The 143,317-nt window shown below is 38.5% G+C and overlaps 10 protein-coding genes across 17 annotated transcripts in view; 4 read left to right on the top strand and 6 right to left on the bottom strand.

Annotated features, from left to right (window-relative positions):
* LOC131301764 (D-2-hydroxyglutarate dehydrogenase, mitochondrial-like) overlaps nt 1-2,164 on the top strand; it is a 29,344-nt gene extending 27,180 nt beyond the window's left edge. The window contains exons 12-13 of one of the 2 annotated variants that reach the window (XM_058328174.1): nt 1,020-1,145; nt 2,020-2,164. In XM_058328174.1, coding sequence (XP_058184157.1) covers nt 1,020-1,026 — 7 coding nt within the window. In that variant the 3' untranslated portion in view covers nt 1,027-1,145; nt 2,020-2,164. Of the gene's footprint in view, nt 1-1,019; nt 1,146-2,019 lie in introns of those variants that run through there. The other variant, XR_009191424.1, reaches the window with a different exon arrangement.
* Nucleotides 2,165-8,668: 6,504 nt separating this feature from the next.
* On the bottom strand, nt 8,669-12,619 carry LOC131301763 (benzyl alcohol O-benzoyltransferase-like). The gene is made up of 2 exons (XM_058328172.1): nt 11,989-12,619; nt 8,669-9,806 (listed from the first exon to the last, which is right to left on the bottom strand). The coding sequence occupies exons 1-2, from the start codon at nt 12,439-12,441 to the stop codon at nt 8,874-8,876; spliced, it is 1,386 nt and encodes a 461-aa protein (XP_058184155.1). The 5' UTR covers nt 12,442-12,619; the 3' UTR covers nt 8,669-8,873.
* Nucleotides 12,620-26,546: 13,927 nt separating this feature from the next.
* LOC131299915 (uncharacterized) lies at nt 26,547-27,431 on the bottom strand. Its single transcript, XM_058325487.1, has 2 exons — nt 27,030-27,431; nt 26,547-26,951 (listed from the first exon to the last, which is right to left on the bottom strand). Exons 1-2 carry the CDS (start codon nt 27,429-27,431, stop codon nt 26,622-26,624), a joined length of 732 nt encoding a protein of 243 aa, XP_058181470.1. The 3' UTR covers nt 26,547-26,621.
* Nucleotides 27,432-38,423: 10,992 nt separating this feature from the next.
* Nucleotides 38,424-46,486, top strand: LOC131301404 (maltose excess protein 1-like, chloroplastic). 3 transcript variants are annotated; one of them, XM_058327699.1, is made up of 9 exons: nt 38,424-39,195; nt 39,300-39,482; nt 39,570-39,860; nt 39,961-40,050; nt 41,373-41,474; nt 41,562-41,680; nt 45,622-45,684; nt 45,793-45,854; nt 46,221-46,486. In XM_058327699.1, exons 1-9 carry the CDS (start codon nt 38,815-38,817, stop codon nt 46,301-46,303), a joined length of 1,374 nt encoding a protein of 457 aa, XP_058183682.1. In that variant the 5' UTR covers nt 38,424-38,814; the 3' UTR covers nt 46,304-46,486. The 3 variants fall into 3 exon arrangements, with proteins under 3 accessions (XP_058183682.1, XP_058183681.1, XP_058183680.1); XM_058327698.1 differs by having other exon boundaries at nt 38,524-39,195; nt 39,321-39,482; XM_058327697.1 differs by lacking the exon at nt 46,221-46,486 and adding an exon at nt 46,165-46,186 and having other exon boundaries at nt 38,524-39,195; nt 45,793-45,927.
* A 5,118-nt stretch (nt 46,487-51,604) lies between these two features.
* On the top strand, nt 51,605-65,229 carry LOC131300605 (probable folate-biopterin transporter 7). Its single transcript, XM_058326531.1, has 2 exons — nt 51,605-52,518; nt 63,943-65,229. The coding sequence occupies exons 1-2, from the start codon at nt 52,206-52,208 to the stop codon at nt 64,980-64,982; spliced, it is 1,353 nt and encodes a 450-aa protein (XP_058182514.1). The 5' UTR covers nt 51,605-52,205; the 3' UTR covers nt 64,983-65,229.
* A 1,179-nt stretch (nt 65,230-66,408) lies between these two features.
* LOC131301499 (uncharacterized) lies at nt 66,409-67,313 on the bottom strand. Its single transcript, XM_058327842.1, has 2 exons — nt 67,016-67,313; nt 66,409-66,798 (listed from the first exon to the last, which is right to left on the bottom strand). The coding sequence occupies exons 1-2, from the start codon at nt 67,197-67,199 to the stop codon at nt 66,605-66,607; spliced, it is 378 nt and encodes a 125-aa protein (XP_058183825.1). The 5' UTR covers nt 67,200-67,313; the 3' UTR covers nt 66,409-66,604.
* LOC131301495 (gamma-tocopherol methyltransferase, chloroplastic-like) lies at nt 66,660-75,104 on the bottom strand. Of its 3 annotated transcripts, XR_009191304.1 has the most exons (7): nt 74,317-74,859; nt 72,913-73,082; nt 72,417-72,521; nt 72,044-72,247; nt 71,690-71,792; nt 71,341-71,560; nt 66,660-66,798 (listed from the first exon to the last, which is right to left on the bottom strand). XR_009191304.1 is itself a non-coding variant. In XM_058327835.1 (6 exons), exons 1-6 carry the CDS (start codon nt 74,750-74,752, stop codon nt 71,457-71,459), a joined length of 1,122 nt encoding a protein of 373 aa, XP_058183818.1. In that variant the 5' UTR covers nt 74,753-75,104; the 3' UTR covers nt 71,171-71,456. The 3 variants fall into 3 exon arrangements, 2 of the variants coding, with proteins under 2 accessions (XP_058183818.1, XP_058183819.1); XM_058327835.1 differs by lacking the exon at nt 66,660-66,798 and having other exon boundaries at nt 71,171-71,560; nt 74,317-75,104; XM_058327836.1 differs by lacking the exons at nt 66,660-66,798; nt 72,044-72,247 and having other exon boundaries at nt 71,171-71,560.
* Nucleotides 70,174-127,891, top strand: LOC131301497 (uncharacterized). Its single transcript, XM_058327841.1, has 6 exons — nt 70,174-70,183; nt 120,826-120,917; nt 121,922-122,054; nt 126,637-126,727; nt 127,398-127,496; nt 127,592-127,891. The coding sequence occupies exons 2-6, from the start codon at nt 120,881-120,883 to the stop codon at nt 127,724-127,726; spliced, it is 495 nt and encodes a 164-aa protein (XP_058183824.1). The 5' UTR covers nt 70,174-70,183; nt 120,826-120,880; the 3' UTR covers nt 127,727-127,891.
* Nucleotides 106,002-116,174, bottom strand: LOC131301496 (SWR1 complex subunit 2-like). Of its 3 annotated transcripts, XM_058327837.1 has the most exons (13): nt 116,000-116,174; nt 113,340-115,475; nt 113,101-113,203; nt 112,496-112,565; nt 111,142-111,216; nt 110,972-111,015; nt 110,642-110,891; nt 109,521-109,599; nt 109,288-109,407; nt 109,004-109,072; nt 108,143-108,185; nt 106,897-106,962; nt 106,002-106,636 (listed from the first exon to the last, which is right to left on the bottom strand). In XM_058327837.1, the coding sequence occupies exons 3-13, from the start codon at nt 113,166-113,168 to the stop codon at nt 106,447-106,449; spliced, it is 1,074 nt and encodes a 357-aa protein (XP_058183820.1). In that variant the 5' UTR covers nt 113,169-113,203; nt 113,340-115,475; nt 116,000-116,174; the 3' UTR covers nt 106,002-106,446. The 3 variants fall into 3 exon arrangements, with proteins under 3 accessions (XP_058183820.1, XP_058183822.1, XP_058183821.1); XM_058327839.1 differs by lacking the exons at nt 113,101-113,203; nt 113,340-115,475; nt 116,000-116,174 and having other exon boundaries at nt 111,138-111,216; nt 112,496-112,510; XM_058327838.1 differs by lacking the exons at nt 112,496-112,565; nt 113,101-113,203; nt 113,340-115,475; nt 116,000-116,174 and adding an exon at nt 112,189-112,447 and having other exon boundaries at nt 111,138-111,216.
* Nucleotides 127,892-130,583: 2,692 nt separating the features above from the next.
* LOC131301494 (CYP enzymes assisting alcohol dehydrogenase-like) lies at nt 130,584-134,202 on the bottom strand. Its single transcript, XM_058327834.1, has 7 exons — nt 134,090-134,202; nt 132,970-133,112; nt 132,804-132,841; nt 132,236-132,659; nt 131,847-132,083; nt 131,414-131,572; nt 130,584-130,831 (listed from the first exon to the last, which is right to left on the bottom strand). Exons 1-7 carry the CDS (start codon nt 134,112-134,114, stop codon nt 130,718-130,720), a joined length of 1,140 nt encoding a protein of 379 aa, XP_058183817.1. The 5' UTR covers nt 134,115-134,202; the 3' UTR covers nt 130,584-130,717.
* Nucleotides 134,203-143,317: the final 9,115 nt, after the last annotated feature.

The raw sequence follows: 143,317 nt of genomic DNA, 5'->3' as shown, positions 1-143,317 counted from the left end.
TTTAGACCTGCAATTTCTCCTATTGAGGCGAATCATCATCTTAGTGGAGATGTGGGGGAGCACACTGATAAAGAGAGGTATCAACGACTTGTAGGTCGACTGATATACTTGGCTCACACCCAATCAGATGTTACTTATGCAATGGGTGTTGTTAGTCAGTTTATGCATGACCCTCATACTTCACATCTGGATGCCGTTTATCGTATCTTGAGGTATCTCAAATCAGCTCCAAGGAAAGAAATTCTATTCTCCAATCATGGTCACCTACGGTTAGAGGCATTTACAGATGCCGACTGGGCTAGTTCTGTGGATGATAGACGCTCTACTTCTAGCTACTGTACTTTCTTCGAGGGCAATTTGGTTACTTGGCGATGTAAGAAGCAATCTGTGATCGCCAAGTCTAGTGCAGAAGCTGAATTTGGAGCTATGGCACATGGTGTTTGTGAGCTCTCGTGGCTCCAAACCTTATTACGTGATTTGGGAATTTTTGATAATGGTCCTATGAAACTCTACTGTGATAATAAAGCTGCCATTAATATTGCTCATAATCCTGTTCCGCATGACAGAACGAAGCATATAGAGATTGACAAACACTTCATCAAGGAGAAGCTGAACGAGGGTTTGATATGTATGCCGTTTGTGAGGTCTGAAGAGTTAGCTGACATATTTACAAAAGGCCTTGATAGCAAGAGTTTTCACCCTATTGTGTTCAAGTTGGGCTTAATAGATATCTTCGCACCAACTTGAAGGGGAGTGTTAGATTACGGGTGTTTTTGTAATTAGTGTATTATTTGTTCTATTGTGTAACTAGTTTCATTCTCTAGGACCATAGTGCAATTAGTTTATTGTGTTGTATACATATCTCACGTTAATGAGAAAATAACTCGATTCTTTGGGTTCCCATTCCACGTCTCTCTCTTCCTTTACAATTTTACAATACTGTAATCTACTTGTTCCTTCTTTGTTCTAAGTATTTTTCCCTGAATTGATTGATCCTAATTCTAATGCAAACATTGCAGGTTTTAGGCCAAGTTGAACCGTTTGTTTACGAATGCACATCTAAGCACAGCGGGAGTATCAGTGCTGAGCGTGGCCTGGGACTGATGAAAGCTAATAAGATTCACTACAGCAAATCTACTGAAAGTGTGAGTCTTCAGATCATAGACAACGTCATCCTTCCTAGGTGGTTGATTAATATTGAAACGAACCACTACTGAAGGCATTTAAAAGATATGCTTAGATATAGAGGTCTTTTGCAACACAAACAATGGTTTGTTTTTTGATGTCATCCTTCCTAGGTGGTTGATTAATGTTAGAAACACAGCTCTACAGAAGGCATTGAAAAGATGAAGTTTCTACGGTACGATGTAGATTTCTTTTGCAACATAAAACAATGGTTTTTTATTTAATACGAGTATCTTTTTCGGTTCCTTTTCAGACTAGGAAATTGCCAAAAGTCTATATATGAAGGTCTTTAAATTTATTCCCCTCGTGAATTTTTTTTGTTTTATGCCAAAAATAGAAGAGTAATTTGATTGTTGTAACTTTTAAACAATCAGTTCCCATGGCGGAAAGAAGACAATAACGGCCTCGTCTGCCAAACTGTTTGTGACCTTTGCATTCACCTTACAGCTAGGACTAACATATATAGCAAAATAAATGCAAAAACGGAAGTGTATATGAGTTTCAGCGTTCCTTTTCTGATATGTTGAAGCAAGTTTTCCGAGTTCTAGAAATGGTTTATATAGATGTTCTTTAAGAATGACTACTATCAAATATGCTAATTGGTTTAGTTTATGTCAGTCTGATTGAGGTAGTTAGAGGAGTTGTGACAGGAATGAGCAATTATCTAATTTCTTTCCGACTTTTGAACTCAAGAAAATTATGATAAATCCATTAACTGTGAAGATTGAGTAGACATAAAATGCTTGATTGTCAGCTGCTATGGATTCTTCAGAGATTGAACACCTCAGCTAGATTTATTTTGGCATTTCTAACATACATAATCCATTTTGGCAGGTGCACTTAATGATTTCCATCAAGAAGTTGCTCGACCCCAATGGGATACTCAACCCATATAAAGTTCTTCATCCCTCATGTCCTAAACTACTAGTTTTATTGTAGCAAGTTTGTTGTTTTATGGGAAGTACTCAATTTACGAAAATTTAAGGGACCAAACTGAATACAAGTTCTTAGGGGCATGCCGCAGAGATAGGCCCTCAACAGCTATACAGCATAGTCCCAGCAAAACACCGGAAAAAAACTCGTAAACCACAACAAAGGAAGGAAACAAACAAATCAAAAGGAAACACTGAACTCCATTCGAATTTGTTAGCTATATTCCCCTGAATAAACTCCATGCATCATAATGAGACTTGTTCCTCTGAGAAGGTTTAATCTTCCTCAAGGAACTGAGATAATCTCTGATGCTAGAGACAGTTCTCCCATAGTCTGATCCTGAGCGTCAGCCTGATTTTGGAAGATTCTCTGCTTTCTTTCCATCCAAAGATTATATATTGATGCTGCCAGAGGGAAAAAAAAAAATTACAATGGTTATTTGTAATGCCCTCTCACATGAGATGGGTCCCATATACAGGTCCCACCCCAAGTGAGAGTGGCATTACAATAACCGTTGTGTTGAAAAATTCCTCTTTGGAGCATTTCAACCCTTAACGCTAAAAGCTCTTCCCCTCCACATGCTGCACAAAACATCCAATCTACATTGACCAATCCAAATAGAACTCTCTCACTGTCTGGCCTGGGAATAAGGACAATCGAAGAAAATGTGGTAGTGAGTTTCCATTGCATTGTTGCACAAGCTGCACAACTGACAGGTTTCTTGCACTTCTAATCCCCCAGCTGATCGTACTGTCCTTAGTGATCAACCTTTGTTGCACTTCTATCCACAGCATCAAGGCCCATCTGGGAATTATTCTCCCACCCCAGACCACTGTATATCAGCTCTGAACTGGGTTTTAATGTCTAATTGCATTCCATGGAGAATTAACATTGAACACCTGCTAGCACGTGGAAGCCACTGAACTAAATCTTCATTTGTAATCTCTGGCTGCAGATTAGGAGGGCAGTGAGATGTGATACTAATGGTTAGTTGGTTACCTTACTTCTTGGCTTGGGCCATTTCCATTGTCCAAGCTAGTTGTCCCCAAGCCTTTAATAAAGGGCTCTCGGACAATTGTCCAGCCATAGGAAAATGCCTTACCATTACCAATCTCATGTTGAACCAGAGGATGCCCCTATTCTGATATATACTAAGCTCCTTTCTGATTCTCCATGAAGCATCCGCTAGAATATCCATGTGCCATATACATTGCTCTTTAATAATGTATGAACCCATTTGACCCATAAGGTGTCTGTCTACCTTCAAGCACAGAGTCCACAAATGTCGGACTGTAGTGACCTTATTCCGTTCATTGAGTAGTTGTCTTACATGATGAAATTAGCATTGGAACCCTTGCAAGTGTCCTACCTATTCCTCTCTAGTGGGAAGATATTGGAACCGCAACCTGGACGGACATTATCTACATGAGTTCTATGTGCAATTACACAACAGCTATGTGCAATATTGGATATGTACCTTAGGATTTTTTTAACGAAATTCCTGATGACACAATTTTGGTGATTGGCTTCTATTCTAATCCCAAATGTCCACATCGGAGCACCTTTCATGTCTATGTCACATAAGGAAACATCATCTAGAAGGAATAAAATGACAGTCGGGAGCAACCACGTAAACAACCACGTAATTAGTCTAGTATGGCCAGATACAACTCTTGTAAGGGGCTTGAAAGCCTCCACAATAAGCTTTGTTTTTAGTATGGTCATTAGTCACAGTGGTACGAACATCAATGTTTGTCATCAATGTTTGCTGCTTGTCCTAATGTCTCATAAGATAATTGAAAAAGCACACTTCAATATCTCATGGTATCCACATCCCTTTTGTAGGTTAGTCCTCAACCAAACCTTCCAATTTTTTATGTTTACCATCGAAGGCATGCAATGCTTAGAAGTTGGACCAAATTTCCTGGCTAATATGACTGTTCAAGAGTTAATGAAAAAGTTCCTCATACTCAAAATTACAACGGGCAGGAGTTGGTTATTGGTAAACCTCTTTCAGTCCACTTGAGATTTGCTAGAATTTACCATGAAGATAGGTCCAAAGGGGAATCTTTAAGCCCCAAACCCTAGACCCCAAACCCTAAGTATATTAGATATGTTTGGTAGTATAATCGTGGCTCAAAACGAGCCCTTGCAAAGAAACTAGAAACCTAGAGAATTTGTTTTGAACTAGATAATACCTCATGAACGTGACTATATGTTTTCGTCCGCAAACTCGTTTCTAGAAGCGAATCTTGACCTCATTGAAATTGAATATTGAACTGTTATGGGTTATTTTTTGGGTTGTCAAATCTGTGAACCGTTGCCATGGAATGCTAGTACAAATGATGTTTATATAGATTAATGCATCTTGTATAACTTCCGTATGTTAAGATAGATATATGTATCAAATGGATTTCAAAAGATAATAGATATTTCACTTAGTATAAAAGCAGTAAGTTGTCGTATTAGTAAAATGATAACTTAATAGAAGTATAAGTTTGTGACAAATTTTATGAAACATGGAAGAACAAACTTGGTTTGGACATGATGTAGTTTAAAAAAAAGAAGAAATCTTTTAAAGGAAAAGAACTAGTATTTTCGTCAATTATAAAGTTCAATAAACTGAGATACTAAATTTCAAACTCTAGAGTCATATAATATTTCTTAAAACTATGTGTGCTAGAATATGTGTTCAGCTAAAATTTTGAAATGGAAACAATACTTTTTGTAAAAGATAAGCTATCGATAATGTTATGTTTCATTGACTCTTTTTGAACTATTGTTATTATTGATCCACTTGCAATTACTTTAGCATTGAAACATATCGAAATCGTTGTAAGGTTAATTTGGTCTTAAGTTCCACTGGATATGGGTGTAGGGTGGTTCAGTTATCCTGTGTATGTGGGGATTATATGATTTGCTTACTCGTCATTTGAAATGATTGCTTTGTCGATTGAATTGAGAACATAGAAAGGACATTGGAGACATTGGAGGAGTTCTGGACTTAGAGAACCTATGTAGACGTGGTTCTGGTTAGTGGAAAAAGGAATTAGATATACAAACCCTAAATCCTAAACCCTAAACCCTAAAAATGGAAAGTTTCCAATTAAGCTTTGCCATAGGAACCAAATTGTTATTCCTAGTTTTCCTCCAACCAAGACCTCACAACTATATCCCAATTGACTGGATGAATTTTCAATCTCTCTCTATGCTTTGCTGCTTGTGTACACCCACCATGGGTGAGTAGTTACTAAGGCTCGGTCATGGGATGATTAACATCTCGAGCTTGTTCGGTTGGGGATTTTAGTTTTGGACTTTTCTCTCTGCACACGGTCTTTAATAAAAAGATTTCTCAATTATTACTTTTATTTCTCTCTATCCCTCTCCACTCATTACCCAAAATCCAAAACCAAAATCTTAAAAGAACAAGGTCCTCATGATTTAGGTGGTGCTCTTCTCTCATGTAATGATCAATGTTTATTTAAGGATGGGTTAGAGTTCACTTTATTCAACAAAACCTAGGGTTGTAAACCTTCTTATTATGTGTAGGCAAAGACTTGATCTATTGCCATATGTAATTCTTAGATCTACGTCACTCTAAGTGTTTGTCAAAATGTTTCAAAGAATTTCTTCCCATTTTTAAGCACATATTTAGAAGTAAAATGATTTTATTGTAAAATCTTCCGGTTGAGAACCCTGACCGCGTCTCTCAACCGAGTTATCGATGAGAAGAGTAAACTAACCTAAGTCTTGGGTGTTGGTTAATCCCTAGACTTTGTGACGCAGCGGAATTCACGAGAAACTAGTTAGCGTACTAGTCCAAACGAGATGAACAACTCGTCGCAATGAGCAATTCTTGCGCACAAGAAAGAAAGAGAAAATCTCTATAATATTATTGATTAAAAGCTTAAAAGTTTATACTAGTAGGAGTCCTAACAATAAGGTAATTACTTAAAACAGAGACCAAACAAAACAATACTTGAAAGCAAAGACTAACAAAATTAAAAGACTAATAGGAATATGCCTAAACAAGTGGCATTAAAAGGGGAATTCCTAAAACGAATAATTCCTAGAATAAAGTTTCCATAAAATTGAAATTTCCTAAATTTTTGTTCTACATCAGTCTCCTTTTCTTCAAAAGAACTCGAGCTCGAGTTCTCGTTGGGAATCTGCCATCTTCCATGCCAAAGAAACAGATACTTAGAATACTTCAACTCCTTTCTTAACTTGAAATAAAACTTCAAGAAAAAATGTATTTGCAAAGATTGTTTCTCAGCATGCCTTAACTTGTTGACAAAATTCACTAGATGAATGTTGGGAACCTAATCAAATTGTTGCATTCCAAGAAAATCTACAACTAGAACATTATGCTGAAGTTGCTGGTTCTCTAGACTTTGATTTATTATAGAGTTGGCTGGCACTCCTTTGTCAGAAAATCGGATTTCAGCAATAACCATATTTTCTTGTAGTGTTGTAGTCAACTCCATTGTGGGTGATTCATCAAGCCCAAACGCTCAAACCTCCAATACAATATTCTTTTTTTCCTCCGCAACCGCATCGGAAACAATTTTAGTATCCTCTTGCACACAAGCATTAATGTTAATTTCGTCTTGACTTTCAACTTCAATTTTGACCTCTCCCACGACTTCTACAATAATTTGTTCTGCATGATACTATTTTGGCCTATATTTTTCCTCCAACAATTGCTCATAATTCCTTGGTAAAAATCTCTCCATCATACATTTTTTAATTCTGTACCATGCATAAATTCAACGCTTGCCCAATCGATCTCTTAGAAATTGCATATCTAGCCACCATTGTAGCGCTGGTCCCACAAGCTTCACTAACAAATACCTCCACATTTGTTCTATTGGAATTTTTGCATACTCGAGGAATCTTCGATGTTTTTAATCCAATCCAAACGATCTTCAAAAAATTCAAGACCACTAAATTTTGGCAAATTATTGTAATACCTTAAATTTGGTTGTCACTTTATCGACTGATAAGCATCATGGTTCTCGAATAGCTCGCCTTCAAATTTATTTCTACTATCGTAATGATAATAAGAATATCCTCTGAAGACGTTATGGTGAATAGGTTGGTTGCAGGCAAATCCCTCAACGCGGTTCCTATTCTAATTAGGAGGTTGGCGATGGGCAAATCCCAACGCGCGATCCTTCTCAACCCTTTCTGGCCTTTGGCAATTTTGTAGAGTCAACCCCTGCAGCATCTCACGGATCTCAGCGAACTGAGTGTGGGTATCCTGACGGATCTCGATAACTGTGCTTGTTGATCCTCCACCATCCTCCTTAGGTCAGTAAGCCCACGACCAACGTCAATGGGTGTGTCTTCTTCTGTGTTTGGTGCCATCGAACCAGGCAAAGCCTTGCTCTAATACCATTTGACGAAGCGGAATTCACGAGAGGCTAGTTAGCGTATTAGTCCAAACAAGATAAACAACTCGTCGCAATGAGCAATTCTTGCGCACAAGAAAGAAAGAGAAAATCTCTATAATATTATTGATTAAAAGCTTAAAAGTTTATACTAGTAGGAGTCCTAACAATAAGGTAATTACTTAAAACGGAGACCAAACAAAACAATACTTGGAAACAAAGACTAACAAAATTAAAAGACTAATAGGAATATGCCTAAACAAGTGGCATTAAAAAGGGAATTCCTAAAACGAATAATTCCTAGAATAAAGTTTTCATAAAATTGAAATTTCCTAAATTTTTGTCCTACATCACTTTGCCGCCTTAATTTCTAGTTAAACCTTATTTTCAAGTCTAATTAGGAGGTAAAGAGAGAATTCCACCCAAATCAAACCCAAAAGTTGGCAGTCCTAACGCCAAAATCCTATATAAAGCAAACATTCGAGCCTAGCTACACTGGCTCCCTGTGGATTCGACAATCGGACGTCCGAGTAATTATGCTACAATCGACCTAGCCCTACGCTTGGGGCACCACTTCTACGACGCATTTAGGTCCAGCAAGCAAACCTCCTTCATTTTGTGCTTTGTAAGTCTAGTTAGAGGCTTAGAGCTCCTAGTTTGTTTTAAGATGGATGACCATCTCTTGGATTTGGCAGAGAACATTATCCCAGAAATAAAAAGTTTAACTAAAGATTTCTATTATGCATCTGTATGGTCTTTTCATTTGATTGTGATTTTTGGTTTTTTTGGCTATGACTGGTGTGCTTCTACACTTGTGTGTTGTAAGAATTAATGCTTACATGTTCAACTTAGGCCATTGGTTTGGATATTGACGATGCCAAAAGCCGTGGTTGCCTGGGAGGTTCATGTCATGGACAATGCGAATAATTTTTTGTGAAAAACTTATTGCTGCAGATTCTATAGTTACGCAGATGGGTTATTGGTGCAGATTGCTGGTAGATGGTTAACTTGGAGGAGTTGTGATTTTGGGGGCTGTTTAGCTTCTTGCTTGTCGTTCTTGCTTCATTTTAATTTTCCCCTGCAACTTCTCTTTATTATTAACAAAAAGCTCTCTTGAATTTGTGATATAAAAAACATCATGTTGCAACAATATGGGATACAGATTAACGAAGAATAGCTCATTATTACCCAGCACAAGCAATCAGGGAAATGATAACGTATGCGTACATGACAAATATAAACCCTGGCAAATATTCGGACCCCTCTTTTATTACTTTTTTTTTTTTTAAATTGTAGCTAGCTTTTACTGCTTTCAGAACAACACGAGCTGGTTTCATCATGAAGCTGCCGGGATCGATCGGGTCACATGGCAGATGTAATAGAAGTTTTGCCATTCTTGGTTGGATTTTTCGAATTTAGCATGCTGTCAAGTTGAATCATAAATCTGTCCATGGCCGGTCCTGGCAGGCAAAAGGGCACCACAATCCCAGTCTCACCATTCTTGTTAGTGAAAGGTATGTAGAAGCTAGCCACACCGGGGATGGCCCCTACTCCTCCTTTGGCTGGCCCACCATAAGCCGCTTTACCCCACCCAAAATCCACATCCCTAAAACCAGCACGGGTTACGTCCGACACGAGGTAGCTTCTTACCACAGTGAAATGGGGTCGCCCTCTGATCACCATTAAGTCTGCCAGCGATCTCATATACTCTTCTGTAACATCAGCTTTGGCCTTCATCACCAACTCCAATGCATATCCCAACGGGTTTTGGCACAACTTACCCGCTGTAGACATGGCCACAGGGAATGCAAAGGCATTGCCATAGTATCCAACGGGCAAGGGTGGGTTGAACTTGCCCCGTGCATTCACAACGCAAAGGATGCGAACTTCTTCCTCTGGGTCAGGCTGAAGCGCAATGGTGCGGCATCTCCACAGGCAAGCCGTTAGCACCTCAAATGTTGAACACTTGTCTTGGAGGTGGGGTGGGACAAACTTGCGGAGTGCGGAGACCTCTTTGTGCCCGAAAAAGAAAGAACGGTGAGCCATGTCATCTAGCGGGATGATAGTTCCCTTGGTGTCGGGCACCTCGTCATACTCGTGGTGTGTGCACGTCACGTGCTGTGGGTTCCTAGCACTTAGCAGCTCCCTCTGCCAAACGGGCTGCACGGATATGGAATCTGCTCCTCGTGCTACTTCACCCACGGCCTCCATAAACTGAACTAACCCGGGCGCGTCGCTCATTGTATGATTGAGACGTAGAGCTACGATGAAACCACCACACCCTAGCCGGGTCACCTAATCATGAATGTAACACCGGTTTGAGATATTCACGAGGAATGTTACTCCCATAAAGAATGAATACTTTTGTATAAGTTTTTCTTTCTCTATAAAAGTGACGCAATTATTGGTGGTCAAACTTGAGTTAATACACCACCATTATACGTTACAGTATATGATTTGATTCACTAATTCGAAAATTACTGCTATCATCATCGTGATACATGAATGAAAAACTCTATTGATCCAACATAGAAAAGAAAAAGAGAAATGCCTGACAATTCAAGACTGTCTTATTTGTGCTTATACTCTTCTTTTTTTTGGTGAACTTATGTGCTTATACCCTATTGTCTGAAGAAGAAGAAGAATAGTTCGTGAACATTTGCCTTGTTGTTATGCTTTTTTTCCTGCAAAACTAATGGGAATACAAGATTATGCGTATGTGGAAATGTTGGAGGCTTGGAGCAACTGTTTTTTTTTTCCCCCCGGTGAAAATTAGCATTGTCAATTGTAGTTAGTCAAACTTGAACCTCTTTTAAATGCATGACAGTACATGCATGTCTACCGCTATACTTGTTGTGTTAATTTTTTTTTTATTTTTATCAAACACAAACTTATCACACACACACATATATATATGAGTCCCCTTCTCCTAAGGACGACCTTAACTTAATAAAATAAGGACCTCCATTTCCCTATAGAATTTCGATGATCCAAGCCACTCAATACGTTTAGAACGTGATTTTAGGGGTACCCACGCGAAATCAGCAAAAAAAAATGACCAGAAAGGCTTCATCCGAGCAGTTTTTGTTTATATTTTATCGAACGGTTCAAATAAAAACTGCTTGGATGAAACCCTTCCCGGTCATTTTTTTTGCTAATTCCTCGCGGGTACTTTTAAAATCGCGTTCTAAACACATTGAGCGGCTCGGATCATTGAAATTCGAACGGAAATGGGAGAAATGGAGAGGTCCTTATTTTAACTAAAATAAAGACCTCCTCATTTGAAAATGACTGTGTATATATATATATATATATATATATATATATATATATATATATATATATATATATATATATATATACGGGGCGGTTCCGGAGACACTTAAAAAAACACTCCAAAATCTTAATCTCATAGTTCCCGATCAAACTTTGATGATCCGAGTCGCTCAATGTGTTCAGAACGTGATTTTAAGAGTGCCCGCGAGAAACTGACAAAAAAACTAACAGGGAAGAGCTTGATTTGAGCAATTTTTTATTGGATCGTTCAATAAAATTCAATAAAAAACTGTTCGGATGAAACCCTTCCCGGTCTTTTTTTTTTGGCTGATTTCACGCGGGCACCCTTAAAATCACATTCTGATCACATTGAGCGGCTCGGATCATCAAAATTCGATCGGAAACTATGAAGTGTTTTTTTAAAGATTTTTTTAAGTGTACCCGGAACCGCCCCGATATATATATATATATATATATATATATATATATATATATCCAATAAAAACAGTACATCAAGGAAAGAGGTAAGAATTAAGGAAACAAAATAGTCATCAAGGAAAGGTAAGAATTAATATATTGGACATATTTTTTCTTCATTTGTTACATGAGAAATAAAACAAATTAAAATTAGTGATAGCCAGCCTAGAAAATCACTGAGTTGTATCATGTGGACAACAAAAACGTGGGTACAGGCCGTACGTTGTTAGGATTTTGTCTGCTCCATTATCTCTCTCCAAATTTGAGCCGTTCAAACACGCAATGAATGGCTCGGATGCGTGAGCGGGCACCACGTGGTACCCGCTCAGCACTGAAAATTTTTCCCTTGGGGATGGAGCTCCTTCAAGAAAAAACGGTAAGGAGGGTATATATAAGTTGGATGGAGTATATGGAGGTACAGGTACATATGTGTATATATATGATATACACTTAGGATCTTAGGAATCCTGGATGGTGAGGTTGGTGCGGGACTCTAATCACACTCTAAATCTCTTGTATCTCAATTCTTTGTGATCTCTGTATCTATTGATTATTAGGGTTTTCCTGGTTCAGTTTTCCCTTGCTCGATTGTTAGGGTTTTTCCTGAATCCGAATTCGAACAATTCTATATCTGGAATCCGAACGATTTATGGTTTCACACCACCAAGGTCTTTATTTTCTATATCTCGAATCCGAACGATCCTAAGTGTATATATATATATACCTGAATAAGAAGCAAAGGGCAGTCAAGGACGCCTCCGGAGCCGGGGACATCATAAAGGAGTTGGTCCAAGCAGGGGAATGGAGGTTGAAGTGCGTCACCAAAATGGTCCAGCGTAACATCAGCATCGGCTTCGATGAACAGTACTCCTTCACCAGTACAGTCCACCATCAGCTTCCGCCCTGCTCCTAATTCCCTCAGCCGACCCGCGAATGGGTAGTACCACACCAGCGTCTTTGCGACTGCCTCTCTTATCACCTTCACGGGGTCTCTCCCTTCCATCGCTCCATCCTTGCGATAAAATTGTATGACTGGGATATGAAACCGAAGCCCTTCTTGGTCGTCGATGTCCGAGAGTGGTTTGTATTCATGAGGTGTGGACTTTGCCGGCGCCACCAACTCAGGTGTCTTCCTTCTCACTGTGAACACTAAACCAGCAGTGCTCGATACTGCCATTTTTTCTGTATGTATGTATTGTTCAAAAAGTCGATGATCTGATGGAAAACTATAGTATATACGCAGGGGAATATATGTGGTCTTGAGGAGAGTTTGAGACTTGAGTCCTAACTCTGATGAGTTGTTCTTTTGGGGTTCAAGGGGCGGAAATATATAGGGTGAGCGCGAGTGCTACGGCCATCTACTCCTCTACTGGAGTGGGGCCAATTGTTTTTATATTGTTGTTTACCTCAAAAATATGGGTTGTTGCAATTGGTTTTTTTTTTTTTTTTATAACTCAAAGTATTCGGATCAATTTCACTGTTTATTATAAAAATCCCAATAAAAGTTTGCACTGTATAGTGTTAGATATTATTAGAATTGTCAAACGATGCCTTATGGTCTGTATGGTGTCATGCTTCTTACGAAGGATTGTTTCTCATAATCTTTCGGTCTTAAATTTTCTATGATTATATCCCAACCAATAACCCAAAAAGCTTCTCTCCAAGTATACGGTAGTTGAATTAATGATTGTTGTTGCAGTGAAATTACACATTTGTAAATTTCCTTGCTGCTGCAAGCTGGGTGTTTAGAATGTCGGGTGACCTAACGAGCCTTTGTCCTTTTGCTTTTATTCTTGGTTGTGAAATGACTCATTTGTAAATTTCCTTGCTGCTGCAAGCTGGGTGTTTAGAAATTGAGGTGACCTAACGACCCTTTGTCCTTTTTGCTTTGATTCTTATGGTCGTTGTGAAAAAGCCGCTTTGTAAATTTCTTGGCTCCTGCGACCGGATTGATTGACTCAATAATTGAGCTCCAACTAGTCATTTTTTGCATTATTTTTTTTTTTACCAAACTTGAATGCATTAAAAATGGGAAGTTCCCATTGAAATAGTGTTTTACCTTATTTGGTTCAATTCTCATCTCATCTCATTTTTTTCTCTACACGTTTTTCAATATTTTTTTCTCTCTATCTCTCTCCACTTATTGCCAATCATTACATAAAAATAACTTTTAAAAAGTTGAACGAAATAAAGTGTGTATTTTGAAATAGCATTATTAGTGGGGTTCAAGTTTTCAACAAACAGTGATTAAATAAGTTGACTTCGCCCATTGCACTGAATAATTGAGGGCCCCCACCACCATTCGCGTAAGCGTGAGGAAAATTCTCAATTATCTCTCTCAACTAACACCGGAGAGAAAAACTTTTTAACAGGGCACTCTCGTAAATAAAATTTACGACGCTCCATCTTGGACGTCCAAAAGTTTTTCGGATGGTTCGAATTAAAAATTAACTATTGCCGTTAATAAATATTTATTACTAGTAATAGTTTAAAAATATATCTCAACTATTGATTACCGAAACAGACAGCTAAGAGCCTGAGATTGTGCAATCCGTGAATAACTTATTCACAATTTCGCAATGAATAAATTTCTCTCAACAAAGGAAATGCAAAAAAATGATAACTTGGTAAAGTAGAAGTTTTACTTTTTGAGCCAAAATAACCTCGTCAAATTTTGAGCCAAAACACATGTCCAAAAGACAATTGTACACTTTAGCCAGTTACTTTATGGGCGCACTGTACAGGCCTTTTTTTTTTATAAACTCTAATCCATCAAAATACTCCTTTTATTCGGAAAATTTTCGACCATTATACTACTATTTTAGAATATGACGAACACACAATAATATGATTTGAACCGCTCATATCATTGGTGTCATTAATTGGAAATATCATTCATGGAAAAAAAATATCATCTTGATTGGATATCAATATGCATCAAACAACATCGTATTTTTAAAATGACTTTTTTATTTAGGTATAGATATTTAATGAACTGGTCCGGTTTTGATCATACCATTACCAGCTCAGTGCTTAGGAATTGTTTACTACTTAAAAGTAGCTGAAGTTTTTGTGAGTTTGCATATGCATTTTGATCTTTAATCAATTAAAATATTTTTCTTTTATCCTTTTCTCCATTCATCAAGTAACAGACTGTTTTACATATGCGGTGCTCGTCGCAAATCGGACTCACAATGAGATCATCCGAAGCACTCATCTTGATTGAATATCAATAAGTATCAAATGATATTATATATTAAAATAATTATTTTGGTTAGATTATCCTGTTATAGACTCACTGTATGATTAAAAATAATTTTCCACTAAAAAAATTAGAATTTTGTAATTCGCCTCTGAATGTTGCACCAAGTCTCATCCCGCGAGCCACTTTAATTAGTTTGTAGCTAAGCTAGGAATTCTATAAAGGGGTACTTGAATATGAGTTCTTTCTTATAGGGTGCAGTAAGTTTTTTTCATCCCAGCATTTGGAACGGTTATGTTTTCATCTCAAAATTCAAATATACTCCAAAATGCCTTTGATTAAACTAAATTCCCTTATTATTGGGTACTATATAAGCCAACGAATTTTTGGATGCAAAACTAAACTTCGAGGTCCTAAGTGTGATTTTTCCGCTTGTAGTTGATATCAAATCCCTAATTAAATTCACGCTGTCCAAATACTGTTATGAGTTCATTTAAAAATATGATGGGAAAACCACCACACTATATGGACTTTCGTCGGAGAATACACCCTAGAATTTCTCGTCCTCCGTCGGCTTTGTCTTCCATCTTCTGCCCTCCATCCTCCTTTGTCTTCCATCTTCTGCCCTCCATCCTCCGTCGCTTGTCTCCCGTCCTCCATCCTCGCCGGTTGCCGTAGTCAACATCGCCGAAAAACACTGTCATCGAAGGAGAGAGAACAACTTTTAAATGGCCTGAGTTCGTAAGTACCCCAAATTCGGTTTTGCATGATTTATTGTTGTTTCAATGATTTTCCATGATTTATTTTTTATTTTTTTAATGATTTATTTGTGTGTGTTTTTCATGATTTATTGGTGTTCATAAGTACCTCCTCTAGCTCAAGTTGCCCGTACTCCAGTTCTTTCAGATAAGGAAGAAATAAACCATGTTACAATGTATGTGTGGACATATCTACGTGCATTTCATGAGGTAGAAATTTATGCTAAAACGTGGTTTGAATGATAAACATTGGTAGTGCCTCAATTGTAATGGTAAATTGGCATAAATAGAGCCCATGAAGTAGCAGCTTTGTGCCCGGGAAGCTGCTTTCTGTTTTATGTACCTATGAATCTTTGTGGCCTTTAAGGTAATTTTGAATAAGAAATAAAAAATGCAGAACTGTACTAATTCAGTTTGAATACGTGATTTGAATGAATTTGTGCTTAAATATGTCATGTTAATATATGGTAGATTTGGAAAAATTAGTCATGAAATGATTGTCATTGTTAAGCCTCAGTTTTCAAGTTTAATTTACATAAATAATTTGGGGAAAAAAACTTAAATGGTTCTTGTAGTTTAGTGTTTGTGTCAATTTGGTTCATGTAGTTTGAATTGGCTCAATTTACACTCTGTAGTTTTCATTTTGTTCCAACTAGGTCCAATTACTAACTGCCGTTAGACTCTGTTAACCCCAAACATGAATGAGCCCATTTTTTAGGGTTAAAACTATAATCTGTCATTCTCCTTTTACCCTAATATACCTCTGAATCAAAACACAAAGCCTCATTATTCCATTCTCTATTTTTTTTTCATGGCTTCCATTCTCCATTTGTCGTGCTCGGGATTTTACCTTCGACCTAAACATGTCTCGTTCGCCTTCGGGGGGGAAGGAGTGAGAGGGATTAGAGCCTAAATAAGTGATCTGATTCCTATGGATTGTAATGTGGTTCTTGAAAAGAAAGGAAAAATGAGGAATTTTGTGTTCTATAAAAGGGGTTCTGATATTTTTGAAAAATGTTTAAATTTTAGAAAATGAAGTGGGTTTTATTTTCAAAAGGGACCGAACTTTTATCAAGCTGCCTATTTATCTCTGGGTAAAGGAGAATCAAGACTTGCCATAGTTCAGGCCACAAAAGGGGTTTAGAAAAAAACTTATCTCCACCGGGCATAGAGTTTAGGTGTGTCTGGTCACCTCTTGAATATCGGAAGAATAATTCAAGTATTTTAGAAAAAAGAGCACGGACCAAAGAACTCAATTTTTAGAAAAAAAAGTGACTCCGTTTTGCTTTTTAGGAAAAGACTTTAGGTTTGCGAGGTTCGAGAAAAAAGTGTTCGGTAATTTACTAGGAAAGGGACCCAATTGTGTCTAGGGCTAACGGAGACTAACGGCAGTTAGTAATTGGACCAAATTTGAACAAAATAGAAATTACAGAGTAGAGCTTTAGCCACCTTCAAGCTTGTCTTCAAAGATTTCACTTTATCTCGCTCGGTCTTGAGGTCATCACGATAACGAGACCTCTCTGCGGAAACAAGCTCGGCCTTATTCGAAGCTCTCAGTAGAGCCTGCCCAGCCTGAAAATCGAAACGTAATACAACTAAGAAAGTCGAAACCTACAAACAAATTCAAAAGTAAGCTTACGCAAGTACAGTACAGAAGGGAATTAAAGATGTTCGGACAAACATGAACGAGATAAGCGCTTGCATGCACCAAGCTCGGCTGAAGGTCCTCAGGAACCTTCTGCATATCACGAGGAAGAGCCAGTCCTTGAAGCATTGCAACGGCCAATCCAGGCTCCATCTTCACCGAATCTTCAACATTAACAACCCTACCCTCGGCCAGGGCGTAAGAAGGAGCAAACTCTGGAATAGCAACCGGCCCAGCCGAACCAAATGACTTCTCGACAGCCTTGGAGCCACCCGCGGCTGAAGATTCGGTTTTGTCCTTGTCACTCGGATACGGTGTCGACGGCTTAGAGGGGAAAAAATCATGAGTGATCTTTTGTCTCTTCTCCACAGGCTCGGCCACATCTGAATCTTTCTGCCGAACCGCAGCACCGTCTCTAAGGTTAACACGAACGACATTTCTTCTTCCCATCTGGCTAGTGAGCTCGGGTAAGAGTGTTTGAAGAGGAATGTTCGCGCCTGAGTGCTCGGATTGCTTACTTTCCTTGAACCAAAACTCTGCCGGCTTCCTAAACGTAGGAAATTTCACTCTTGGCTCCCTTTGCTTTTTATCTCCCTTCTTCCTCTGACGCCCCTCTCCCGTTGAAAATCCACTCTTCTTGGCGACTCCTTCCCTATTGCTCGGCCCACCAGCCTCCTCCCTCCTTTTAAGCTTACCTCTGTATGATGGGTCGTAACTTAGCAGCGTCGGCGCGTCTCTGACAGCCTGAGAAAGCAAAATCTCTGTGTGCTTTTCAACAGCCAAAGACTGCTAAGTTTTTGTGATGGACCTGTGATCTGCAAATAATACAAAGATAACAAACGTCATTGAAAGAAGGGAGGACACAAGAGCAACGATAGGTTCGGCAGAAAACTGAAATTGAAGAAACTCTACCTCGAAAATCTTTTATCTTCGGAACGGCATACCGACGGTTGGAATGGTCGCCGAACTCGTAATTGCCATTTACTTCAACATAAAAATTTGCCCATTTATCAGTATCTGGCAGACCATCCACCAGTGGCGTCTTGCCCCTACGGGTGGATAAGTATCTACGCTCGATTTGGCCGTGCCTGGACATTATGTACGTATGAAAGAAGTCGGCCACGGAGAAATCCAAGTTATGAAGCTCTTTCAGAGCAATCACCGTCCTCACGATCCTATAGCTATTGATGGCAAAGTAATGGGGAACTAAGCTAAACCGAGCCAAAAGCTCCCTCAAGAACGGGTGGAGTGGAAACCGAAGGCCAGCCTCGCATATTGCCATCAACGGAACCGTGATATGCTCGGGATGGTGTTCCCTCATATCTCGAATACGGTTGCTGGCAACCTGGCTGATGACAACATCATCAGGGATATTATAGTCTCGGCAGAATCTCTCATACTCACCGGGCTCTCCGCTGAAAAAATGGGCATGGGGGCAAACCTGACCCCTCTCGTACTGGTCGGCGACCTCTCTATCTTCTGAGGGCACCTCACCTTCACCAGATCTTATTAAAGAGGTGGCCTCGGCTTGAGAATTGAATCTCGATTCGGCTTCGGCCCCTGGCCGAGGCTCGGCCTCGGAACGCGTTGACGATGTAAATGAAATCTTTGGGTCGGTATTAAACCCATCCCCGTCATACTCATAGACGCATTCGGCGTTTGAGTCACCAGAGTCGGACGATATGTTTGAAGCAATAGAAGAGATTTGGCGTCGGCTTCTGCGCCTATCCAAATATTCTCGGATGACTAAGTGACCGGAACCGTTCCCCGAGCTTTCAGAGTCGGAAGAGATGACAATGATTGGGTGAGCCAGACCTAACAAAACAAAGAAAAAGAATAATGAAAAACCTCGTCGTCGGCCAGATGGCAAGGATCTCACTTCCTTCGGCTAAACTACTAGGCCCACCCCATATCCCATCAAGACTCAAGCTCGGGAAAACGCAATTAAGCAAAGCCATCAGGCTCGGCAGACACCGTTGTCGGCCAAGCCCCAGCTTTGAAACTGAGGCTCGAAAGAACAGGATGAAGCTGAAGATGAACAGACGGTTCATCCCCAGCAAAGCACTATTCATATGGCACAAAAAATCCCAAAAAACAAAGGGGAAAGTGCATGAAAACTACTGAAAGGTGAAGAGAAATGGGAATCTGTAGGGAGGTATTCCCGAACAGGTGCAAAATGAGCCCGAGCACGGTCAACAAAGGGTCAACGCACTGTGGACCACTGATATGAGAAGTCAATGGTCCAGAGAGGTTGTACGATTCTCGGTACAATAACATGAGACGTTATTGGACCAGATACAAGGAAAGTGACATGTGATGCCACTGTTCAGATACATTGTTCGGCAAGAGAAAAGCCAAACAGAAGGAGAGCTCCTTAGAAAGGATATGGTCCAAATTGTTTCCTTAGGACCGGTTACATGTGAAGTAACTGGTCCAGACCATTTGTTCGGCTATGAGACGGCCGAACAAGGAAAGAGGTCCTGTCAGATGATGAAATAGAGGGAACATTCCGGAAGAGTCCAGAAATAGTGGTATTCCGTTAAGGAATAAGATCCCGAGAATATAGGGTCTGAGAAAGATACCCAATGAGAATGGGATGTTCGGTCAGTAATGGAAAAGAATCCTGAAAGGACTCTTTTCCATAAATTGATAAAGGAAACGAGAATCCTTGATATCCTGGGTTTCCTATACGAGTTGGGAATCCTATGGCAATAGGGATGCTTGGGCACCAAGCATCCGAATGTCTATATAAACAGAGCAAGCCTAGAGGTAAAAGGTACGCAATACACTGCAATCTTATTGCTTTCCTACTGATAATTAGGGTTTGATCATTAGTACGAAATACTAACAAAGGCATCGGAGGGCCTTTGCCACGAGAGGCAAAGGTGCGCTCACTCCTTGTCTGTTTTGCAGGATAAGGGTTTCTCTGACGAATTAGGGTTACGTTCAAGAGGCACGTGGAGCCGCTGCATTCCAGTGCTGTTCAAAGCACTACTTGAATTTATCCACCTACAATTGGCGCCGTCTGTGGGAAACGAAAGAGTTCCCTTTGAAATACGACCATGGTGGAAGTAGAGCCAGCAACGCCACACGACCCGAAGGATGTGCTAATTGGAGGAGGGGATAAGTCTCCACCCGGGGCTCCGAGAAAGCCCGAAGGAGGACACAGAAGGACCACGAGTAAGGGCCACCCCCTTACTATCCATGGCAACTCCAGAAATAGAGATGGAGAGACGGCATCGAAGTCCACGAGAAGGACTAAATCCCATCGAGGGGATGAATCGATTGCACACTCCAGGAGTATATACCGTAGCGAAGACGTTCTTGACAAGAAGAGACAAGAAATCGAGGAGTATGCTCGTTTGATCAAAAAACGAGAACATGAGATCAGAGAATTAGAGAGAATCAGAGAACATCCGGAGGACTCTGGACTATCTCGAAGAAATTCTAAAGGCAGTGAATACGCTTTGGTACAGTACCAAGAGGCTCCTTCACGAGGAAGGAGGAGCAGAAGCAGAAGTCTGACCCCGAGGCGACGTAAAACTTCTCCACGAAAAGGGAGGAGCAGGATCCGAACACCCGAGCGAAGGAGGATATCTCCAAGAAAGAGGAGAAGCAGAGGTCAGAGTTCTACCCCCGAAGAAGAAGGGAGTAGAAAACATCATAGGGACAGGTACGAGAGGCCTGATTCCGATTGGGAACGAACTAGATCCAAGAAAGGACCAGAGGATGAAGCCGTGACTGCACGGGAAGCAGCACGGAAAGCACTGCAGAATATAGCATCCTCCCCTTTTGCAAGAAAGTTACACGAGGCTAGATTGCCGACCAGGGTAAAGCACGGGACATTCATCCTCTACGAGACAGACGCTGATCCCGTGGCCCATATACAGCATTACCAGCAAGCGATGTTTATGCATGAAGGGGATGATGCAATCATGTGCAAAATGTTCCCGTCGAGTTTGGGGAAGGTTGCTCTGTCCTGGTTCCACAAACTGGGCTCGCGCTCCATCCGAACATGGGTGCAATTGGCCGAGGAATTCACTGCACGGTTCTTGACGAGCAGGAAAGCTCCCAAGACCTTTGAGAGTCTTTCTTTTATGAAACAAGGAGAGGACGAGCCGATCAGAACTTATGCAAAGAAGTACTGGGAAACCTTCAACGAAATTGAAGGATGTAGTGAAGAGTACGCTATAGCCACGTTCAAAACGGGTTTACCTGTTCGGGGGGAACTGCGTAAATCTCTAAACATGAGTCCCGTGCAGACATTGGCAAAACTAATGGAAAGGATTGAGCAGCACGCCAGGAACGAGGATGACATCCTACGAGAGGATGGAAAGTTGGCCGCCGAGCAAGCGAAGGGGCCTATAAAGAAAGTTGACAAGCCAGAGCCCAAAACTTATCGTGAAAGGAAAGATTATGGGCAGGCGAAGAAAGAGCAGTACAAGGATAAACAAGCTCCGGATCCCAAGTCATTCTTTTCAATAAACACGGTTTGGAAAAAGCCCATTTACAGGATTCTTTATCGAATAAAGAATCAACCATACTTCAAATGGCCCCCAACCCTTGGTGGGAATAAAGATGCAAAACGTGCTACGAATCAGCACTGCAGTTACCATAAGGATTGGGGTCACATGACAGAGGACTGTGAGATGTTTAAATGACATCTTGATGATTTGGTCTCACGAGGTTACCTTAAAGAGTTTATCCAAGAGGATTCCAAGGATAAAGACAAGGCAATGGAATTGGATTACGAACAGATTCCAAAAGGGGTAATCCATATGATACATGGATTAGCCGAACCTTATACGAGAAATGAGGTGAGATTGCTTCAGAGACAAGTGAAACATGACCAACATGTAATGCAGTTGGGAAAGAAAAGAGGGCGCAACGAAAGGGCAAGTAACGAGGGCATAGTTTTTACTGATGAAGATCTGGGAGGAGTCCAGGTACCGCATAATGATGCTTTGGTCATAACCCTACGAGTTGGGGAATATGATATGGAAAGAATCCTGGTAGATTCAGGGAGTTGCACCGAAGTGCTATACTATGATGCATTTAAGAAACTGGGACTCACACAACAAGATTTGGTACAATCAGTGACTCCATTGGTCGGATTTGGAGCAGGAGCAGTTTGGCCCTTAGGCAAGGTAACCCTGCCTATTCGGGCTGGGACAGTGGTGCTACGAACCGACTTCCTAGTGGTGGATGTACCATCTTCCTATAACGTGATTATAGGGAGAACATGGTTGCACAAGATGAGGGCAGTCTCTTCAACTTTCCATCAGATAGTGAAGTTCCCAGGGTCAAATGGGATTGAGCACATTAAAGGTAACCAAAAGGTAGCTCAACAATGTTTGGTATCCATCATAAAAAAGGTCCATAATGCCCACCATGTTAATACTGTGGAAATTCCGGATCTGCCGACCATTGAGGATATTGGAAAAGACCCCACCGAAAGGGTGGTTGAGGGTTTGAAGAAAACACTGATCAAAGAGACTGATCCAGATAGGTACTTTCTAATTGGGGAATCATTGCCAGAAGAGGAAGAGAACGAACTGATTAGTTTTTTGAAAACTTATGTCGATGTATTTGCTTGGACACCAGAGGAGATGCCTGGGGTGAATGCAGATGTAATCTGCCATCATTTGAATATAGATCCACAGCATAAACCGGTCATTCAAAAGAAACGAAGGGCAGCCGTACAGTACGTTGACGCTGTAATTGAAGAAGTGGATCACTTGTTGGAAGCCAGGGCAATAAGGGAAGTTTATTATCCAGAGTGGCTATCAAATACCGTTGTCGTCAAGAAAAAGAACGGAAAATGGCGCGTATGTGTTGACTTCACAGATTTAAACAAGGCGTGTCCTAAAGACAGTTTTCCTCTTCCAAGGATTGACCAGTTGGTTGATGCAACAGCGGGATATGGACGGATGAGTTTTCTCGATGCATATCGAGGATACCATCAAATTGCAATGTTTAGGCCGGATCAGGAGAAGACGTCTTTTATTACACCACGAGGGTTGTACTGTTATAATGTCATGCCTTTTGGATTGAAGAATGCAGGGGCAACGTATCAGAGACTGGCAACCATCATGTTCAGAAAATTGCTCGGCAAAACTATGGAGGTTTACATAGATGACATGGTGGTGAAAAGCAAGTCTGGGCAAGGCCATATTGCAGATTTGAGAGAAGCTTTCGAGATTTTGAGGAAATACAAGTTGAAACTCAACGCCTCGAAGTGTGCGTTTGGAGTCGGCTCTGGAAAGTTTTTGGGCCATCTTGTAACTCAAAGGGGAATAGAGGCAAATCCCGACCAGATAAAAGCCTTACAGAATCTGGAAAGTCCTCGGACAACGAAAGAAGTCCAACGTTTAACTGGGATGGCAGCGGCTCTTAATCGATTTATTAGCCGATCAAGTGACAAGTGCAGACCTTTCTTTCAGTTATTGAAGAAAAGGGAAGGGTTCGAGTGGGGAGCAGAATGTGAACAAGCCTTTCAGGATCTGAAGGGGTATTTGGCCTCTCCTCCCCTTCTTTCGACTCCAGAAACAGGTGAGTCTCTGATTTTATACTTAGCTGTTTCTGAGCATGCTGTAAGTGCAGTACTTTTAAGAGATAAGGGATCCGAGCAAATCCCAGTTTATTATGTGAGCAAAACTTTGTTAGATGCCGAAACAAGGTATTTGCCCCTCGAGAAATTGGTCCTAGCACTAAGGACAGCGACTAGAAAATTGCCACATTATTTCCAGAGCCATAAAGTTGTGGTCTACACCGAGTTCCCATTAAAATCACTGCTCCGAAAGGCAGATTTCTCGGGAAGGATCTCAACTTGGTCCGTTGAGTTGAGCCAATATGAAATCGACTATCAGCCGCGCACAGCAATCAAAGGCCAGGTGTTGGCGGATTTTGTGGCAGAGTTCTCACCTGCGGTTGCACCTCTGCCTCCTACGAGAAAGGAGTGTGAAGCAAAGTCTCCTGTAACGAAGAAACAGGCATTAGCCGAACAAGATCCCCTGGAATGGAAGCTGTTTGTTGATGGATCAGCTTGCAACACCGGTTCAGGAATTGGAGTTGTGCTTTTGCCCCCTGAAAGGTCAATGTTAGAATTATCTGTTCGGCTAGGGTTCAGTGCATCAAATAATGTGGCAGAGTATGAGGCACTCTTAGCTGGTTTGAGAAGTGCAAAAACCCTAAAAGCTGAACGAGTTAGGGTGTATTCTGATTCACAGCTCGTGGTCCATCAACTGTCCGGGCAATATGAAACCCGGAGCGAGAAGATGGCGGCATATGTACAGGTGACCAGAGATCTACTTGATACCTTCGAAAGGGTGTATATTGAACAGATAAGTTCTGGGAAGAATGCTCATGCAGATTCATTGGCATGGTTAGCCGCAGCTGTGCCATCTGAGTTTAAAAGAAAAATAGCCGTAGAGTATTTGGCTGAGCCGAGCATTGGCAGAAGTGTAGAGATGGTCTTGGACGTGAACCAAGGACCAAGTTGGATGGACCCAATAGTGGAGTTTTTACGAGATGAAGTACTCCCTTTGGACAAAAAGGAGGCACATAAAATCAGAACCAAATATGCTCGGTTCTGGTTATCCCCAGAGGGAAAACTATATAGGAAGTCTTTTACAGGACCCTACTTGCTTTGTGTGCATCCTGAGATGGTGCAAAAGTTCCTCCACGAAATTCACGAGGGGACTTGTGGAAGCCATGCTGGTGATCGGTCCATAGCCCACCGAGCAATCACCCAGGGGTATTGGTGGCCGTACATGCAAGAAGATGCTAAGGTGTACGTAAAAATTTGTGAGAAGTGTCAGAAATTTTCACCAATGATTCGAACACCAGCCGAGGACCTGGTGCCGCTGACAAGTCCCTGGCCGTTTGCTCAATGGGGAATGGACATAGTGGGTCCACTACACAAAGCAACTGGGAATCGAAAATTCCTATTAGTTGCAACAGATTACTTCACTAAATGGATTGAGGCTGAGCCGTTGGCCAAGATTACTGAACCTATGATAGAAAGGTTTGTGTGGAAAAGCATTATAACTCGCTTTGGGGTACCCTATTCGTTGATTACAGACAATGGGTCGCAATTTCAGAAGAAATTCAAAACTTTCTGTGCCCAGTATGGGATAAGAAATTATTACTCGACTCCAGCCTACCCTCAAAGCAACGGACAAGCAGAGGCTTCGAATAAAACAATCCTTGATGGGATTAAGAAACGTTTGGATAAAGCAAAGGGGAAATGGCCCGATGAATTGCCATTGGTCCTATGGGCATACCGAACAACGCCTAGGAGGTCTACGGGAGAGACCCCCTATTCATTAGCATATGGAACGGAGGCTGTTATTCCATTAGAGATAGGTCTGCCGACCAACAGGACCACTTTGGTTGAAAGTGGAGGAAATGACAGAGCCTTGGAGATTGAGTTAGACTTTGCCGAGGAACGACGAGAACGGGCCTTGGTGCACTTGGCCTCATACCAAGAGCAGCTCATCAAAAGTTATAACAAGAATGTACACCCACGAGAGTTTGGTGTTGGAGACCTTGTGCTACGAAAAGTGCTCGGCAATACTAAAGTGGCTAATGAGGGAAAGCTAGGGGCAAATTGGGAAGGCCCATATCGAGTTACAGAAATCGCGGGCATTGGGGCTTATCGATTGGCGGACTTGGACGGGAACCCAGTGCCAAGACCTTGGAATGTCCATAATCTGAGAAAGTTTTTTATATGAATAAATTTTTATTTTTGCACATCGTGATTGTGTGAGAGTTACGAATAAAACTCTCTTATGTTCTATTTTTGTTCTTTTAGCTACAAGGGGTACGAGTAGCGCCCTCTTGAGTTTTACAGTTTATGAATGATCGTTACTTTCTTAGTATAAACTGCAGTTCTCATGGTATTTGTTTTGAATACGAAACTACGAAATTGGTTTCCCTCATTCGTATTGGGGAGCAGGGTATAGGATATCCATTTAAAATACGTGACACTTGAACACAAGTTCGAAACACTTGTGTAAAAATTTCAAACATTTAAGTACGTGAAACTTAAAAACACAAGTTTAAGTACGTGCAACTTAAACTCAAGTTTAAGTACGTGAAACATTAATCACTGCTTATCAACTTTTAAGTACGTGACACTTAAACACAAGTTCGAAATACTTGTGTAAGTTGAAACACAAGTTCGAAATACTTGTGTAAATTTCAAACATTTAAGTACGTGAAACTTAAAAGTTTAAAGTACGTGAAACTTAAACTCTACGAGAATATGCACAAACTTGGAAGCATACGAATATATGCATAAAAGTACGTGAAACTTTTAAATACGTGAAACGAATTAAGTTCGAAATACTTAAACATCTTAAAACATCCATGTCAGAAACATGTGGACAAGGTATCTTGACAGGAGTAATTTAAAAACCAGATGTACAGAGCGACAGAGCTCATTCATCTTCTGTGAGATCTTGGATAGCTGCAGGAGTAATTGTAGGAACTACTGGAGCAGCCAGCTCTTCTGTGGGATTTTCATCTTCAATAGGACCACCACTGGCTTCCTTCTGGCCAGGATTGGTCATATCAATCTGAGGCTCCACTTCAGGAACAGGTTGCTCAGCCGACACGTTCACCACCTGTTCCTCAATCATCTCCTCTGCAATATCCTCCTCCTGATCATCAGCTGCTGCGCTTGGAAGCTCAATGTTGGTCCAAAGTGGAGATGACTCAGGAATCTCTGCTTTTTCAAGGCAGGCCCTTCAAGACGCCACCCAAACTTGATCCTGAATTCCAGGCATCTGGTTTGTGTAGCTCTCTGTGGCAACTTTGATTCCTTCGTTATATCCCTTTTCAAAGGCAGCCTTGGCTTCATTCTGGGACGTCTCGAGCTCCTTCAAAGTCTGGGCAAGACTGTCCTCAGTCCCCTTCAATTGTCCCTTCAGTCCATCTGCAACCCCCTGGGCCTGGTTCCTTTCTCTCTCAAGCCTGATGATGGTACGTTGGAGCTTGGAGTTTTCACTGACAAGTTTTGCTCGTTGGGGCTCTGATTGGCTAAGTTTTTGAGCCATGGCCACCATTTTTTGCATCACCTGGAAACATTCAAAACAATTGTGATAAACATAACTGTTAAGTTCTGTGTACACTATGATCACAAAAAGGAATTTTACCTTGGCGTTGTGGGACATGAAGGAACTGAGAAGATTGTCTGGAGACATTGCAACTTCTTTTTGCATGTCCCCAGGCAACAAAAAGGCCTGGGACAATGCAAGGGCAGTCCCTTCGGTCTCGACAGTGTCCCGAGCAGTGATAGCTCGGTTCCCATGAGAGAAGGAGGGAGCCCATATTGGAGCAGGAGACGAGGAGGAAGGTGGGGGTCTTTCTTGAGGCTGTTCCACCCGTTGACGTTTCTCTCTGTGGATGGCCTCGATTTCTTCTAGGGAAAAGCCAGGAGGAGCATCAGTCTGAGTCTGAATGCGGCGGCCACGACCTTGGCCACCTTGGCCCCGAGCAGCGCCACGGCCTCGACCAGGTAAGGTGAGAAGACTCCCTAAATCAATTGGCTGGTTCATTGTTGGAGGTGAAGACGTGTAACCGCTGGAAGAAGAACTTGATGTGGGACTGGAGGCTTCTTCGGCAAGGGGAATTGGTTCATCGGAGATTGGGGGTGTCCGAGAACGCCTTTCTTCGGGAACAGGTCTTGAAGGACCAGCCGCTGCAAGGTTGTCCGCTGCTCGGGTACGCCGATCAATAAACCCCCCGTATGACGCTTTGTAACTCAGCAGAACCTGAGCCGCTCTTGCTCGGCCAGCAAGGTAAGTCCCTTCGCCGTTGAAAGCAAGTGCTCGCTTGATATCAGCTACGTGCACTTGAGGGGTTATGATATTATAACCCCGGTTAATGTTTGAAGCTGCAGCCGAGCAAAGCATAAATAATTAGAAAGCATGAAAAAGCTTTTCCTATGAAAAAGGACAAGAATTTGAAATTAGGGGAAAGCACTAACGTGGGCTCCCGAATACATGAGGAGCGTGAAAACCAATCACTTGGCCGTCCTCATCTCTGGGTTCGAAGTTGCCCGTGACAATCAGGAAGTCGTCGTCATCCCCTCGAGCAGAGTCAGGGAGTTCAAGGACTAGCTTTTTTCTAGAATCCCTACTTTTTAGATAATAAGTAAGGGCATCCCCAGTTCTGGAAATACTGTATAGATGGTGAATATCATACAGGCCTAGCGAAGTCCCTAACATTTGGTTTAAGGTATTTATGCCCATAACTACCCTGAAGAAATTAGCAGAAACCTGCATTGGCGAAAGCCTGTAATACGCTAAGACTTGGCGGAGCAGAGGGGCTAGGGGAAACCTAACTCCACCTTCAACGACGGCTACTACTGGAATATGAAGGGTGTCAAAATTGAAGCTTTCACGAATGGCATCCTCAGGAGCCAAAACAGTAGCAACGTTGTCAGGAATCCCATATCGAGATCTGAAACTAGCCATGGCTTGAGGAGTATTACAGTGCCTTCGGAATCTACCCATTACCAGATAGGATTTTGGAAATTCTATGAAGTATAAAGCAATGGGGACAATGAAACCCTAAACTGCGGTTGAAAACAATCCACTAGAGAAATGGAGTTGTAAGAAGAAGAAATGATGACTTACGAGAATAGTCGATGGAATCCTTAAAAGAAGAGGTCTTGAGACGATGAACAGAGCTTCAATGGCGGGCGAACGCTTGAACAGTCTTTTCTTCTGCAGAGGGAGTCTAAGGGGAAGATTGGGGTGTTTTGAAAAATGGGACGAAAACCCAAAAATACCCCAAAAGTGGGTGGCGTACGTGAAACGTCATCCCAGACGCCGTTTGAGCGTTCCGTTTTCCCATAAACACGTCAGCTCGTATTTAATGGAACGCAATACGATGATCGACGCGTGTAAAGGTTAGGGCTAAAAGCCTGTGACGGCCACAAGAAAAGATGATTTTTTCTTAAGCAAAGTGATGAAACATTGCACCAATATGTGAAATAGGGTGCAGAAACAAAGTGAATTTGTTCGGTTAAAAGCTTTACTCGTCATCTGAGTAAAATATAAACGAGCAAAGCTGGGGAGCAATTGTAGGGAGGTATTCCCGAACAGGTGCAAAATGAGCCCGAGCACGGTCAACAAAGGGTCAACGCACTGTGGACCACTGATATGAGAAGTCAATGGTCCAGAGAGGTTGTACGATTCTTGGTACAATAACATGAGACGTTATTGGACCAGATACAAGGAAAGTGACATGTGATGCCACTGTTCAGATACATTGTTCGGCAAGAGAAAAGCCGAACAGAAGGAGAGCTCCTTAGAAAGGATATGGTCCAAATTGTTTCCTTAGGACCGGTTACATGTGAAGTAACTGGTCCAGACCATTTGTTCGGCTATGAGACGGCCGAACAAGGAAAGAGGTCCTGTCAGATGATGAAATAGAGGGAACATTCCGGAAGAGTCCAGAAACAGTGGTATTCCGTTAAGGAATAAGATCCCGAGAATATAGGGTCAGAGAAAGATACCCAATGAGAATGGGATGTTCGGTCAGTAATGGAAAAGAATCCTGAAAGGACTCTTTTCCATAAATTGATAAAGGAAACGAGAATCCTTGATATCCTGGGTTTCCTATACGAGTTGGGAATCCTATGGCAATAGGGATGCTTGGGCACCAAGCATCCGAATGTCTATATAAACAGAGCAAGCCTAGAGGTAAAAGGTACGCAATACACTGCAATCTTATTGCTTTCCTACTGATAATTAGGGTTTGATCATTAGTACGAAATACTAACAAAGGCATCGGAGGGCCTTTGCCACGAGAGGCAAAGGTGCGCTCACTCCTTGTCTGTTTTGCAGGATAAGGGTTTCTCTGACGAATTAGGGTTACGTTCAAGAGGCACGTGGAGCCGCTGCATTCCAGTGCTGTTCAAAGCACTACTTGAATTTATCCACCTACAGAATCGAACGTATACCTGAAGTTTTTGGGAGATCTGGAGCTGGATCGAAGCTGGAGGTTGAAAAGGCGTGAAATGGAGCTCTAGCTATGGAGTTTTAGAGAGAGATAGAATTCGTAACCTCTCTCTCTCCCCTCTTCACCCTTTATATAGACTTAGGGTTTGGGAATTTGAAGTTCCCGCCCATCTCTACACCACCGACCCAGTAGCCAGCCAATGCTTGACACGTGGCGATGATAGGACGGCCCTGCAGAGCTTCACGCGTGCCAACTGCCCTACCGTCGGCTGTGCCCAACCACGGGGTGACACCTGGCACCACTTTGTAGAGGCCTATCTGTGACGGTTGTTGAGAGGGATGAAGCTCGGCCAAAACCCCACAACCACGATCAGCGAACATCAGGTTTCGGCCAAAGCTTAGCATCAATCTCCACCACGCACTCGGCGACGGCAAAGATTGAGGGGCTATTGTAGGGGACCGAACTCAACTGTCCATGACTGGCCGCCGTAACCATGTTTGGACCATGGCCGAGAATCGTCATTGGCAAGATTCTTGATCCGAGCCCAGGAGGCAAGGATCGTTCAGGCTCGGCCACCATTGGTCAAGAATTCGTCCGCGTGTTCGCCACGCGGATCGCACATCAGTCTCGGCCAGTTCCGGACTCGGACGGATCTGGGGCTCGGCCATATTTGAGGTTCGGCTACCCATGGAATCACGTGCTACCTCACGTGATCAAAGCGGTTACACTAAAGGATGATGATGAGCGCACATGGGGTGTGCCAGCTCGCGCCAAAACGGTTACCAAATGATGCAAAATGAATATATTATATATTATTTAAAAAAAAGAATATAAAGTTTCTTATTTTTGTTTTTATTTATTTTGTTAGGAATCTTGCAATTATAGAAATAAGTGTTTACATTATTTAGTTTTTCAAGTTAGTTTATTTAGTTTCCTTTTAAGAATTATTTGATTACGAAGACTCAATTCTAACTTTGGTAGTTTCCTTTTTCTTTATTTCCTAGTGTGTAGGGTTTCTCCTACTATAAATTAAGTTGTAAGCCTTAGGGCTATTCAGTTTTTGGATTAATAAAATTATAAAGAGTGTTCTCTTTTATGCCAAATTCTTTGGTATTCTACGGAATCAACAAAGTGTTTGATGCCTTTATTCCTGGGTATTCTTTGACTAAACAAGTTTAGAGAAGGATTTCGATCTCCGGGTATTCGTTACGAATCAACGGATTCGGACTCAATTTAGTAGTTTTGTGTTGCAATTGGCTTCCGCTGCATCACCAAATCTATGCTATGACGTTACAGTGACGTCGCCTGGTCCGTGCAAAGCACATGCCCGTACTTGGAGAGCAAGCTAAGGGGACTCTATAAATATTGAAGGATGACAACCCTAAACAGGTACACACACACACTCTACACTACCAAAAAAAAAACCCTAACTTCTCACTTGATTCTTTGCACATTCTCATCCTCTCGCCGGAGGGCCTTACCGGGCAACCCCGGCCAGGTCTTAGTCGTGCGTTCATTATGCAGGACTCGAGGAGAAGACAGGAAACCCGCGAACCAACGGAGGAGGGCTGCAGATCAACGGATCACGGGCCACACAGTATTTTAGAAAAAAGAGCACGGACCAAAGAACCCAATTTTTAGAAAAAAAGTGACTCCGTTTTGCTTTTTAGGAAAAGGCTTTAGGTTTGCGAGGTTCGAGAAAAAAGTGTTCGGTAATTTACTAGGAAAGGGACCCAATTGTGTCTAGGGCTAATGGAGACTAACGGCAGTTAGTAATTGAACCAAATTTAAACAAAATGGAAATTACAGAGTGTAAATCAAGGTAATTCAAACTGTATGGACCAAATTGACACAAACACTAAATTACAGGGACCATTTCGAATTTGTTCCCAATTATTTATGATAAACATGGTAGATATAGAGAAATTGTTTGAGCCACAATTTTTATTTTTAGTTTTCATAGATAATTCATAATAAACATGGTAAATTTAAATATATCATTTAAATTGCAAGAGTTACGCCCACCAAGGTCAAACGAGAAGCTAGGTTGAGACAAAGAGAATTAAAAGTTGAAGTGGATAGGTCTGTGGATTGAGTATCAAAATTACCAGATTTATATGCATATGTAATAAATTTTTCCTGTTTTTCAAAATTTCAATTTACAAGATTAATTTTATGAGAACCATATATATTGTAATAAATTTATCATGTTTATAGTATATAATGTAATAAATTTTCCATGTTCACTATATTGAAATACGCTTTGATCAATATATCATGAATTCTGGTTTGCTACATACTTCAAATTTACCATGAATACTGAAACAATGTACCATGACTACCATGCTGGAACAATGTACAAAGAAATTTACCATGAATTCTGAACTAATTTAGCATGACTATGAATAATTTTCCATGAACAAATGATACGCAAACTTAATATAAATCACTATAGAATTTACCACGAGTGCTAAATGGAAACCAAATCAACGAGATTTGGTCATTTCAAATGTTTGAAAATTTGAAATCTTCCCTTGGTTTATCCCGTAGTTATTGTGATTGAATATACATCCAATCTTCCCTTGGTTTATAGATATTCATAGCTATTTAAGTCAGGACGTTCGAATTTTAGCTAAAATCCGAACCATGCTCGTAGCAGATGGATTGTGTTTTCAATGGTCTAGATCTGCGGACGCTTTCTTACGGGTCCAGATCATTGAAAACACAATCCAATGGCTGAGAGCAAAAGTTCGGACCTAAACAAAATTCGGACATCCTGACTTGAACACGCCTCTGTGTGTGTGTGTGTGTGTGTATATCAGTCTGTCTCCCGTCAGAACCACCTCATTTTAATAAAATGCAGATCTTCCATTTTTCGATCGAATTTCGATGATCCGAGCCACTCAATGTGTTTAGGATGTGATTTTAAAGGTACCCACGCGAAATCAGCAAAACAAAAAAGATTGGGAAGGGCTTCATCTGAGTAGTTTTTGTTTATTTTTTATCAAACGGTTCAAATAAAAATTGCTCGAATGAAGCTTTTTTCAATCACGTTCTAAACATATTGAGCGGCTCGGATCATCAAAATTTGATTGGAAAATGGGAGAAATGAAGAGGTCCACATTTTAACTTCAAGTAAAGGCATCATTACCGTATTAAGTTAAGGACATCCCTTTTTCCGGCCAATTTGTGATGATCTGAGCCGCTCAATATGTTCAGAAGTTGATTTTAAGAGTGCCCGCGAGAAATCAAAAAAAAAAAAAAAGACCGGAAAGGGCTTGATCCGAGCAGTTTTTGTTTGTATATTATCGAATGGTTCAAATAAAAATTGCTCAAATCAAGCCCTTCCAAGTCTCTTTTTTTTTTTTGCTGATTTTTTTGCTGGTGCCTTTAAAATCACGTTCTAAACACATTGAGCGGCTCGGATCATCGAAATTTGATCAGGAAATATGGGAAAATGAGGACGTCCTTACCTGAAAGGGCTATATATATATCGGGACAGTTCCGGGAACACTTAAAAAAATCTTCCAAATTTTAATCTCATAGTCCCCAATCAAAATTTGATGATCTGAGCCGCTCAATGTGTTCAGAACATGATTTTAAGGGTGCCCGCAAGAAACTGGCAAAAAAATAAACCGGGAAGGGCTTAATTTGAGCAATTTTTTATTGGACCGTTCAATAAATGTGGGCACGCTACCCCGGAAATTTTGCTTCTGAAATTGGGTGCGGCCCTTTTTGTTTAGAAAAGCGCGGCGAAACGCCTCAATTCAGAGTCGCCACTCGGGTTTTAGCGGTGAAAGCACCCAAAGAACCAAACTCGAAAACGTTTGCCACGTTTGTTTGATTTTGGAAAAGGCTTGTAGACTAGTCCGTCGTCACCTTCGATATCTGAGGTTCGGGAGCCAGGTTACGAGAAGGGAAGGGTTTTATGGCACCCCCTCTCGCCCAATCCGGAGATTGGTCTCTACTCGGGCATTTTGTAAAAACGTTTGCATTTTTCTCTCATTTGGTCATCTTTTAGCCAGTTAGGGCGGGGGAGCAGCTAATGGGAATTAAAATTGTGACAAGTTGCAGTTAAGTGACAAAATGCTTCATGAATGACTTGCTTGCAATGATAAACATAGATTGAGAACAAGCACTGGACGACCCGATTGAATTTGAAGTTCGCTGCCCTGAAGGAGCATGAGCAGGGTCCGCACCAGCATGCACTGGCCGAACCAGTGCATGAAGAGACGACCTGCGCACGCCACGACCTGACTGGCGTACTTCACTCTCCAGGTTTCACAGTCTTTGTTTGCAATCCTATGGGCTCTGGAAAAGGACCAGCGCACACCCAGGACAAACCACACAGTTAGCAGAGCAAAATATTCATAGTTACAGACAGATGAGGTAACTGGAAGCCATAAAAATAGACAAGAAACCCCCTAAACAGAGTGGGGACAGGAAATAGGCCGAGGTTAAGCTAAGATGCAAGGGCCAGCCACTGGATCCTGGGACAACTGCCGTACGCCAGTTGTGGACAACCGTGCGCCAGTTTGGCCCTAATCCAATGCTTGGCTTTGCATCATCTGGGTTCTGGAACACGACCAGAAGGATCCCAGAGACCTTTTGAACAGATAAAGAGTAGGCAATAACTATCACATCTAAATAGTTCTAGATATACAGAAAGCAGTAAACTGGTTATTTAGCATGCGAGGGTGATTGACAGAAAGATAAAATGACAGAAATGGTGATCCATGATCCCCACGCCAGTAGTGCTCGTTCTGCCATGACTGGCGTACGGCATATGGTCACTGGCGTGCGCCATGTGTCACCTCATACGATTGTTGTATTTTTCCAGTCCAAGGCCAGGACTAGTATTGTTTACTAGCCTGGGCCTTGCTGGTTCCCCTCAGGAGTCGAGAACAGAAAAGAACGTAAAGGTGGTATACCTTTTTGTATTGAGGTTTGAAGGAGGTATTGAGCTTATGGGTTGAAGATGGAGGCTTAGAAGGTGGCTGTATGTCAGCAGGATATGTGGAAGTGTGTGGCCTTCTTTTCTCTTTCAATGGAAGAAGAGAGAAGAAGAGCAAGGAGAGAGGAGAGGGGAGCTTTTGCTTCTTGATGAGGCTAACCCCTTGCAAATAAATGCAAGGGGGGTATTTATAGAGGAGAGAGACTGAGATCAGTCTGGGACCAAGGCCTTGTTTGGCTGGTTGGGGCAAGGTTGGAGCCTTCCCATGCATTAAATGCATGGGACTAGTTGATGGGGGGTGTAGGAGAGAGGGGGAGCGGGCCTGGCCGATATAATCATCAGGGGCTACTGTGGCCGACGTCAGGGTGGCACAAAAGTCTCGTCCATGTGGCTGAATAAAGTTGATTTGACTGGGTTTGACTGGCGTGCGCCGCATATGGACCGGCGTGCGCCAGTAAAAGCTGAGTCAACGGTCGATGACTGACACGTGGCAGCTAACTGGCGTACGCGTCCAATACACTGGCGTATGCCAGCTGGGTTTTGCTGGGGCTGTTTGGCTCTGGTTTGAAAGGTTTGCAACGGGTTTGAGAAAGGTTAAGGGCGTTCAAAGCTCAAACACACCTTTGTCCTCAAACTGTCTTCGACTAAAATCATCATTGGGGTAATAAAGGATCGACAAATAACGTTATCCAGACAGTCCAGAATGGGGTGTCTACAATAAAGTTCAATAAAAAACTGTTCGGATGAAGCCTTTCCCTTTTTTGCTGATTTCTCGCGGGCACCCTTAAAATCATGTTCTAATTACATTGAGCGGCCCAGATCATCAAAATTCAATCGAAAACTTGGGAGGGTTTTTTTAAGTGTTCTCGGAACCGTCCCGTATATATATATATATATAGAAAGAGAGAGAGAGAGAGAGACACGCGCGCGCGCGCGCGCGTGTGTGTGTGTGTGCGTGCGGGGGGGGGGGATAGCTTATTAAAAGGGTAAGATTGATAATTCATACTCTAAGAATGTGGAAATATAAGTCCGTGTAGGTTCGTGTTTTGCGCTAGCTAGCTGACATGTAGATCTTACGTGAGCTGGAGAGGTATGATTGGTTAGTGGTTAAAAGAATGGGGAAAAAAGGAATAGTCTAGTGGGGTGAAAGAAAAGGGCACGGAAACAAAAAGGACAAAGGCAGCTTGTTGCATACAGGTTTTCCCAGATGGATCGTATGATATTAGCCCAAGAAGAATGTTCTCCTTCCTTAGTCCAATATCCTCTAATCCTTTCTCTAGAAAAACCTGTTCCTGTTTCTCTCTTAGTGTGTCCAAAAAAGGAATGTCGGACCCTTATTTATAGGCCTTTGGACCTAAGGTGGTTCCTAGAGCGGCCCAATCTAATCTCGACACATGTCCCTTCTGTTCTCGAGGTCGCAAGGGTGACGTCATGGCGCACGGGTGACGTGTGCTCCCCCCCCCCCCCCCCCCCCCCCCTTCCTTAGCCACCAAACCACTAGATTCCTCTCAATTCCCGTAGAAGCAAGGTCGTGACTGCGACGATCGTATCTTTGCTAAACCCATTGGTTCTGCCTTTGACTAGGGTGCGCTCTATTATCTAGGTGATCTTAGGTATCTAGGTCCCTTTCACGCTCTTTGGCTTCCTGGAGCCTGCGCGGACCGATCCCCCCATCGCGATGACTCTCACTATCTTTCTGCTCTTTTTTAATAATTTTACTCTTTTATTTTGGTTTCTTTGAAGTCCACCCCCTCGCGCTATGTCTGCGCGTGGGTCCCACTTCGTGCCACTTGGCGCTGGGGTTCTCATCATAGCATAGATTACGTGTATTCCTTTCTTTTGTCACCTCCACATGTCACCTTGTAAGTGATTAGTTAAAATCTTTCTTTTAATCAACAATCCATTATTTTGACCAAACCTACGGTCCAAAAAGTAGGCAAGATGAGATCTTATGTGGAGTGATTGACTAAGATGAAAACCCTACATATCCTTCCATTATTTGCCCACACGTTTTAGGAATAAATATTAATTATGGTTAATTTGGTGAGACCTCGTAATTAGAAACAACCAATAAAATCGAGACTAATGTTTATATTTATCAAGTGATGGTGAACAAAATCAAACTCAATAGCATCTGAAAGATTTTGAACATAAGAGAACAAACTCTTTCGTCCTACGCCTTAAGGAATTTCCGTTCCAGAACTCAATATAAGTACTTATTTTCTAAAAAGACGATTTCAAGTTCAAAAATAATGTATTTACGCAAATAATTTTCCTACCAGTATGGATCTTATTTGATAGATCTCATCGAGATCTTTTATACGGTACAAAAAAAATTAAAAAATTATTTTTCATTTACATTATTTTTTAGTTTAAAAATGTAAAATAAATATTTATTTTTTAAAAATGTGTTATGAAACGGGCCTAAGGCCCTTAACCGTCAAATCAATCTCTTAGGCTATCCACAGTGGCATAATCAAAAGCAAATTATTTTGAAAGTTAACAATATTGGAGTAAAAGATGGCTCACAATGGTATAATCAAACTTAACAACATTCTTAGAAATAATCAAATTTTGGGCTTTGGATAACCAAAACTAGCAACCTTTTTTCAATAATCAAAATTTGTGGATTTCACACCACATAAGTTAACTGGTTCTAAAATTTATGTATACGCGTGTTTCAAATGGTATTTTCTTCATATTTTCTTCGCCTGCTCTATATCTCATTTTCTTCAGCCACAAACTCTTTTTTTTTCTTTCCCTCCAATAGTAAAGCTCATATCTTTCAATCATTTACAATTCAACTCATTGTCACCGGATTAAGGTATTTCACTTTTTTTCCATTTTAATTTTATTCTTTTTTGTTCCTCTCATTGTGGTTGAATACATGAAGAACCTTGCATTCTTTTACAAATTCAAAAACACATCTTTTTTTTTTTTTTTAGTACATGATTTTTTTTTCAAATTCATAATATGAGGAAAGGAAGTCACCAATTTTTTCTCCAAAATTAAGGGAGAAAATCGATATATTTTTGCCAAAAAAAAACCTGTAATGGAGGGAAGTGATCAATGGTGGAAAACATTTGTCGCCGCATTAAGGTATTTCACTTTTTTTTTCCTGTTTTTATTTTATTCTTTTTTCGTTCCTCTCCCTGTGGTTGAGTACATAAAGAACCTTACATTTTTTTACAAATTTAAGAACACATCTATTTTTTTTTTTTTTAGTACATGATTTTTCTTCCAAATTCATAATATTAGGGAAGGAAGTCACCAATTTTTTTTTCAAAATTAAAGGAGAAAATCGATATATTTTTGCAAAAAAAAAAGTGTAATGGAGGGAAGTGATCAATGGTGAAAAACACAAAGGGAGAGAGAGTGAAATTGTAGTGTATCTCTTATTTTAGTTATGGACTAGAAGTGACCATTGTGAACCTTAACATTATTAAGCTTAGCAACCTCTTAAATGGATAATCAAAAGCTGATGTGTCAACTTTTGGCTATTCATTTTTTATTATGCCACTGTGGATGACCTTAGGGTTAATCTTTATTCCAATATTCACTGGCCGAGTTATCATTAAGATTTTCTTTGAAAGAAATTTAACGCAATCAGACAGATATGCTACATTTTTTCTGTAATCGAAAACCACCCAATTCTTCAATTCGAAAAAAAAACCCACCCAATTCTGAGATAAGGACGCAAGTCACGCAACATCCCCAATTTTATTGCAATGGAAAAAGCAAACTGAAAAGATTAACCGCTATTCGGTCTGCGAAGGCAAAACTCGAAGATATCAAAGGCGGCCACGTGTTCTCGCGAGACTCGATACTGGACACCGCCCAACTCCAATCTACTGTAGCGGGAGGAGTAAAATGGGCAATACTACGGTTTCCCACCACCGATCTGCTGGCCGGTTGAGCAGAGAGATTCATCAGCACGTCCGATCTACCCTTTCATTAGGAGTATCTCATTTCCTCACCCTCTCTCTATCCTTATTATTCTTGTAGTAGTAATTTCTATGTGGTGCACAAACTCCTTCTCTTGGAGTAATTGTAGAGAGGAGTCTAGTCTCTGGCTCTGCTGTGGTACTCCAGTAAAAGCATTACTGTTTACTAGTATCCCCAGTTCCCTCTCTATCCGAGTATCCAAACTAATGATGGCGGGTTGCGCACCCCAGCTGCGCGCTTTTCGACCTTCCAGCAGTCGGAATATCAGTAATTGCTCTGAGGGGGTCCCTTCCCATCCCTACCCACAACTCCGCCGTATCATCAATTTGAACTTTTCGTTCGTCGGCCCCTCCTCAGGACTCTCATCTCTCCATCACCGACTCAAACCCATTCCTGCTCTGGACTCGGAGGCTGAGGGCGTCCCCCCTGAGTACCCCATTCACCACGACCAGGTAATTATCTATCACCTCCCTACTCTTGTCTTCAAAAAGTTTGTAAATGCGCGAAACCAAAAATTAGCACTTCTTGTTTTATATTTTTCGTTCCATTCTTCTAGAAACGAGATGTCATGTTCCAGAGTGACGGAAGGAAGAGCTTTGAGCAATGGGATTCATTGACGGCCAAGTTCGCGGGAGCTGCAAATATACCATTTTTGGTGCTTCAACTGCCCCAGATACTACTCAATGCTCGTAACCTTTTGGCCGGGAATAAGAATGCACTGTTGGCTGTTCCATGGCTGGTAAATACCGCAACAAAATCAGTATCTAATCTCTTCGTGTGAAGGCCTTTCAAATTTTGGAACACTAAGGAAAGGAATGCAATGCAGGGGATGTTCACTGGATTGCTAGGGAATCTGTCTTTGCTGTCCTACTTCGCGAAGAAGAGGGAGACAGAGGTGGTGGTGGTGCAGACACTAGGAGTGATATCCATTTATGTTGTCATCGCCCAACTGGCCATGGCCGAAGCTATGCCTCTCCCCCAGTTTATTGTCACTTCTATTGTGGTTGCCTCCGGTCTGGTTTTAAATTTCATGAATTACTTTGACTTACTCAGTGCTGGAATCTGGTGCTTTTGGGAAGATTTCATTACGGTTGCTGGGCTCTCTGTTCTTCCCCAAGTAACAATCTCCGAATCTTCTATCTTCTGAAGTCTATTGATTTTATTATTTGCTTATTCCCCTTATTGTGGCCTTCTTTCCACAATTGAGTGGAATACAGGTCATGTGGTCGACTTTTGTTCCATACATTCCAGACAGTATTTTGCCAGGGGCCGTGGCTTTTGTTATAGCTGTGGTGGGAGTGGTGATGGTAAGGTTGACTTTACCTGTGTCCTTTTAACTATTGGTGGTATTCTTCTGTCAGTGATGTTGATTTATTCAGCTCTATTGAATCCAGCATATGCCAAAGGAATAGAATCCAGTATATGCCAAAGGAATTGAGGCGTTGATATTCTGCTTTCCTTTGTGTGATATCTTGACAGAATTTTTGAAATGGTGCCCATACTGATACATGGTACTTCCATGGTGATACTTTTTGAAATTTGGAGGGGACGGGATTCGAACCTGCGGCCTTCAGGTCATGGGTCTGATGAGTTGACCAATTCCTATCGAAACAAATCTCCACGAGATCCTTAAAGGATGAAAGATATTGCTGACCTCCATGGTACTTGAGAAATGACTTGGTGTAAAACCGCCTTCATTGGGCCTCATTGCTTTTAAGTTTTAGTAATTATCTATAAGTAGCATCCGTCCAAATGACCTCGTGTAGCAAGCAAGAAACCATCACCTAAACTGGCGTAATGCTTTAAAATGCCAAGAATAAGAATGTGGCTATGTCTAGCTTGATGGAAGCAGCTCATGCTTGTTTTGAAATGTCTATACAGTTTCAATGAACATTTGATCTTTGGTTGTCTTCCCTGAAGGTAGAAGTAGGTGGGTAAACTTTGTAGGACAACTTTAAGGCGATCAATGCTTTACGCAACATAATGTTGGACAAGTAATAAACATCGGATTAACAAAATGAATATAGCTAAGATGAGGATGCTCAGTTTAATGTACGGGAAGACCAGGAAACATGGGATTAGAGATGAAAACTATTTGTGTAGTAGGCAAGTACCTATAGAAGATAAGTTAAAAGATAAAATACTAAGATGGTTTCGTCATGTGCAACGATTACTGGTGGATGCATTGGCAAGAATGAACTTATGGGAATGCTCGAGGGAGTAAAGTACCTGGATTTAATATTGAGTGTTGTAGTGAAGAATGGTATGAAGTTGTTGGATTTAGTTTCGCATATAGCCTTGTCACTGTTGTATCTGATAAAGATTTTGTGGTGCCGCCCTTAATTTTTGGGGCTTGAGATCTAGTTTTGTTTGGTTTTAAGGAGTTAGACAAAAGCCAAGTTCAGGCGATATATTGATTTTGCAATCTATAATGTTTTATGTAGTTGAACTTTGTTGAAGTACAGGCTAAAAGGGACCAATTATTTAGCTTTTGAACCTCCAAATGACTTAGAAATTGTAAGAAAGTCTTCATTGGATTTGACCTTTGAACCGACTTGGAAATTACTTACTCTAGCATTAAGGATTTCAACATGAACTCTTCCAAATTTGAAGCTGCTAATGTTTACAGGCGCGAATAGGCAAACTTTCCGAGAAGGGTATGAAATTTTTTGGAGCAATATCTGGATGGACTGCAACTTTTCTCTTCATGTGGATGCCAGTTGCACAAACCGTAATAGATGTTTTCTTCTCTATTTGGTAAATCTATATAAAATTTGAGAAGATGGGTGTTCTGACAGAAATTATTGATTCTTACCAGTGGACTAATTTCCTGAATCCTAATAACATCAAGGGTTTGTCAGCTTTCTCGATGTTGCTTGCTATGATTGGAAATGGGCTAATGATCCCACGTGCTCTCTTTATCCGGGATTTCATGTGGTACGTTTCTTCTCCCACTCAAAACCTTGTGTCCAATCACTCTATGAAATATTATTGTTGCTCAACTTTATCGAGTTATCAACCTCTAGATTGTTGTTGTGTATAGTTATTGACGCCCTCTTGCAAGAATGATTTTCTGTACAACCATGACCTATTTTTTTGATGCAAGTAGTTGTCTCCCTTTGTGCTTTTCTTTGGGGTATTGTTTTCAACTTCCTTGAACTGTCTGCTTTGTATGTATATCTGCTGGATTCTGGGCTTTTTTAGTTAACCAGTAGATTTATTATTTAATATATATTAACTGAGTCGTTTTTCGCTTCCATTCTGCCCTTATAGCATTGTGACATTGGTTATGTCTATCACCCGGTGAACGTTTATGATGTTACTCATCTCTTATCATTAGCTGCTAAAGCCTAATCAGACAAAATACAGAAGACCCTCCCACACTCGTCCCTCTCGTGCCTGTAGGCCCACACTTGGTTGCAGTAAGCTCCTAAAGTGGTGCTGCTCCCTCCTTGGGAGCCCGCTTTTGCGCTCCCAACTAAGGTGCTTGACGGGAACCCGCTCCCATTGAAATGAGAGCTTGCTCCTTACAAAGATGGGAGCTTGTGCATGATCTTTGTACAGAAAAACTAGGATTTATCACTTGACTTCATTAATTGATCTTTGATGAACTCAAATATCTAACCGAAGTCATGATATCTTGAAAAGAAAATCATATATTGTAACACTAGCCCATTTCTTTTACTTATGGAGGACTTGGCCCATATTTTTACTTCCTAAATTGATTGTACTTCAAAGTGAATACTCTATGCTACATTATTTTCATAGTATATGTACACGCTCCCAGCCTTGGGAGCTTCTGTATGCCCCTGCTTCCGTCCCACACTCGCTCCCCCTTCGTGCAACTAAGGGCCCACAAGTGGCAACAGCAAATCTTTATCTTGTCCTCGCTGGTTTTTTTTACCTGCATGTCAACATCACCCAGCAATATCATCACCTTCAAAGTGAATGATGATGAAATCCCAGTTGCTCTTGGTTGCTCTTGTTCTGCCCCCTCGTTGCATTATATTTTGCACAATCGAAATGTGACGGTGTTTAACAAGAAAAGTAAAACTCTGGGGGAGGTTGCTTTGTTTGCTGGTGTTTATTGCAAGAGTACAGCTCTGATCAAACATCTTTAGCACCTCCACCAAGGGATAAAGCCAGGTGTTTGGAAGGCTCCGAACGCTGTCATATCTTCTCACATTTTCAACTAATTGGTCAAAGTTCGTTGTTTTTTTCTTTTTCTTTTTGAACATGGCTATGGGGAAAATTGTCTTTGCTTTACTGTTGATTGGGAGCACGATAAAGGGGTTGACGCCGTCCCTGCCTTCATGAGAAGGCTATCCTTTCAAAATCATGGTGAGTAGTGAGAACCCTCATGCTCAAAGGGTTCATGTTGTTCAAGGGGCTGTTGAAGTGCTGCACTTGTCTCCATAATTCCTCTTTCACAAATTGGAGCTTCTTGGGAATCAACTCTGCAATGTTGAACCCCCAGCCTTGAAAACCACCTCTCATACCAAACCTGACACCGGATGTTGGAGAGGGAGGGAAGTGAGTTTCATACTCAAATAAAAGGGTCACTCACCATTCTCTAGAATCCACCAAAGAAACACAGGGCAAAATCACCACCTAGCGGTATATCCACCAAAAGACTCCCTCCAAGCATAGGAAAAATAGAAACTTTCACGACTGAAACTTACTTTTTGAATCAGTATATGTAGAAAGAGTAATTTATCTTAAGCATTCAAAAGGACACATTGAGATAAGGAAGGAAAATTGAAAAGAAACTTCTCTGCTATTTTTGGTAGCTCTGACTCCCTTTACGGAACCATTAATATTTCCCACAATGAACTCCTAGTTGCACATTGTTTTATGCGTTTGAAACTAGAGAAGCCCTTCAGCTAGGTTCCCATGGAGCAGGTTCAGATGGGTAAATAGGTCAAAAGTGCTGACATAATATCCTGTTCCACTTTTTATTTTCTTTAACAAGCACATATTTTGAGACTTGGTTGTAGGAGTCTACAGTGTCATTCATGTAGTTGTTTGAGGCAACTCTTGTTCATCCAGTCTCCCTCAGATATCCCGGGCTTTAGAACTGCACAGAATTTCTTGATTTTGGAGGTGCATTGCATTTAAAACCATGTCAGGGAAGTAGCTTAACCATTCTCCCAACCTGGAGGAGGAATATTTCAGTCCTACTCCAAGCAGTCAGTACTTTCTTCCCTCAGCCAACATGTGTGCCGAGGGATGCAGGAAAAGAGTTAAACGCTGAAATGTGAGTATTACATGTACCTGACTTTCTGTTCATCTATCTGGCTTTTTGTTTCTGGGAAGGGAAATTTTTAAAAATGGTCCCTCTAGTTTGCACGAGTTCTCATTTTCGTCCCTCTACTATTAATTGTATCATTTTTAACCCTATAGTTTTCATTCCATCTCAATTTCGTCCTTCTCCCTGACGCCGTCCATGAAACAAACGGAATTGAAGGGCAAAATTGTCATTTTCTCTCACAGAGGGACCAAATTGAAATTTTATGCAAACCAGAGGGATTATTTTTAAAATTTTACATTTTACTTTTGTTTTTTGCAAATAAATTAAAAAAGACCAAGAAATGTATTTGACAACTGAATTATTTTTTATTGGGTAATCAAACTATATTGAAAAATTTATATTTCATTACACATTACAAAAATATTAGAAAATGCACAAATCAACCCCTTAGCTAATGTCTTTGTATCATGTTCTTATAATCTTCTTATTTTTTCACCCAATAAAAAAATGTTTAAAATCCGTGTTTATTTGTTATATGAGTGATCTTATGAGTAAGTCCAAAAATAAATACACTTATACCCATATTTTAATGTATTTGATCTCTTAATATTTAATAGTGTTTCATTGCTTAATTAAACACAATTACAAAATTTCTAAATACTACTGAACAACTTTTTCGTTTTAATCATATGACAAAAAAAATAACGATAGTGAAAATTCAATTGAAAAAAAAAATACAAGACCAAGACAATTAACATAAGGGTTGTTTTTTGAATTTTCTCATATTTTTTGTGATGTATATAATAAAAACTTTACAAAATTTCAACATATATTTTATTATTCACTATAAAATGAGATGAGAAATATATTATATATGATGTATTTTAAATTTATTTACAAAAACAAAAGTAAAAAACAAAATTATAGAAATAGTCCCTCTAGTTTGCATGAAATCTCAATTTAGTCCCTCTGTGAGGAGAAATGACAATTTTGTCCTCCAATTCCGTTTGTTTCATTAACGCCGTAAGTGAGAGGGACGAAATTGAGACAGAATGCAAATTATAGGACTAAAAGTAACACAATTGATACTAGAGGGACGAAAATGAAAATTCATGGAAACTAGAGGGACCATTTATAAAAATTTCCCTTCTGGGAATGCCAAAACTTGTAGGATATACTTATTGTGACAAGCTTGGGACCTAGATAAGAAAGGCATCTATTTAAAATTTTAAACACAACATGGGAACTTATCTAAGTGGTGAATTTACATGACTGTGGAAGCTGATTACAGCCTGTCGCATGCCATAGGCCCTTGTGAAGCTCTTTCAGTAATGTTGGCTTTTTAACAGTTTCTGAGACTTGGGGGAGAATGTGGTGTGGGTGTCGTTTCGTCCCACTTTTTTCAATTTTTATATCGGGTTACGGAGCCGTATTGCCTAACCATGTAAATTTGGCATTCTTTGGGCAATATTGTGATCCTCCTTTACTGATTTACTGTGTTTTTTTTTGGGGGTATGGTTTGGCTTTGACATGCTCAAATCTGATTTTCCTCTCTGTATGAAGCTAGTGCTGATGGTTGATAGAGATATATTTGAATAATGTTGTTTGGTTCAACGACTAATGGCAGGTTCACTGGTTCAACTTGGGCAGCTGTTTTTTATGGCTGGGGGAACCTTATATACATGTATTGGTAAGAGGTTTTAAAATTGAGTTTGTCTCCATCTTCAACCGCATTGTCGCATTTTCATAAGCAGCAATCTTAAACCATGTTAATCATAACATTGTGTTGTGAATTCAGTTTGAACAGTATTAGCAAGGAATTCTTCTTGGCAGCAACAGCTGGCTTGTACATTTGGATAGGTTATCCCTCAATCCATATCTATTTGCATGATTGCTACAACCTAATTCTGTTGGGAACTATATGGAGAAGAAAGTTGTACTCCCTCCGTTCCAAATTGGATGTCAATTTTTTATGTTTGTGCCAATTTCAATTCTTTATATTTTTCAATATGGGTCTCAAAAAATATGCAATATGGATCTTGTTTGATAGTTCTCAATTTGTTCTATTATACAAAATTTTCGAACTTGTGAAAAACATTATAAATTGAAAGATATAAGCAATGAAAAATGACACGAGTTTCAAAAATTGTCAATCCTTTTTGAGACGGAGGGAGTAGTACAAATTTGATCTTTCTTTTCCTTTTTGCCTTTTTTGAATTGCAACAGGATTTGCTCTTTGGAGAGACACGAAGGTGTACGGATACAGTTCACCTCTGACATCTATAAAGGAGTTGATTTTTGGTGTTTAATGTCAACCCCTGTTGCTTGTTATGCTATTTGCTTAGCCGACAGATAATGCTCAAGGCTCGCCGTTGTGTATCTTTTCATCTTTCCTTGTGCTGCCACATCCTGAGATGTCTAAACTGTCACTTGGGGTAGTTAATTGTTATTGAAAGGTAACAATGACAGAATTCAGTTGCTGTCACTTTGGAGGAGCTTCTTTTTGCGGCAATGCCTACATTCAATTTTTTTTTCCTTACTGGAGAGAGAGAGAGAGAGAGAGAGAGAGAGAGAGAGAATCTGAAATCAACTTTAATTGTTGCAGGGGGAATTGCGGGAGATTGAATAAAGCTTCTTTGTAAGTAGAGTCATGAAACCATGGCATGATTAATGAGTGCATGCAGGTAGCTTCAAACAAGCGGATTCGGGTGAATTTTAGCATGCTTAGGTTTGTAGCTCGAGTTTGAGTCCAATGAAAGTTTAACGAGTAGAGCGTGAGCCTAACTAGCCTAGGTTTTAGTCGAGCTCCAATTTGTTCATGAACTTTAATGAGTCAAAATACCATACATTTATGCTCGACATATGGATCTAGACACAAATTCAATTATCATTAAGAAAAGGATGCTCCGATGTGGAGATGACGATTGAGAGGAGACTCGATTTGTGACAAATTTTATCTCAATTTGTCTCTTGAATATATACTCTTGGCGTAAAATTGTCAATTTACTTATATATATATACCCACAGAAGAGTAATATCAATGAATAAATTCTAGGGGAAAAAATTGAAATGGTTTTTGTAGTTTAGTGTTTTTGTCAACTTGGTCCTTCCAGTTTGAATTGGCTTGATTTACACTCTATAATTTTTATTTCGTTCCAACTTGGTCCAATTACTAACTACTGTTAGACTCCGTTAACCCCGGACACGAATGGGCCCATTTTCTAGGGTTAAAACTGTAATCTACCATTCTCCTCTTATCCTAATATACCTCTGAACCAAAACACAAAGCCTCATTGTTTCATTCTCCATTTGTCGCGCCCGGGATTTTACCTTCGACCGAAACGTGTCTCGTTCGCCTTCGAGGGGAATGAGTGAGAGGGATTAGGGCCTAAATAAGTGATCTGATTCCTATGGATTGCAACGTGGTTCTTGAAAAGAAAGGAAAAATGAGGAGTTTTGTGTTCTATAAAAGGGGTTCAGATATTTTTGAAAATTGTTTGAATTTTAGAAAATGAAGTGGGTTTTATTTTCAAAAGGGACCGAGCTTTCATCAAGTTGTCTACATATATCTGGGTAAAGGAGAATCACGTCTGGCCATAATTCGGGCCACAAAAGGGGTTTAGAAAAAAACTTATCTCCGCAGGGCATAGAGTTTAGGTGTGCCTGATCACCTCTTGAATATCGGAAGAATAATTCAAGTATTTTAGAAAAAAAAGAACACGGGCCAGAGAACCCGATTTTTAGAAAAAAGTGACTCCATTTTGCTTTTCAGGAAAAGGCTTTAGGTCTGCGAGGTTCAAGAAGAAAGGGTTCGGTAATTCACTAAAAAAGTGACACATTTGTGTCTATGGTTAACGGAGGCTAACAGTAGTTAGTAATTAGACCAAGTTGGAGCAAAATAAAAATTACAGAGTATAAATCGAGTCAATTCAAACTACAGGGATCAAGTTGACACAAACACTAAATTATAGGGACCATTTCAGTTTTTTTTTCCTAAATTCTAAGAAAATATTCATTCTGTCTGAATTTAATAGTCTCTCATTCAATTCTAACCGGATAAAAAATGAGTTATATCTTTAAATTGGTAATGAATTTTACATTCAATATAAATCTGGAAAAATTTCAACATAGCACCTGACCTTTCGCACAAATCACACACAGGCACCTGACCATTTAAAATTATCAAAAAAACACCTGACCTATTTAAAAACCCATCAATTTTACACCCGCCATTAACTTCCCATCCAAAGCAAACGGAAATGCTGAAAATGTGCATTTTGGCATGAATATTGGCAAAACAAGATTAAGGCTTATTTTGGCAAAACACAATATTATACTCATAAACAAGATTAAGGCTCGATTTGGCTTTAAAAGTCAATTAATAACTTAATTTTTGTCTTTATTCAAAAGAAAAAAAGCGCATTTGTTATTTTTGCGTCAAGACGAATCAATAAGTCACAAAAATTACTTAACTTTTCAATCCAAACCCATCCTAAATAAGGAATCAAGCTTAATTTAGTAATTAAACAAAGGAAAAGGCAAAAACAAAAAACATATTATAGTCATAGGTAGGTGTGAAAAATGACAAGTCATGGGTATTTAATTACTAAATTAAGCTTGGCTATTCTATATTTTTTGTTTTTGCCTTTTCCTTTGTTTAATACAGAGTAATCTTATTTAGTTGCAAAGTTATGAGTATTTAATTACTAAATTAAGCTTGATTCCTTATTTAGAGTGGATTTGGATTGACAAGTCAAGTAATTTTTGTGACTTATTGATTCGTCTTGACGCAAAACTAATAAATGCGCTTTCTTTCTTTTGAATAAAGACAAAAATTAAGTTATTAATTAACTTTTAAAGCCAAATCGAGCCTTAGTCTTGTTTATGAGTATAATATTGTGTTTTGCCAAAATGAGCCTTAATCTTGTTTTGCCAATATTCGTGCCAAAATGCACATTTTCAGCATTTTCGTTTGTTTTGGATGGAAAGTTAACGGCGGGTGTAAAATTGATGGGTTTTTAAATAGATCAGGTGTTTTTTTGATAATTTTAAAAGGTCAGGTGCCTGTATGTGATTTGTGGAAAAGGTCAGGTGTTATTTTGAAAATTTCCCTAAATCTTATTTGATAGATCTCAATTAGTTCTATAAGACAATGTTTACAAAATTACATAAAATATTATAAATTACAAGATATAATCGATTGAAAAATAACACGAACTCACAAAAAGGACTATTAAATCCAGACGGATGGAGTATAACTTATACTTTGACCCAGGCTTGGGAATATAATCTAGTGTCACGCTCTTGCTTGGCTCGTTCATTAGAAGAGTAATGTTAAAATGCTCGTTTATTAGGAGAGTAATGTTAAATGCAGCTAAATCTTTGTAGGGACAAATTGAGTAGGGGGACATACTATAAAGATTTTTGTTATAATAAGAACATAAATATTTTTCCGTAAAGTTTAAAGGATATTCTATCCAGGATTTACAAAAAAACCCTTTCCAAGGTTGCCGGCATTGACCGGCGTTGAAAGTGCCAAAACCGCTAAAACCCTAAGGTAAAAGTCATACTTCCTCTGTCCCAAAATCTTGGTCTTTTTTTGGGAATGCGTATCATTTTTCAATTGATTATATCTTACAATCTATAATCTTAGGTGATTTTAAAAACTTTGTATAAAAATGCTCATTGAGATCTATCAAAGAAGATCTTTATTTGATATAAAAAACAATCTAAATTAGAAAATATAGCCAATCTTTTGAGAAATCCAAAAAAGGAAAGATAACCAAGAATTTGTGACAGAAAGAGTAATTTTTTGTTTTTCTAATTCCTCTCGTCGAGAATAATACAAAAAAGTTTGAAATAAAACTTACTCCCTCCGTCCCAATTTGTTTGTCCCTTTTTTTTTATATTTGGGACCTCTTACAAAATTGTTTATATGTTTCGATTTATAATATTTTTTATATACAATATAGATCTTGTTTGATAGATCTCAATTAGATCTAAAATATGGTGTTTTCGAAATTATGTACAACATTATAGATTGTGAGATATAGATAATTTTTTAAAAGACACATGTGTTGAAATTAGACAAACAAACTGGGACAGAAGGAGTACATTACAAAAAAAATTTAAACAAGAACTAAACCAAAAAATTATGGTTGGCAGAAACGCCATTAAACGTATGCACCGACAAAACTTGTCCAGAGACTGTGGCATAGTGGGGTAGAAGAAGTTTTACAGGTGTTCAACTACCTTTTTAAGATCATTCTACCTCCATATTCATTTACGTAGTCTCATTCATAATAGGAATAGAGTCCGCACACATTATATATTCAATGTACGTACGTGGACCTCACTTCTATTGTGAGTGAAGATGTGTAAATGAATGTGCAGTTAGAACTTTCGTAAAAGATCACACGACACAAACATACAAAAACTTGTCCGTACCTTAGAAATTCAGCCACATCATGTTGCAAGGCGGTGTGAATGTTTACAACAAAAATTAGATCACTGGACTGGAGTAGTATTACGCAATTACATTAGAGTATATTCCAAGGATAGGAGATAAAACAAAGAAAGACGTACAAGTAAATACACACTACACAAGTACGGAAAGGACTCGCGGAACGGCGGGGATCCCGGGACGCTGTCATGCGTCTCCTGCCAAGCAGCAAGAACGACACCGTTTGGTCACAGGCAAGGGGCAGTTCTGTTGGACATCAATTCCTTGTTTGCTTGGTCGGCAATTTTGAATACTTTTATTTACTTTTGATTTTTGTGGACCCATTACAAGTCTTATAATTATGATTTAAATCGCAAGTTATTCTTATAATACTTTTTTTATGACTTCTTAAAAAAGATTAGCTCAATCCGATATCGGCAAGATTGTTTCAGAATTCGTAGGGTGCCCTAAGAATTCTGAAACACCTTAGAAATTTTGAAACAGCCTTTACCAATATTGAATTGTGCAAATTTTTTTCAGGAACTCAAAAAAAATATTTTAGAAATAATTTGCAGTTTGAATCATTGTAGGACCATAATGGGCTCCACAAATTTTTTTTAAAAAAACTATTAATTTCTTGCCCATTAAAACTTAACCACACAAGTTTTAATGGGCCGGGCAAGAAATTAATAATTTTTTTTGATTTTTGTGGGGCCCATTACGGTCCCACAATGATTCAAACAGTAAATTATTTTTAAAAACATTTTTTATGGGTTCTTGAAAAAAATTTGCACAATTTGATATCTTGTAAAGACTGTTTTAGAATTCCTAGGGCATCCTACGAATAATGAAACAGTTTTACCGATATCGGATTGAGCTAATTTTTTTTAGGAATCTATAGAAGGCTATTATTAGAATATCTTGCAGTTTGAATCATCTTTATAGGATCCGTAATGAGCCTCATAAAAATAATTGTTCAAGAATGTCGACCAAGCGAACAAGGAATTGAAGTCCAACATAGCAGGCCCCTTACATGTGACTGAACGGTGCCGTTTTGCCGCTTGGCAAGCTGCTTGGCAGGGGACGCATGACAGCGTCCCCGGATCCGAACGGCGGAAGTCGGCACATGAGATTAGCGGGACACCGCATCAGCGTGTAGTGTAGTGTAGTGTAGGTGTTTTTTTTTTAACCGCGTAGTGTAGTGTGGTTAACTCTCTTTTTCTCCATCCGAAGAGCCGAAGAGGAGAAGCTCCACCTCAAGAATCTCACCATCAGAGTGTTAAAAAACCATTTTGCGGAATGGGGAAGAACGGTGAATCATGATATAGGAATTAGATTGATCTCTTGATCTCTCTCCTTCTGTCACTCACTCACCTACCCGAGAGAGAGGAGAGGAGAGAGATATTTTGAGATAGATATTTTGAGATTTGAGCGAGAGATATTTTGAGATTTGAGGAACCCCTTTGTATAATTCCTTCCGCTCGTCTCATTGCATAAATAGAGACATGGAGAGAGCAATAGACAGACAGACAGACAGACAGACAGATCGATCTATCGTCGGATCCTACTCGGGCGCTGTTCTTTGATTTAGTACTGCCACCATCCAACAATCATATACAAACAAGCATACAGTTTTGAAAAATAAATAAATAATTCCATTCATTTATTCCTAGAATATTTGAGGAAGTCGATCCATCTGTCGGATTCCCACAAAAAAGAAGGGCATAGTACGGCGGTTATAACTGGGTTGTGCTGGTGGTAGTGAAGAAATGGGATCGAGCAATAACAATTATAGTAGTAGTTGTAGTAAGGATAGGAATAGTAATAGCAATAATAAAACGAAGGGGGTGAAGATGAGGAAGGTAGTGCTGGGGTTAGGGTTCTGGGTGCAGGGGCTGAGGTGCTTACCCTGGATGGCGGTGAACTTCTTCCTCAAGGATGGTCTAAAGGTGGACCCCTCCACCCTCCAGCTCCTCCAGAACTCGGCAAACCTCCCAATGGTCGCCAAACCCATCTATGGCCTCCTCTCCGACTCTGTTTATATCGCCGGCCAACACCGCCTCCCCTACATTGCCATTGGAGGTATCTTCTCCTTCTTACCCTTTTTTGATCCTTTTTATTTTTATTTTTACCCCTCCCCAATTTTTTAGTCTTTTGGGGTTTGTTTTATTTTTGTCTTTTAATTTATAAATTTTTTATGTGATTTTGATACGGTGCTTGGGTTCTATCGACAAAGAACCATATTGTTTATAAAAAGTATTATCAATTTTTTATTTCATTAGAATAGAATGACTGAACGAGGGAAAAGTAAATTGGGACAGAGGATTAAATTGATTAAGGGTTATTTGCGGGAAGTATTTTCTCACTCTTTTCTTTATTCCATCTTTAATATCGATTCATTCTGATCAGCATCCCTGTTGGTTCCGGAAAATCTATTAACTTATATGGTTCATTTGTTTTAGATATAATATGATATGGATTATGGTTAGAAATCGAGGTAAGGGAGATTTTGATAGGAATATCTCCCCCCCACCCCCTTTCCCCTTGAAGGTATGTAGACTTTTGCTTTTGCTTTTCTTTTGAATTTGCCCTATCTCATCCAGAGGATGCAAAAGCAAGCAACTGGGGATGGTCCTCGCTCCTCACGTATCGTAAATGTTACTGGCATTGCCATGGCCAAGGGGGCTCTGGTATTCCCATGACGCTACTCTAGTTTCCTCTATTTTTTCAAGATGTAGATGCACATTTCATGTTTCTTTCTCTGAAAATATTTCTCCTTATCGCTCTATTTAGGGATTTCTACTTGGAAATCCAATTTCCTTGCCAGTTTTTAGTGCTGCAGCATACCAATTAGTTAGTTTTTCACTTTTTAGTGCATAATGTGCATACCCGTTCATAAAAGAGTCTATGTAAACTATTGAACTATCTCTCTGTAGTAGAATATGGTTGCAGTGTGCCCATGATGCTTACAGTGTTTTATGTAGGATTGTTGGTGGGTCCTGATAACCCTACCAGCATCCACAGTGTTAATCTTATACAACTATTCCCTGTCCATATCGAAGAGAATATATGAATATATGTGCTCAGCCCAGAATTAGTTCAAGATGAATATATAAATAGTTACAGGATGTGTTCTCTTCAATTGGTGTCTAGGGTATAAGAAAGGCGGTCGACTAATGTCAGCGATGCAGTCATGTTCGTAGATAAGTGAACTGCAGCTCTACACGTTTTCATTTATAATTGGAGGTTGCTTGCTCTTAAGATAAGATAGGTCATCCTTACTCGAATCCTCCTCAGATCAAAAAAGGAGTATATATGGCAAGTTTCACTTTTCAGAATTCCAGGTTCCCATAATCTAATAATAAGTTAAATGATTGGCATTACAATTCCTAGCTTCACAGGTGTTGGTGAACCTTTACACTTAAGCCTCCAAGTGATCAATTCCCAATCACTCCACCAAGAACTTTGGAATCTGGTTTACAGTCATAGCTACCTCCAGTGATTTTGTATGAGAAAACACTCACCGGAGTAATTACAAGGATGTCAAAACCCATTTACAATGAATCATAAACTCTGTTAGAATATTGTTAGTCCCACATTGGCTAATTGAGTCATTGTAATGAGTATCTTATAATATAAATAAAGTCTGTGTGTGTTAGGGATAATTAACACCCTATACACTCTTCCTTTTTACTCTGACTCCATGGTATCAGAGCTTGATCCTAACCTTAGCCTGCCACCGTAACAATTGTTCGCCACTCATCCAACATCATCACAGCCGAACCCCTAACCAAATCATCCATCATCCAAACCCTAACCAGATCCCCAAAAAAAAAAATAATTTCCGACTACTGTAGCAGCCGTGAACAGTGTCGCGACCTGTGAACAGTGATCCGAAAACTCTGTTAGCCACCAAAGCCCAGCCATAAATCTCACCTTTATGCCTGATCCAGCCATAACCCAGCGACCGACAACACTCGCCTGACTCCGGCAACCTCTGTTTGCATCCGAAATTCACTGGGTTGCCTCCGAAACTGTCGGATCTTCTCCTGGAGATCTCGAAATTTACTGGGTCTTGTCCTGATGCAGTCAAAACCCACTGGTGTACTGTTTGCAGTCGCTATCGGCTGGTCTCGCAGCTTCTCCATGGTTTTCCAGTCGGTATCTACTGATTTCTAGGTGTCCTCGTGGTTTTCCAGTCCGTAATGCTTCTTACTTACTCATGTTATTATATTGCAAGGCCTATGATTCTTTTTGTTGCTGTTTGTTTATCGATCTCATGCCTATGATTCTCTTGTTGGGTCTGCATCGATGATGTTGGTGGTTGGTAATTGGTCGTTGTTAATTACTTTTTTGGTGGTCGTTATTGTTTGCTTATCGTTGGTCGTTGTAGATTAGTTGGTGATTATTGTGTTTCTGCCTCTTAAGTGTTTAAAAAAAAAAAATGTCTGACGAGAAAACTGGTTCTGGTTCTCAATCGGGTCCTCTTTCTACAGTTGTTGGTACTACTTCTAGTTTTGGTTCTACTGGTATTGGTAGTCTTTTTAGTGGCTCTCGGTCTCGTGAGCGGCACTCTATTACCTCCACACCATTAAATGGAGGCAATTATGTTCTTTGGGCTAAGGCTGTTGAGGTGTATTATATAGGTCAGTCAGAGGACTCTTATTTGACAGGTGAGCCCCTTGCTGCAGATGCACCCACATATGGGGCCTGGAAACCTATTGATGCTCGTATTCATTTAGAGTTATGGAATGGTATGACGGAATAGGTTACTAGTACGCTAATGTTTTGTGATACAGCTAGAGAGGTGTGGACATAGGCAAAAGAGTTGTATTCAGGTGTCGACAATCTCCGTCGTACGTATGATCTTCATCGGTCTTTCTTTAATATATCTCAGGGTGATGATTCTTTTGAGGATTATTATGCTAAGTTCCGGCGTATTTGTAATGAGTTGGATATCTGTGAGCCACTTTCTGCTGATATTCAAGTTATACAGCACCAGCATGAGCGCATGAGGGTCACTCGTTTCTTATCTGGTGCATCATCCACTTTCAAACCTGTGGGTAATCAGATTTTGGGGAACCGTGACTTACCTCCTCTCAGCGAGGTATTCAGTCGTCTCCGGCAGTCATCATCTATTTTTGGTACACCGGCTCTTGACCGTTCTGCTTTGACTTTTGCTATTTCTGATAGCTCTGTGTTTTCTGTCAGCCATAGCCATGGCCGTGGTCGCGGCTGTGATTCTGGTTTTCGAGGTCGTGGTCGCTATTTTAGGATGAACGGTCGTGGTTCTAATGGCCGTACAGACACTGTTATTGGTGGTCGAGGTGATCGTACATTTAGTCGTGGTGGCCGCATGACAGGGGGAGGCCGAGGTCGTGGCCGTGGTACTCGGTTGTGTACTTATTGTGGGGGGACCAATCATTGGGTGGACACATGTTATGAGTTGTGTGGCTTCCCTCAGGCTCATCAGGCCACTGTCTCTAAGGATACTGGACAGTTTACTCAATTTTCTGTTGATAGTGTGGTTGTTTCAGCTGATGAGTACCAACGCTTATTGTCATTTCAGACTGCAACAGGGTCTTCCACTGCTACACTTGCTCAGACCAGTTCATCTATTGCTTGTGTTGCTTCCTCTTCTTCCTCTCCTTGGTTATTGACTCGGGAGCTACAGATCATATGACTGGTACACCTGCTTTCCTTTGTAATCGACAGCCAGTTGGTAGATCATCTCATGTTACCTTAGCTGATGGATCTACCATTGTTGTTACTGGTTTGGGTTCAGTTCCTGTCTCCGCCTCTCTTACTTTGACCTCTGTCTTACATGTTCGTTGTTTCCCATTTAATCTTATGTCTGTGACCCGTCTTACAAAATCTTTAAATTGTTCTGTTACATTTCTTCCTCATGGCTGTGTTTTTCAGGATCTCACGACGGAGAGGAGGATTGGTGGGGTCATTGAGCGAGGTGGCCTATATTACTTGATAGTGTCTCAACCCATTGCCCTTCAGACATCAGAGTCTCCATATCAACAAGCACTGTCGTCTTGGTCATCCATCTCTTCAGAGTTTGAAGCGTCTTGTGCCCTCGTGTCGTTCCATTAATAAATTGGTTTGTGAAGTCTGTGAGTTTAGTAAACACCGTCGAGTTAGTTTTTATCCTAGTGTTGAGCGTCGTGCGTCGCGTCCTTTTCAGTACTAGTTCATTCAGACATTTGGGGGCCTATTCATGTGCCCAGTATTTCTAGTTTTCAGTATTATGTTATCTTTGTGGATGATTTTTCTCGTGTCACATATCTTTATCTAATGAAAGAGCGATTTGAATTGAAATTTGTTTTTAAATCCTTTTACATGGAGATTAAGAATCAGTTTGATACCTGCATTAAGATATTTCGTTCAGATAATGCCCGTGAATATTTTCATAGTACATTGTCTCAATTTTTTGCTGATCATGGCATTATTCACCAATCATCGTGTTCTCGGACTCCACAACAAAATGGAGTTGCTGAGCGCAAGATTCGGCACTTGTCTGAGGTAATGCGTGCCTTATTATTTCAAATGCAGGTTCCTAAGTCATATTGGAGTGATGCTGTCCTCACTGCCTGTTACTTAGTCAACCGCATGCCCTCTACTGTCCTAGGTGGTCAAGTTTCTCATACGGTCTTATTTCCCGATCGGCATCTCCATTCATTACCCCCTCGCATTTTTTAGTGTACCTGTTATGTCCATGCTCTTGACCCTAATAGGAGTAAATTTGATCCTCGGTCTTTTCAGTGTATTTTTCTGGGATACTCACACACCCAGAAAGGGTATCGATGTTACTCTTCTACTTTACGTCGTCACTTTGTCTGTGCTGATGTCACGTTCAATGAGACCTTGCCATATTACTCGGATCCTGTTACTACCACTGATCTCCTTACCCTAGAGTCTGTGTTACCTATGGCTGTTCCAACTAGTACTGTTCTACCTAACCCTTTGCAGGTTTATGTTCGGTGTTCCCATGCCCCGACACCACCCCAGCCTCCACCTACAACACCCTCCTCCTCGCTATCCGACTCGTGAGAATCGCCACCCGCCGGTAAAATATGGTTTTTCTAATTGTTCTCGCACTTCTCATCCTCTTTCTCGGGTTATCTCATATGATCATCTCTCTCCATCTCTCCGTGCTTTCACTACTTCTCTGTCTCCTCTGTTTTTGTTCCTAACACTGTTCAGGAGGCATTATCACGGTCTGAGTGGCGGAAAACTATGGAGGATGAAATGTCTGCTCTTCATAATAACGGCACGTGGGAGTTGGTTACTCTTCCTGCTGGTCAAACTATTGTCGGCTGTCGTTGGGTCTATACTGTTAAGTACCTTCCTGATGGTATTGTTGAGCGCCACAAAGCTCGTCTGGTTGCTAAAGGGTATACCCAGACTTATGGTGTTGATTATTCAGAAACGTTCTTTCTCTGTTGCCAAGCTTGGTTCTGTGTGCATTCTTATTTCTCTTGCTGCCAATCTTGGTTGGCCGTTGTTCCAGCTTGACATCAAAAATGTCTTTTTCCATGGCAATCTCCAGGAGGAAGTCTACATGGAGTAACCACCTGGGTTCGTTGCTCAGGGGGAGCGTCATAAGGTATGTCGTCTTCACAAAGCACTCTATGGACTTAAGCAATCCCCTAGAGCATGGTTTAGCAAGTTTAGTGATGCAGTTATGAGATTTGGCATGTGTCGAAGTCAGTCAGACCACTCTGTATTCTCCATTATGTCGACTCGAGGGAAAATATTGCTCATTGTTTATGTAGACGACATTATTATTACTGGAGATGATCAAAAAGGGATTGATGCGTTGAAACAGTTCTTACATAGTCAGTTCCACACTAAAGACTTGGGTAAGCTGCGATATTTCTTGGGCATTGAGGTAGCGAGGTCCAAAGATGGGATCAGTCTATCCCAGAGGAAATATGTGTTGGATATTTTGGAAGAGATAGGTTTATTGGGAGCTAGACCTGTGGAGACTCCAATGGATCTTAATGTGAAACTCTGCATTGATCAGGGGGAGGTATTTCCTCATCCAGACCGGTATCGTCGATTGATTGGTAAGTTGAATTATCTTACCAATACACGTCCGGATATCTCATTTGCTGTTAGTGTGGTGAGTCAATTTATGTCTGCTCGTCGTTTTCCACATTGGGAAGCTTGTATTCGCATTGTTAAGTACCTTAAGACTCATCCTGGACGCGGTTTGTTTTACCATTCTAATGGTCATTTTCGTGTTGAGGCATTTACGGATGCAGATTGGGCAGGTTCACCTTCTGACAGACATTCAACAAACGTTCAACAACTGGTTACTGTACGTTTGTTGGTGGCAACCTAGTTTCTTGGAAGAGTAAGAAGCAAATTGTTGTTGCAAGGTCTAGTGCAGAGGCAAAGTACCGTGCTATGGCTCATACCACATGTGAGATTGTTTGGCTGAGATCCTTTCTTGAGGAGCTGGGTTTTCAGGTGCAGTTACCCATTCCTATGTATTGTGACAATCAGGCAGCAATACATATTTTCTCGAACCCGGTGTTTCATGAGAGAACCAAACATATTGAGGTAGATTGTCACATTGTTCGAGAGAAGATTGACAATGGTGTATTGGTTACGCCCTTTGTGTCCACAGGAGCTCAGATCGCAGATATTTTTACCAAATCACTGTTTAAACCTCGTTTAGAATTCTTATGTAACAAGCTGGGATTTTGTGATATTTACTCTCCAGCTTGAGGGGGAATGTTAGAATATTGTCAGGCTTATGTTAGTCCCACATTGTCTAATTGAGTCATTGTAATGAGTATCTTATAATATAAATAAAGTCTGTGTGTTAGTGTTAATTAACACCCTATACACTCTTCTTTTTTACTCTGACTACAAACTCTAAACTAAAAAACTCACTCAAGATTGTACATCCCAGTGAATTTCACAGCAGAATACTTTTTCATGGTGTAGCTCTTTTCTTTTGAATGCACCAAGACCCTTTTTTCTTTTCTTTTCAATTTAAGAGCATTCAAATCTTGCAGTTTAGCCGTGGTCTTTGACCTTGCTGAAATCTTACATAATCTATCCCGTGCGAATGAGTTTTGAAGATAGAAATCCTTTATTGGTCTTGAACCTGGCTTGGCTAAATCCATGAACTTGGTTCAATTGTTTCTTCTTATTTTTACTATGCCTAAGCATCTGAACTCTGAGTTGTCTTCTAACAACCTGTCAAATTAGAATATTTTGAAATTCCTTGTAGGGAACATCTTAATCATATTCTTGATTCTATATCCTCTTAATCTCCAATCCAAGTCTTGGATTTATTCTTCTTTCCTTTGAGGCTTAAAATCTTCAATCATTAACTTCATTGGGTCTCAAGAACTAAGGCATAACCAAATTTCGCGAGAGTTTAGCTTGGGGATAGTAGTTTTTAGTGAATGTAAATATTGTCATATTGAATGACATAGTAAATAGTAAGAAGATTCCTAGATGAAGTGTTAATTTAGTGACATTAAGTGGTAAGTAATTTCATGATCGGTAGTAATCTTGTTCTCATCTAGTTGTAAGTAGCACTCAAGTGATAGCAACTTTCTTGCTTCTTGGGGATAGTAGTTTTTAGTGAACGTAAATATTGTCATATTGAATGTCATAGTAAATAGTAAGAAGATTCCTAGATGAAGTGTTAATTTAGTGACATTAAGTGGTGAGTAATTTCATGATTGGGAGTAATCTTGTTCTCATCTAGTTGTAAGTAGCTCTCAAGTGATAGCAACTTTCTTGCTTCTAATTTGAACCCTAAGTGCTCTCAAGTGATAGCAACTTTCTTGCTGCTAATTTGAACCCCAAGTCCTCAACTCTCCTTAATGTGATTGTATCCAGGTGACAGAAATCCTGAGTTTGGTTCATTCCTAGTACCATGTCAGACCTAATTATCCACAAAAAGTAGTGGTGATAGAGATGTTCACGTTGAATGATGAATATAGTCGTAGTAAATTGATGTAGGACAAAAGTGGGGAGTTTCTATATTTTATTTTTATTGTTTTAAATTAAGATTTTGACTAGGAGTATTTTCGTTTAGGTTAGAATTATTAACTTTCTGTATTCGGTTTGATCTTAATTTTCAACTTTATTAGGATTCTTGGTCTACAAGAATTAGGATTTTATTTTAATTAATTAGGAATTATCTCTTATTCAATACTGCATGTTTTGGTATGATTTAGGATTTCTTTTTCAATAGGATTTCTAGGGTTAGAGTCTTATAAAAAGTGTTGTAACCTATTCAATTGTTCAACTTTTCATCAATAATATTCAAAGTTTTTCTCTACTTTTCTTTGTGCGCAAGGTTTGCTCGTGGATTCGAGTTCTATCTCGTTTGGAATAGTATGCAACTACTCTCTTTGTCAACCAGGCAAAGGCTTTGCCTGGTTCTATGGCATTCGTCCGTGGAAGATGCACAAACCCTATTGACGATGATCGTATGGAAGGATTTATTAGGACTCGCACCAAGGAATTTGCCCATGGTCAATCTATTGAACACAGAGTTGATAGGAACCGTATTGAGGGATTTGCCCGCAACCAATCTATTAACCAAAACGTCTCTGGAGGATATTCTTATTATCAACTTGATAGTGAGGATGAATCTGAAGACGAGTTATTTGAGGATTATTATGGATATCAGTCGAAGAAGCGACATTCAAGGTTTGAAGGGTTTTATCGCATAGATGACGACTTTTCAACTTTTCAGGTAGAACCAATAATCCTAATTTTCATGGGTATTGCCATCCTAAGAATTTTATTTATTGGTTTCGCAAAGTTGATAAATTCTTTGAGTTCTACTCGGGTATTCCGGAAGAGAAAGAGGTCAAATATGTAGCTCGTAAATTATAAGGCTATGCTTCTAGATGGTGGGAACAATTGCAATCTAATCGGAGGCGCTAGTATAAACAGCCTATGAGCGCTTGGCAGAAGATGAGATGATTGATGAGTGATAGATTTCTTCAATCGCATCATGGTTAGATGTTATATGAAGAGTACCGAAGAAATCTTGAGTCCAAGCGATTGTCCCGAGATAATCTTGACTTGCCTTATTTTTTTCCGATTAAAAAAAATTATACAATTGCGGCTATTGAAATGTCGGGGGACACATCAATGAGGCTATGGGGTTCGAGTCAATCCAGCCTTGAAGGTTATCAAACCAATAAAGATATTTCAATCTCAGATTCATTACGTTCCAGCTATTATGATGGATATGAGGTCGCAGAAGAGGAAGGAGATCGAGTTGAACTAGAAGAGGTCATATTTTTTGAGCCCAACATCGAACAAATAGTGGAGGAATGTAGTGATGATAAAGAGAAAGTTTACCTTGGTATTAGCGAAAAAGGGGAAGCTATAATTGAAGTTGATAATAAAAAAATTGATGTCAAAGTTTGTGATCAAGTTGTTGAAGACCAAAATAATTTTTCATTGGATTTGGTTGATACTAATATTAGAGTCAAGGAGGATAGTATGGCTAGTGATACATGCGAAGGTAAATTGGTGTTGAAAGAATTATTCTTTCCTTCAAGAGGATTGGCCAACCATCAATTCGAAGCATATCCAGAGAATGTATTTATTGCAAAATTGCATGTTCGACAGGGCTCATGTTGATTTCATAGATTTTCTTGGGGTGGAACAGTTTGAATGGATTCCCAACATTCATCTAGTACATCTTGTCAACAAGTTGAAGCATGAAGAGAAAAGATCATTGCATGAACACTTTTCTTTGAATGATTTTTGGAAGACAAGCAAGAGGTTGAAGTATTCCAAATATCTATTTCTTTGGAATGGAAGTTGGCAAATTTCTAATGAGAACTCGAGGGCAAGTTCTTTTGAAGAAAATATCTATATTTTATTTTTATTGTTTTAAAATAAGATTTTGACTAGGAGTATTTTCGCTTAGGTTAGAATTATTAACTTTTCATATTCGGTTTGATCTTAATTTTCAACTTTATTAGGATTCTTGGTCTATAAGAATTAGGATTTTATTTTAATTAATTAGAAATTATCTCTTATTCAATACTGCTTGTTTTGGTATGATTTAGGATTTTTTTTCCTATAGGATTTCTAGGGTTATGGTCTTATAAAAAGGGCCGTAACCTATTCAATTATTCCACTTTTCATCAATAATATTCAGAGTTTTTCTCTATTTTTCCTTGTGCGCAAGATTTGCTCGTGGATTCGAGTTCTATCTTATTTGGAATAGTACGCAACTACTCTCTTGTTAATTCCGCTGCGTCATAAATACTTAAGAAGATTCATTGGTTAACTATAGGCACATTAAGTGAAGTAAACTCGTATTGGTGGCAGTTCACCTCGTCTTGTTGTAAGAAGCTCTCAAGTGATAGCAACTTTCTGGCTACTAATTTGACTTGGGCGACAGAAATCCAGAGTGGTTCATCCCCCATTACCAAATCAGAATAAAGATGTTCACATTGAATGATGAATATAATCGTAGTAAATACGTAGTTGTGGTAGATGGAAAGAAGCATAGATTTAAATAGCAGCCACTATGTAGTGGTTTATCGGCGCTCCGATATGGTTACAGCAGATATGCAAACCCGTGTCTGCCGATTCTTTATATGTACCCCTTCGTTTCCAAACCAACCATTTTGACAGTTTTTCTTTTTCAGTTGATGAATATTGTTAAACAAAAAAATTACCTGGTCCTCCTTGATAAATTTTTTAGTTAAATATATTTATCCAATCATTCCAATGTTAAATAATTTTCCAGTTTGCTTTTTTTTTCCTCGAGTGAATTGTGAATATTAGGTTTCCACGTTCTTCGGTGACAAGGCACTGGAATTTCTGCCATTGCATTGTTTACAATTTTGTTTATAGGTGAAATAAGGTCATTGTTTTTGTTGATAGAAGGGATTCTTAAGATTTTTTCTGACACATGGCTGGGAGCCAAATGCCCTGTAGTTTTATTGGAAAAGGAATGTAGTTTAAATGAGATGCATGTGTCTATTTTTCAGCATAGTCGCTTGTGGTAGGTTTCAACTTTCAACCATCAAATTATTCACTTCCAATAAAATGTGCTTTTCTTCGGAGTTAAATTTCGAATATGTACTTGTAACAAATCTAAAAACTGTTGCCTGATGTTTAAGCATGACATTGATTTGCTATTATCAAGAGTTCTGAATGTTAATGTCTCAAACATATGATTAGATTTGCATCTCTCTCTCTCTACATTACTTGTCCAATAATTTAAAGAAGGATTCTGTATGGACCCACTTATTCCCGCCCTTCCATTGATAAAGGCTGGAAATGAATGGTTATGTATTGTTTAAAGCAGAGTGTGTATTGGAATGGAAACTGCATCGTGAATTATCTGTGGTTGTCTGGTGGTATTGAGCACTAAACTGACTCTGACAAAAGCATTTTTTGACAAAAGATCATGCTGCTTTCGTGAAGCCTGTGCTTATGTAATTTCATTTCGCTTGTTTATACTATTTCTATGTTATGGTGCAGCTTTCTTACAAGCACTGTCCTGGATTGCCATTGCTTGTTATTCTCCATCGGATCTCTCATTCTTTATGATCACCCTATATCTCCTCCTTGGTAACCTTGGTGCTTCAATTGTTGAGGTTGCAAATGATGCCATTGTGGCAGAGGTTGGGAAACAGTCCAAGAACTCACAGTCACCTTCACAAGGTGAGCTGCAGTCCTTTGGTTGGATGGCCTCCTCCATTGGTGGAGTCCTAGGAAGTCTGCTTGCTGGTATTGCCATTAACCAATTCTCTCCCCAAGCAATGTTCTTTTTGTATGGAATTATCCTTGCTATTCAGTTTTTTGTAACAATTTCCATTCATGAAAGTTCCCTCAACCTCCCCAAGACTTCCTTAATCGGTATCAGAAAGCAAATTTCAGAGCTGCTAGTTGCACTGCAGAAACCTGAAATGGCGTACTCAATAACCTGGTTTGCAGCATCTTATGCCATAATTCCAGCCTTAACAGGAACCATGTTCTTCTATCAGACACAGTATTTGGAGATTGAATCTTCTGTGTTGGGGATCTCTAAAGTGATTGGGCAAGCAGCAATGTTTCTATGGGGTGTCACATATAATAGACATCTCAAGTCCGTTCCACCGAAGAAACTGATCTCAGTCATTCAATCTATTATGGCAGTTTTCATGCTTTCGGATGTGTTGTTTGTGAAAGGATTATATCGAAGTATGGGGATTCCAGACTCACTATATGTTTTGGTCTTCTCAGGCTTCCTAGAAGTTCTGTGTTTCTTTAAGATTCTACCGTTTAGCATTCTAGTGGCACAGCTTTGCCCTCCAGGCTGTGAGGGATCTCTGATGGCATTTCTCATGTCTTCTATTGCTCTTGCGTTTATAGTGAGCGGATACCTTGGTGTTGCACTTGCATCATATGTTGGGGTGACAGGGAATGATTTCTCTGGCCTGTCAAGTGGCCTTCTTATACAGGCAGCATGCACGCTCTTGCCACTTTATTGGTCGTCGTGCATGCCGGACGAGCCTAAAACCAAAAGGAAAGAGCAGTGAGCACGGCAAAAGCTGCAGTTACTATATGTTTTAGTACGTTGTTGGATGTGGTCTCTATTGGTATTGCTAAAATATCTCTTGTTCTTTCAAATTTTGGTTGTTTCATTTAAGTGTGTCCAGCTGAGGTATGATTGTTCTCTTTTTTGGTGGGTCCTTGCGAGCATCTGCAGCTTTATTGCTTTGCAACTCTACAAATCATTATATGGGAGTTTTTGGGTGTTTCAATGTGATCACGCTCTTCTTGTTCCTTTGCATTCCTCTTCACTTTGGGCTGGAAATTTTGAAGTACCTATCATATACAGCTTTTGTAATTTTTTTTTTTAAGGGGGGGGGGGGGGGGGGGGGAGCATGTAAGCGTCTAGGAAGGCATACCCTTGTAAGAAAATATGCAAGGGGAAATATTCCATAGACCATAGCTAAGGATAATAGAGAGCACCTAATCCTGACATCAAAATTGAATTTAGCTAGGACTACATCTGGAGATCTATGAATGCCCTTGAAAACTTTGTTGTTCCTTTCTTGCATAAGAGCATTTCTAGCAGAAGTAGCAAAAGTTGGCTTCAAAACTGAACTTTGTTACTTTTTAACAAATTTGAAAGGTGAGTTAGCGTTTGAAGGTTGATACTCATGTTACAAATTTGTAGAGAGTTGAGAGTATTTTAGAATCTTACAAGGATCATAATCAACCAGAGTTGCGAGTACTTTAGAAGCTGACAGGAGACAATCCAGCCCATTGGATGCACATGGAACTGTCAATGACACGGTGAATTGAGTATTCAAAGGAACTGTCGATGGCTCGTTGAATTGGTGGTGGTGGTGTTTTATCGAACTAAATTATAGAAGTTAAACAAAGCCAGAGTTCAAATCAAACAAGCAAATGCATGTATCGCTTCAACAGCCTGCATTCCTCTATGATTTTGGGTGCATCTCCATCCAGCCACCATTCTTTCTTTACCAGAGAAAAACCCTAAGAGGTTATTGGTATGCAGCAACAGCAATAATTAAATATGCCCAATGATATATCAACAAAGTAACAGCCTCATGAATGGCCCCATAAACAAAATTAGTCTCGTTCAGAGAACCACATGCATCAACACGCCCGAGGGAGTTTTCCTGTTCTCACGAAAACAGAGAGGCTTTTGCACGGAAAAGTATTTATGCTTAACTCTCTCTCTCTCTCTCTCTCAGTCCCACAATCCAGCAGAAAAATGCAGAGAGTATCAATCAATACCACGTGTCCATGGACAACGGGATTGACGACCCAAGATTAGTCAAGATGCCTAGAGACACCTGGTTATATTCATTAAAAACGTCACGTGGAACACCTCGCTTAAACAGCACTATTGAACGTGCCTTTCAATTGGTCTTCAGAGCAAATCCAATGGAAAGCAAGAGAGAGTACACCCCAAGCAATTAGGAGGTCACATGAACTGAAAAGGCATGAAACTTGGATAGACATCAACCAACAGCAAATTAAATTCAACGAAACATCAACATGACACTTTCTTTAAAGAAAAACAACATGATTTCGCTGAAACAGTGAAATCCCTAACAACATCAACACGATACTTGGTAAGAAAGCAGCCGATACACAATAGGTAAGGTGAGAGCTAAGCTATAAGCTAAACACGAGCATCCCACAAGCAGTCGGAGCGGACCTTAGCCTGTCTCAAAAGGCGCTCAACGTCTTTGGGAGGGTTCAAACCTAGACTGTGGGCACGCTCCCACCGAGCAAGTCTTGTCATCCCAAGGCACGGCCCATACTTCATGTTCATGTCGAATTGCCTCAACATTTCCTCGTTATCATCGTAATCATCTGTACAGACGAGACGATTCTATGTAAATAGTAGTAACTACAATTGTGCAAAGCCCCTTAACTGAAAAACCTAAACCAAAGTCAAATTATAAAGAGAAATAAAGATGGTTTATACGGAAAAGAAGAACATTCGGGCGGTAAAAAAAACATTCGGAAACAAAAAAGAAATCAATAAATGCACCGGACACACACACACACACACAGAGGGAGGGAGAACCAGTCAGATCGAGAGAAGCATGGGAGATGAGGACAGCAGGAGGTTGAGCGACGTCGGATCCGAAGGCCGCAGAGTGTATTGGGGAGGATTTCTTTCCTTTTGGCTTAGCGATGCCGCCGCTCTTCTTCCTTTGCCTGAAGAAGCCCTTGACATCTCCTCTCCCTCCTCTTGTCGATGATGCCATTATCCCCTCTCTCTCTCTCTCTCTCTCTATCTCTCTCTCTCCGTTTTCAAATTTTAAAATCGTCTCTCGACATTCGCATTCAACCAGGCCTCTCACACCAGACACTTTGGAGACACGAAACGACAATACCCTATCTAAAAGTGCGTAAATTACACTTAACTTCCATAAGTTTTTTGATAATACAGTACAACCTTTTCTACTTCTCACAATCACATTTACGATCTCATAATGATAATGTCAAAATTATTTCTGTAAGTGTCAAAATTTCAGTGCATAAAAGGCCTATACCATTTTTAGTGTATAAATCTTTTATGCACTAAAATTTAGGCACTAACAAAAATAGTTTTGACATTATCACTTCCCCTTAATAAGCTTCCCCCAAAATTTCTAGCCGTTGTAAGCATAATTTTAATAAAAAAAACTAAAGAAAACTACTCTACTCCAACCTAAGGATTGCGAATGGGGTGGGTGGAGTTTGAAACAACCGCCTAATGCATGGGATTTTAAGGTGTCAACCATTAAGCTACATCTCTACTTGGTGTAAACACATAGTTAACAGCATAAAAAAAAACAAGTAATATCTTACGTCATTTACTTTAAATTCAATATCACTTCACATCTTTGACTTCTAATTTTAACAATTCAGCCCTTAAACTTCGAGTCGACTAGCGATATAACCAGATTATGAAACTATAGAGAATGACATAATCCTTGATTCTTATGTAACAAGTCAGATGCAATCTCGCTCTAACCAATGGGACCATAAGACTACTACAAAAGTTCCAAAGTTTATGACCACATTTGAGAAAAAGGTTTTTACATTCAATGTAATATTACAAAAAGCGAAACAACTAGACAATTCAGCTCTAATGATCATACTTTCACAAGAGAGAGACAAACAACATTTGAAATGAGAGCAGAGATGGAGTCAAGGGAAGGCTAAGTTATGGATGGCAACAATGGTTCGAGCTAAGGCACACAAGTTCATACAAAGATTATACTTTGCTACATTGATACGAAGAAGTGCAATTGGGTATGAAGGCAATAGCAATATGGCTACAATGGGTTAGCAGAGGGATCAAAAAGTTAATCCTAATGAAATCATCAGGGATGGGGAAATAATATCGAAACCATTTAAAGATTTTTTGAATGCACGGAGGCGAAGAATGGATAAATGAGTAGTGTGAAGTGTGATAGTTTAATTTGACACGTGATATGAATTTTGCAAAATGCCAGTGAAGTTGATTAGCAAGCTACGAGTTGAATTTTCATAAGACAAATAATAAATTATAGTGAAGATTAACACAATCAGCAACATTGAGTTGGCATGAGTATGTATGTTTAGCCATCGCGCAATGGATATAACTTGGATAAATTTACGAAATTGTCCTTTAAGTATGTATGAAATATCGATTTCATCCTTCTATTACTAATTGTCTCAATTTGAACTCTATTGTTTATATTGTCTCAATTTCATCCATTTCGTTGACGACTTGACTGGAACATGCAAATATAGTAATCATACGCAATATATTTCTCATCTCTATTTTTTTAAGGTGTATTATAAAATATATTATGAAATTCGAAAAAGCAACCAATTTGTTAAATGTCTTGGTTTCAATGGTCATATCATGATTTTCACAAGCTCATTTTGTTCACGCAATTAAAAAGAAAATTATTGTTCAGTAATATTTCGTCATCTTGTAATATTCTGTAAGTAAGAAGTGAAGCACTCTTGAATATTAAGTGATCGAGTGCATTAAAATCTGGAGATAATGTTATGAACAAACACATAACACCGGTGCTGCAAAGTTAAATTGGCCTACTCCAGGGTCCAATTCATTGATTTGAAGTGTATTTATTTTGGAGTTCATTGATTAGATCACTCATGCAAAAACACTTAAAAATTCCAATGCAATTTCATATATCCCTACAAAGCATCATGAAGTCCGAAGCAACCTCTTTTTAACATTAGCAAATTAACAGTCTCGTCAAAAAAGGTTCCGATCACACCACTGAAATGAACCCTGCTATACGTACCAACAGTTTCCGTAGGGAAACCGTACCGACAGCCGCGCCGGGCCGTCTCCGGCTACCAAACGGTGGGTCCGAGCTGTTCAAAAATTCTAAAAAAAAACGAGGAGGCCCCATGCAAGAATCAACGGTATCCGATGTGTGTAGGGTGTTTGATCTAAACACCCTATTTTTCGTGTATATATGTATATATACGAAAAATAGGATATTTAGATCAAGTATCCTACACACATCGAATGTCATCGATTCTCGCGTGGGCCACCTCGTTTTTTTTTATTTAGAATTTTTGGACGGCTCGAATCGGCCGTCTGATGGCCGGAGACGGCCTGGCGCGGCCGTCAGTACGGTTTCCCTATGAAAACCGTCGGTATCTATAGGATTTCTGCCACTGAAATGGACCCCAAATGCGGTCAACCTAAGCTAGCAGTACTGGAACTGTGAGTTGACTTACCCCTTCCAGAACTCCTAATAAGTATTTATTTTTTAAGAAGGCAATTTCAAGCTCAAAAATCACGTATTTACGCAAATAATTTTTCTATTAATATGGATCTTGTTTGATAGATCTCATCGAGATCTTTTATATGGTGTAAAAATAATAATAATTTATTTACATTATTTTTTAATTTAAAAATGTGAAATAAGCTGCTTATTTTTTAAGAATGTTTCTGGAACGGGGAACATCGTTCCCAAGTCAAAATTGCACTTAATTACTTAATATTCAGAAGTCCTCCACTTCTTAATCAACAATTACAAGAGTAACTAAAATGGTTTTTGAACATTTTTTTGGATAGAGTGAAGGAAAATAAGGAGATCATAAAACTCAAGATAAAGCTATTGAAAAAGAAAACGATACAAAGACATTTAACTAAAGGGCTGCCTTTCCAATTACCTAATACATTTGTAATATGTAATACAACGATAATTTAATGGAAGACTTAGCCAAAAATCTCTCATATTTATATTTTTTGAGCTCAAAGACATGCACGTTTTGCAATCAAACATAAGGACAAATGTGTTGCATGATTACTAAAATACATTTTATACAAAACTAGTGAAAGTTCATTAATAATTGAAAGTTAATGAAAGTGTCTAAACCCCTAGACTACCCTATGAAAGTGCCTAAAATCCTAAGGTACCCTATGAAAGTGCCAATCACTAAAACCCTATAATAAGAAAATGCACCTTAAAAACCCTATGAAAGTGCCTAAACCCTAGGGTACCCTACCTTATTCTAGGGTGTTTGTAGGGTACCCTACCCTAGGATAGTTTTGTCCATGAAAACATGTTTTGACCTTGTCCTCATGGGTCAACAACTCAAAAAGTTGAAGGACCTCCACTAAAAACTATTTTGTTCTTACCCTAAATGAAAACTATTTTACCATACTTATAGCTAATTTTCCCTAATTTCTATTTTGCTCAATAATTGTTGATTATTCAATACAAAGTAATCGAGATGAGAAATATATTATTCATACTGTGTCAGAGGTAAAAGTTTAGAAATGGTTCTAGTTTGCATGAATTCGAAACTTCATTCCTCTGGGAGAAAATGACAATTTCGCCCATTAGTTCCATCTGTTCCAATCACCCTATCAGGCGAGAGGCACCAAATTAAGACGAAATGTAAGTTCTAGGGATAAAATTTACACAACTAGTACTACCTAGAAAGACAAAATTAAACTTTTATGCAAACTAGAGGGACTATTTCTAAATTTCCCAATATGGTTGTCTCTTATTTGAAGGGTAATGATTTCTGCACTCATTTTTTTGATGAATGCACTACATTTCTTGTCTTTTAGTAAAAAATTACACATAAAAGTTTCACTAAAAGACATGAAATGGAGTGCACTCATCAAAAAAAAGAGTGTGAAAATCATTGCCCTATTTTAATCATTAAAATAAGAGAATATCCTATCTCAACAATTGAACAGAATATGCCGGGCAGGAAATGAATGTGAACTATTATTACTGATAACGTCTGCATACCCTAGTACTCCAGTTCCAAATGGTTTGGCAAATACTGAAATAGGGCATAACAAACAACATTTTCATAGGCACCTTCGAATTCACCATAGATAAGAGATTACAGGAGTGATAACTAGAACCACACCTGTTGCTTATAGACGATAACGTACCACCTGAAACTTTCCAAAGAGAAAATGTTACCGAAGTGAGGGTAATACTCCCTCCCTCCTCTCCGCTCCACATCCATCATATTTGCCGTAACTACATAGGCTTCCGACATGTAATGATAGCAAACTTGATTAGCCCCATCTTGTATCCTTGGATCATCAATGGCATAACCAATGCCCCTCTTATGGTTTTCCATCCTGATCAAGTTCATCAGTCACGAAGGCAAAAAATCCCAAAAAAGGAAACATAAATTGTCTCAAAAAGTTACCAAAGCATAAACAGTAATGCATTCCTTATAAATGCTGGTGAAGTTGAATTAGCCATACCACTTCGCAACAATGATGTGAAGCCCTTCCATGTCAATGCTGACCTTATTACTGCAGGCCAAAATGGGGCAACATTCTCCGACCAATCTGCTGCCTTTATATCCTAACAAAAAGAAGTCCACCACAAATTCATTGACTTGTATGTGTTCGCGCACAGAAATGCCAATCATAGCCAAGTAATTACACGTGTCATCTTATTCATATTCGCACCAAGTACGCTAATATAGACTAACATTTTTATTTTTTATTTTATTTTGCTAAGCAACAATAACATATTTGCATAAGTACTTCTTGAAAGTATTTGAAATCATTTGATCCTTGCTAAATGAGATCATAAATTGAGGAAGTCAGCACCTGGAGAGAGAGAGACTCAAGTAATTTCACATAATCGCCCGTAGAACACCAAGCTGGGAGATAATAAGCATCACAAATCTTCCGCAATAAATCTTCCTCCTCTGGTCGCAAAGATTTCTCCGAAGGGGAGAGGTCCCTATGGCACCATGTTACTATTATGATTGTGGCTCCCGGTGCTGCTACTCGAGCCAACTCATTAACAAACTATAGGTTCGATAGTTATAGAATATAATCATGAGACAGCTGAAATAAATACCACAAAAGCGGGAAGGAAACAAAAAGACACTAACTTAGGTTCGATGACTTGGAGTTAAAAGCATGTATCTAAAACCATGTAGCACAATTAGATAACATAGAGTAAGTGAGATCTAACCTTTGCTTTGTCAGGCATGTGTTCACCACTCTCCATGGACCATACCAGATCGAATTGTGCATCGGAAAATGGTTGATTTAAAGCATCTGCAACTTGGAAGGAAACCTGCTAATTGTTCACCTTACAAAATTACCCACAGCACTTCTTGTCTAAAGCTCAAGAAAAGAAAATAGAAACAGAGACTGTAAGCACTTGCTCAACAGGTTCTATCATATATATAGAAACAAAAATAAATTCCAGGTTGGAAATAAGCATGGTATGAACTGAATAATCATATTGTTATTGGGAATTTCTTGAAGTATTTATGTGACAAACTTTTTGGGATTCTTAATTTCTAGTCATGATTGAGCATGATATCCAAGGAATACTCGACAGATATAAACCTCCCTCAAAGCTCAAGCAGGCATTGCTTACTCAATCCAATAGCTTTCTTCTCCTATTTCAAGTAGCTCAAAGTATGTTAAACTCAGCAAATAGAAATTTCAAATCCATGCACCTTGTTTGATAATCCTTGGGCAGCAGCAAGAGCTTGAGCCCTGTGGGCTTGAACAGGGCTCAGGGTGATGCCTTGGCATTGAGCCTCATATTTTCTTGCTATATATCTAGAACTGCCTCCAATTCCACACCCAACATCGACAACATTATTAGGTCTCTTCATTGGGTCTTCTGCAATCAAATTCATTATTCAACATGGAAGTCTAAAAGAAAAAGAAAAACTGCCGAAAAGGTAGCCTACATTCACAGAGGCACAGGAAAGAAACACACGCGCGCGCGCGCGCGCACAGAGAGAGAGAGAGAGAGAGAGAGAGAGAGCAGGAGAGATCAAACTAAACTCAAGCACCTTAACCTCCATTTAAATGCAGGCCCAGGAGTAAAACACATCATTCACCCACAAAGAGAGAGAATGGGAGATCAAAATAAATAAAATCCTCTAATAAGGGAACCATTGACATTTTTCACCGCAAAAATATCGAGCCCCAAAAAACTTCATAACGGCTAGAAGGAAATTAAGGAAAATTAATGTTAACAAGATGAACCGCCAGTTTTATGTGGCGGTTCTTTTGATGCCTGGTAGCTAGATCAAATTGTTCTAGTGTCACCACATTAAACTAGTTCAAAGAGTACACAGGAGGAAGCATAGGGACAAGTGAGTCAGTACGACACGGATGAACAACTGATTAGGAGTCTCGCAAGAACCAAAAAGAACACAGATTGCAATGGAAAATAAGGCCATCAAAACCACTAACAGCAGTTTCAGATAGAGATGACTGATGAAGTAATTAGTTATTAAGGGTAGACAAACAGACAGTCCAAAAAACTTTAGCTTGTCAAGGAAAATGACAGCAAACCGTTGCTCTGCTCTCTTGCTGTAACTACATCGCGACAGCCAGCCAAAGGTTAGCAATGAAAGATGAGAACGACCCTATGATTTTCAAAATGAATTGATACAAAAGATACAGAGGGATGGACCCAGATCATTTTTTTTTTTCAAACATAAGAAAATCTTCTTCAGTACATCCACCATGCATCCGCCAACAACTATAATTATATTTAAAGTTTGCCTGAGTGCGTCTAATTAGGGTGCCAAATTAAACCTACTCTACTGAACTGAACAACCGCGGAGTGAACAAAGGAAAGAAAATATACGGTCATACAGTTAACAAGGGGCTAAACAAGTAATCATCCATATTCCATTCTTAGTTGAGTAACACGTGTCACCACTTATTACCAGTAATATCTGACGAACTAACTTTCTAGGACACAGAAATACAAACAAAGAATGTCTGCATAAGCGAATCCAGTTGTGTACCGATATTTGTTATAGCGCATTCATTGTACTCTACTTATCATATGAAGATTGCAGATGGAGAGGGAAAGAGAGAATAGAACCAGTTGTCACCTGAAACACCGGCAAATCGGAGAGACTCTTCAATCATACGAATCTGAGCGGATCGATGGTCGGAAAGTAGGGAACGGGCGTCGTTGTTGTCGTTTTTGTTAGTATTGTAGTTTGGATCGTAGAAGCCGTGGTGCATGTGGTCCCCCCATATCTCCTCCCATACCCGTGACGATTCGTCGTACAACTCGGCTATCCCTTTCTGGAGCTTTTCTACCTCCTCTGTATTACTAATATATCCTGCTGCTGTACTACGTGTCGTCGATGCACTTGTGGTCGTAGTAGTCGCTGAAGAAGGCGTGGAACGGGCTCCTACTACTGGTGGGCCCTGAGCAACTTCGCCGCCGCCGCCGCGAGGCAGGGTGCGACCGAGTAGTGATGATGGGCGCCGCGTAAATCCAAAATGATGGGCGCCCCATGTGCTGCAGCAAACATTCATATTTTCTAAAGGGGTATTCGATCTCTCCCAACGAATAACGATGAACCCTTCTCTTTCTGAATGCCAAATGTTTTTTTTTTTGCTCGGCCTGAATGCCAAAATGTTACTGGACACTGATGAGGGGGAGAGGAGGAGTATACGTACCGACGGTCGGCGCTGGGAAATCGTACCTAAGGTCGTGTCGGGCTGCCTCCAGCTATCGAACGGCGGATTCGAGCCGTCCAAAAATTTAAATTAGAAAAAACGAGGGTCCTAGTGCGAAAATCAATGACATTCAACGTGTGTAGAGTGGCCGGAGACTGTCTAATGCAGCCGTCGGTACGATTTTCCTGCACTCACCATCGGTACCTCTAGCAGGTCTCCCTACTTTTTTTTCCTTTTTTCTTTCGAGTCCTGCTACACACAACAGATTTGTGCAAAGATTGTGCACAGATTTCATTGTGGGGCCCACCACGGGCCCCACACAAATCATCCGAACCGTTCATTAAATGTAAAACATTTTTTTAAGGGTTTCTGTAAAAAATAACCTCAATCTGATACCTATATGTGCTTCATCCAACCATCTAACTTTTCATTCAGATTTTCGGATAATAAAAAGTTATATGGTTGGATCGAGAACCTATAGGTATCGGATTGAGATTATTTTTTACGGAAACCCTTGAAAAAATGTTTTACATTTAATAAACGGCTAGAATAATTTGTATGAGACCCGTGATGGATCCCACAATAAAATCTGTGCACAAATCTACTGTGTGTGTTGACTTTCTGTTTTCTTTCCTCCTGTTTTTTGGTTGGCTTTAGGAGCATTCAGGTCCACAAATCTATGAATAAACCGTGGGTACGTCTGTGTCCTCTCGCGGTCAGTCAGGGAAATGGGAGGCGAATTACTAATGCCCCCCCCCCCCCCCCCCTCCATGTGTCAGACACCCCCTCACATGGGTTACCTCTTCTCCCTCCCCCCCCCCCCCCCTCTTAAATCCCCCCCCCCCCCCCCCCCCCTCTTAAATCGAAAATGGCCCAAATATATCCGAACTCATTTTCTGTTATTTTTTTATTTAATTAATAATGTTTGTACTCTGTATTTTTTTTCTTTTTTATTTACTTAAAATTATTTTAATGTTTCGATTTTCAATCCGGTTGAATAGAAGAAAAGATCTTTTTTTTTTATTATTTTATCTTTAATGGTTACAATAAATTTTTGATCTCATAGAATCAAATATCTCTTAGGGCTAACCAACAAGAACCCTAGAGTCAAAATTTAATTATGGCAATTTAGAATAAAATGATCAGAAAACTAAAATCTTTCCACATGTTCAAACAAATTGAAATTTGGAACACTTAACTTTTTAACTATATTTTTAAATATATAAACTGTCTAAAAAGGTTAAAAAAATTAAAGTGTTTCAAATTTCAATCCATTTGAACTAGTGGAAAGATTTTAGTTTTTTTTTATTATTTTATCCTAAATGGTCATAATTAAATTTTGACTCTAAGGCTCTCGTTATTAGGCCTAAGAAAGTCGTAGAATCAAATATCTTTTAGGATTAATCAACGAGAGCCCTAAAGTCAAAATTTAATTATGGCCATTTAGAATAAAATGATCAGAAAACTAAAATCTCTCCACTGGTTCAAACAGATTGAAATTTGGAACACTTAATTTTTAACTATATTTTTAATATATAAACTGTTTAAAAAGGTTAAAAAAATTAAGTGATCTAAATTTCAATTCGTTTGAACCGGTGGAAAGATTTTAGTTTCCTTATCATTTTATCCTAAATAGCAATAATTATATTTTAACTCTAAGGCTCTCGTTAATTAGCCCTAAGAGATATTTGATTCTGCGAAGCCAAAAATTCATTATGACTATTGAAGATAAAATGATAAAAAAAATAAGATCTTTCTATCGATTCAACCGGATTGAAAATCGAAACATTGAAATAATTTTATATAAATAAAAAAGAAAAAAATAAAGAGTATAGACATTATTAATTAAATAAAGCAAAAAAAAAAACGCGGATAATTGGTTCAACAACTTAAGTTGCAAGTGATTGCTTCAACGTTTCTTGCCGGTGATTGCTTCAAGGTTGCAGGTAATTGGTTCTGCAACTTAAGCAAGTGATTACTTCAACGTTGCTTGCAGGTGATTGCTTCAAGGTTGTAGGTACTTGGTTCAAAGTTGAACTTGCAACATTAATAGAATTGTTGCATATTGCAACAATTCGACAGAACGTTGGCCTATATATTCAGTTGCCTATATATTCAGTTCTATATGCCTTGGTCTATATATTCATACTTACTCTCATTCACCACATCATCATAATTTTCCTCTATTTTGATTTCATTTTCGTAATTCATAAAAGAATATTATGGCAGTACAATTTTTCATTTTCGGAAAGTTGGTCAGTTGGGAACGATGTTGCGAATGATGTTCCTTGTGGAGAGAGCAGCTCTTACGTTGGGCATGATTACACAGCAGAATTTATGACTGATCAGGTTAGTTATTAATGTTGTTATTATACATATTTGTTACTTATTTTTGTTAATATTGTATGCATCTCGATAGAAAACATCGATCGGAAGCCCACAAGCTAAGTAGCACGCAGAATAAGAATAAACTTGGAATTATTAGGTCCATAAATAAAATACTAGGAATTAGGTCCGTAAATAAAATACTCCATTAATCAAGCAATTCTTACTTTTTTTGAAGCAAACAGATATAATATGTGTTGAAATGAAATGCGAGACTTTGGTGACACGTGGGAGCTGATTTGTGTAGCTAGTGTGAAATGTGAGACTTTCTTTTTTTCGATCAGATAAAAGGGCAGTATGAGTGTTTTATTTTCAACCCATTTTTAACCCACATAAACTCATGTATATATGGATTTATATGGGTTCAACTCATATCAACCCATGTATATATGGGTTTATATAGGTTCAACTCATATCAACCCATTATACAACATGAGCGAATTTGGTTGAGTTATAAGTGGACGGATTTGAGCGGGTTAAAAAATATAGATTGAAATTGCCACCTCTTGTTAAAACAAAAAAAAAAAGAAGATGTTATCACGTCTTTAACAAAACGTGATTAAAATAAATCATACATTTTGTCATGTTTGCAAAAAAAATGTGATTGAAACAAGTAATTACAATCACAGTTCTACCAACACTGTGATAAAAAAATATTAATTACTATGGGTTTATTAACAAAGTGAGATTAAAAACTCATTCCATATTTCTTTATCACACTTTTCTTAAAACTGTGATCTTTTTAATTTTTTGAGTGTTATCTTTATCTATTATTCTAGTAGTGAAAAATGCAGAAAAAGTATCCGCCACAATGAATTGAAATCTTTAAACCAAGCCATATTGTAGTAGTACTGGAACGTTTTTGAAAATGTATAAGAAATGTTGCTATTCTACACAACACACATCCTCTTTGGAAGTGTGTTTTTTTCCCCTGTAAATTAACTTCTATACCAAAACAGTAAAATAGCATACGGACAGGTCCTTATGAGCCGAAGAAAATCCCCCCACCAAACGGAACAATCAATTCTTAATCATGTTTCAAGCATATCAGCTTCCCACGTGCACACACCTTCACTTATATGCCACCTAAAACTTACATGCAAGAATCCATATTTTTAATATACGGGATATTATATTGTGCTTATATGTATTAATTTTTTTTGTTATAGATATTTGAAACTAGAGCTGTCATGGTAGATTGGGCGCGAAGAGTTGGCAAGGAAAATGGTTTTGTGATTGTTATAAGTAAATCTGCTAGTATAAAGGGTAACAAGATGCCAAAGTGCATTCTTATTTGTGAAAGGGGAGGATTGTATAGACCGTCATTGAAAGGGCATTCAATGCAAAGGATTACTGGAACTAAGAAATGTGATTGCCCGTTTAAGCTGCGAGGTGTACCACAACCTCCAGACGGTGTCATGTGGAGTTTGAAGGTTGTTAAAGGTTTTCATAATCATGAACCAGCGGAAAGTTTGAGGGACATGAGTATCCGTCAAGGTTGACCCCAATCCAGCAACAATTAGTTCGTGACATGTCTAGCAGCACCGCGCCTCGAGAAATTCTTAATTTGCTAAGACAACAAGACTCGTCAATTAGTACAGGAATTAGGAGTATTTACAATGTGAAAGCACAGTATAAGAAAGAGCAACTGGGGGGTCTATCTCCTATTGGGTACGTCTTGAATGAATTAAACGAGAAACATTACATTTACAACTATCTTACAAATGAACACACCAACGAAATCACAGATATTCTTTGGGTTCATCTTACAAGCCTAGAGCTATCTGTTAATTTTTCGTCCGTGTTGATTATTGATGCGACGTATAAGAGTAATGAGTATCGAATTTTCACTCTTGGAAGTTGTGCGTATCACAACCACAATGAAAACTTACTCTTTTATGTTTGCATATTTGAATAATGAGACAAAAGAGCGACTGATATGGGCATTGGATACTTTAAAGAGATGGATGGTTGGAAACGGGGCAGCGTTGCCATCGGTGGTTGTTTTAGATAGGGATCTGACACTTCTTGGCGCCATGAAAATATGTTTTCCCTTGGCACATCACATCCTTTGTATTTGGCACATAAACCAGTGTGTAATGAAGAAGTGCAGCGCTATGCTTGGTACGAGGTGGGACGAGTTTTCCGAGGCATGGCAGTTGCTTATTCATTCATCGACACCAATGTCTTTGCAACAGAGGTGGAATGCCATGTGCGGAAACTTTGAGCAATACTCTAATGACATACAATACCTTTGGGATATATGGTTGGGTCCTTACAAAGAGCGATTTGTTGCAGCATATATAAACCAATTTATGCACATCGGGAGCAATTCAAGCCAAAGGTAACTTTCCTATAGTCATTGAATGTTTACTGTTCTGCACTAACGAATACGTTATGTAACTTTCCTATTTAATACAGTGTATTATTAAATTGCAGGGCAGAGTCTGCGCATGCGAGGCTTAAATGATACTTGGGAGTTACCATGTCCTCGCTTCAAACATCTTTTCAGAAAATAGAAAGAGATGTTGACCAGTCAGTTCAGGGATATTCAAGGGTCGTTCCAGAAATCTCTCAACATTCCACGACACATACATCTACATGAAGGCATTTATAGTGAAATTAGAGGTCGCATTTCATTATAGGCAATGGACTTGTACCATAAGCAGGCACAACGCACTGATAATGAAGCCGGCCTTTGCTTTTGTAAAATCAAAAGGACACACGGATTGCCATGCTTTCATGATATTGCACTTTACCGTTCTGTGAACAGACCAATTCCGCTAAGCTCTATCCACCCTCACTAGAGTACGTTGTCCATGCACGCCCAGAGGCATACTGACGAGGGAGCACGATCTGACAGGGCAGCTCAGCTTATTTAAAGATTAAATGAAATGGATTCCGACAGTCGAGAGTCTATGATGGACAGGTTTCTCGATATGGTGGATTCATCTCATTACACAGTTCGACCCCCATCATACAACACAGAACACAGGGGTCGACCTACAGGCAGAGATGAGCAAAATAGAGGTCACATACCTTCCTTCACAGTATCCACTTCAGAATCTCGGGCCTCACGTATTCCAACATCGCGAAGGAGCAATGGGAGGGATCACCTCGTTGACAAATTTCCTCAGCAGTATCAGCGTTATATTTCCTACTATGTTGACGTTCGACCCGACGGTCATTGTGGCTTCAAGGCGTTAGCTGCGCAACTCTATGGTTCTGAAGATGAATGGGCTCAAGTACGACATGACCTTATCCAAGAGATTGAACAAAATTGGGTCATGTATGATCAGCTGATGAGCACCTAATATTGCAGATATTTGGTGCGACTAGTCCCATTCTTTGTTGTTTTAACTTGTGTTTATCTAGCTTTTATTTGATACTGCACGTAGGGCGTGTTTTTAGTGTTTTCAGGTAAAACATGCAAATAAGGCGCATTTCAACGCCATGGATGGCTCAAGTACTTCCAAGTACCCGAAGACCCTCTCGGCCCCTTAAAATCTGTCTAAGTATGGAGAAATGACTTTCTGAAAAAGTATCGATTTTCGAGATAAAAAATGGCGGTAATTGATCTTTGAATTTTTCTAAGAGTAACTGCAAAGTTGCAAGGTTTTATTTGAAAAGTAAGGTCATGTTTTGATCCATTTTCTCTTGAGAAAAATGTACAGTTTTCCATTTTGTACTAAAAGGGAGGGGTTGACATTTTGATTTAAATGGAATCTTGAAATTCTGGTAATGTCATTGTTTCCAAATGGGGGGTACTTTCTTATTTTCATTAAATAAATTAAAGTAAAGAAAAGGTAAAAGAAAGGTTTAAAATGTAGTCTTTACTTAGATACCCTTTTGATAGGTATCAATAACATTGGTCTCCTGCAGATATTTTTACTGCTTTTTGAACTTTCTATTTATGGAATACTTGCCATTTTTGGCAAGTTCAGGGATACTTTGTGGAGAAAAAATGCTGAGTTGTATAAATACTCTTCTCTCTCTCTCTTGAAAAGGGGTAGGTAGTTAGTTTAGGTTAGTTTTTCTCCATTAATGTCTTCCAAGCTTTCTTAGTTAAATCTTTCAAGAATACTTGTAAGTCCTTCTCGTTTTTTAATTTCCCGTTTATTAAAGTTGTTTGTACGGATTATATTCTTACTAATATCAAGTTTATTTTTGTTTTCTTCGGTTAAATCTTTTGCTCCGTTTTCTTACCATGTCTAGTCTTTTAGCTATGTGTGAGTAGTCAATAAGGTTTGGCCATGGATGAATAACACTTTGTGACTTTGGTTAATCTTGCCTTTCTCAACTTAAGACTTGAGGTTTGGTTTGAAAATGTGAGTGGTTCACCTTTTATGTAACAAAACTTGTCGATGTTAACCTCCGGTGATCATATGCTTGCACATATGGTTCCGTGAGCTATGTCTCGCCTCGTGTTTGCCAGAAGAACCAAAGAACTTGCTCGCTTTCCAAACCATGCTTCTAGTGCTTGACCTTGATATTTAGTTTGAATGCAAGTCTTGGCGTTGTTAATCTCCGGTGATCATGTGCTCGCTCACATGGTTCCGGGAGCTATGTCACGCCTTGTGTTAAGCTTGTTGTTCAAACTCTATATCAAGTCTAACCATTTTCATAGCGAAATCTTCCGGTTGATAGCCTATGCCGTGCGATTCAACCGAGTTTTCATTGAGAATTGTTAGATGGCTTAAGTTACGGGCGTTAGTAACTCCATTGCCTTGCCATTTTTAATTCTTAGTTAAAACTCATTTCTAGTCTTTTCCATAAGGGCAATTCTCACATTTCGAAGGAAAACCAAAAGTTGGCCGCCTAAACGCCGCAAACCTTTACATCTAATCCGAACAAGCTATATTCGAACTCCCTGTGGATCGACTCAGACTTTCTCGCTATACTATGCAAATCTTTAGTTGTAGTCCGGTTAATAAAAAATTGAATTTGACGGCCGTTTGGTAAATTTCAACGACTACCGAATGGGCTCGACCATCAGCTTTATCCAGAACGTAATTATGTATCTCAGGTGCTACAAAGACTTCGTTACTTTCAGCCATCGGCATCAGAGGATCATTGGATAGATTCTGTATCATTGGGACTTGTTATCACATCGACATACAACGTTGTACTGCATACTGTGGGCACGCCACCCCGGAAATTTTGCCTCGTGAAATCGGGTGCGGCCCTTTTTGTGTTTGGAAAAGCGCGGCGAAACGCCTCGATTCAGAGTCGCCACTCGGGTTTTAGCGGTGAGAGCACCCAAGGAACCGAACTCGAAAACGTTTGCCATGTTTGTTTGATTTTGAAATGGCATAGGTCGGTCCGTCGTCACCTTCGATATCTGAGGTTCGGGAGCCATGTTACGAGAGGGGAAGGGTTTTATGGTACCCCTCTCGCCCAATCCGGAGATCGGTCTCTACTCGGGCATTTTATAAAACATTTGCACTTCTCTCTCATTTGATCATTTTTTTAGCCAGTTAGGGCGGGGGAACAGTTAATGGGGATTAAAGCACTGTAACAAGTTGTGATTTATGACAAAAGTGCTTATGAATGGCTTGATTGCAATGCTACAATATAGATTGAGAACAAGCACTGACCAAACTGGACAAATTGCAGTACGCTGCCCCGCAGGGGCGTGAGCAAGTTCTACCAGCATGCACTGGCCGAGCCACTGCATGTTGATATGACTTGCGCACGCCACAAAGAGACTGGCGTACTCCACTCATCTGGTTTCACAGTCCTTGTTTGCAACTCTCTGGGCTCTGGAAAAGGACCAGCGCACACCCAGAACAAACCATGCAGTTAAATAAGCAGGATATATATATTTACAGACAGCTGGGATGGCTTGAAGCCATGAACATAGACAAGAAACCCCTTAAACAGAGTGGGGACAGAAAAGAGGCCAAGACTGAACTAAGATGCAAGGGCCAGCCACTGGATCCTAGCTTTAACTGCCGTACGCCAGTCATGGACTGCCGTACGCTCGTTTGACCCTAATCCAGTGCTTGGCTTTTACATCATCTGGGCTCTGGAACATGACCAGAAGGATCCTAGAGGCCTTCCAAACAGATAAAGAATAGGCCATAACCTTTGTATCTAAACAGTTCTAAACATACAGAAAGCAATAAACTGGTTATTTAGCATGCAATGGTGATTGACATAAAGATAGAACAAAAGGAATGACGATCCATGATCCCCACGCCAGTTGTGCTCGTACTGCCAAAACTGGCGTACGGCATAAGGTTACCGGCGTGCGCCATGTTCAATCTGGTACGATTGTCGTATTTTGCCAGTTTGAGGCCAGGACTAGTATTACTTACTAGCCTGGGCCTCACTGGTTTCTCTCAGGGGCCAAAGACAGAAAGGGACACAAAGGTGGTATACCTTTTTGCTTGAGGATTGGAGGTGGTATTGAACTTTAAAGCTTGGAGATGGAGGTTTGATGGTGACTGGGTGACAGTGGGATGTATGGAAGTGGACTGTTTTCTTTTCTCTTTTAATGGAGGAAAAAGAAATGGAGAGCAAGAAAGAAGGAATGAGAGAGCTTCTTCTTCTTAATGAGGCCAACCCCTTGTGAACTTGGTAACCCTTTGCAAGAGTGTGAGAGGGGAGTATATATAGAGGGGGAGTGACTGAGATCAGTTTGGTCTAGGGCCTTGTTTGGCTGGTTGGAGGAGGAATGGAGCCTCTCATGCATTAAATGCATGGGACTTGCCTTGATGGGGGTTGTAGGAGAGAGAGGGAACGGGCCTGGACGATACAATCATCAGGGGCTACTGTGGCCGACGTCAGGGTGGCACAAAAAGTCCCGCCCAAGTGGCTGAATAAAGTTGATTTGACTGGAATTGACTGGCGTGCGCCACATATGAACCTGCGTGCGCCAATTATAACTGGGTCAACGGTCGATGACTGACACGTGGCAGCTAACTGGCGTACGCGTCCAATACACTGGCGTAAGCCGGTTGGGTTTTGCTGGGGCTGTTTGGCTCTGGTTTGAAGGGTTTGAAAGAGGTTCGGGACGCTCAAAGCTCAAACACACCATTATCCTCAGACTGTTCTCGACCAAAATCATCATCGGGGAAATAAAAGATCGACAAATAACGTTATCTGGACAGTCCAGAATGGGGTGTCTACACATACATTCGATATGATTGCTTCGAGTTGTTTCACTCACTTGCCGTTGAGCTCACATCCAGTTCCATTCGCAGCGCGCACACATATAGCTATTGGCCGTGTTAATGGCAATCACTTCGTGTAAATTTTCCTATACCGTCATTACCCTGTACCACCCATCATCATATGGTGGAGGCCAAATGCATTAACTGAAGCACATGGATGGGCTCATCCTTATGAAGCACGCCTCCAATTGTGGTACGAAGTAATTTAAATAGATCCACCGGGACAACGACCACAATTTGGCGAAAATATTGACTAAATTTGTGTATTTATTTATGTTTATGTATTGGTTCTATATACTCAATTATAATTAAATGAAGTTTGATTTTAGTTTGCATTTATGACTGTTCACAGAAATATAAAGTAAATTTAAGTGGATTCAACATACATAATTTACTTGAAAACTCAAATATAGAAGTTTTAAAAAAATGACGAATAAAAAAATAAAAAAAATAGTTAATATATTGGGCCCAAAATATCATTTAATTTAAACACATTATTTCATATTCAATATTAGACTTGTTTGATAGGTTTCGTTAAATAGATTTCAAATATATAAAATTTATTTAAAAAAATACGTGATTTCAACATCTTCGAACAATTTATATATTAAAAAGTGTGGTTAAAAAATTAAGTGTTCCAAATTTTAATCCGTTTGAACCGGTGGAAAGATTTTATTTTTCTGATCATTTTATCCTAAATAGTCATATTTAAATTTTGACTCTAGAACTCTCGTTGATTAACCCTAAGAGATATTTAATTCTACGACTTTCTTAGGGTTAATCAACGAGAGCACTATAGTCAAAATTTAATTATGACTATCTAAGATAAAATGATCAGAAAACTAAAATTTTTCCACCGGTTCAAACAGATTGAAATTTGCAATACTTAATTTTTCAATCTTTTTAGACAGTTTAAACTATCACAAAAATATAGTTTTTCCGTTTTACATTATTTCACCATCAATATTAGGCTTGTTTGAAAGGTTTCGTTGAGTATATTTTAAAAATATATAATTTATTAAAAAAAATAGGTGAAAAAAAAGTTATTAATATTTACAATTTTATACAAAAATAAAATAAGTGAGATAAAGAAATGGGTGAGAGAGAGAGAGAGAGAGAGCGCAAGTGGATGGGGGTAAAACGGGAAATTTCCCGTGCCCGGTGTCAGACCCCCCCTGACACGGGGGGTGATTAACAACTCTCAAATGGGAGGGGCTGTACTGGTGCAGTGCACCCGCCGTATAACACCGTTTTGTGCGGCTAATTTGATCATTCATTTCAGTACAGAAGGCTTGGATTTAATCCAAACTTCTATAAATCATAACCGTTCATTATTCGGATAAAAATCCGAACTATCCATTGTCGAAATCGACGGCCGGATATAATCCGGAGGTGCACTACAGCACCCCCGAGTCCCGGTAAGTGGGGGATTGAGAAACAAGGGATTGCAAGGAAATTTGCATTCTTTAGTTTTTCGTTAATTTTTTATGAATTATTATTTCGTTATGACGAAAAGAATTTAAAAAAATAAAAAATTACAATTAAAATTCAATTTTTTTTTGAATAAAGAGCCCTAGCACCCCTACTTTGAGTGGAAAGCTATGGTTAATTTTGTGTTTATTTAAAGAATTATGAGTTTTGCTAATATTTTTTTACTTTTCTGATTCCTCTTGACGAGACGAATCAATAAATCATAATAATTTAATGCAAAATAAATAAATATAAAAAAAAATAATAATAATAACAAAAAAATAAGTCACGAGACTTTTTAATCAAAACCTATCCTAAATCCCACCCATTGGCATGATGGATTATTCAAGTGCCCCTTTTGGACCCTCCATCTCCACAATGCGTGGTAAAGGAACTAGTACAATTATAGTCCCAACTTATACATTTAGAGCCCGATTGGATGCCGTATGTGTTTTGGGTGTATTATTTATGAAGGGGGATTAGATAATAAGGGGTATTAGTTAAGAAGGGAGAATGAGGAATTAGATAGTAAGGGGTATTAGTTAAGAAGGGAGGGTCCATATTGATGTGACATTTATGTAGGAGAATAAAATAACACTTGGTTTGGATGGAGGATAAATTTGGGGTATAAAGAAGGGTTTATGATTTAAAAAGCTGGCAAATGACTTTTTTGCCCTTGCGCAGTATTAAAATAGAAAATTCATTAAATTAAATATATAATTGCAAAATTCATTAAAAATTAATTACTTTATCATAATAAAGTAATAATAATTTAATTTACTAATAATTTAATTATTGAAATAATTTTAAAATTTTAAAACTTATTTTTAAGTGCTTTTTAATTATTTTTTACGATTTAATTATGTGCCCGTTTTAATTTGGCACATTCTCTCCTCTCTTTTTTTCAGTCTCTTGGAGCATGAGCATAACTACTCAGCCACATGCACATAAGTATTTTTACCTCTCCTTTTTACTTTTTACACCGTTTCCCACTTTCCCCTATTTTAGAGAGAGAGAGAGAGACGGAAAGAACCAGAAGAAGAAGAAGCAATTGCTCTTACACCCATCGATCGTCACTCCCATCGATCGCCACTCCTTCCGATCTTCTATCTCTTCCCTCCGATCGTCTATCTCTTTCCGATATGTACAGAACTCACCCCTAATTGGACAGGTACGTTTCTCTCTCTACATATGCATACATATTTTATGTATTTGTTTTTGTGGTGGTGGTGATCTATTCTTCTTCTTCTTCGTTGTCTTTGTTGGCATAGAGAGAGAGACCCGTTGGGGAGGAGGATGAGAAGGGGTGTCTTGGTAAAAAACTAGGCGTATACACTTAGATTAGTTATTACTACCTGGGAGGGTAGCAATAATTTATGGCTGTTGTTGGTGTATTGTGAAGCAGGGGATGAGCTAATACAGGGGGGAAAAGGGATGCCAAACGGTGCAAAATCAGTCCCATCAATCCTCAGTGTATTATGTAATACACCCATCATATACATCATCCAATCCAGCCCTTAATGTTAGTATACAGGGGTTGTCTGGCCTAATAACTAAATGCCTTATTTTTTTTCGTATTTGTTAATTGGAAAAGATTACAATACACACCCCTTATTTGGATATGTATCATATGCACCCCCCAAAATATTATTTATTATAGAGAAAATGTTACGAATCGTATTGCTAAAAAGTTACGAATCGTATAAAGGTTATGAGATACACTAAAATATTATGGATCATAATGAAAATATTACGAATCGAACTTCTAAAAAGTTATGAATTCTAGAACAAAAGTTACGAAACACGCTTGAAATGTTATGAATGAACCATAAAATAGGTGCATATAGTACAACCTTTTTAAGGGATGTGTATTGTAGACTTTCCCTTAAAGGGTTAGTAGTGTTTGTTATACTGTTATTTTTTTCAGCATATTAGTCGAAAGTCCAAATAAAACAATCTTTAGTTCAGCTATGTGATGTGTAGAGTCCATTAATAAAAATATTTCAGAGTCTAGAGTCTGTAAAAAAGACAAAATTATCTTTAATGAGACAATGGCTTTGTTTGGCTAACAAAAAAAATATTTTTTTTCATTTAAATTGTTTTAAATGAGACAATGGCCTTGTTTGGTTAACACAAAATATGTCTTTTTCGTATTTTTCGATCTTGTTGCACTTTCATAAGGTACCCTAGGGTTTAGACACTTTCATAGGGTTTTAGGGTGTACTTTCTTATTATAGGGTTTTAGCGGTTTAGACATTTTCATAGGATACCTTAAGATTTTAGACACTTTCATATATAGAGTACCCTAAGATTTTAGGTACTTTTATAAGGTACCCTAGGGTTTTAGGCACTTTCAACGCCGGTCAACCTTGGTTAATGCTGATCAATCTTGGTCAACGCTGGTCAACCTTGGGAGGGATTTTTTGTAAATTCTGGATAGAATGTCCTTTAGACTTTACGGAAAAATATTTATGTCTTTATTATAGCAAAAACCCTTATATTATGTCTTTCTACTCAATTTGCCCTTCTTTTTATTCCCTGACCAATTCCCAATTTTAGAACCTACTTGACTAGATCTTGATGTAAGATCAGTACTGAAACTGAAATAAGGGACAAATATGAATTTGACTCGAAATGTGATTTTCGGATTTGGATTTTTACAATATCCTAACAAAGAAGATTTACATTATAAATACATTGTCGTTTTTACACACTTGTGGTTTTATATTCTGTAGCTTTTATAGTGAATTTTTATCATATGGTGGGCTGAAGGCTTAAACTCCTCAAACTTATTCATTTGATTTTTCACATTTTCATACATTTTCTGTAACGCCCCGAATTTTGGAAACGTTAAATAGGTAATTTCATTGAAAAACTAAATGGAGTCTGGCTCAATATTACAGAATATTCTCAAAAGAGTAATCTTATTCAACAAAAGGAGGGTAGACTAGGGTTCCTATCTACAGCTCCTCTTGCTCCTCCATCTTAGCCAGCTCCTCAGCTCCAAAAGCCTCCAAGGTGTACTGTTCATCTTGATAATCTACAAGGTCTGACACATTATACCAGCGTCGCCACCGATATAACATGTCAAGGTCACCAAAAGGTAACACCGTGAGCTACAACGCTCAATAGAACAATCCCATACCCACTAACCCATAACTTACAAACAACAAGTTATAATAAAACATCGATTTTCACATGATACGTGTATACACAGCTACAAAAGACAATATCAATAACACATCCGCAATCGCTATATAACTATCGTTGGTATTCAAGATTTTCTGAGTTTCTCCTACGTGACTCATCGTAGACCGTGTCTCCATTTTCACTTTTCATAACCAAATCAACATTTTCAAAATCCGTTTTTTAACACACCCAACCTTGGTTCTGCCGTTCCGGTCTCCCGAGTATCCTCACAATGGTTCCGCCGCACCGGGTTCCCATTGGCACACGATTGCATTGGCTCCGTACCGCGGATAACCAAGCCATGCCTCACCATGGTTCCGCCGCTCCGGGTTCCCATGGGAACGCACACAATTCAAAACCCTCGGTTCCGCCACTCCGGGTTCCCGAGTATCCCACAATGGTTCCGCCGCTCCGGGTTCCCATTTGGGGTTTTCGAAATCTAAACTCTCGATTCCGCCGCTCCGGGTTTCCGAGTATCCCCACAATGATTCCGCTGCTCCGGGTTCTCATTGGGTTTTTCACAAATCTTACTTTTGCACACGCACACAACTCACATAATGCCACCAAAAACCGGTCATTATGTAGTTTCAAAATATTTTCTTCTTCGAAAAAAAACATTTTCTTTCATTAATCACACCCTAGGTGTCATGTTTCTACTTTCTCGATTCTCGTGTCTCGTTACATGTAAAGACTCCGCGGTAGGACTTTTTACAAACATAAATCATTCATTGTAATCTTGAAACTAAATTAGCAAGATCATCCAATTCTATATTAATAATCATGCTCATAACCATCCTAAATATCAAAATACGAATACTTCTATTCAAGTGTCAAATTCCATCTTTCGAAAACCATTCTTTCTTTCTTTTGAGAAATTCTAAGCAACATATGTTTATTTCGAGTAACAAGTTGATTAATTCAACATATTCCCCTTCCTTTTCATCTTTTTAAAGAAAACTCCATTCAAGTATTTCATGAAATTCTAACATTTCAGGCAACAAATAACATTATATACTTATGACAGATAACTTTAGCAGACAACAGATAACCTTATATACTTTTTAACATACGGTTCTATGCTATACATTGAGTTAGTGGACGAGGGACTCTACTTATACTTAGGGAAGTGAGTAGAGAAAATCTACCTTGATCCGAAACTAGTCGGGGCAGAATAAGCTAGTTGGAAGTTTTCTACGGGTGGTGAAACTCGCAAATCTTGACCAAACTTTGGATGGCAGTAACTCGGTCAATATTTGGTCGAATATGATCGTTCTTGGGTTGAAACTGAAGCTCTCGAAGTGCTCTACAACTTTCGTGAAGGAAGTTGATCCTAGAAACTACTTTAGGTAGGAGAAAAATGGTGATAAAGGAAGAGACAGTATGCTGTCTGGAAATGGAAATCCGAGATTTTTACTGAACTTCGGATGCCAATATCTTTGTCATTTCTTCACCGATTGGGGTGGTTCTTGGGTCTAACTTGAAGGTTTCGAAGTTCTCTACAACTTTTGTGAAGGAAGTTGATCCTAGAAACTACTTTAGGTAGGAGAAAAATGGTGATAAAGGAGGAGACAGTATGCTGTCTGGAAATGAAAATTCGAGATTTTTACTGAACTTCGGATGCCAATATCTTTGTCATTTCTTCACTGATTGGGGTGGTTCTTGGGTCTAACTTGAAGGTTTCGAAGTGCTCTACAACTTTCCCGAAGGGAGTTGGTTCTAAAAACTACTTTAAGCAGGAGAAAAATAAAGATTTGTGAAGGGCAGTAAGCTATCTGGAAAATGGAAATGGCAAATGAGTGAAGGTGTGAGTTGAATGGAAGGCATGGGGTGCTATTTATAGCCAACACTTGAGCTCCTTCTCCCTCCATATGGCCGGCCCCCCTCCCTCTCCCTTTTCCCATGGATTTTGCTCCATTGAGTTGTCATTTCATGCCTTTCAATCATGCCATGTCTTCCATGACTTGTCTTTTCCAATTTAGGCCAAATCTTAGGCCATCATGAAGGGTTTTTGACTTGTCAAGTCTATGAGAAGGTTGCTTGTAAGAAAGAATAAAATCATTGGCTAACTTTGTACTTTGAAAGACTAGAAATGGGTTGGCAAGTGGTCAAAAATAGGCTTAAGGCTATAAATGTTGCTTGTGTAAGTAATCAAAACTCATGCACACACTCCACCCCACTCTCTCACTCTCGGCCTCTCTCTCCCTCTCTTCATCCGGCCCCCTCTCTCTCTCTCTCTTTCTCTCTCTCTCTCTCTCTCTCTCTCTCCCTCCTAGGTACATATGTCTAGGAAAGTAAGTCTAGAATTATTAGGTTTAAGTCTAGAACATAGGTGTGCATGCATGGCAAAGCTAGCCTTGCTTCCTTTGGAAGCAAAATGATGAGATTCCATGTATGACTTGTCTTGTTATGTATATTAGCAAGTCAAAGGTCTATTAACCAAGGGATAAAAATTCCCCTAACAATTATGGTCCAAGGGGTAAAGGAATATTGGTCATAATTAGGGTTTGAAATGACTTGTCATGGGAGTAAAAATGATTACTCCTATGGTCTAATGGTCCTATAGGGTTTGGAGGGGTTCATAAGGCTCAAAGATGGTCTAAAAGGTCTAATTAGGGTTAGGGTATTGTAACTAGGTGAATCGGTGGTTTGGGTCCTCCAACTAATCGGTTGGAAACTAACTCTACTTGCCAAGTAGAATTTCTAGCCAATAAATATGATTTAAAGATTTTATCTAACTCGTTAGGAAAATATACAAGTGCTTTTATAAGCATACTTGTTTTTAGAAAATGACTAGATTGCTCGGCGTGAAAGATATAATTTTATAAGTCTCAAATCTAATTATGACGGATTATTAAAATTAAAAAGAAATTTTTAGTAGCAAATCCAAGGAATTAAAATAAAATTTAAATATTTAACGAAATTTTTATTTACCAAAAATCAGGGTCGTTACATCTTCTTTCTTGTCTAAGGAAATGAAAATTGAAGAACCTCTCTAACTTTCAAGAACAATAAATTGAAGAATTTGACCAATTAAATTTATCCATATTATGCAGTCTTATTTTAGTTGTGATTATTAGATCTTGAACATAATTTATTTTTTGGAGTAAAAGATCAATGATTATGTTTTTGGTTTGTTTAGATAACATTGACCATAATGTATATCACTTGATTACCATGATATATGGGAATACTTACCACATACTATGATCGTATTTAACCAAATTCAGAATTATCTCCATGATTACTTTTTCTGTTTGTTAGATCACACTAACCATAGTGTATTGCGTTTTATACCACTTATATGAAACACTTACCACTAATTGTGGTCGTATTTAACCAGATTTGGAGAGATGGATGACAGCTCAAAAGGGGAAAATGTAATAATAGACATTAGTGATAACACTAGTGATGATGATAGACATATATAGTAATGATAACAAACTTGACGATTATCAGTTGGATGAAATATTCGTTATGTACACCCGTATTCGTGGTAAGTATGTTCTTTAACATTTAGCAGCCATGGGTAAAATAGAAAGTATAAGCCATATACTTGCTGTGTTTGGATGGATTTTTTAGAATTTTTGAGTTTGATTGTTTGGATAATGTGTGGAGAGAGAATATGGTAATTATTGGAAATATGGATAATGAGTGGAGAGAGAAATGAGAAAAAGAATTGGAGAGTGAAGAGATAAATGATTGAAAGTAGGAATAATGAAGTAGGAATAATGAGAATTTTTTTAGTTGAAAAAAAAATTTCAAGTTGGGATCCAAGGAAGGCAACTGTATATGGCAAGCGACATCTCCGTTGAGATTCTGACCGTCTCAGTCATGCCTAATAAAATAAACGCACAAGGTAAATAAAATATTTGTCAAAAAATAATGAAGATCGCATGGCCTACAGTATCTTAACAACGAAAACAAAGTCAGATTATAAAAAGCATATCCAAGCAACATTGTCCAAAATTAACTCTTAACCTACTGTTTCAACATTGTCCAAAATTAACAACGAATTGTGCTATAGAGTTAACTATTTAACCTACTGTTTCAACTTAATGGTCCTTGAAAATTTTTCATTCTTGACAAACCATGGCCGAGATCCAAAATTAGTAGAATGTATTGGCAGCCAAACCCTAAATCTGCCAAACACTAAATCACAAAACCCAATAATTAATTTGCCTCCTTCTCTGATTTTTTAACCCAATAATGAGACCCAAAACCCAGTATCCCAAAAGTTTTGAAACCCCTATTTGCGCAAGACATTCCTTCCCCGGTTTTCTTTGTATGTGTTCGGTCGAGAGAGGTACCTCGAGAGGCGTGATCAACTATTATGGAGGAGATGTTATGGAGACGAGATGCTATGGAGGAGTTATTATGGAGGAGCTGCTATGGCGGAGGACAGGAGGAGAGAGGCACGGCCATGGCGTGGGTTGTAGGGATTTGGCGTGAGAAGATAGTCAGGGAGTGTGTGAGATGGGTGCCAGCTAAATATTAGGGTGTTTTCAAAATCGTTTTAACCAATGAAAGAGGTTAACATGATAGAAGGCATGGATCTAAGGGTTGAGATTAAAAGAGGAGATCCAAGGGTTCAAGACAAACGGGGGCATGGATGACCCAATACCGCCTTAGGGCATCACATCCAGATCCATCAAATATTTGATTTATAGGCACTACATTTGTAACGACAAAAATGAAAAATAAACTCATTTCGTCACAGACAAATGCAATGGAGACATCAAATATCTAATCTAACTTAACTTTTTATTTATATAACTTATAAAGTAGGTAGGGAGGTATTTTGTATCATTAATGGCATAATGTGGGGTAGATAAGCATTTATGGCACAAGTTTGAAAGTAAGTGTATCATTTTCAAAAGGTAAGTACTAGTATAAACTATGGTATATAAATAAAAACCATGAAGTAACAGCCGAATATTGTGATGGTATATAACAAACTAACAATGATTAGGTGGTATGTTATGCATAGCCTTATTTTGTAGTAAATATGACATTAATGGGGGGTAGGTACGCATTTATATAACATAACAAAGGCACCATAATGAAGGTAGTTAATAAGTAACTACCACAATAAATGTGATGTTACTTAGCTCCACTTAATTTGTATTACCTTGTAATTAAATTATAATACCTTAATAATTAATGAAACTAAATAATTTATTGAATGGGCCATTAGGGATCAATAGTTCGCGGTTACTCTTACATTAGCCAATTGTATCAATCACTCATTGTTCGCTACCAAGACTACTATTAACTACTACATCTACTAATAACATTAATCACTATCAACCAACATTAACCAATTCATTTTAACCAATTGTATTAATACTCAGTCATTACCATATTGTTAGTATAATTAGCCAATGACTTTGGCTACTATAGTCAATCATCACTTATTGAATACTCCCTCCGTCCCTTTTTAAATGTCCTACTTCGTAACTCCAACTTATTAGAAAAACATCATCATTATACCTTTCACATCAATTTTTTCCTTCACTTTCCCTACTTACCCATCATCATTACGCTTTTTACTCACTAACTTTTCAAAATGGAATCTACTTTTAGGGACAAAATAGACAATGTACCAACTTTACCAAATAGACACTTATTAAGGGACAGCCCAAAATGAAATATTGGACTATAATAAGGGGACGGAGGAAGTATAATTAATCGTTATGCTGCCACTAATTGAATAGTCTAATGTCAATTATAGTTACTGCTTACGCCACAACCTTGCCTTTCAATAAGGTTGAAAACCCCAAGCATAGGGCTAGGTCGTCGATAGCATAATAACTGGAAAGTCCGGGATCGTACCCACAAAGAATCGAAAATAGCTTATTTGGAATGTAGGTTTTATATGGTGGATTGAGGCGTTTAAGACGGCGAACTTGGTTTTGATTTAAACGGTGGAAAACTAAGGCAAAAGACTAGAAAAGAGCTTTATGAACTAAAAGAGGCAAGTCTAGGGATCGTCCATCCCTTGACAAAGGCCGTTACCGGTTCTCGATTATAACTCAAGCGAGAGTCACGACCGCGTGCTCACGCTCGGAAGATTTGACTTTAACGACTACGTTTAACAAAAGATGTGATTAATCGGAACTAAACTAACCTATTTTTGCTAATGTATCTAACACGTAGGAGGCCACGAGCCCTCAATACGCCGCTTGCCAAGACATCTTGACTAAACAATATACCAAGGAGTTAACACCCCTCGTTTAGACAAAAATGGTTAGGTTAATGAAATTTCGAAAACCATGATTTTAAGTCCAAAGGTTTGAGAACCAAATAACCACCTAAGTCATTGGGAAAGAGTAGCCCAAGACTTAGCCAAGAAACTACTCACACATATTGAAAAGACTAGAAATTATGCTAGGAAGTGAAAGCATGATTAACCGATAGAAACGGAAATAAACTTGATTTATATGAAGATCCAACCGGGAGCTACAACATTAATAAATGAGAAATTAATATAAGACAAATACTTACTTGAGTTCTTAAGGAAATAACTTGAAAAAAACTTGAAAGACTAACAATGGAAAAACCTAGAGAGAAAACTAGAAACTTAAGCCTAAAATTACCTATGTGAGAGAGAAAGACTTCCAACCTATTTATACAAACAAATCTCTCCCTATAAAATATCCTAAAAACATACCAAAAGTAGCAACTATTCCATTAATGGAAGGTCCAAAAAGCAGCAAATATCTGGCCGGAAGCTCGTAGTATCGATACTAATTATGGAAAGTATCGATACCACACAGCTAAGTTGAAATGGCTATTTTCCCCGTAACGCTCCCGTATCGATACGACCTTAATCCGTATTGATACAACAATTACTGGAACTCTACGAAGCTAATGCGTATCGATACGGAATAAGGCTGTATCGATACAGGGAGGTTATCTCCAGTTCTTCAGGCCAGCCTCAGCAGACAGCTCCCAGCAACTTCCACAGCTCCACAGCACCTTATTTTCATTCCCTAAACTTAAGTAAAGACTACATTTTAAACATTTCTTTTACCTTTTCTTTACTTTAATTTATTTAATGAAAATAAGAATGTATCCCCCCATTTGGAAACAATGGCATTACCAGAATTTCAAGATTCCAATTAAATCAAAATGTCAGTTAATTTGATTTAATTTCAAGATTATTACAATTTTATGGTTTAGATTTATTGTTTTAAAGAATTTGTTATAAGAAACATATATACACAAAATAAAAATTTAAGGGAATATATTAACAACATTAATTGTAAGTTATTCAAAACAATAAATGAATAATTATTTTCAAAATAATATTTGTAAAATAATTTATAATTAAAAATAATTTAATAAAATATATTAACATAAATTTAAAATAAAGGTAAGTTTTGGCTAAAATATTTAGTTTCAAAAAATTGTTATAAAAATAGTGGGTTACAAATTAAATATTATTTATATTTTCACCCAATATTTGGTAGTCTATTACACAAATGATTAGCAAAAGGACAAAAAGTATGGTGAATAAGACAAAAGTGGTGTGAATTTATAAATTTTCAATAATTAAAAAAATTTCTGCAAAAAGGTACATTCTCTTGCCAAAAAAGTTCATTTCCCGCCAAACCTGCCACTTGGAGAACCAGTTAGAGAGAGAAACCACAAAAAAACGTTGAAGTATAGCCTTTAGATGTGGTAAGTATATAATATTTTGTGGTAAGTGTTAGCATAAAATATGGTAAGTAGAGCCAGTGTTCATGGTAAGTATAATAGCATTTTTTGGCTGAAAAAACGCAAAACCACCTAACTTTTTGGAGTTGATTTTGATCCAAGCGCTTAGATTAACCTAAAATTTGATCTAAAGATTCATATTAAATGGGGCTATCATGCCCTAATACCACATTTAGGCATCATAGAAAATTTCATAATGATTAGGCACTTACAAAGTGATTGAATGGGTCGAGTTATAGTACATCTTCAAATCACAAGAGGTCCCGAGGGAGGATTTCTCTGGTCCCTACGGGCTAGGTGCTCATAAATGCCTGGAACATGTGAGTTTGAATCATATATCGAAATAAATATAGGATCGTAGTGACTTATGTTGAATCACATGAGGGATTTCACATCGGGTTATCTCGGTCCCCGTCATGCAATCCATTTGCAAATATTTGCTCGATGCAATTCCAAGTGATACGTTGCACTGTGGCTGTAAATGAGCAAGGTGGAGTCGAATTTTAGGATGCACATATAGGTTTATTTCTTAAGGTTTTAGCAAGCTCAAGCTGGTCTAGGGTGAGTCGAGCGAACTTATTCACGAACAAATGTTACCAAGCCAAAAATATTATGCCCTTTATCCTTGATGTACTGGTTCACAAGATTGATAGAAGATTGAGACAAGGCTCGATTTGAGACAAAACTTATCTTGATTTGTGTCTTGAACATACACACTCAAGAGCAAAAATGAACGACGTTTATGAGTAGATTTCAAAAGAAATATTATTTTACACTTCAACTTATGTTCACGAGTTTAATCGAGCCAAATACTATATCAGACGCAGGTTGAGCTCATTTATTGAATGAGCCTAAAATGAAGGTCTCATTTCAATTGACAAATCAAACTTGAACAAGCCCTTACTGAGCCGAACCTTGAACAAATCAAGATCAATTAGCAAATTATCATACCACTATCGGGGTAAAACACCAACATAAAACCTCTTCATATTTAAGGTATCACCTGGGAAATACTTTCAAAAATTGGTTGCTTTGTCATGACTCAGACGCAAATGAAAAAGATAATAGCATAAAGGTAACCATAAATACAGCATGTACACATGCAGAGATGGGTCTCATTGCAATGATGGTTGTGGTGGAGGCAAGGATGTGCGAGTCAAAGAGCCAAAGTTTGAAGGGAGTTTGTTTGAGCGATACAAACTGCTCCAACGTATGCCAAAGCGATGGCTTTGATGATGGCCATTGTGTGGACTTTCGTCAACGTTGCTTTTGCAAGAAAAAATGATAAAAGCTATTGATGTTTGACCGAGTTCATTTTTTTTTATAGAGATGCTCTATTCTATGATTAATACACTATGACCGGCTTGGATTAGATTTTAGTTAGATTCAAGCGGCGTGTGAGATACACATCCATTAAAATATACAGAATTGGATGTTATGTGCACACTTCATAAATTACAGGCGTATTATGTGCACATTTTAAAACTATATGAGTACATCTGCACATGACCCAAACACACCAACGACTACTAGGCCAATAGCTCGTATGCCGGTAGATCTCCGGCCCCGGAGTATATGTCTTCTAGGCCAATAGCTCGTATGCTGGCAAATCTTCGATACACCCACTACGCCAAAATATACCTTTAGCGGCATTAGTAAACTGCTAATAATAATCTAAAAATCACCGGGAATAAACTGCCATTAAAGCAACTAAAACAAAAACGGCAGTAAAAACCCGACGGTAATAGTAAAAATAGCGGTAATTTTTATTTTTTTTTGCTTTTCCATGAGTCTAACTCGAAACCTCTGGATCTCCATGTGCGCGTGCTACCAATCGGGCTAACCTGCATGTTAAGTCAAATTAGATAAATAATAATATTTATATTATATGGGTTGGTTTTATTATAAGCGGCGATAATTTAAAAAACCGCCGGTAAAAGTTCTTGACAACGGCAGTCTCAAAAAACTTGTCGTTTTAGGGTAAATATTGCCAGCAGTCTTATTAATGCCGCTAATATTGTCTTTTAACGGCAGTTATTTAATGCTAGTAATAATACTGCCGGTAAAGCCAAAATTTGGCACTGTGGTGGAGATCAATTCAGCACTTGTAGCATTGTGGGGTCTTATTTTCGTAAGGACATAAGGAACCATCACATAGTCACATTAGGTTCCTAATTCAACTAGTCTCTTTTCACCATAAATAAGCGAAACATTTCACCACAAAGAGGTGTGACATTTTACTCCAAAATAGATGTAACACCAATGAAGGTGCATACAATATGCACTCATAATCATAAAAATGCATAAAATTTACAAAAACAAAATTGTAACAGTAACATTTACCATAGACATAACATTTTTCAAAAGTAGGGATCGGGTATTCAAGCATATCCCGTGGAGAAACCACATTCTTAGGTGTCTTCATATATAGAGTCCCCTTCTCCTAAGGACCACCTTAACTTAATAAAATGAGGACCTTCCTTTCCCGATAGAATTTCAATGATCTGAGCCGCTCAATGTGTTCAGAACGTGATTTTAAGGGTACCCGAGAGGAACCAGCAAAACAAAAGACCGAGAAGGGCTTCATCCGAGCAGTTTTTGTTTGTTTTTTATCTAACGGTTCAAATAAAAAAAATAAAAACTGCTCAAATCAAGCCCTTCCCAGTCATTTTTTTTGCCAATTTCTTGCGGGTACCCTTAAAATCACGTTCTGAACACATTGAGCGGCTCGAATCATCGAAATTCGAACGAAAAATAGGAGAAATTGAAAGGTCCTTATTTTAAAATAAGGACTTCTTCATTTGAAAATAACTATATATATATATATGCCCAATGTAAGTTACCTATGCAAATTGGAACACACAAAACAGAGATGGAGCAGTATCCAATGCGTAAGATTTCAACTGTTTTCCTTCTGATGATGTTTCTGATGATGGTTCTGATGATGCATGTGTGCCGTGTGTGAGCTGAGGTGGTGTGTGTGTGTGTTTTCTTTTAAAACAAAAGAAAAAAAAAAGAAAACCCATCAGGAGGGTTGTTTCAACGTTAGAGAGAGAGAGAGAGAGAGAGAGAGAGGGGTCAGCGGAGGAAGAAGAAGGAGAAGAGAAAAGGGATTAGGGTTAGCCTTGAATTGAAGCTTATTAGGTAATTTTCATCTTCTTAGATACTGAAATTCATGTTTTCCATGCTAGGTCTTCCATTCTGTATCTATTATGTTCTGAATTAGAACCATGGGAGAGGGTTTCTAAGGTTGGAATTGAGTCTTATTTCAAAAAATTCGTGTATCACATGGTTATACTTAACTGTGTTTTGAGAAAGTAGTTAATCTGTCCTGTTTTTGACAAATTTTTCCCATCAATGTGCCGATCATTTTATTTTCTGATAATTTTACCGTAGATGCCTCTGTGAGTGTAGTTTATGCTGCAAAAATTTCAGAATTTTCTGAATAGTATGGAAAAAGATAAAAATCATGAATCAAACTGGTGTCTGATTCGCGTCTGGGCAGACAGCCCAGACACGTGTTGGAAAAACGGGTATAACTTCTTGCTCGGGTATCGGTTTTACGCACCGTTTCTTGATTCCGAAACTAGACTCGTATATATTTCTGAATATGTATGGGTTGTGTCGTGGTTCTTTCTAGATTATAGCAGTTTTTGAATTAAAGTTCAGGTTTTGGTACTTTTGAAATTCTGGACAGCTTTTGGCTTGTGTTCGTCATGAAATTCCTCAAGTTTAAGCATGCTGGGTGGACATGGGTTCTCATGAGTCTTAAACATAGATCAATTGGTGATGTTTTGGTGTTGAAATTATTGGAAAATATTGAGTATGTGATTTTTAATGAGCTTTCGATCACAGACTGTTCTGCTGAAAACTGTGAATTCTGCTTTAGATGTGTAACTTCATTTGAGCGTATCTTGGTCATTCGGACTCCGTTTAGGACAAATTTTATATTAAAATTCATGTACCGGAGGTGTACTTTCTAATGGTGGTGGTTTCATAATCTGGTTTTAACCCTATAAGAAGTTATAGGTCGAAATACAATAGGATGGTCGTGGTTTCAAATCGATTTTAAGAGTTATATCATATTTATACTCTTACGTTTGATTGGGGGCACTTCTAAGCCTTAAGATGGACATGATTGGGGGCACTTCTAAGCCTTAAGATGGACATATTTGTATTTGTTGGGTATTGTCTAATACCTTATTAGTTTTATAATTTGGTATCAAATGATTGTTAAATGGTTTAGGGGTGTTGGTGACATTGTTAACCTCATTTGACACTTGTTAGCATGGTGAATGTATTATGGGGTGTATCATTTATTTACTTAAACATTCCAAGGGATTTATATGCTGATATGGTAGCTTGTGGCTAGGTAACAAGCCGGTCAAATAGGAGGTGCCGAAACCGTAAGTTTGGTGTATATCTCGGTCGATGCAAAGGTGAGTGTGTCTGATATGGTTCTTTCCAATAAAATGTTGCTGTGGTGGTGAATGTATATCTTGCTAATCGTAGTAAGCTTTCGATATGGTTATCTTTAATGAGATATTGCTGTAATGGTGAGTGTATATCATGCTATTGTTGTTTAGCTTATGATATGTGAGAGTTTGATTCATAGATGTTGTTCTATATTGAATTGAACTTGAATGTTGGCTTAGTGCCCGGTGATTGGCTTTATGCCAAAAGGCTTTTATGCCTTAAATTATTGGCTGTGTGCCCGGTGATTGGCTTTATGCCTTAAACTATTGGCTGTGTGCCCGGTGATTGGTTTAATGCCAAAAGGCTTATGCCTTAAATTATTGGCTGCTTATCTGGTGTTACTTTTTATTTCTCGATAAACTGTTGACAAGTTGAGATTATCTTTTAGCTGTTGGATATTACTGTTGTGTTGTATTTGGAGGATGTGGTGATTATATCTGTTACGTACATTTGAGTATCTCAGATATGTTGAGAATTTATATTTTGGTTGTTATTTATTCGGTTGTTGCTATATTTTGTTGAGTATTTCTATATCTCACACACTCTGGCTTTCCTTTTTGGTCTGCCAAGTAGCAGGTTGCGTAGAGTGGGTCCACTACCGGTCAACGTGTTGAGAAGTGTTTGGGCTAGCATCAGATGATGTGGATAAGCGAGTTGGTTGTAGGTAGTGAATTAAAAAGTTGATTTATATAAGTAAAAAATATGTTGTTGGTGGATGTGTTGAAGTTTAGAATTTTTAAAGTATTGTAAAACTATATTGTGATTTAGTTGTGCGAGGTCATGGTTAGTTGGTCGATACGTCGACTCATTTTTATATTAAGGTGATAAGTCTTCCGTTGGGTGTTATTCTAACAGGTTGTGAGGTGTGATTCGGTTTTTGGTGTGGAATGTCACGTGGTCGCGTCGACTCGGGCCCACATTGGGTGCCGTTTGCGGGGCGGGGCGTGACAGGTAATTACCTCTCTTTCTTAACTGTTTATTAGTACTACCTTTCCGGCAAAGTTAAACTCATGAAGCCTTGGGTCGTGTTAGTTGAAGCCTTTGGGACAATTACGAAGATCTTTTCTGTTCTAATGATTTAAGCCGTTAAACTTGTAGGTATCATCAACTTTTAATTTATATACTACTAGGAAAATGGTTGTGAATAGCATAACCGTTATAACTATCTGAGTTGCTTACATTTTAAGACCCTGTGTTTTTTTTCTAGTTATATGTAAAAGGTTAAGTTATCTCCATTTGTATCTTGAATGTACCCAAGTGCAAAAATGAACAACATTTTAGAGTATCCGTAGTGGAATAAAAGTCAATAATCCAAATTGTTACATTATCTTTTGGTTATTCATTTAAAGAGTCGATAAGGTTAGTAATATAAAGGTCCACAATGGTACAATCAAAATTTAATAATTAAAACTTGTCACATCACATTTTCAACTTATAAAAATCTAAAAATTGTGGCACAGAAAACAATTTTTTAAAATAGTTTTCAAAATAATAAAAACAGGTTATTAGAAAAAAGGAAAAAGTTTTAAAAAAGCAGTTTTTGAATAAAAATTTTGGAAAAGGTTTTTTTTCTAAAAAGAATAATTTTTGAAAATTTTTTTTTAATACAAAATCTGTTTTGAAATAATTTATTTTGGGAAAAATAGTTTTTGAAAAAAAATAAAAAATGTTTTTAAAAGTGTTTTTCTTAGAAATATGTTGAAAATGGAAGAGAGAGAATGTTTTTGTATAATGATAGTAAACTTGATTGAGGAAATATGAGGACAACTAAATTTAGTTATTACAAAAACTGTTTTGAAATAATTTATTTTGGGAAAAATAGTTTTTGAAAAAAAATAATAAAATGTTTTTAAAAGTGTTTTTCTTAGAAATATGTTGAAAATGGAAAAGAGAGAATGTTTTTGTATAATGATGGTAAACTTGATTGAGGAAATATGAGGACAACTAAATTTAGTTATTGTCAAAAAGTTGCTAGCTTTGATTGTCGAAGGCCATCTACAATGGTATAATCAAAAGCAAATTATTTTTAAAGTTAACAATGTTGGTGTAAAAAATGGCTCACAATGGTATAATCAAACTTAGCAACATTCTTAGAAATAATCAAATTTTGGGCTTTGGATAACCAAAACTAACAACCTTTTTCAATAATCAAAATTTGTGGATCAAACACCATATAAGTTAATTGGTTCCAAAATTGTTTACACGCATATTTCAAATGGTATTTTCTTCTTCGCCTGCTATATATCTCATTCTCTTTACCCACAAACTGTTTCTCTTTCTTTCCCTCCAAAAGTGAAGCTCGTATCTTTCGATCATCTACAATTCAACTCATTGTCGTTGGATTAAGGTATTTCACTTTTTTTTCCCATTTCTATTTTATTCTTTTTTCGTTCCTCTCCCTGTGGTTGAGTACGTGAAGAATCTTGCATTCTTTTTCAAATTTAGGAGCACATTTGAATTTTTTTTTTTAGTACATGATTTTTTTTCCAAATTCATAATATGAGAGATGAAAGTCACCAATTTCCCCCAAAATTAAGGAAGGTACGTAAACGATATATTTTTGCCAAAAAAAATAAATGTAATGGAGGGAAGTGATCAATGGTGGAACACATAAGGAAGAGAGAGAGAGAGAGAGAGAGAGAGAGAGAGAGAGAGAGAGAGAGAGAGAGAGAGAGAGAGAGAGAGAGATTGTAATGGACCCCTTATTTTGGTTATGGACTAAAAGTGACCATTGTAGATCTCAACATTGTTAAGCTTAGCAACCTCTTAAATGGATAATCAAAAGCTGATGTGTCAACTTTTGGTTATCCATTTTTGATTATACCACTGTGGATGGCAGGCCATCCACAGTAGCATAATCAAAAGCCAATTGTTTTTAAAGTTAACAATGTTAGTGCAAAAGATGGCTCATAATGGTATAATCAAAGTTAGCTACATCCTTAGAAATAATCAAATTTTGGGCTTTGGATAACCAAAATTAGCAACATTTTTCAATAATCAAAATTTGTTGATCCCACCCTACATAAGTTAACTGGTTCCAAAATTTGGATATACGCGTGTTTCAATTGGTATTTTCTTATTATGTTCTTTGCCTGCTCTATACCTTCTTCTCTTCACCCACACACTATTTCTTTTTTTTCCCTCCAAAAGTGAAGTTCATATTTCTCGAACATCCAAAAAAATTCATAATAGGAGGAAAGAAAGTCTCCGATTTTTTCCACAAAATTAAGGAAGGGAATCGATATATTTTTTCCCAAAAAAAACGTAATGGAGGGAGATGAATAGCGGGAAACAGAGAGGGAGAGAGAGTGAAATTGTAGTGGACCTCTTATTTTGGTTATGGATTAGAAGTGACCATTGTGGACCTCAACATTGTTAAGCTTAGCAACCTCTTAAATGAATAATCAAAAGCTGATGTGTCAACTTTTGCTTATTCATTTTTTATTATACCACTGTGAAATTTAATGAGTTGCTAAGAGATTGCTAAATTTGGTTATTCCAGTGTGAGCTCTTTTTTGAGCAAATGTTGCTAACTTTAGCAACTTTTTGGTTTGATTATACCACTGTGGATGCTCTTATGAGAGAGTGTCTCAAATATACAACATTTATGAGCCAAATACTGTCACGCGCAGGTTTGACTCATTTATTAAACGAGATTAAAATTGAGGTTGAGTTCGGTTCATTCCAATAGACAAATCAAACTTGAACGATTCTCTACCGAACCGAGCGTTGAACGATTCAGGAATGGTTCGGCATCAATTAGCAAATTGCCATACCACTATTGGAGTAAGACACCATCATAAAGCCTCTCACATTTAAGGTATCACCTGAAAAGTACTCTACCAGCATCTAAAAATTGCTTGCCCGGTCATGACTCAGAAGTAAATAAATATGATATAAGCACAAGGTAAACCGTACATATAGCATAGGTGCTCGAAAATAGAAAGGTATACATCTTTTCAGCTGCTTTATTCTTTATCTATAATTTTTTTAAGCGATACGTGATATAGACTCATACTCCATCTTTTCGGCTGCTTCATTTAAATTTTTTTTTTTTTTTGGGTTGTGGGTGTATGTTGGCAGTGATGGGGCCGATTGCAATGGTGTTTGTGGTGGAGGCAAGGATGTGCGAGTCTCAGAGTCACAACTTCAAGGGAGTTTGCTTAAGCTATACAAACTTCTCCAACATTTGCCACGGCGAGGGCTTTGCTGATGGCCATTGTGTGGGCTTCCGTCAATGTTGCTTTTGCAAGAAAAAATGCTAAAAAAGTAACCTCAAAATCAACCCCTCCAAAAAAAATTATGTGAACCACACCCACTTCATGATCTCTCCGTTGGACAGGCATTTGCTGCATCTAAGAATAAAAATAACCAACTCTCTCTCATTTGGTTTAACGGTCTTGCTATCGTCAGCCCACTGGGCTGACGATAAGCACACTAGAAGACAAGAAAAACACGTATTTCTGTGTACTTTTTATACCATTTAATACACATTCACACACTCATTAGTGGGCTGATTTTAGAATTTTCCTTGGTTTAAAGAGATTCGAGCATTTTGAGAACCCTTGTTTCGTATGGCTTTGAATACCTTTGAAGTGAATAACAGCAAGTTAAGCGTTCTGATTTGAGTTTGAATACATGAAAAGGCGGGGCTGTTCCAGCGGAGATGTACTAGACACACCAAGGTCTTCTAGGTCAATACAATAGTTCGTATGCCAGCAGATCTCCGGTTATCGATTAAGCATTTACAGCATTCTCCGGTTATCGATTCAGCATTTATACATCATACCGATTCAGCATTTATACATCATACGGATTGTGATGGGGTCTTATTTTTTTGAGGATCACTCATCACATCGATCCTGATTCGACAAGTCTCGTCCCTTTTCTGACGGTCTAGTCAATTGACTCAATTTAACAACTTACCAAACCCCAGAACACTGGGCATATCTTAATAGTTCAAGCATAATAGCCAAGGTATCCTATATTTGTAACAGAAACATGCTATTGCTTTCTAAACGTGTTGATCCTACACATTATCATTTCAACCTTGGGCCCTCAAGGATCCAATCTCCAGCCCAAATTGCCTAGAAAGCCGGATGTGAGCGGCTGACCTCTTCTTTACAACGACAGCTACTCAGAGTCATCGATTATTTCAAGAGCTGGAATGGTGCGGAAGCGAGCTGAATACCAAAAATCAGATGCCTCCCTCATATTTGGAATAACTGATCTCTTCTGCTTTTTGGAAAATCCTTCCCCAGAAATCACATCACAAAGAAACCCCATGCTCTTCTTCTCACTAGCTCTGCTGTTTTCCTCCAAACTGCACAATTTGCCAACCAAAATTTTAACAGGAGATACGAGATCAATTTATAATTGTAAAATTGAAGCAAAAGAAATAAATAACAGAACTTTCCGAAGTAAATGAATATCACATTTCCTATGTAAAAGAAAAAAATTCGCTGAGTTCCGTCAAGGCAGTGGAAGAAATAAATCACAGAACGTTCCGAATTAAATGAATATTACATTTCCTATGTAAAAGAAAAAATTCACTGAGTTCCATCAAGGCAGTGGAATCCTTACCGTTCGCGAATTATTTTAAAAGCTTCTTTCGTTGCATAAGGTAGCCCAGTTTTTGGATCACGGTACCTTTTATCATCACATGACAATCAAATAACAGCAAAAGAGTAAGCCAATGTAGGACACTCAGCACTATGGTTGGTGAAGTAAACATAAGAAGTAAAGGAGCTCAAAAGCAATAGATATTAATACTGGAACCTCGATCAATTAGCAAGACAGAGCCAATTTGAAGTCCATACATACATTTGTGTCCCATAGCATTTGTGTCACATAAGCTCATTCACCACATGGTTAGTTTAAGAGAGCAAATTCATAACATTTTGTTTCCTTTTATAGGTCCAGATATTCTATATGGTACATAGGCTCATCCCAACATTCCACCCAGCCATACCTAAAACTGAAATGAATGGAGCAACTAAAATACTGCTAATATGGTGTAGGCTAGCTGTCCTGTGAAATTCAGGTAGCATGAGCAGAAATCAATGATGCAATAGCGCATTATGAAGGGATGGACAAGGACATAAGAGTACGTGAATGCAGCATTGGAAGCTCATATTTTACCAACTTAAGATACTTAATATGCCATGTAATGAGAACTCCAGAAGAGGGTTGGGTTCAAATATGTGTCTAAATGTGATATCAACCTCATCCTATGTTTGATGAGAATGGGACACGACACAAATAGATCATGTTCTTTCATAAAATGGCAATGACAAGGCGCAAAGGGAGCATCTCATGCACTATATGCGCACTTTATGCATCTTGTATGGAAATTCTTGTTACTAGACATGCTTCTTGGGCAAAATATCGAACTCCATGTCATACACAAATCACATATTATGCACTTGGTACCCATGACCAAGTGTAGAGTGTCCAGAGAAAGTACTTCATCCACTCAAAAGGGTACATCTCCCAAAAGTTCAACAAGCAAAGCTTGTCACAGTTCAAAATTTATTAGGCTACCGTTGTTGAATTTAGGGTTCTTAGTTCGGTCCCTTATTTGTACTTAACGTCTTTAATTCTTCAGTCATTCTGGCCGAAAAAGTTCTGATATTGTACATTGAAGCATGTTCATTCCTCAAACCAGAAAACTAAGGTTAATGAAAAACCACCTACCACTACCATACCATTTTTTTTTTTGCATATACCTGCAACCTATTTCCATTTCTTTAAATTTTTTGTCACAAAATTGCAATAACAAACATAGTAAATGCAACAAGTGACCACAAAGATAGATATGAACTCTTACTTCGCAGGCAACCCAGTAACTGCACACACAGCCCTCTTCGGATCTAGCAAAGAAAAAGGGAATGAATACCAAAATGAGTTGTAACAATATCTAGAGAAAAACAACTGAGATATTATCTGTGAAAATTCAACAGCACATTTCTATATATCATGCTCGGTCCTTGAGTAAAATCTTACAACAGCATTTTCATGCTTGACTTCCGGCAGCATTGTACTTCAAGGTACTGTCTCCATATGACAAGGGAGGCCCATGTAAATACAAAATCTAGAAAAGTAAATTGGCCGTGTCGTTCACCAATCCGACCGGCTTGTTTGTGATCTAATACTCATGTGGAGCTCCAAACTAAAGAAGCTGTCAACAGACTTATTACTAACAGTGGCAGGGAGGATAAGGATTAAGTACATGGAAGAAACCAAGATGGAGAACGAAATTCGCATAACCATTGCCTTAATACTTGTAGAGTCTTCCCTGAGATTGTGTGACTCACTTCCGCACCGAAAAATAAAATGAAAAACTGTACCCGCTAGACCTTAGCGAGAGGGCAAGGATCCCAGCATACTTTATTCGTAGTATCATAGAGCAATGCACTGAAAAACGTGAAGAATCATTTGTATGAATATTGTACACATGACGCAGTTGAAGAGACCTATTCGATTCTGGAAATGCACACCATGACATTATGTTGATCAAGATATTCTCTACGCTTATCGAATTGACTTGATTCTAATATCAATATACAGTGACATCAACTCTACCATTAGTATTTGGCAGAAATTGATATTCAAGCATCCATGAACATGATGTTCAAACCATCAATCTTAAGAAATCGGTTACAGTCATTAGCACATAAAATACCCTTACACGGAGTGGAACCTGTAGAAATCTTTGCCTGAAATGACAATCCTTTACTGAATTCTAGATAGGATTTACCTGCAACAAAAATCCCATCAACTTGAAATAACCAGGCAAAAAAAATCCTTGATGTCAAATCCAAAACACGTCACCAAAAGAGTGACAAATACAGGAAAAGTAAAAATTATTAATCTCCTCCAATGAAAAAGACCAAGCTGGATATTCAGATTCTGGGAACTGAGAAAGAAAACCACAAAAGGAAAAGTATTGATAGGTGATGAGGAAATACTTGCCATTTCTAGAAAGATATCGTGTCTGAGGGCCACTATAAACTGCTTTGTACACGACCGCTCTTTTCTTAAATTCTTCCTCCCTTGCTAACACGCATTCCAAGTGTCTCAAGTTCATGATTTCTGCAATATAAAAAATTCATGCCACATAAATTGAGAACATCCCAAAAGTAACCTCTTTACTAAATCGTCTACCCATTGCCTCATGTAACCCGTAGACCATCCAAATCCTCAACCTGTTTGAGCTGCTTCCAGAAGCATCTCTTCTTGGGTCATCCTCTTCTCCTCGCCTTCCTTTTTCCTTCTAATAATTGGCTGCAAAAGGTGCAAAATCCAGTTAAAGCTATATGACTGCAAATCCTACCATGGCTGAACTAGGGACAACAACTAATTAGGTTTTCAAAGATCAGCATCATCAGAGCCAAAGCTCCAAAAGGCATGCACTTTGTTAGTTTTTCTTATAAAACAAATTAGCATCAAACATATAACAATATCTTCTGCTTATCAATATGCAATGATGGACTTGGGAATGTATCTTAATTTTACAACTCATTCTTCAGTTAATGTTTCAACCAAGTATGCACATGAAGTTGAATATGGCCCATAACTGAGGTACAAATTCATGCTTTGCATATGCTGCTTGATGCATGAACCATAACTTAATGAGGAAATCATAGTGTATTCTGGTTTCTTGCTCATAAACATGACAAAAATATAAAGTAAAACTGCTTAAGGAAATCTCGGTACACATTAGAAACCTACATTAGTAGATCATGAAATAACAAATACAACATATAACTAAACACCACATCATGGAAAACAGCTACAACCAAGCTTTTGAGTACTGCTTATATTCCCAAACCGATACCAGTTCAAACATACATGCCTCTCTATGATGAAAACTTGCTATAAATCTTGAGTGGTAGGTTCTTCAAAAATCCATTATTACAACGAAAGATTCAGGAATCTCCAACTCTCTGGGGAAACGAAGGAGAGAGAAAGAGCAAGAAGATAAGAGCCATTAATGCAGTTCCATCCAATAAAACTCACTAGTCTGAATCTGTATAGCAGTGGTACATATAGCATATTATTACCTAAAAGCTGTGGATAATTTCATCAATGTAGATAATTTCATCAACGAAGAAAAATAACTCCACAAAACTGCTGAGAAATTGCCTATTAGGTCGTATAGATTAGCTGATCTCAAAAAGTTCCACATAGCTTTAGTGGAAATGATGACAAAAATGCATTCTTTTCCCACAACTAACCTGTAATAAGAATATAACTAAATGCCTGGGAAAGCTAAAAGGTTATTCACTATTCAATGTTGTTTATCAAGAATGAAATTTTAACTAACCTTCATCGTTGCTTCCAAAGCTGCACGTATTGCATCTCTTTCAGCTTGCCTCACAATAACTGAAGTCCTTGTCGATTTCCTAACCGTTTTCTCTTCCACATCGTCGGGCATATCATGATGTTCAGGCAGGGTAGACCGCTCCGGAGCTCTTTCGTCCTTGGGATCTTTTCCTAGTTTGGAAAGGACCTTTTTCTTCTTTCTCTTTGGCAATTGCTTTCCAGGAAATATTAGTTTCTTCTTTGTTCTCTCCCTGTACAATAAGAGATTAACAACTTAATCCATCACAAAAAGTTTAAATGCTCCACTTCCTGCACCTTGAAGAAGTCAGACCTGCCATCTCCTTCATTTTCTATTTCTTCATCTGGCTCCGGTTCCTAGTTCCAATAATATCAGACAGTAAGGAAATTCAAGTGGTACACGGAAACAAATGAATAATGCAGTGCGAGAGGAATAGATACTAGTCTTAAGTCTGAGAAATTAATGAAAGAAGAAATACTTGCATCATCATCAAAGTCACTATCAAAAACATCGGCAACCTCCCCCTCAACTTCTTCATAATTTTCGTCATTTTCATCCTGAGAAATAAACAAATGAATTCAGACTAAAAATACAAGAGAAGCCAAAATAAATATTTCCAACCCTTAGATCAATGTAACTCAGAGGCCACTACAAAGCATATGCCAGGTTTGAAGCCCCATTATCCATTCCCGTATTTACTGAAATAAAAGCCCAACAATTCCCTTAGAATTGACTATAATCATCTCATGGATCTACATCTACAAATTTTAAAATAGCAGCAGACATGATTATGATGACAATAGCATTCAGCTTTTACCTCCAATTTAAATCTGTCTTCATAATGGAAATAGGGCAAATCACTTTTCTCTTGAGCCGTATGAGGGGAGAACTTCCTATAAGTTTCTAGGGGATATTATTTGTGTACATTTATCCCAATGAGCCTATCGAACCATTGTAATAGTCTAATAGATATTCTGTCATGAAAGAAAAAGATTGCAGTCGATCTGCTAACGACCGAATGATGTTGCTGTGTCAGCCCGTACCAAAGAATATCTTAGACATGATCCAAATTTGGTAAATAGATAAAGAACATTGGACATCAAAATCGTTGAGAGGTACTTACGGAATTAGGATACATTTACTAATCACAAAATAGATACAAGATAAGAGCATCTCCGTTGGTTCAACAAACATTTTGCCATTGAAAAACTTTGGCAAGAGAAGACCAAAAGTGACGCTCCATCGTTCGGGGAAAAGTTTCACCAAAATTTTCCAAAGCCACTTCTCATGCTAATTTTTTTCATGGAGTATGGCTTTGTCAAATTCGCCACGACATCATGTACGTTTAGGATCTTCAATAAGTCTGATCCAAAGGTGGAAAATTGTTAGATGAGTCAAAATGGCTTTGCACCAATGGAGCAGTATTGATATTTGATACTATTTTGGCATTTGGTGTTGTGAAAATGACTTGAACAACAGGAGAAGCTATATTATAACATAGTATATAGACAAATGCACTAGATCATTACCAGTATTCATTTCCTTCTCTTTACACTCAAAATCCACTTGGGAGATCCTATCAAAAAGCAGAAAAAAGCCCACTCCGGTGACGCCTAGTCAAGTTCTGTCCTCCGATCCTTCTGACAACAAACGGAAGGCACTACCACCCAACTATTTATGAATGACTCAGAAGATAGTCTATTTCCTTGGTTCTCGTTCGACGGGGTACTTATACATCTGCTTCACTTTACACAACCGAAAATCTCTTTCCAAGAATAATACTACTAGTTTTCAGATAATAGTCAATACCTTCTAGCAGACAAGACAAACATCTACCTCTTTCAGAGCATCCTGATTCCAGAACAATTCATCCTCTTCAATCTCCTCATCAAGCAACTTGGTCATCCTAGAAAACCATGGCATGAGGTCATAGTCAAAAGCTAAACATTTTCATAACTTCCACTACCTCTACCTTATGTACACAGTACATGAATGCATACATATATCTATCTATCTATTCATATCATAACGGGAACACCCCTTTTGGAGTGAACGTCAGTTTTAAGGCTGCCTCACACTTATTTCCCCAAAGTACCCCTTAAATTATCTAAAGAAACTGCCCCAAAAAAAGAACTGCCCCCTCAAATTTCTTCCCCAATCTTTTCTACTTTCACATCTCAGATTTCATTCACCGTTAGTCGCAATTCAAAATTTTCTTCCCTCCATCTTTTGCATAACACGATTTGCACATGCATCGCGTGTGTCTAGACATTTAGTGTCTGTGTTTGTGTGTATATATGTCGAGAGAGAGATAGAGAGAGCGCTATTCCCGCATTGAACTCAACTATGTACATGATCCTATACCTATATATACACACAAAGCAGATAAATTAGCCATCTAAACTGCTTAAGTGATCAAATGCAATGGTTTATAATGGTACCTTTTGCCTCTCGTTGCTCGAGAAGTGCAATTGAGAAAAACAGTCTCATCTTCTTTCCCGTCCTCCATTCTAGCAGACACCAACCTTTCTGCAAACAGGAACTCTACAGCACAATTACAAGAAGAATGTTTCATTCAACTCCACATGTGAAGCTAGTGATTATTACACTCCCAAAAAAACATCTTTGATTGAAACACCAAAAGAAGATACAATTAGATTTCCAGATCAAGCAAGTTTACCAAATTTTAGGAGACAATCGCTACTTTATCCTTTCCTGATGCCAGTAGCTACAAACCCTTGATGGGAATTCTCAATTGAGTCAATTCTAAATAATGAATAACCTAGGGAGAACAACTGAAGGGGGTAGGGTGGTGGGTTTCGAGTCACTTTCGACTGAGGGATGAGCGGAGGCGAGTTTCGGAGAGAGAGAGAGAGAGAGAGAGAGATTTGGGCCTTGTTAGTTTGGGACAAAACAATCGGGGCGGGGGATTCTATTAGCCCTGGGATTAGGAGGATCGCCGGACTAGAGAAACTTACCAAATGCCCCATAGATGGCTTGCAAATAAAGCATTAGGGCTATTCTATCTAATTGAAAAATTAATTTTGTTGGTAAAATTTATACAACAGATAGATTATAAGTATGGGCGGGCTTGTAAAAAGCTTTGGGGGCAACATAGCCAATTGAACTGCTAATCCTTGTCAAGAAGATTCAAAACAAACATGGTATATGGAGGATTATGGTTGGACTTGACTTGTCCATCACGTAATCCCATAGATAAACAAACATGGGACAGGGAGGATTAACCACCAAATAGTCCTCCATGGACTATTTAGTCTCCGAACTAATAATCCCATAGCTATAATCCTCCATAATCCAATCAGAAAATTACCTGTGGGTCTAGAAAACCAAGACTTAATTCCCATTAAGGATGAACTCAATTTTTATTTACCTCCGAGTACAACCTCATGATGAAGATTACCTTTTACTAAATAGAACCATCATCAGATTTTAGTATTATGGCTTCTTGGACGGAAGTTGTAGCTCCAGATGCATAAAAAGCTGAAATCTGCAAGTTTTAGTTTGTTTTGGTCACAGATTTTATTATTATTTCTTTTTTTTTGACAGAGCATTGGTCACTGATTAAATTGAAATTTATGGTGAATGGGCTCTAGGCCAGCTCGCATCTTCTAGTCCTCCCCATGTGAGAGGCTAGAGTTCGAGCCCTATAGTGGACGTTTGGAATTCTAGGCTATGGATAGCCTCTGAAATCCGTTGTCCTTCTGTGTCCAAACCGACGGTTCATTTTCCTTGGGTTTTGTCTCCTTGTGCAGGGGCTTTCTCGTAAAAGAGCTGGGTTGCTAATGCGTGGCTGACAAAAACCTGCAACACGTCTCTATGTTTTGAGATCTGGCAACAAACGTAGGACACGCTACATAGAGCAAGTCCCTACCCCTGCTCCAAGATTGAGCAACAGTTTCTAATTTACTTCAAGCTGTCTCTAAGAAAACTGTCCCGGCTCTTATATCAAAATGTGAATGAACAAAAGGTGTCTACAAATCAATGTTCATAGCAGAGATCTACCAACATGTACCAATTCAGTGCAGCGTAAGTTCACAACTAAAATGCTAGCAAAAAAGCAAGAGAACTGAGCACAATAAATATCCAAAATTAATCTTTACAATTTATGAGCACGTAAGCTAAACGCCACACGGAATTTTAGTCTGATCATCAACATCGACCCTTTTTCCCCCTCTCTCTCGCTCTCTTTTTCTCTCTCAAAATTATAAACGCAACTCAGATTAAAACACATGCACTCATCACCAAAATAACAGCTTCGTATTGGCGAAAAACAATTGTAAGAATTCTGGCCTAATGCACACACCACAAAAACCAAAACAAACATCTGACATCAACTTCTTCAATTGACTCTCTCTCTCTCTCTCTCTCTCAATGAAGATGAACCAGCGGAACTCAGATAAAAACATATGCAGACATCACTCCAATCGATAACAAAATAACATTTATATGCAGATTAGAATTAAAAATCGTAAAAATCAACCATTATATACTAATCTGAAAAACAAAACACAATCTGTCATATCAATTGGTTGGGTTGATTCTCCTTTTTTGTTGTTGAACATGACGAAACCCAAGCCAAAGAAAAGAATATGCATGCATCAATCAATGGCCCCCAAAACAACCTTTATACATAAATTTGTGAAGAGAAATGGGAAAGAATCAAACCTCTATGAAGTACTCTCTGTCTCTCTCTACCCAAATCCGATCGACAAACCCATCACTGATCTTTCGCCTTCCCTTTCCATAATTAGTAGCTCAGTTAGGGTTTTGAAGATGAGGTCTCCCTCTCAGTAACCTACAAATAAGATAGGGGAATCAATGGCCCCCCAAACAAACCGTTATACACAAATTTGTGATGAGAAATTGGAAAGAATCAAACCTCTATCAAGTACTTTGAGAATGGAAATCGTACTCTCTTTCTCTTTCTACCCAAAATAGATTGACAAACCCATTGCTGATCTTTCGCCTTCCCCTTCCATAATTAGTTACTCAGTTACGGCCTGTTTGGCTGGGTCAAGACCCCGCATAACCCTTTCTCGGATGGAGTCCAAGCCCCACTCTATCTCCTGTGTTTAGGAGAGGAAAAAAGTTCATCCTTTTCTCCCTGATTTGGCCGAAGCCGGGATTCCTACTCCCCCTCCACCCGGATTTGTAACGATAGGGGTACCCCTGTCGTTGGATATGCGGGGTGATATGGGGAAGGTGAATGACTGTTTTGCCCTTAATCTCTCTTCCATCCAAACTGTTGGAGGAATTAGGGGCAAATAGAAAACGTATTACGAAGAGAGAGAGAGAGAGAAAGAGGAAGAGGAATGGTACCTCGCAGAGATCGTCGGCGTCGGAGAAGGAGTAGTGATGATCGGAGCAAGAGACTTACAGCAGGAGTGGTGATGATCGACGGCGGCGGCGGACGGATTACACGAGGTGTTGCAAAGGATGGGGTTGGGTAGGGGCGTGGGTGGGTTTGAGGTGTTATGTGGAGTATATCTGTATTTACATAGGGAAATGATTGACTGGATCCAATTACGTGTATTCACTTTAAAATTTACGTATATTTTTAATTTCCAATTACGTGTGTGTATATTTATACTCTTTCATGAATTTTCAATTGCATTTTTTAATTTTTTTAAACAAATAATAATTTGTCTAATATATTATGGTTTACTTTTAATTTGTTTTGGGAAAAATTATTAGGGTGGCAATTCAGTCATTTAATATGTAATTTCATCATATCCACCCTCCAAATCCCCCTTCTTAAAAAAAAAATCCAAACACTAGATTACAAATCCACCCGTCTTAAGAGGTTGGTCCACCCTCAAATCCACCCTCTTTCTATGTCCACCCAAAATCAAATCCTTCCTCCAAACGGGCCGTTAGGGTTTTCAAGATGAGATCTCTCTCTCAGTAACCCACAAAGAGGAGAGGGTAAAAAGAAATGGTTGCAGGCTTTTGGTCAAGAACCACGCCACCACGAAGCAATTTTACGGTAAAGCCCTCAAGTAGACGACAAAACGTACCAAGAATTGCATTGGCTACTGGGACACTAATGGAAAATTTCAAAAGTCTGAAAACCTCTTTAAGTAAAATTTAAATGACAGCTACAGTGTATGTACAGTACCGCTTTTTGCAGTGAAAAGTCGATACTGCCCCCACGTTTTAGGCATGAGGCTCCAAGATGGGAGGGTCCAATTGGAAAAATCAGACAAATCAGACTGAAAAAATAGCCATGCCAATTTGGTTTCTCTCGCTTTACTCCCGATCTGTGGATAATTGGGAGCTATATATGTCACGACCCTATCCCAAAAGATGTTAAAATGATAGAATAATCATGACCAGCCAGTGGATCTAACCTCCACCCGAGGCCTCATTTCTCAGTCCAAGAGATGCAAAGGCTGTAAAAATGTAAAAATTTAAAAGCGTGGAAGTATTATTGACATAAAAATACCATCAGAGCCTTAGAGGTTTAAAAACTTTGCAACATAAAGTGACATTTCACCAAACAGGGAGTAGTCAATTCCCAACCTTGAAGTTTTCAAAACGTTGACTAAATACTTTCTTTACATGTCCCCCAGGCAGAAGGGTTTCTTGTTCCTACTTGGCAACAACAGCGTTTCTCATTCCTACTTGGCAATACCTGTAGGAAAATAATTAATTTTCATAAGCCGAAAGCTCATGTGAGATACAGTACCAAAGTTACACGTTTTACCATGGAAATAACCTTTGTAAACTTCTTAGACATAACATATCATAACTATAGCATAAAGCTCATCAGAAAAACTTGCATTATATAAACCTTGCATAGTCTTGAGATGAACATCCAACAACTTAACATGCATAGGGGAGCGACCCCACGTGGTGTAAAATGATCAAATCGCTGGTAGCTGGTGCCACATAACATTCCTCCCTTATAACCCCTTCGTTGGTCATGGTATCTTTAAAACTTTGAGATCATAGAATCATAATTACATTACACCGTCACTTTTAGATGGCAAGGCCGGTGTTCATAGAATCATAATAACATTACACCGTCACCTTTAGATGGCAAGGCTAGTGTTCATGGAATCATCCCTTCTTAAACATAGCCATTCTCATAAAATCGTCGTCTTTGAATATAGAGTTCATAGCATATTTCCATGGCATAAAATGAGAGGCATAAATCATGTCATCAAATCATGCTTTCTTTGTATACATAACTTTGGGCATATGAAACACATAACATAATTTGCTTGAAAATCAATATAACCAAGGTAAAGTATCTCACCTTTGACTTCTCGTGTGCTAAGTTAAAGACTTGACCAAGTTCTTGCTTAAATCTCGAATGGACCTATTTGCCAATTACTTCACGTCACAACACGTTCAAAAATGTAATTGAAATATTCTAGGCCTTCTCGATCGTGAGTTGGCCCATATAGGTTTAGAATCAGTTCGGGGTCAATGCGAATGTAACATCCCTATAACCAAATTGATCAAAGAACTAGGCTCTTTGCATATGTAAAAACATATATGTTTATAATTCCAGTAACTAGCAGAACTTTAATTAATTGAGGATACAAGGTTCTAGTGATTTAATCCAAACAGAACTAATATTTAATTAGAAACTAACCTAATATCCATATTCTGATATATAAACTGCTATTCTCACAAGCACAAAACTCGATTATATATATACGTCCACTGCTTTCTTCCTTTTTGGTTCAAACGCACATATATGCATCTAATTCACACATGTGCCATCACACCCCCATGGCACATCACAGTAGCCTAACTTTTCCTCTTTTTTTTAACAAAACAATCAACTGTACCTAGATTTTTGGCTCCGTTCCGGAACAAAAAATAAGTACTTATTTTTTAAGAAGGTAATTTCAAGCTAAAAAATTATGAGTTTATTGAAATTAAAAAATATGCAATATGGATCTTGTTTGAAAGATTTAGATGAGATCTTTAATACGATGAAAAAAAATTAAAAAATTATTTTTTATTTATTTTATTTTTTAATTTGAAAATGTGAAATAAGCTGCTTATTTTTTAAAAAGGTTTCTAGAACGGACCTATTATTCTTGATTTGAATGAATACTACCTACCTAGCGTGCACATCAGCTACGGCACGGCCACAGTTGTTCCGGCCATGTACAATAGAGAGTGGAAAGGGAAAATAAAAGGGCCGGTGGTTATAGCCGCCGCCACGTGCGGTGATCGTGTAGGGAGAAGAGAGAGAGAGAAGAGGAAAGAGGAATTTACCCAAAGGATCTCCGGAACGGCAAGCGGTTGTGCGGAAAGACGTGCGGTCAGGACTCAGGAGGAAAGAGTTCGCTGCGCTAGTTCTCCTTCTTTTTCCTTTTTGTATCTCTTTTCTTTTTCCTTTTTCTTTGACAATTACAACATACTCCGCATATGGCTAGTCATTCTTTTTTTGATCCTTGGCCAGTCAATCTGCCAGTCAATCTTACCTTTTGGAATACGTGGACACATGCAACAGTTAGACTTCCTAGCCTGGACACGTGTGGTGCTAGGATAAATGGAATACTAAACTCCATTTTGCTATCTACTAAAAATTGTTCTGATTCCACAATTCATGTCCGGGTTCCGATTTCTTAAAATTACAATGTAGATTAATAAAAATGTGTGGATCATTATGGTGTCGTTCGCTTCCTAAAAAATATACTGAATCCTAAAATTATATCATGCTATCCTCGCGTCCTAAAAACATCCACTTAACCTTAGTCTCATTTCTTTTAAAAATACTATAACCTAATTAGAGTCAATAAGTGCATTTTTAAAAATCGGGCTTTAAAATATATAACTAGCGTTCACTCGTGCCTACGGCACTACTCATTCCGATTGGAATTTGAAATTACCATTTGAATCTTGATAGTGGTTCAAAACATTATTTCAATTTTTAAGTAGCTATAAAATTTTTAGAAAAGATAAAGAAAAATAGAAAAAATGATAATCAAAACCAAAAAAGTAACACGTATCAGAGAAAGAGCGAGGGAGTATGTTACTGAGGATAGTGGATCCAGTGTTTTACCCAAATATTTTGAGAGATAACCATTTTTTAGAGCAAAAAATGATACTTGGGTAAAAATGCCAAAATTTTACTTTTTCAATTTCTCTCATCAAGACGATTCAATAGATCCTAAAAGTTTAGCACAAAATTAATAAATTAAAAAAAATTAAATAAAGACAAAATTTTCAAATTTAAGTTAAGTTCAAAAGAAGGGGGAGTGACCATAATTTTACAATTGTTAGGTTTTTGTCGGAATTATTAAAATTAATTGTTCCTGGCGGTAAGAGGAACCAAATATTATAAAAGAACAAAATCAACTAAATTTTTAATATGTGCCAAGTGCTGTTTGTCAGCTTTTTCTTAGAGAAATATAAAAGTCGTTTCTTGGTTGATCTAGCTTCTAGTTTGTCAGCTTTTTCTTAATTAAATTTTATCCATTCACAGCCAGTAAATCAAGAAGAGTCAAGAGTGATTTACATTATTTTCTATTTATGCATCAGATCTTATTTTGCTTTATTTATGTAAATTCTTAACATTTTTTAATGAATTAATACCTCAAAGAATACGTCTATGGTCCCACATAATAAAACAGAAAGTACGCGTATTTGCACTGAAAGTGGGTGCAAAAAACTAATTTTCATTTCACATACTAGTAAAATAAGAAATAAGTTGTATTTGTACAAAAGCTGGCTGCAAATTTTATATCTTTCCTAACGTAATCAAAAAATGAAAAAGCAATCAATCATGGGATTCACCCCCACATTGTTAAAAGGTATCCCTCACACCACCTCCTGCTGCAGCTACCATAAACAAACAAATCAGAGGTTGCCTTCTTTGTCTTGGGGACTTGAGCTGCGCTGGAACTTGGCCTTAAGTTTAGATAGTAATTTATTTATTTTTTTAAGCGTATAATATTGAAAAAAAAAAATACATATCCAATTTTGAAAACACACTTTTAACTTTGTGCAATTGTAAAAGTTGAAGTGGCAAATTTATACTCTACTAGTAATTGGTGGCAGTTGGCAGAAGGCGGATCATCCAAAGCAAAAATACAGTAATGCACTAGTCTAGTCTACACCTTGTGGAGTACGAACTACTCCCTTATTCTTTTTATATGATAGATATGAGACCCAAAAATCTCATCTACGTCTACGGCTTCTCTCCTCTCCCACTCTCTGCCTCTGTAGCTCCCCATGGCGACGATCAGCATCGCTTCTGTTTCAATCACAGGTGCTGTAGTTTTCCTTCTTTCCGATTCTCAATTCTTGTCGTCTTTGTTGATTCCTAGGGTTTCTCGATATGTCATAAATTGGAAACAAATGATGCGCTCTCTCTTTCTCTCTCTGTTTTTTTTTTCTTTTGGGAATTTCTTTTTCTATGATTCAGATCCTGATTTCTTGGATACTGCAACCTTTTTATTTCTATTAGGATTGTAGTGAATACTTTGAAATAGATCGTGTAAAACATGAACAACATTTTGCGCAGCTGCTGTTTTTGTTTTATTGTTTCTAATTGGGCTCGAGCGGTACTCCTATCATGATGACAACACCAAAAAAACTTGTCGTATAATCCTAATGACAAGAACGAAATAGGAAGAATATATCTTAAAGTAGATCGATCCATGCCAACCTATTCGCCTCAATTTCTTTGAGAAGGATATTAGTGGATTAATGTGCCGGTTTAATACCCGTTGGCTCAAAATATGAAAACCCGTGGGGACAATTATAATCCCATGTATTCTTATGTTTTTTTTTTTTTTTTAATTATTGAACTATACATCTAATAGATGAGATATTGTGTTTAAATAATTTGTTAATAGAGCTAAGTAAAATTAAACAAGTTCCTGAACGCCACTATCGGTCGGCTTTTTCTTGATTGAGGAAAGCATACCACTGCATGAGTAAGGTAGAGTTACATTGAGTGTATTCTATGTTATAGGAAATGGGTTTCCAAAATTGTGTGATTCTCATCCTTCCTAGCATAGGTGCGCCTCACACTTAGGGGGTCTCCATCACAGTGGTTGAATCTGTTACTTTTGTTACTTATGCTCTATTAGCATATCGTTTTGTGGCATTTGCGGACTTAAATAAAATCATGTTGCTGATGATATTTGGTAAGCAAATTATTTGTGTTGTTATTTTGAGAAATCTTGTTCTGAGATCTCTATACTCTCCATCATTTGGTGTGTATACTAATTATATTTTGTAACGATAATTGTTTCAATGCTAGTATAGGTGGTTCTCGTCTGAAATCACATGAGCTTTGGTCCCCAAAGCACAATTCACTTAATAATTTGCCCAGGTTGACATATCAAAGGAAATCAAATCAACCGCAAATCAAGAAGCTTTCAGTTCGTGCGAAGTACAAGTAAGGAATTTTGTGTATCAAATTTGTGTGAAATACTTAGGGTTTAATGTGATAATGATGATCGGTATGAAATGCAAGATACTTGTTTTATTTTTGGTAATCAAATTTTATTAAACCACCAAAAGCACAAAAAGCTACAAAAGAACAAAGGGGCATTCCCCCAAAACAACAAAAGCAACAAAGCCTACAGCCGGCCTAAGAAAACTAGGCAACATGCACAGAATTGTTAAGTGCAAAAATGCTAGAGTTCAACAACCAAGTATCACAAATCTGACGATTCTGGGCAGAAAACTTGATGGTAGACCAAAAGCTTGCTTTAGCTCTAACCGAGTTGAAAATTTCTGAAGTCATCCCATTCGCATCCTTGGATTTGTTTTGGAAGATCCTAAGATTTCGCTCCCACCATAAAACATAAATGGAAGCTGCTAACGACAACTTATAAATTGTATCTCGAAGACTTTTGCCCTCCCTATTCTGGGCAGCCCATTCCAACTCTTGAGATAATGGCAGAAGAGGCCTATCCAAACCATTCTAAGCTAAAATTTGCCGCCAAATCGCAGAAGAAAAACAGCATTCAAAGAAGAGATGTGTATGAGACTCCATCCCATTTTGGCAGAGAGAGCATTGTGGAGAGACCTCCATACCCCAGCTTACTAATCTGTCCTTGGTAGACAATCGTCCCAAGATAGCTATCCACGCAATGAAGCTCCATCTGGGCACCGCTTGGCCAAACCACACAAGAGCATGCCAAGGCTGAAAGGCATTTCTATGCCTACAAGCTTCCCAAGCCGACTTGGCTGTAAAAATACCATCCTTTGTAAGAGTCCAAATAACCTTGTCAGAGCTGGATGGATTAGGAAAAAAATCAACTGGGGTTTCCCTAATAATCTCCATAATAAATCTGTTGCGTTGCCTTGGCCATTTCCAGAAGGCATTTCCAGAAACTTTGATCAATAATGGAGTCCATTTTTGTTCTTAACGCTCTCCCCCTTTGAGCCACAACAGCCTCACCATACCTCTTGTACAAAGCACCCAAAGGATGCCAATTATCTGTCCATAGAAACGTCTCTCTGCCATCACCAACGATGTATCTAATCCAATCCTGACAGGTATCACACAGCTTCAACAATTTCCTTACAACCCAGGAAGCCTCACTAGGATTTTGAATCCCCCATAAACTTTGACCTTTAAGCATATAAACACGAATCCATTTAACCCATAACGTATCAGCCTTAAGACTGAGAGCCCAAAGATGCTTCATGTTGATAGCTTTATTCCATTCCTTGATAGAACGAAACCCTAAACCACCTTCATTTTTAGGAACGCAAAGGTTGGACCAACTAACTTACACTCCAGTATGCTTCATCTCTGTTCTTGACCAAAGGAAAGCACACAAAAGACTTTCTATCTCCTTAATGATTTTTTGAGGCAGAACAAAAACAGCACTCCAATAAGTCTGAATATTGAAGAGGACAGATTGAACCAATTGAACCCTGCCACCATAAGAGAGGGATTTTGGGTCCAACTAAGAATTCTTGACAAAATATTCTCTTTTAAGATAGCACAATCAGAGGAAGTAAGTCTAGTGCTGATTAAAGGAACACCCAAAATCTTCACAGGAAGATGGCCTTCAGCAATACCCAACAAATCAGAAAATACTTGTTTAGAAGTAGAAGGCACACCAGCATAGTATGTGGCACTTTTTAGCAGATTTGGTTGAAGCCCAGAAAAACTATGGAAATCCTTCAAAGTTTGCATAACTAACTGTAAAGATTCCCGGCTAGCTCCATTCAAAATGAAGAGATCATCAGCAAATATCACATGAGAAATTCTCAAAGATTGGCATTTTGGGTGGTATTGAAAGGTATTCGAATCAATGTTCCACTGCAATAGAGAGGAGAAAGCTTCCATCACTAAGAGAAAAAGATAGGGGGAGATTGGATCCCACTGACGAATACCTTTAGCTCTTGGAAAATAGCCAACAAGCCCACCATTCAACACAATAGAATATTTAGGGGTGGTTATACATTCCTTTACCCATTGAACAAAGACACCATTTTGTTTGATGTTGTTTAAAATAATCTCATCAAGCAGTGGTAGTAAGCTTTTATAGTTGCTGGGCCACACTTTACCGTGGACTTTCTAGTAGTTTGCCCGACACTTTCAATAGCTCTTGCGGTGAAGGTATGGTCGTGGGAATATTCTAATGAGTAGTTGGGTACTGTACTGTACTACATTTGAATGCTTTACCTTTCTGATTTGGCCACTTTTTCTTTCGTATTGAGTAATGGTTTTATGCTTTGTCTCTTCCAGGAGTGGTTTAATAGGATGGCCTCTCCAATGACCAGACGGAGATATTGATAATGCACATCTTGTTTTCCTTTTTGTATAATTTTTACAACAAGGGGATTATAGTTTTATACTGCAAGAGGCACGAAGAGGGTGCAACAGCATACAGAGAGCAAGGGTGTACAACAAGGGGGTGCCACCAGTAATAAAAAAGAAAACCAAAGTCAACAAAAGTTCTCATTTCTATGCTTGCCTAAACAAAACACCGAAATGAAATTCTGTCCCATGAGGTGGGAGTTTGCCTTTTTTGAAAGGAATCAATAGTTTGAAATCGTTTATTAAGCTTAGTTCCCTATACACTGTGTTTCTCACTTCTCTATTTGAATACCACTTATCTTGGTGTTGAATTGTGATAGGGATGATTGAGAATTTGATATCGTAGCCATTGGGAAGATCTTACCGTATTTGAGGCCATGAGGCTTGATCCAAATATTACACCGGTTTTGGGGCTTCGAGTGTATTGATCAGGTTCATAGAAGTGGGTACAATTGTATAGAGCTAGGCACCACGTTTCAAGACCGGATCACGGTAACAATTAGCTAGGACTAGGAAAGGGCTAGTGGATTATGCTTTGAAGTTTTCTCAAAGGGGTAAGTATAGGTCACCAATAGTCCCAAAAGCTTAAGTGCTTTGGAACTTGGCAAACCAGTTCATATCAAGCTCTCCATCACCCTCCCTCTTGTGTGACCTTGTCTTACAGGCATAGATGCAATCATCCAAACATAGAGAAAAACAAAACCAAACAGGAACGAATGAGGATGAAGTGATTTGGACACACGACAGCCGTAGCATTACTGTGGTACCTTGTTAAGGTACCGGTAGTCTGAAAAGGTCAAGTTGTTGGGTTAGTGTTCAAACAAGTCATATCGAGCAACATTGATTGTAATGTGATGGTTGATCTAGACAATGGCCATTCCTTTGCTTTTGTGTTTTTTTCCTTTTGCCCCCACCCACACTAGGGTGGGGTGGGGACATTGATTGGATGTTGGGGCAACTTGAATCACAATCCTTGGCCCACGAAGTCTTTTTAGGAGAATTGAAATAACAAAGCTGGGGTTAGGGGCCCCTTTGGATGCCCTCTTGAACTTGAATGCCTCAATTCAGGTTCATTTAAAAGAATTCATGTTTGTATGGATTCATTTTAAAACTGGGTAAATTGTACCCATTTGAGAGTTAACGTCTGGAATCTTAAATTTTGTCATTTCAAGGAAACCTCATTGTGACAATGCAAGGAGAAAAACGCTAAAGTCTTGTGGTTCTCATATTTTTTAATCGAAGATGTTTTTTCGTATTGATATGCTATGTAGTCATGAGGCATTTAAATTTGAAGGTTGCCCGCACTGGCCCATATTGAGTTTTATTTTACTGTTTTGCTGTGTCCAAGTGACGTGCTTAGACCAGGACAAAGGTCCACTTACCTTTATATCACTTTAGGAACAGCTGTGCCGTTGAGAAAACCTGTAATGCCAAGACTGGTTAGTGAAAGATAGATGATTTTGTTGAAAACTGGTGAAATACCATGGGATATTGGGAGAAACCTTTTATGGGCTGGTCAAGATAAAGTTGCTCTGACAGTCAGATTCGGCATCCTCAGGACCTCAGCATCGAAGATGTTTCAGTTATGGTGATTTTGGAGTCAAATCAGACGATAAAAGCAACAAATCTAGAGATGACATCGTTCGATGGCAAAGACCAAATAAGGGGCGGTTTCTCTTTTTGAGTTTCTGTTTAGTTGTTTTTGTTGTTTTTCTCCTCTCTTTGTGTCGTGTTTCTCTCCTTTTATGGAGCTTTTGCACCCATTAGGGTTTGTGTTCCTTCAGGAACTTTGTGGATTTCGTTTGTGCTGTGTATTTTTGGTTGAGCTTTCCATTTTTAGGGTTCTTAAGTGCCTCACTACCTCTGAATTTGCTTTTGGCCTGCCTAGCAGTATGTGTTAATAGAACACAAGGCTCTCGTCCAGGGGATGGTGGTTTGGGTTCTTTCCAACTTTTGTGATGAAACCCTTTTGTAAATGCCTCTCGGCTTTCTTGAATGTAATTTTTGATGACCAAGATGCAAAAAGATTTAGTTGCGCCCGTTGTTAGGAGAAATGCAGGTAGGCCTTGTTTCCAAGATAGGACTGTGTTGTTTCCATTTGCATTTTTAATACTGCTCATTCCTTCTGTCTGGACTACAGTGTCTTGTAATGAAGAAATGCCTTTTTTATTTGCCACTATTCCTTTGTCACGTGCAGTGATCGTATAGGCGGAGAAGGTGACTTTGTTGCGGGTTTCCTTTTGGGAGGCGCATTGTTTGGAAGTGCAGCTTACATTTTTGCGCCGAAGGTAGCTTTTTAGTCTGTTGTCTCCATGCTTAGTGCTGCTAGCTTTTAGTATGAACTATGAAGTAGTATACTAGTTTGGCACTTTAATCTGAATTTACAGGCCAAAGCATTGTTTCTTCACTAACAATTAGGAGTTATCTAAATTTCTGATTTACAAAAAATAAATAAAATTATGGGTAATCATATGAAACCCACCTGCAGGAGATTTAATCCTAGATTCACCTGTTAAGAAGATGTAGTTAAAGTGGTTGCAGCTTTGTACTTTATTACCTTCTGAAAGTAGACTGTCCTGGTGGATGACTCAAGTATACTTCAACCGGAAGATCGTATTAAAGCTGAACCATTCTTTAATCTGCATGTCTCTTTCAGTGATCACTGCCTTATCGCTAATTATATGAGAGAGAGAGAGAGAGAGAGAGAGAGAGAGAGAGAGAGAGAGAGAGAGAGAGAGAGAGAGAGTACTTTAGTATCGATTACAAAATACTTTAGTATCGATTACAAAATATTGGAATCCCCCAGTTTCCTAGTTACTGTGTCATAATATTGGAATCCCCTAGTTTCCCAGTTACTGTGTCATTTATGCATCTTCTTGTACTATCTCTCAAGTCCATTGGAAATTTTTTGGACTAGCTGGTGATGTTCATCTCTCTCTTGTGCGTCTGTGTTTTCAGATCAGGAAAGCACTGCGAAATGAAGGTGACAATGGTTTCCTGAGGCCAAAGGGACCAATGTATGAAGGCTATTATGATGATCATGAAGGTGGTTTAGAGGTGACGAAATATTGACTTTCCATGAATCTCCTGATTGTAATATGGATAACTTTGTGACATTCTTTTTTCTTATTGTCCTTTTTCCTGAAATGCAGAAGACCCGACACTCCTTGAATGAAAAAATTGGCCAACTCAATTCTGCCATTGACAATGTGTATTCACGGTTGAGAGGTGGCAAGAAAATGCCTCCTATACCGGTTGAAAGTGAGGCCGATGAATTTATCGCGTAAGACCTGCTTCTATTTGTTGCACAATAATAAGCAAAACTTTCTGAGTTTCGTATCAAGTAGTTGGATTACCTTTTACATTTTTTTAAAGAATTTATCATTGTTTGATGGTACTCGGGTCATGCAGAATTCAAGTAATATCCCATAATTGTGTGCACTTGAGGTTGATGAAATTGTGTCAGCACTAAAGTTTAGTTTGTTTCTTCTTAAATGATCTTATTTTGAAACTCCAGTATAAATTATACTCCCTCAATCCCTTTTTAAGTGTCCCTCTTCGTAACTCCAACTTATTAAGAAAATATCATTATTACACCTTTCACATTAACTTTTACCTCCATTTTCTTTACTTACCCTTTACAGAGACATAATCACTACACTTTTACTCACTAACTTTTTAAAATAAAATCTAATTTTGGGAGCAAAATGGAAAATGTATCAACTTTTACCCATTAATTTTACAAAATGAACACTTATTAAGGGATAGTGCAAAATGAAATACTGGAAAAGGGGGGACGGAGAGAGGAATGGTCTGCTGCATATTTGAATAAACCATTTTAGAAAATATCCAATGCTGTGAACCATTTTAGAAAACGAAACCCTCCCCAACCCACCACTAAATCTAAAAATCAGAATAATTGGTTCCATAGGCATCATACTGAGCTGAGGTGCTTGTTTCAGTGAGTCAGTCCAGACGAGGTTTTGCAAGGAACCGTGAGACACCTGTCAGCCTAGCTCACTCGCACTAGAGATCATGGTGCAGAGTTGTAAATGGATTTGCAATAGAGATTGCCCTTGGTTAATTTAGTGAAGTTCAAGTACGTATATTTGGGCATTTGTTGACTCAATGAACATGGACCAAGCTTTGGGCATTATGGGCGTTCAAAAAAAAAAAAAAGACCTTGGTGGGATATGTGACAGGGCAGTCATCAGGATGAGTCGGATGACAAAGATCCCCCTATCCCTCTCCCTCTTTCTTTTCCACTATAGAACCATTGCTGTTAACATTACCAATCTCTAAAACCAAAAGTCTGATACTGCTTGTATTGATGCACACGGCTAAATATGCTTAAGATACCTCCGCCAGGGAAACCTTTCTGCTTCTGCTGCTCATTATTCCAGTCTACCACTTCACCATGGCTCCACTGTTTACCATTTATCCCAGCTGAATTTGCAACTCCGTTTTGAAAGTCAAAACGAATGTGTGAATATGAAGGATGTCATTAACTTGCATCGTCTACCACTAGACCTGGGTGCCTTTAGCAACCGCTGAAATTAATAGTCCTTATACTGTTATACGTAATGGGGCCGGTTCCACTCACAAAACAATTAACACAACAATTGACACTTAATCTTAGCCCTTGCTTTGGACGGCTGAGATTAGACCCCACACCACAACGCTAAGTTCTCAACTCATGTGCTCTCTCCAAACCCTGACGTCGACCTCTCTCTCTCTCTCTCTCTCTCTCTCTCTCTCTCTCAACATCGACCTCTGCTCTCTCCCTCTCTCTGTCCATTCAGAGCTCTAGCGAGCAATCGAAATTCCTCTACTCTGGCGAGCAAACACCTCCCTCATACTGCGCCAGCGAACGAACGAAGCTTGGGTTTTGCTGCACGTTCTGGGGTTTTGATTTCAAGGTAAATTTTTAGGATCGTCACACACACGCACACGATTTACGAGTATAAAACAGTAAAGAATCAACACAGAGATATACATGGTTCCCCAATACCGGGTACGTCCATGGGAGCGAAAGCGACTGTTGTTCTTTTATTATCACAGTACAAAATAGGATTTACAACATAGAGTATTTATACCGACTCTATTCTAACCATAATTTGGTATTTGGTTTGTATCCCAAAAATACCCCTGTACAAACCGTACCGTCCACTCCGGCATCTGGCCTTCTTTCTATAACTCTTTAGTATCTCTTCGTACTTTAACATATGAGTCATAGTTCTAACATAAATGAAGGGCTTGTTAGAACGAACAAAGGTCATGGTCCGCCACTTTCCGCCGACGACCGACGATTTTGCAGTCGACGACCGATTCACCAGATGCTACGACTACTTTCTCCCTTGAAAGACCAGGTTAGGGTTTTCTGGCTAGGTTGTGGTGGAGGAGAAGGTTAGTCGGCCTATTTGGGAGGTGCTGTCCAAATCGGCACGGTTCTGATTCTTTTTTAAGGGCTTCGATTCATTTGTTTCAAAGCAAAAAAGCCTGTGTATGCTGAATTGGTCCCTCCGTGGGAGTCTCTGGCGTTGATTTCTGATATTACAAATGTGGGGAAAGAACTGGATCTTTTCTTCAACTGGAGTCCAAGGGAAGGAAACGAGGCGGCTCACTGCATTGCTTCAGCTAGTACTAGCAGTTTAGTTTGAAATTGGGCTTCAAACCCACCTCCTTTTTTCCTTTCTATCTTTTGTAAAGAGGCTTCCGTTTCTTAATGAATTGAATTTCCGTTCAAAAAAAAAAAGGATAACTCAAGAGGATTAATTTCTGTACTTCTCAGTTGATGTCTTGTTAACTGGTTATCTTTCCCCTTTGGTTCATGCTTCGTACGCTGGCGCAGCGTGAGGAAGGTGTTTGCTCGCCGGCATTTAGGGATTCGATTGCTCGCTGGAGCTTTGAATGGACAGAGAGAGGGAGAGAGCAGAGGTCGACGTTGGGAGAGAGAGAGAGAGAGAGGTCGACGTCTGGGTTTGGAGAGAGCACGTGAGTTGAGAACTTTGTGTTGTAGGATCTAATCTCAGCCGTCCAAAACCAGAGCTGAGATTGAGTGTCAATTGGCCCCATTTTGTATTTGCTCTCTCTGATGCTTTGTACGGAAAGTAGTAGAGTGCATGTTCAAAATTTAAATAGAAATTTGAGTCACAATCCCCGTTAGTTGGACTATAAATTATGCAGGAAGGACCCAACTTTTATTCAAGATTATACAGAATCTGACAGACACGAAACAATATACATCTCGGATTTCCGGCGGAGATGATGAATGAAGGTTAAAAGTTGATCAGAACTTTAAGGCAGTCTGGTTTCTTCAGTAGCTCAAAAGCTTTGTTCACATCTTCCAGTTGAACTTCATGAGTCAAGAGCTCATCAATTTTCTCGATTTCCTGCAAGAGAGAGAGAGAGAGAGCAATGCATGCAGTCAGTCCCGTTTTCTTGTTTTCTTTTGTTTGCGTTGTACTCCTAGCTAGTTTATGAGGTTATGTATATATACTCTGGCGGAGCCAGGATTTACAAAGGGGGTTGGCGAAATTAGCATAATTTAACCACTATAAATTAGCTCTAAGCCTATATTCATAACAGAGAAGTTCATATTTTTCTCACAAATAAACCATAACTACTACGGGTACCAACAAAAATGCATTGATAGTTTGAAGATGGAATATGGGACTTGACTCAGGGTTCTTCGTAAATAATCTAAGCCGTTCATTTTGTCTAAGAATTCTTTTAAGGTATCTTATAAAAATTCAGCTCAATCGAATATCAGTAAGGGGTTGATTTATTTTTTCAATTTTTCATTATTGAAATCATAAGGATCAATACTTGAATGAATTGATTAAGCTCTTATCGATATCCGATTGAGTTGGAAACATGACAACCTCCCCCTAGGTGTATATATATACACATTACACCGTATATACGAACCCAGTTGGGTGATTGGTAAAAAGGAAATGTGGAATAAAGCGTACCTTGTTTACGCACTTGTCAACTAGAAAGGGTAGGTCTGACTGGACTTTAATCCCACCAAAAATAGAATACTTGAGTGCCCTACCCCCAAGCAGGGGAAAGAAGTTGATCTCGACTGTTTTCTGAGTTCCTGCCCCAAGTAAGATTGACATCCCTACCCCCTGATTCAACCACCGCCACCACAAGTACAACCATCAACACAAAACAAACAAGCAGCATTTTTAAGGTCTAATTATTGTAATCTATAAGAGTTAAAAACAACAAAAAGTTGCAGGTAGCAGAAAACAGCTCGCTCTACTAGATCATTAGTGTAGCTAGCTAGCTGCAGGTGTCGTTGTAATGGTAAGTAGTACTGGTTGTTTTGGGGTGTAATAATACAGGGTTGTTGAATTGGTTGTATTTAGACATGAACTATGGAATGTATCTCATACGTACGATTTTTGTGGACTCGATACACTGATTGACCAAGGCGGCGACTCCAGTGCATTCAAAAGAGTAGTCCACACCCAGCCCTCCTGTCACCCCCATCACTAATTCTGAGATGGATTTATCTGAATCTCGAGGATTTATGAAATCCGTCATTCCAAATGCCATGCCTTTTTCGCGTTTTGTGTCATTTATGTCCACTCCAATTATTCTTGTTGCTCCACGCGTCCGAGCCCCTTCCATCACCTTCATTGCATGAGAGAGAGAGAGAGAGAGAGAGAGAGAGAGAGTTGAAATGAAAAACACATGTCTAGTTCAAAAAATTGAAGGAGAAAACAAAAACAGTGCATGGTTGAACAAGGAAGGCTGTGTGTGTCATTGTGTGTATGTATACGTACACCAAGTCCAACAGCACCGAGACCCAAAACAGCAACGGTGTTACCCTTTTGAACCTTGGCTTCTTTCCAGGCTGCCCCAAATCCGGTGGCGAATCCACAGGAAATAAAGCTGGCGTGTGGGAGAGGTATCCTTGGGTCAATTTTAACAACGTAGTGGGCGTCGACAACTGTGTACTCAGACCAAGTGGAGCAGCTCAAGAAGTGGTACAGCCTAGTTTGACCACCACCTCCTCCATCATTAATCGACATCCTGGAGGTGCCGTCGGGCAATAGACCAGTGAAAGCTTGGAGAGGGTAGGTCTGGCATAGATTGGTCTTTCCGGACATACAATTCTCACACGTTCCGCACTCTCCTAAATACGTTGGGACCACCATATCTCCTTCTCCTAGCTCTCGCACTCCTTCCCCAATGCTCTCCACTATCCTGCAAACAACCAATTTTTATCTTTCACATCATATTACACTAGCTAGCAAGTGTCCATATGCTGCTACTCATCAGACAAAATTGCTGCATGAAATAAGAGAGTTCTTTAAAGTTCTGGAGAGAGAGAGAGAGAGGAGTACTTACCCAACACCTTCATGCCCGAGAACTCGAGGGAACAAAGGCTGGAAAAGATTTCAAGGAAAAAAGGGAGACAATTAGTGTGAGTATCAGATAATATATCTATGAGGGCAAGCAATAAGCAAGGAATGAATGAATGAATTTGGAGGGACGGATATATGTATATACTGACGAGGGGAAAGCCTTTGCAGCATAAAACGTCGGTGTGGCAAATACTGGCACAAAGCATCTTAATTCTGGCTTCACCTGATTTTGGAGGGTCCACTTGTATCTCTTCCACCTTCACTTCCTCTTCTTCTCCCCAACATACTGCCGCTGCAACATTTCATTTTGCAATTGCAAGTCCAAACCAATCATAAGTAGTATGTGCTTTGTGGAGATGCGTTCCATTGGGTGCAAACGTTTGATTGGACGCAAGCAAACGTTAATTCGAAGTTAACTAACTAGTACTGTACTACTCTATATGAAACCTTGTTAATTAGAGCTGAAGATTCAACAAATTAAGGAAAATTCAGTGAATGAATTTTAGCTACTACTATTATTATTATTAGTATAATAAAAAAGAGGGATAACACTCAACCTTATCTTCAAACCAAAACAAATTTAAGTTGGTAAAGAGTGAACAAGCGTACGAAATACAAAATTAACAATGAATATATAAATTCAAGTAACAAGGCCACAACATCTTTTTGTGCGTAAAGACACTGGAATGCCCAACTCTCTGGAGTTGCAGAGCTTTCCGGCCGGTGCAACTTAATTGTCCTTTGAATATAGTTTTTTTTTTTTTTATCGGCTTGAATATAGTTACTGTGTTAATGTGTTGGGAAAGGCTACAATACACCCCCTTATTTGGGTGTGTATCATATGTACTCTCAAAATGTTATGTATTATAGAGAAAATGTTACGAATCGTATTACTAAAAAGTAACGAATCGTACAAAGGTTACGAGATACACCAAAATGTTATGAATCATAATAAAAATGTTACGAATCGTACTGCTTAAAAGTTATGAATTTTAAAACAAAAGTTACGAAACACGCTAAAATGTTATGAATGAATCATAAAATAAGTGCATATGGTACACTTTTTAAGAGGTGTATATTGTAGATTTTTCCTAATATGTTTGATGTTGTGCACCTGATTGCCTGTCTGCGCGCGAGAGAGAGAGAGAGAGAGAGAGAAAGAGAGAGAGAGATAGAAAAGGAGCTTGCTATCTCAGCTTAATACCTTTGCAGAGAGAGAGAGAGAGAGAGAGAGAGAGAAAGAAGGAGCTTGCTATCTCAGCTTAATACCTTTGCAAGTTATGATTTGTGACATGACTGGAAAATTGTTACGGCTGTGTGGTACCTGGTTGCCTTATCGCTGGCCTGGGGTATTCAGCTTTTAATTTAAGTTGGAGCAGAACGATCCAACATCATTACTTTCGTATTTATACCAGAGAGCTGCTACACACATAACAGATCTGTGCACAATCTGTGCACAGATTTTGTTGTGGAGTCCACTATGGATTTCACACAAATTATTCGAGCCGTTCATTAAATGTAAAACATTTTTTCAAGGGTCTCCGTAAAAAATAAACTCAATCCGATACCTATAGGTGCTTCATCCAACCATCTAACTTTTCATTCAGATTTTTGGATAATGAAAAGTTATATGGTTAGATTGAGTACCTATAGGTATCTAATTGAGCTTATTTTTTACGGGGGCTCTTGAAAAAATGTTTTACATTTAATAAACGGCTTGGATGATTTGTGTGGGACCTGTGGTAGGCCCTTGTGTGTGTAGACTTTTTGTTTATACCACGTCTTGTTATTCATTAGTTTATTCACTATTCGGCCCACTTAGGCTCCGTTCCGGAAACCAAAATAAGTCTTTATTTTTTAAGAAGACAATTTCAAGCTCAAAAATTATGATCTTATTGAAATCTAAAAATATGCAATATGGATCTTGTTTGGAAGATCTTGATAAAATCTTTCATACGATGCAAAAAAATTTGAAAAATTATTTTTTATTTATTTTATTTTTGAGTTTGAAAATGTGAAATAAACTGCTTATTTTTTAAAAAGATTTATGGAACGGGGCCTTAACCAATTGATTATATAGGGAGATTAAAGGTGAGTTCAGCGCATTGTCTACACGAGTACACGGTATTTTTTACTTATTGTTTATGCTGCGAAGACATCTTTTTCTAAACGGTCTTGCTATTGTCAGCCCACTGGGCTGACGATAAACACATTAGAAGACAAGAAAAATACGTATTTCTGTGTACTTTTTATACCATTTAATACACATTCACATACTTATTATTGTCAGCCCATTGGGCTGATTTTAGAATTTTCCTTTTCTAAATGCAAGGGTCAAAAATACCCTAAACATTTGTTTGATTTGGGTTTTGTTGGTGATTTTTGAGAGGATCGAGTGAAGAGAAATAAATAGAAAAAATTTATTAAAAATCGTACACAAAAGAGTTTCGCTTTGAGACCCAAAACGAACAGACACGTGTAACTCCAGTACCTAAAATTACTAATTAGATTAAATAGTCAAAGAAAAAAACAAAGGTCCTCGTGGTTCACGAGGTGGTTGGTCGACTTGAAAAAGGCAGCAATTATATGGGGTAATATAATATGCTCTGCCAAAGTTATGTATGGGATTGCACCAGTAAACTATATATATCTAGGGGTTTTTTTGTTGTTGCAAAAGTCGTCGTAGTTGATGAAAGCGGATAAACAGAGATTTTTCAAGTCACGTTACTATATTGATGTCCTTAAGACGATATTCGTCTTCACCAATTCGAGAGAATTCAGTGTGTATCGAGTTACAGCGAAGCCGCCTCCAAGATAAATTGAAGCTCAGTCTCCAACTGTTGTCTAACTGCATTATGCACAAACGAAGAGAGATCCGAATACCTTTGGATTTTGCGAGCCCCTTACGTATTATCGTAGGAGATAATTCGAGAGAGAAACAATAATCAAAATGATTCTGATTATCTCCTCTTGAATTGGTAGAACCTTTTGCCTTTTATAGGCATAGATCATGACTATTAGCCAAAGATCGCATCTCTTGATTTAATCCCAATAGTCATATTTTATTCATAATAGTCATGTCTATTCATGGGATCCTAATAGTCATACCTTTTGATTAGATCATGTCTATTCATTTAATCTGAATAGACACATTTTTTGCCTTTAAATCCAATAACCATGTTCATTCATATAACCTGAATAAACACACCTTTTGGATTAAAACTGTTCACTAATATTCACATTTAATATCCATTAAATATTTTGAAAATGTTCCAACATTTTTTTGAGTCAATCATATTTTATATTATAAATAATGAATTTTAGATTATAATTTGAATTTGTAAAACTGTTAGTATAATATGTGCAGAATGGATTTGCAATTTATTTTTTTGAATGCAGGTATAATGAAACTTAAAACGTTCTTCAAAGGTGATTTGTGAATTACGTATGCTTTGCTCACAATTTAGAATTCATTTTGACATGATGCATTTTATAATTGGCTCTGAAATTTTCAAAATGTAAAATTTCACAATCCAAAATGTAAAACAAGGGCTCCCAAACACCCTAATATAGAGGTACTGAAACAAAACCATTTTTTTAGCTATATCTACATTAAAGAAAAATGATTCGTTGTTAAAAAATGTTAAATGGCTTGTAATAGAATTTATGAGGTCACAATATTTTGTTACATATGATAAATCAAAAGATTATTACATCGCATGGGAGTCCGTTTTTTTAAATTTGTATTTGGTTATATAAAGACCACAGTATTTTAGGCCAATTCTCTGCACGTGCACACAAAATTAATGGTAAAATTAACTTGGTACCAAGGCTAACGATTATTTTTTTATTATTAGCTGTAAGTTCATGGCAATTACATCAATCTGGATATTTCAAATAATGAGAAAATCCAACAAAATCTTTTATAAGCACCATAATAAGTTCAACTATTCCAAATACAACTCTAAATAATAGACAAACCCATATATGGGATTTGCAATTTTAGTTTCTCTTCTGATAGTTATTCGATCGTAGATTTTTTTATATGTAGTTAAGCGAATGCGTCTCTTTTGAGGGCCTACAAAGCGATTCGCTTATGAATCTCCTATTGAAGAGTTATACCATGATCGCTTTGTGGTCCCATGGAGAAGCCTCTCGAGAATATTCAGAATCAATGATTCAAGTAGTTTTTCCTACATCAAAATGTAGTATGCTCTTTATGATCTTGGCTCACCATTCAATCAGCTATTGAGCCTCAAAATTTTTGTTTCTATAAGATCGCAGCATTAAAAAGAAAGTTCAAAATTTCCACAGAAGCCGACTAACATGGAGAGAAAGGGGTGCAAAGACTCCAGCCAACTGAGCGCCTCATTAGTTAGGCCAACTAAAGAAAAGTTTACCAAAAATTAAAAAAAAATAGTAAGCTGCATCGCTGACAAAGACAAATTAAAAGGAAAATTTTACTTACCCTCATTTGTTATGCTCGAAACACTCCTTTTTTTATCTCTCCCCCTTTTTTTCCTTCAGAAATCAGTCACTTCTCCTACTGAACTCAAAACCCTAACCAATGATTATCAATAATTAAAGCAATTGCCCAATTATTTACTCAGTTTCAACAAGCAAATGCCAATCCTATAACCCTAACAATGTTGGTGTCCTATTTTAACATTGAAAGGAGGAAAATCTCAACAAATAATTGATTTCCAAACTAACACATTAACAAACGAATTGCCCCTTATGAATGACATCCCCTTGCTTTAGAGTTGTTTGCATGTGTCGTAGCAAATGTAATGAGAAATAAGATAGTAATAAAAATTGCTTATGCATTGTAGGTGCAAGTCCAATATGTCTAAGTGCAAGTCCATTGTGTTTGAGCTACCACTGTTCCAGCTTCCTCCTTCAACCAAACTACCAATTAATTGCTGCACCTCCACCGACGATCATACTCCTCGCCAGTAGCCACACTCCATACCCTCCCTCACCATTTTTCCCTAGTTCCACTATCGCAAACCCCATGTATGCTGTAACGACCCGGCTCAGTTGACCTGCTAACCATTCGCCTAACCACGTCGTTCAAAAGGTTAACCTCAAGTTATACAGTAGCTGGTCGGATTACGTTATATACTAACTTTACTTTTCATTCCCCACCGATGTGGGATTGTGGGCTCTTACAATAAAATTGTAACACCCGTAAAATACACTATATTTAAGTGGAATCAAATCATTTTGACTGAACCGAATCCTTTTATTGGGACAAAGATAAATCCAAGAAAGAATTGAAGTATATTTGCATGTACCGAGCAACGTGTAGGCTGAAAAAGGAGGAATAAGAAGACTTTGAACAAAACAAAATATTTAAGGGTGGACATGTGTCTACTCCTATATATGACGAGTCATTTGGTGTTTTAAAGGAGAGGAGTGAGTTTTGATGGTGATGGCTTTGTAGACAGAGAAGAAGTCGAGAAACAGAGCAATCGGTCCGGCGATTGTGCGATTGTGATGATGCGTAACGTAGCAATTTCAGTAGGTTGTTCACGGTGGAGTGTGCATGTTGCGGGGGCGATATTAGTAAAGGTACCCAAGCCAGGAAGTATATAATATGCTCTAAATTCTCTAGAGTATTCCTTTGGCCTGTCTTTATATTCTACTCGATCGTTATGCTATTTATTGAATCATCTAAATTCATTGTATAAGTTGAGTTATGTGTTATGTATGGGGGCTGGGTGCCGTGGAACTGTTTAGTATGTGATCGAGTGAAGTTGCCTACTGTGCTAACGACCTGAGAAGCCTCATTATAAGCTGGGTGTGGCAAGTGAGGCCGGTCATCGATCACATACTGAGGAGGACCGATTATAAGGTCGTATTATGTGGCTTATTGTTGACTCCGTGTCGCTATTTGGTTGGTTTCATTTATTGTGAGTATTTCTATTCTCGTCGTATTGTATACTTCCTGGGGGGTTTGTGTTGCAGGTTGCGGAGGCGAGGATGGCATAACGGGTTGTCGGTGGTGGAGTTATAACCAGCTCGGTGTTTAGGCCTAGGTGGCTACTTTTATTTAATCTTAGATAATTGTGAACACTATTTTGTAAGTCTTGAATTAATGGCAGATTGTAGTATTTGGTTAACACTTTGATTATTGGAGGTGGTAGTGGTGCTTGAGGATCTAGGTTGTCACAGTTGGTATCAGAGCTTAGAGAATAAGTCTTACATGGGATCAAGTGGATGATTAGAGTGCGTAGTGGAAGTGTGAAATTCATATTTTTAGTAGACAAATTTCGGGAACGAAATTTCCAAAGGAGGGAATATTGTAACACCCGTAAAATACACTATATTTAAGTGGAATCAAATCATTTTGACTGGACCCAATCCTTTTATTGGGACAAAGATAAATCCAAGAAAGAATAGAAGTATATTTGTTTTTACCTAGCAACGTGTAGGCTGAAGAAGGAGTAATAAGAAGACTTTTAACAAAACAAAATATTTAAGGGTGGACATGTGTCTACTCCTATATATATGACGAGTCATTTGGTCTTTTAAAAGAGAGGAGTGAGTTTTGATGGTGCTGGCTTTGTAGACAAAGAAGAAGTCGAGAAACGGATCAATCGGTCTGGCGATCGCGGTGATACTTAACGTAGCAATTTCAGTAGGCTGTTCACGGTGGAGTGTGCATGTTGCGGTGGCGATATTAGTAAAGGTACCCAAGCCAGGAAGTATATAATATGCTCTAAATTCTCCGGAGTATTCCTTTGGCTTGTCTTTGTATTTTACTCGATCGTTATGCTATTTATTGAATCATCTAAATTCATTGTATAAGTTGAGTTATGTGTTATGTATGAGGGCTGGGTGCCGTGGAACTATTTAGTATGTGATCGAGCGAAGTTGCCTACTATGCTAACGGCCCGAGAAGCCTCATTATAGGTTGGGTGTGGCAAGTGAGGCCGATCATCGGTCACATATTGAGGACCTGTTATGAGGTCGTATTATGTGGCTTATTGTTGACTCCGTGTCACCATTTGGTTGGTTTCATTTATTGTGAGCATTTCTATTCTCGTCGTATTGTATACTTCCTGAGGGGGTTTGTGTTGCAGGTTGCGGAGGCGAGGATGGCATAACGGGTTGTTGGTGGTGGAGTTATAACCAGCTGGGTGTTTAGGCCTAGGTGGCTGCTTTTATTTAATCTATATTATCAAATAGAGCGGTTTTTGTCTATACATATAAACCCAGCACCCTCTACAACCGTTCGATCAATATTTCATGTTAGTTGTAGCCGTCTGATCGAGAGGATACTTCCTAATCTAAACTCCCCTAACCTTATGACCGGTAAATCTTTTCAATTGATTGATTTTACGTTGTTTCCTTAACAAGATTTTTCTATTTAAATTTCCTACATCCAACTCAATAATTTCCTTTTAGGTTGATTTTTCTACATTCAAAAAGGAAACAAACATTTTTTGATTCATACACTAAAAGCAAACATTCTTTGTTTTTTAAAGTTGATAATTATTGTTTCTTTAAAACGGGGTAGCATTCACATACGTTTTCCTTCAACAATGAATCTACGTTTTCCTTAATAATCTAATTCATAAGCTTCTCTAAGAAGAGAAGAAATCAACTTCCTTTCTACCTTGATTGGAGAAAGAGCTAGGGTCATTACCTTTGCTTTGTCAGAACAAAAGGTAATCAAATCTTTTTATTTTTTTCGTTATTCTAATGTTTGTACATGTTCTCTCCCTCTCTCTAGGTTAGATGTTTTGAGGCAATTTGGAGTCATGTTATCTGGAGTAGTACATTGTTTCTCTCCATAGATAATTTTTTTAAAGTTGTAATAAAAAATGTTGTGTCGCGCCTTTTTTTTTAATCGGCGTATTGTGTCGTGCCTTTAGGCATGGGCAATCACGAAATCCATGATACTGTTTTTGGAGCTTTTCTATGGTCATGACAGTATTACTATTAATTGAATTAGTGGTTTGGTTTGTGGTGATATTGATTTTTATATTCATAAATGTGTATGGCTATGTGTATGACCTGCGTAATTGTACATGTCTTCCAGTTCTTTGTTAATACAAATCTTGCTTATCCACAATGAAGGGTTTACTACTTATTATGAGTTAATTGTGGGATTAGGAATTTGTGAGACCGGTTGTCGGTCAACATTTTTATTTTCCTTTCATGTGCTTTCTTTTTGATAACTCAGATGTCCATGCCAATTTTCGAACACCTCAACTAATCCTGAGAGCTCCACTGCTCATTTGCAGGGAGTTGCAGAGAGTACTCAATACTGACAATGCCTCAAAGAGATATGAATATGTTACCCCCAACAATTTGATGACATGAATATGTTACTTTATTGATGATTGCCGGGAAGTTGTAGTTGATATAGCTGCTATGGGTTACTTGACTCTTCTCTCTACCAAGGTAATTTGGGGCTTTTGGCATCTTTGTTTGTGTTGTGCCTAGCTATAAAATGAGCAGGGGCGCGCATATGGTCTTATTGCACGTGTTGGAGTTAATAAATTGTTACGTTGAGCTTGATTTTTCTTGGACTTCGATTGTGCTCTAACGTAGACGGGCTCACTTGAAATTTAACAAAATAGGGTACCTATTGTCATCTATTACTTCTCTAATTCTATTCAATTTTGGGTTAAGAATACGTTGCGCCGTGCCTAAAGGCACGGGCATCCACTAGTCTTAGATAATTGTAAACACTATTTTGCAAGTCTTAAATTAATGGCAAATTGTAGTATTTGGTTAAAACTTTGATTATTGGAGGTGGCAGTGATGCTTGAGGATCTAGGTTGTCACATATGCCCAACTAAAATATTTGAGAGAGCCATCACCTTGCCACTACAAATCTTATTAGCCACCCCTATTTGAAAATATTCTCCCAGCCTTCCTTGTCCGCCATTGACAGCCCCCAACATTGTAATTTTCCGTTTCACATCGAAAGTCTACATGGATGATCTTGGACATATAACAAACATTGTGGGCTACTACTAGTACCTTAGACTTAAGCTTTTGGGCCATGTGGTATGGCTTATGGATCAAAATCAAGGTATTGGGTCAGTGGTCTACTTGGAGCGTTATAGGTGGTATCAGAGCCATCCATGTACACGATCACGTGGGCCTTTGGAGTTTGGTTGGATTTGGTTATTGGTTTGATTAGTATTTGTGATTATAGTACCAACCCCTCGCGAGGACGCGAGACTATAAAGTTGGGGAGATTGTAATTCTTCGTTCCACATCGAAAGTCTACATAGATGATCTTGGGCATATAACAAACATTGTGGGCTACTACTAGTACCTTGGACTTAAGCTTTTAGGCCATATGGTGTGGCTTGTGGATTAAAATCAAGGTATTGGGCCAATGGTCTACTTGTGCTTGTGAAAGGGATCACATGCTTAACCACTCATCTCGGTCGAAATGAATAGATCACCAAAATGCATTGCTCACGTACTCTGCTAATCTGAATCACAATGAAGGTAAATTGCATAACTATAAGTACTTACATTAAAGACTATCATATAAAATGCTACAGTACAGCTAGTACTAATATGTCTAATAACAATTATGTACTTTATAAGTCTACCTTCCAATATAGTCATGACCCTACCAAGCCCATCACCCACGCACACACAGCACCACCACATGCACATGGCACACATGCACTCACTCACTCACTCTCTCTCTCTCTCTCTCTCTCTCTCTCTCTCTCTCTCAAACAAAACCCACTGATTCACTCTCTAAAGAAACAAAACCCATATTCCATTATATGAATAGAAGACTTGTGTAACAACTCCGGTGAAAACCTTCTCGCCGCCGCACTATCTACTCCTCTGACAATTTTCTAGAGAAACTAATACTTTGTTCTCTCCATTTCCAACATTTCTCTTTCTATCTCTCTCCACTTATTACCCATACTATTTTTCAAAAAAAATTTCAAAACACAAACCAAACAAAACATAAAATAACCTAGGTCTCTCAACACTTATATATATATATATATATATGCAAATAATGGCCCTCTCTCCCACAACCCTTAAAATACTAATACACTGTTAAGTAACTATATGTATTTTATATACTAACATTTATTAGAAAACCACATATTAAAAGAATAGCCCCGATATTATGAAATTTAAAATAGAAGTATTTTTATTTTATTAAGAAGTTTCAAAAAGAGAAATGAAAGATTTAACTATTTGCGTCAAAATTTTTTTTTTTTTTTACTGAAAAAGTGGGATGTCACAAACATGCTCTCCTCACTAATGAGGCAATTGATTTCGTTATTTTTTCTTTTCTTTTTTGTTTGCAAGCCCTAGCCATCAAATGCTAAGCCCTAATTCAATATTTTCCATGAAATCAATTATCGCCGAAGAAGGAGATACCAATAGTCGTGTTGGTTGGATGGTAACACGGGGAATGGGAAGATTGCGGGGATCTATCAATCTTGGGCAGAGGAGAGAGAAAGCAAAAGGAAAATAGAGATGGGTTCCATT

This window comes from Rhododendron vialii, chromosome 9a, assembly GCF_030253575.1.
Source record: "Rhododendron vialii isolate Sample 1 chromosome 9a, ASM3025357v1".
Lineage (NCBI taxonomy): Eukaryota > Viridiplantae > Streptophyta > Magnoliopsida > Ericales > Ericaceae > Rhododendron > Rhododendron vialii.
The sequence above is the reverse complement of the archived record's forward strand: the minus strand, read 5'-3'. Positions and strand labels throughout refer to the sequence as shown.

Excerpts from the sequence above, each read along its gene's own strand:
- LOC131301495 (XM_058327835.1), bottom strand. The coding sequence starts at position 74,752 with ATGAATGTTTGCTGCAGCACATGGGGCGCCCATCATTTTGGATTTACG. Across the intron at positions 71,793-72,043 it reads TTGAGTCTCTCTCTCTCCAG|GATATAAAGGCAGCAGATTG; the intron begins GTGCTGACTTCC and ends TCTTTTTGTTAG. Across the intron at positions 71,561-71,689 it reads CACATCATTGTTGCGAAGTG|GATGGAAAACCATAAGAGGG; the intron begins GTATGGCTAATT and ends GAACTTGATCAG.
- LOC131301499 (XM_058327842.1), bottom strand. The coding sequence starts at position 67,199 with ATGGCATCATCGACAAGAGGAGGGAGAGGAGATGTCAAGGGCTTCTTC. Across the intron at positions 66,799-67,015 it reads TGCTTCTCTCGATCTGACTG|ATGATTACGATGATAACGAG; the intron begins GTTCTCCCTCCC and ends TCGTCTGTACAG.
- LOC131299915 (XM_058325487.1), bottom strand. The coding sequence starts at position 27,431 with ATGAACCAGCCAATTGATTTAGGGAGTCTTCTCACCTTACCTGGTCGA. Across the intron at positions 26,952-27,029 it reads TCATGTCCCACAACGCCAAG|GTGATGCAAAAAATGGTGGC; the intron begins GTAAAATTCCTT and ends GAATGTTTCCAG.
- LOC131300605 (XM_058326531.1), top strand. The coding sequence starts at position 52,206 with ATGGGATCGAGCAATAACAATTATAGTAGTAGTTGTAGTAAGGATAGG. Across the intron at positions 52,519-63,942 it reads CCCCTACATTGCCATTGGAG|CTTTCTTACAAGCACTGTCC; the intron begins GTATCTTCTCCT and ends GTTATGGTGCAG.
- LOC131301404 (XM_058327699.1), top strand. The coding sequence starts at position 38,815 with ATGTGGTGCACAAACTCCTTCTCTTGGAGTAATTGTAGAGAGGAGTCT. Across the intron at positions 39,196-39,299 it reads ACCCCATTCACCACGACCAG|AAACGAGATGTCATGTTCCA; the intron begins GTAATTATCTAT and ends CCATTCTTCTAG. Across the intron at positions 41,475-41,561 it reads GGATGCCAGTTGCACAAACC|TGGACTAATTTCCTGAATCC; the intron begins GTAATAGATGTT and ends GATTCTTACCAG.
- LOC131301494 (XM_058327834.1), bottom strand. The coding sequence starts at position 134,114 with ATGTCACAAATCATAACTTGCAAAG. Across the intron at positions 131,573-131,846 it reads GTATCGAGTCCACAAAAATC|GGGGTAGGGATGTCAATCTT; the intron begins GTACGTATGAGA and ends TGGTTGAATCAG. Across the intron at positions 130,832-131,413 it reads TTGACAAGTGCGTAAACAAG|GAAATCGAGAAAATTGATGA; the intron begins GTACGCTTTATT and ends TCTCTCTTGCAG.
- LOC131301496 (XM_058327837.1), bottom strand. The coding sequence starts at position 113,168 with ATGGAGGACGGGAAAGAAGATGAGACTGTTTTTCTCAATTGCACTTCT. Across the intron at positions 111,217-112,495 it reads ATCAGGATGCTCTGAAAGAG|GATGAAAATGACGAAAATTA; the intron begins GTAGATGTTTGT and ends TTTATTTCTCAG. Across the intron at positions 106,963-108,142 it reads GTTACTGGGTTGCCTGCGAA|GTACCGTGATCCAAAAACTG; the intron begins GTAAGAGTTCAT and ends TGATGATAAAAG.
- LOC131301497 (XM_058327841.1), top strand. The coding sequence starts at position 120,881 with ATGGCGACGATCAGCATCGCTTCTGTTTCAATCACAG. Across the intron at positions 120,918-121,921 it reads CGCTTCTGTTTCAATCACAG|GTGGTTCTCGTCTGAAATCA; the intron begins GTGCTGTAGTTT and ends ATGCTAGTATAG. Across the intron at positions 127,497-127,591 it reads ATCATGAAGGTGGTTTAGAG|AAGACCCGACACTCCTTGAA; the intron begins GTGACGAAATAT and ends CCTGAAATGCAG.
- LOC131301763 (XM_058328172.1), bottom strand. The coding sequence starts at position 12,441 with ATGGCAGTATCGAGCACTGCTGGTTTAGTGTTCACAGTGAGAAGGAAG. Across the intron at positions 9,807-11,988 it reads GCCCTTTGCTTCTTATTCAG|GTGACCCGGCTAGGGTGTGG; the intron begins GTATATATATAT and ends ATTCATGATTAG.